The sequence below is a fragment of the Petaurus breviceps genome, unplaced genomic scaffold (assembly GCF_028583685.1).
Source record: "Petaurus breviceps papuanus isolate PSGF00001 unplaced genomic scaffold, PetGlider_PUasm1.0 90734, whole genome shotgun sequence".
NCBI classification, from domain to species: domain Eukaryota; kingdom Metazoa; phylum Chordata; class Mammalia; order Diprotodontia; family Petauridae; genus Petaurus; species Petaurus breviceps.
Genome location: NW_027187327.1, coordinates 5,349,970 through 5,494,148, shown reverse-complemented (window position 1 = coordinate 5,494,148; position 144,179 = coordinate 5,349,970). Strand labels below are relative to the sequence as shown.

General features: G+C 37.3%; 3 protein-coding genes and 1 pseudogene across 6 annotated transcripts in view; 2 read left to right on the top strand and 2 right to left on the bottom strand.

The window, feature by feature from the left end:
- Nucleotides 1–38,893: 38,893 nt before the first annotated feature.
- On the top strand, nt 38,894–74,323 carry IRAK1BP1 (interleukin 1 receptor associated kinase 1 binding protein 1). The gene is made up of 4 exons (XM_069066981.1): nt 38,894–39,561; nt 59,817–59,882; nt 73,481–73,611; nt 73,701–74,323. The coding sequence occupies exons 1-4, from the start codon at nt 39,043–39,045 to the stop codon at nt 73,963–73,965; spliced, it is 981 nt and encodes a 326-aa protein (XP_068923082.1). The 5' UTR covers nt 38,894–39,042; the 3' UTR covers nt 73,966–74,323.
- LOC138145355 (small ribosomal subunit protein uS8-like) lies at nt 51,205–51,675 on the top strand (annotated as a pseudogene).
- Nucleotides 74,324–81,438: 7,115 nt separating the features above from the next.
- Nucleotides 81,439–113,301, bottom strand: LOC138145354 (F-box only protein 21-like). 4 transcript variants are annotated; one of them, XM_069066984.1, is made up of 8 exons: nt 113,052–113,301; nt 111,356–111,500; nt 102,988–103,154; nt 98,226–98,315; nt 91,768–91,814; nt 85,492–85,655; nt 83,297–83,407; nt 81,439–82,597 (listed from the first exon to the last, which is right to left on the bottom strand). In XM_069066984.1, exons 3-8 carry the CDS (start codon nt 103,110–103,112, stop codon nt 82,502–82,504), a joined length of 633 nt encoding a protein of 210 aa, XP_068923085.1. In that variant the 5' UTR covers nt 103,113–103,154; nt 111,356–111,500; nt 113,052–113,301; the 3' UTR covers nt 81,439–82,501. The 4 variants fall into 4 exon arrangements, with proteins under 4 accessions (XP_068923085.1, XP_068923083.1, XP_068923084.1 ...); XM_069066982.1 differs by lacking the exon at nt 111,356–111,500; XM_069066983.1 differs by lacking the exons at nt 111,356–111,500; nt 113,052–113,301 and adding an exon at nt 112,528–112,794.
- A 29,353-nt stretch (nt 113,302–142,654) lies between these two features.
- PHIP (pleckstrin homology domain interacting protein) overlaps nt 142,655–144,179 on the bottom strand; it is a gene marked incomplete at its 5' end in the record, with an annotated part of 195,766 nt that continues 194,241 nt past the window's right edge. The window contains one exon of the mRNA XM_069067044.1: nt 142,655–144,179. This exon is cut by the window's right edge and continues 4,117 nt beyond it.

Here is a 144,179-nt window from a genome sequence, read left to right as displayed (position 1 = left end):
TTATATTCGTTTTATAGACATAGAAACTGAGATGGAGAAAAGTGACTTGCCCAAGGTCACATAGTAAATACCTGAGGCTGAATTTAAACTCAGGTCTTCCTGGCTCTAGGTCCAGCATTCTGTCCATAGCATTGGGAAATAGTTGGGCGAGTGTTCGAGGGGAAACAAATCTGAGGTTTGGGACTGCCTAAATACCAAGGACTAGGGAGGGGGCGGAAGGAAGGAGGACATAAAGTTTGAGAGGCACCTTGCCCATTCTGAGTACTTTGATGTATTTGATTCTATCCTTTTTTCTATTAATTTTCTTAAAAATTTCTATTTGCTGTTAATTTCCATAGTATCATCTAATTCTTTTCCATCATTATCACAAAGATGCATGTGTGTTCAATGTTAAACAAGAAATTTTATTAGATTTAGCAATAACATGGTGAAGATCAGTAAGTATTAGAAATATGTATCATATAGTACATTTCCAAGCACTAACCCTGAAAGCAAAAAAAAAAAAAAAAAGACTTTCAGGTTGGGATCCATGGCCTCCTTTAGTCTCCTACAGATGCAGGAGAACCGATCTAAAAGTCCATTTGCTTCCTCTAAACCTCTTATCTCCATATACCACAGAAGCAACAGATTGTAAATCACTCATAATAGAGGCTTTTAGCTTAAATTCTCCTTTTGCTCTTCCTGGCTAGGGCAGTATGTGCCAATCACCATGAGCCAAGGACCACAAGTTACTTTCTTCTCTGCCAGCCTGCACCTCCCATTTGAAATGTTTGATCCACTTGCCTCCATTATTTGACTCAGGTTGTAACTCTAATCTAAATGCCTTTTCAGACCGATGGAGTAAGAATTATCTGGCCCATTCCTGCAGACTTGGGAACAGTGAGCGTCTCTAAAGTTAGAACTGGAAGGTTCAATAATGCAGATGCTGAGGAGGATTAACACATTGGTATGAATGGGTTTCAATAAAGATGTGACTACAAATATCAGATTGTTCATCTCTTCCAGAACAAAGAGAAACTGTATACAAAGATGGAGTATATTCTTCAGCAATACTATTTTGCCTGCATCATTCAAAGCCCTTCAGTTTTAAACACCATCCATTTTTAGCTTTGTCAGAAATATGCATCCCTAGGTGCATCTTGAAAATACATGGGGAAAGAAGGCATTGAGAAGTAATAGCTTCTGTCCCTGAAATCTCTCATTGTAGAAAATGGAAGTTTAAATGTACAAAACTGACATTCTTAGGGGGAAAAACTGCTGATTTAACAACAAGGTCTATTCTATCTCCCTTCAAATATCCTTCTCAACTAAAACATAAAAAGTATAAAATTCATTGTAAATCAACATAATTGATGTACACCTTCACTGGCAGCAGTTTTAATTAGTAGCTACTAAGAAGTAGTTTTTAATACAGCTGTAATGCCAAGCAAAGGCAACTTTCAAGTTTGGAATACCAGCATAGTAACTCTCCATTTTATTCAGTGACAAATTATAGGCAAAACATTCACAGAAAAGAGAAAACCAAAATACAGCATTCACCAAGTGTAATTCAATAATTTCCAAATACTACTTTACCCCTGGGAAATACATTCATTTAGTCAATCACAAAGTCTCTCTTCTCAAATGGAGATTAGTTTCCAATCATAAACAAAGTCAGACACAGAGCACAAAAAAGTCAAAAGTTTCCCACCCGTGGATCACAACTGAATTACAATTATCATCAGTTAATGCCACCTGTATCAGCAATGCCATATTCACAATGCCTATGGAAATTACAGATATGCTGATATAATTATCCATCACAAAATACATCAGGCTTGCTATATGGGGGAATAAGCTAGAAAATTTATTAAAATACCAAAAGACTGAGTCCCAAAACCAGAAAGTGAAAGCCATCAGAGTAGTTATGAAATTGGCACAGGTAGATAAAGTAGAAAGCACCCACATTCTCAAGCCCTTAAAACAGAACAGGCTACCTCAGGCAAAGGTCCTCCTCTCCCCACTCACAGCAACCACCCAGCGTCCAGGAAGCGTGCTCCCAGCAGCTCCGGCCCCTGGCAGTCCTCAGCAGGAGTCCTTAGCAGAAATTCTGGCTGACTCAAAAAAGGCTTCATGATGCTGCTGCTGCTGCCTCTGCTGCTGCTGCTGCCTCTGCTGCTGCTGCTGCTGTTGCCCCCACTGCTAGCCACCGCAGGAACTCTAGTTTGGCTTCTGCTTCCTCTTGCTCTACCCCTTCCTGCTACATCAGCAAGTCCAATGGGGCATGGAAGATCTTTAAATCCCATAACCCTTACAGCACCTCCTCAAAAGGGGCAATGGAGAGCACAAAGGCCATCTACCCCTGAGCTACAACAAGGTTAAGATATCATCATAGCATTTAATACCCAAGGAGAAGTCTTTTCTTCATCTTGACCCAAGGCAAGTTCTCAGCAATCTCTGTTCCTGGGGAGACAAAGCTTAACAAGGCCACAAGATATATTGCCAGTGTCATCATCAATTCACTCTCTGTCTGCAGAACAGTCTTAGGACCCCTGAAAACATCAACAAGGCCCTCTTCCAGGATTTCTGTAAACATACAACAAGAAAATCCTTCTTCAAGGCTTCTGAACCAACAGCAAGGTTCCAGAACCTCTGCAACAACAGCACTGTCCTTTACCAGCAGACAAATCTGGCAAAACAACATCAAAACAGATAGACAAAATACCAGCATCACAGCCATGCCTCCTTGGCAGCTCTGGGTGGCAGCTCTCAAAAGTCCAGGGCAGTTCCAAATGGCCCTCAGCAACCCTCTCTCTCTCTCTGCCTCCATGAAGCTGCTCCCAAAAGTTCTTCTGGCCTCTCTCTGCTTGGGCTTCTATCTAAATCCATGGCACCAGCTCCTCCCAGTTCAGCCCTCTCTCTTCATGCAACAAGTCTGTCCCACAAGTGGGATTCACAAGCTCTGGGTTTCAACACTCAACCCAAAAACCAAGCCAATACAGGGGGATTTTTGAATTCCATTACTATTACAACAGCCAAACTGTGAGTAAAATATCCCATATAGAATTTAGTTATTTTTTTTAGAGTCCTGAATGACAGATTCTCTACATAAAAATTCTAGAATCTATAGATTTGAGATTCTTTTATTGGAAAAGCTGTGTCTTCTGCCCAATGATTATCATAACTGATTATTTTTTTATTATAATATCAATTATTATCCAGAGATTTCTAGTTGACACTTTTCAGATATGAATCTTTTGGGTTTTGAACTACTCCAACCATTCTGCAGAACAATTTGGAACTATGCCCAAAGTGCTATAAAACTGTTTTGACCCATTTGACCCAGCAATACCACTACTAGGTCCAATATCCCAAAGATATCAAAGAAATGAGAAAAGGACCCATATATACAAAATTGTGTAGCTCTTTTTGCGTTGAAAATGCAGCTCTTTTGTGGTAGGAAAGTACTGGAAATTGAAAGGATGTCCATCACTTGGGAAATTACTGATCAACTTGTGGTATATAATTGTGATAGACCACAATTGTGCTATAAGAAATTATAAACAAGATGGTTTCAGAAAAACCTGGGGAAACATAAATGAACTGATGCAAAGGGAAGTGACCAGAACCAGAACATTGTACACAGTAACAGCAATAGGCTAAGGATGATCAACTGTAAAAGGATTAGCTACTCTGATCAAGATCAGAGAAAATTCAGACACAAAATCCAAGACAATTCCAAAAGACCCTCGATGAAAAAATAATATCCACCTCCAAAGAGAGAACTAATGAATTCTCAATATAGATTGAAGCATACTTTTAAATATTTTCTTATCTTTTATTTTGTTTGTTTTCTTTTTGTAACATGACTAATGTGGCAATGCTTTGTATGACCTCACATTTAAAATCAAAATCAAATTGCTTGCCTTTTCAAGGAAGGTAGAGGAGTGAGAGGAAGGGAAAGAATTTGGAATTCAAATTTTTTAAATGATTGTTAAAATCTGTATGTATAATTGGGAAGTATTTAATAAAATAAATAAAAATAAAATTTTTTAAAAAGATGTGAATCTTTTTCCATCATTGGACCCATGAATTTATTGATGAAAGTAACTCCTTGTAAGAAAACTCCCTCTCTCGGTGAAGATCAATCGCTTCTTTGTAACTTGGCTGCGTAGGACAGTCTTGGTTGCCTAGAGCAGTGAGAAGTTGTGATGTACCATGAGGCTCAATGAGTGTGTTAGAAGCTAACCTGGGGGAGGGGCAGCTAGGTGGCACAGTGAATAGAGCACCAGCCCTGGAGTCAGGAGGACCTGAGTTCAAATCTGGCCTCAGACACAACACAAAAACTAGCCATGTGACCTTGGGCAAGTCACTTAACCCCAAATTGCCCTCCAAAAAGCAAAAACCTGGAACTTCTATAATCCAGACTTTCTCTAACCAACTATACCACAAAGCTGTTTACAAATGTGAATCTTAAAGAAATAGGTGAGACATGTAGAAATTACCTCAAAATGGGAATTTAGAGGTCTGGGTACTAATCCTGAGTGTAGCTAATTAGTTATGTGACTCCACTGGATTGGCCATTTCTCTGGACTTCAGTCTCCCCTCCAACAAGTTCTACAAATTTGTAGGTCTTCAAATAGTGACTTCTCTTATCAATAATGGGATTTTCCTTATTCTTTCTTCATTCATTCGTTCATCACTGAATCTATAATTTGTTGCAATATTTACATTCTAAAATTTAATGGTTATTCCTCTACCTCTATCCCTCAACTAAACAACTTTACTAGAGCTAGTTTGTAAAGACTACCTTTGCATAGATTGAAAACACATAGATGGGGCTTATTCTTAAAGATTTTTTAGTAATAACATCACAGTGTGATAAATCTGGAAACATCTGGATTTAGCTCACTTCTAGGGTTTCCATGTCATGGAACTGACATGCTAATCCACTAGCAACCAAGCTAGTGGTAGCAACCAAGCTAGCAACCAAAAAGCATTCAAACACAAATATTTATTACAAAATGGCTAGGACATAAATGCAATTGAAACTTGAGTCTAGAAGCAAGGAATACACTTACAACACTAATAGGCAAGTCCCCATGATGTGAGTGGAGCTTATAGTTGGCACTTCTTGAGGGAAGACCATATCTATTTCTCTTCATAGCCACAGACCTCCCTTCCTCTGGCTTCCCCTTGGAGTCTCTCTCCTACTTGCTCTGCTTGGTCAGGAATGCCCATACTTGGTCCAGGAATTATCATTTGATCCACTATGAAGAAAACTTCCTGCCAGTCTCAAATTCAAAGTCTCTACAATCTACCTAGAAATACCTATAGCATGCACTTCGTCTGTTGTAAATCTTGTCAAAATTGAGAAAGTCTCAGGCCCTGCCTCCAAGGGCTGACATTGCTGCTACTCCCTATGTCCTGAAAAACATAAACCAAAAACAGCTTCTCTTTACTGTCCTCAATCCTTAAGGACTCTTTTGTTCTCAGTCACCCCTGTTAGTGCTTTCTACAATGTACCTTTGGATCATATCATTCTGGGAAATGGAGTTTTTCTCACCATCATAAATAACTAAAAATAAACAAGAACTTCCCCCTGAAGTGGAAACTTATATTACTGAAAATATTCTCTAGGATGAACATATGGATCAGCATATTGAACATGCTGAAGCAATTAGCCCCAGAAATTCAGAATCCTGAAAACTCCCCTATGAGTAATAAAATTCCATGACTTACAAAGAATTAAAGTTGAAGGTCATACAAAGGACAAAAGGAGAGATGAATGGCAGACATGGATGCAATGCTAATGAAGAATTATGCTAGAGAAGCAGCATAAAGGACAGATATATGAGAGACATATGAGTAGGGAGGCATGGGAAAGATGGGTCAGTTGCAAAACAAGAGTTTTGAATGATTAATACTTACCATGCTCTGTTGCTATCCAGGTAATGTCAAGAGAAATAGAGGAAGGTCTCCACCACACTGGTGAACCACCTGTGGAGGATTTAAAGGAGAATATTGGTAAGAGGTTAGTGTACTAAGATAATTTTTCTGTATCGGCTTTATAACTGCCATTTCCTTAAGACAGCTAGTCACATCTATAGCTAGAGCTTTCATCTCAGATAATTAACTGATCAGTGACAGAAGAATTTCTGACTCTACTTTACTATCCCTATTTAATTAAGCTGAGACACCAACTATAGCCCTGTTGCTATCTTGTTAGTTCCTGCTCTGCCTGTCTGTAATTCCAGTTAAATCCCCTAGAATTTGTTAATCAGTTAATTATTCTACCTGATATAGATCTTCCCTCTCTCTGTTCTTTGATGTGTACACCTTTACCTTCCCTTTTTGCACTCTATAAAAATTCTAATTGTATCCATGCTGCCTTGCCTTATATAAGTTTTTGAAAATGCTACTCATGGCCCCTTGGTTTTTGTAGACCATGGGATTGTGCTCTGAACATATAACAAACCAGTTATTAAAATGTTTCTTCATGTTGATAAGTATGATTGACAGCAGTACATCTCAAGAAATCCCTAAATATTTTTATATGAATAGGCATCTAAGGAAGGGCTGCTAGCTTAGACTCAGTGCCATGGTCAAAGTTAATGTAATAGATATGCATGCACTCTCTCTGGCTCCCTAGGACTGCCTCTTTACATTCCTCCTTACACCTTCTAGCATGTAGCAAGGAGCAGGTGGCAAGATTTATCTCCCTCCCTCCATCTAGGAGCATTAATGGCAATTTTACAGCAGAAGCAAATGGCAGTGGTAGGCATATGCTTGTAACAAGACCTGAGAAGTATATGTTCCTGAATCCCAAGCTCTTGAGCAGCAGAGGGGGGATTTTTAATTCCCTAGGCATTATAATCCTGCAATTCAGTTTTCTAGTAAGAGAAGAGAGATTTCCTAAGTAGTACCAGCATTAAAGCTTATCTCATGGGTAAAACCAAATCCAAGAGTTCCTGAATTGTAGCCATAGGTTACCAGCTTTCTACAGGAAGATTTCCTCAATGTGGGAATTTTTCCTTCAAAGATTTCCTTCAAAGTGGGCTTCTCAAAGAAGGGGTAATGGAGAGTATGCTTGACCTAAAATAAGGAGAACATATATTCAGATTCTACTTCTGACGCTAGTTGTGTGATTCTGAGTTAGCCATTTTACCTCTTGGCCTCAGTTTCATTATCTATAAGATGAAGATGTTCTATGGTCTTTTCAATATCTAAATCTATGATCCTCTAACTTGGACTCAAGAATGCTTGGGTTCAAATCCTGTCTCTGACACTTAGAGAACTATATGTCTATGCACATGTTATCCGGTATCTATGGGCCTCAATTTCTTCATCTATAAAATGAGTTCGAAATAGACTCCCTCTGAAGTTTCTTTCATATCTAAATCATGATCCTATGATGACCTTGCTAATGAAAGACTGAAGCCAAATAATGGGAGGGGCAAGAATTGTGGGCCTTATGAACCCAGCTCTTCTTTTGTCATTGTTCAATCTTTGTCCCATTCTCTGTGATCCTATTTAAGGTTTTCTTCTCCAGTTCATTTTACAAATGAAGAACTGAGGCAAACAGAGTTAAGTAAAGTGCCCAGAGTCATAGTTCTGTCATGAGTTAATTCTTAGATAGCTGACAGAACCCCAAAGTGTCTTTGTCTTTCAGTGACAGTGTGCAAAAATAAAAATCATAGGATTACCAAGGAAACCAATTATATTAAATTATATTCGGTAGAATCTGAACTCATCTTCCTGATCTCGAGTCCTATTTACAACACCACCAAATCTCTTCTCCCCTAAAGTCTCTCCAAGGAGAATTAAAAAATTAACTAGGATAGTGAGAGAAAATTATGCCTCACAAAATAATAAAAAGTGGTTTGAGAGAAATGAAACTGCAGAAACCTTGGACTGAGATCTAACAAAGTCAGACCATCCTGGGGGAATTTATAGGTGAAACCAAGAGGAAATCAAACAGATGTGAAGAAAAACGCATATGCTGACATTTCTAGTGATTTCTTCTTGTCACTGACAATAGTTGAACCATTGCATTTGAACTAAACCACCTTGGGACACAGTGGACTACATATGAAAAAGGCAATGCCACTTAAAATGTATTTGAGAATTCTGTCTGGGCCAGACCAACTGTATGCATTAAAAAAAATATATGTTCTAGAGATACTTATTTCATTAAAAATCAATTCAATTCAATAAATATTTAAGTACCCATTATGCACCAGTCACCATGCTAAGTCCTAGGGATACAAATAAGAAAAAGATACAGTCTCCACCTTCAAGGAACCTACAACCTAATAAGGGAAGAAACCACACAAAAGGGAGCTGAAAAGTGAGAAAGAGGTAGGTACCTGAGGGTACCCAGTGTGATAATGTTCCATGAAATAGAAGCCAATCTGAGTTGTTGATGAAGAATGGAGCTACCAGAAAGGCTGTGAACCCTCTATAAAGAAAGGTTTGGGGAGAGGTTGAGTGTTCCACCCTCCAGCCCTACAATCAGAGGGAAGAGACAACTGAGTGTGAGTTAAAAAGGTGTAAAGTATCCAAACCTGAGTCACAGATTGTACTTTAAATTTAAAAAGCCTCAAAATCTCATAGCCATCCTTGATTCATTCCTCTCTTTCACCCAACACATCAGTCAGTGAGTCTTCATTACTAAGAATATATCACCTTAAGAAACAGGTACAATTCAGACTGTCAATTAGGTGGCACAGTGAATAGAGCTGTGGGCCTAGAGTCAGGAAGATTCATCTTCCTGAGTTCAAATCTAGCCTCAGACACTTACTAGCTACGTGACCCTGGGCAAGTCACTTAACCTGTTTGCTTTAATCCATTGGAGAAGGAAATGGCAAACCACTCCAGTATCTTTACCAAGAAAACCCAATGAACAATATGGTCTGTGGGGTTCACAAAGAGTCAGACAGAAATGAATGACTGAACAACGACAACAACAACAAATCACCATCAGACTGGTAATTGATGTAGATTCTGCAGCTGGCTCCTACACTAGTAGACTCTGATTGCCCTTGTGGACATTTCCATTTTTCAGATAGACTTTTTGCTTAAACTTTTCCAACTTCATCTATTTCTTCCCTAATGCATTTCACTTCAATAATTTTATTTTTATCACTGTTATTGAGTTTCATGTGTTTGATTTCTTAATATCAGAACTTTAATATTTTAATTGGCTAGGCAAAGCCTTTTATACATCATTTAATCATTGGAGAAAAGAATATTTCATACATGAAACTATTATTACTACAATAATACTGTAAAAATAATTACTTATACTAATTTATACAATGCATATTCAGTATAGGTGGAATGTGCCATAGCTTGTATGCAAATTAAAAGAGAAAACCATCAGTGAGGGAAAGTCTGTTTTTCTTTGCCTTTGACATTAAACTGAATTAATTTATTGAACCAAGAGCAACTTTTTTTCATTTGCTAACATCCAATTCAACATTTTTAAGGGTCTATTCTATGTTCTATGTGAAACAGAATTAAATGCATTATAAAAATTTGTATATGTTTGAGCAGGGAATTTTTAATTTAATGTCTTGGGCTTAAATTGAAAAATGTAAACAGAGAAAACATTAATGACAATATCAAATGAGATAACATGTAAATGGGTTTGCAAAACTTTAAAGAGCTATATAAATGCTAGTTAGTAGTAGTAGTAGTAGTAGTACAAGAAGAGTTCTATTTCATAAATTTTACCTATGATTTAATGTACTTTTACATCATTCCTCAGAACTATAGTATTTAATAGACTTTATATAAGTAGAGAGAAAATGATGTACTCTAAAATACCCTATGGGATCATAGCAAAGTTAATTGCTAGATCCAACAATAAAGGACCAAAAATATGGCATCCAAGCTCTCTGGTATTGACTTCGTACTTTGATACTCAAAGGGTAATAATCTATCCCAACACACAGTGCATGAGTCCCCATTTTCATTGACTTTCCTCTGACCAACCCAGGATAAAGTGAATAACATCATAATAAAGTTAAATTTTCAATTCAGCTCTGATCTTTTCATCAAGGATTCTTGAAAGTCCTCTATTTCATTGCATATCCATTTTTTACCCTGAAGGATTATTTACAGCTTTGCTGAATAGATGATTCTTGGTTATAATCTTAGCTTCTCTGCCCTGTGGAATATTATATTCCAAGCCCTCCAGTACTTTAATGTAGAAGCTGTGTTACCCTAACTGTGGCTCTAAAATACATGAATTATTTCTTTATGACTGCTTGCAATATTTTCTCCTTGACCTGAGAGCTCTGGGATTTGGCTGTAACATTCCTAGGAGTTTTAATTTTTGGGTCTCTTTCAGGAGGTAATTGGTAGATTCATTCAATTTTTATTCTACCCTTTGATTCTAGAATATCAGGGCAGTTTTCCTTGATAATTTCTTGAAAGGTGATGGTTAGGCTTTTTTTTTGGTCATGGTTTTCAGGTAGTCAAATAATTTTTAAAATTTAAAATTTTAAATTGCCTCTCCTGGATTTATTTTCAAGGTCAGTTGTTTTTCCAATGAGATATTTCACATCATCTTCTGTTTTTTCATTCTTTCAGGTTTGTGTTATTGTTTCTTGATTTATAAGAAAGTCATCAGCTTCCATTTGCTCAATTTTAGTTTTTAAGGAATTATTTTCTTCAGTAATGTTTTGTACCTCCTTTTCCATTTGACCAATTCTGCTTTTTAAGGACTTCTTTTTCTTTAGTCAATTTTTGTGCCTCTCTTTCCATTTCATCAATTTTGCTTTTTAAGGTATTCTTCTCCTCATTGATTTTTTGGAACTCTTTACCATTTGGCTTAGTCTGTTTACCTTAAAGTATTATTTTCTTCAGTATTTTTTGTGTCTCCTTTACCAAGCTGTTGGTTCATTTTTCATTATTTTCTTGCATCACTCTCATTTCTCTTCCCAATTTTTCTCTACCTTGCTTATTTTATTTTTAAAGTCCTTTTTGAGCTCTTCCATGGCCTGAGATCAATTCATATTTTTCCTGTTTTGATCTTTCTTGTCACCATAGTAACTTTCTATTCCCAGCCTATTTCTTGACTTTTAATTCTTTGTTAAAGTTAAATTCTTTGTTAAATTCTCTGATTCCAGGGTGGAGGGAGCACTGTCCCAAGATTCAGGGGGTTTATGCAGCTATTTTCAGAGATACTTCTAGGGTCCTGTAAGTTTTCAGTTCTTCCAAGGTGGAATGATCTAAGGAGAGGTGTGTTTACTATTCTCCTGGTCTGTGTGTGACCACAAGCACTCTTTTCTGCCCTGGAACTGTGAGAAAGGTCCCTGCTCCACTGCAGCCACAAGTTCTGATGTTCTAGTGCTCCTTCTTGCCCTGGGACTGCCAGCCAGGACTGCAACCTGGATCTGAGTATGGAGAAAACAATGGAGTCCTGTCTCGGTACTAGCAAAGAGACCCCAGTAATCTACTTCTGACCAGTGTTTCAAGCCCCTTATCTTCTGTGGGCTAAGAGCTCCATAACCATCTGCTACCTCTGCTGATTCAGTGACTCCCAAGGACTGCTACTGGTTTGCTAGGGCTAGGTCTGTGCTGACACAGTCTATACTATACTGTTCTATACTATATATACTATATATATTCACTCTCACCCAGGTGCAATAGATCTTTCCTGCTGACCTTCTAAGTTGTCTTTGGCTGGAAAATTATTTCATTCAGTCCTTTTGTGGGTTCTGCTGCTTCATGAATTGTTTTATGACATATATAGAGGTGCTCAGATGGGGTCTTGGGGAAAGCTCAGGAAAGTTGCTGTCTTTTCTCTGCCATCTTGGCTCCACCCCCTACTTTGAGTATTTTTAATCTATTAAGGTTCCCTATTCCTATAAAGGTTCCCTGTTTTTATCAGAGATGCTTACATAAGACAGATTTACATGATATTAAAGAAAACTCTTATATGCTGCCATGGGGGGGAGGGAAGAGAGGAAGAGGAACAAAATGTGAAACTCAAGGAATTGTGGAATCGAATCCTGTAAACTAAAAGGAAACAAATTAATTTTAAAAAAAGAAAACTCTTATAATCAAAAAGCATCAACATTCCTGTTAATATCATGTTCCTCAGTCTGTGCTCAATGTTCCCCACTTTTTACATTACTTTACATTACATTACATTTACATCCCCACAGTTTACATTACTCATTTTAATGTTAGTCATTTATGCCTATAAAGATATTCTGTAATCTCACAACAAGGTCCTTGTACTAACTGAGGTGGTTTTGGACCCATTTTATCAGCAAATGGCTAAACATTACTAATAAAGTGATCATGCCAGGAACTCTTTACCTCAATTTCTCTTATTCACAGATTTCAATCATGATTGTGTGTGTGTGTGTGTGTGTGTTTGTGTAATTGGTAGAAGTATAGAACTCCAGAGACAAGACATTATGGAAAGCAATGTATCAGTTAAAATTTTGTTATCTTTCCATAAAACTAGGGAATTTTATAGGGAGTACTGTTGCTTCCTTGTGTCAGTCAAGATTTCAAGGCCAGATCCCAGCTGTCATTTTGTCCCCATCTTTGTCTAGCTCACCTACCCTAAATAAATCTTGAGCCTCATTCCACAATGAGAGTTTTGTCCTCCTTTTGTGCTGGAAGTTGCTGATGTAGAGACAATTGGGTGGCACAGTAGACAGAATATCAGGACTGGAGTCAGGAAGTCAAGAAAACCTGAGTTCAAATTCTGCCTCAGATAGTTACTAGTTATATGAGCCTGGGCAAGTCACTTAATTTCTGTTTGCCTCAGGCTCCTCTCCCATAAAATGGGTGTAATAATAGTACCTATCTACCAGGGTTGTTGTGAGGATTAAATGAGATAATAATTGTAGAGCACTTAGCAAAGCGTTAAGCACACAGTAAGTGCTACATAAATATTAGCTATTATTTCTACACAAGCTTCTGAAAGATGTCATTCACAAAGAAAACATGGGATAAACATACATTCATTACATCAAAAAGTAGAAAATATACTTGAATCTGAAAGGGAAGAAGAGAAACTCTTCCAAGTATATCATTTAAGATTTAAAAGCCATAGAATTTTGTGGTAAGAAATATTAAAAATCATCTACTTTGATCCCCTCATTGTATAAATGAGGAAACTAAAAGTCCAGTGAGAGTGAATGACTTGTCCAAAGTTGTGCAGCTAGTTAGCAAAACACCTGGAACTAGAACCTAGATTTCCTGACTCTGGGTACAGTATTCTTCTCACTACACCACACTGTCTCTTATATAATTTCAGTGAGTATGACCACTAGGAGTCCCTGGCTCTAGAGCAAATATTAGCATGCGAACTATAATAATTTTCATGATTATTTGCATACAACCAGTAATGTGGTAGATGAGGCAAAAGAGAATGCACTTGAAGTATTCTCTGAGCTTTTCCCAGGGCATTCAGACTTCAGGGAACCCAAAAGAAGCATAAATTGGAAGGCAGTAGGTGAAGCCAATTTGTGTTTATTACAAGGAGGGGTTATTTAATTCTTTTTTTAATTTTATGTTTATTTTTAGTTTACAACATTCATTTCCACAAGATTTTGAGTTACAAATTTCCTCACCATCTTTCCCCTACCCAGCAACCCAGAACAGCAATGCCACTGAATACCCCCTCCTCCAATCTGCTCCCTCCTATATCTTCCCCCATTCCCTCTCCAACTTTCCAGTAGGGCAAGATGGATAAAAATTCTTTCCCTTCTCTCCACATTACCCACCCTTAATGGGAAGACAAGCAATTCAATATGGGTTGTACATGTATAGTTACACAAAACATTTACATAGTGGATATATTGTGAAAGACTGACTATATTTCCCTCCATCCTATCCCATGGCCCACTTATTCTATTTCCTACTTTGACCCTGTCCCTTTCAAAAGCATGTGCTTCTAACCACCCTCCCCCCGCATCTGCCCACCCTTCTATCATCCCCCCTCTTATCGCCTTCCTCCCTACTTTCCTATAAGGTAAGATATCCAGTTTAGTGTGTATGGTATTCCCTCCTTAAGCCAAATTCAAGGTGAGTAAGGTTGACCCATTCAGTTTCACCTTCCTGCTCTTCCCCTCTATTGTAGCAGTTTTCCCTTGCCTCTTTTATATGAGATAATTTATCCTATTCTATCTCTTCCTATCTCCTCTCATTATATTCTTCTCTCACCTCTTAATTTTATTTTTTAAATATCATCCCTTCTTATTCAATTGATCTTCTGCACTCTATGTATACCTATACACATATATACACACACTCACATATGTATTCATATGCACATATACCCTCCTATATAGATATATGTATGTATGTACATATATATATATATACATTTATATTCCCTTCAACTATCCTCATACTGAGAAAAGTTTCATAAGTTACAATTATCATTTTTACATGTAGGAATGTAAGTAGTTCAACTTTGATAAGTTCCTTATGATTTCTTTTCCCTGTTTACCTTCTCTTGCTTCTCTTGCTTCTTGTACCAGAATGTCAAATTTTCTATTCAACTCTAGTTTTTTCATCAAGAATGCTTGAAAGTCCTCTATTTCATTGAATTACCATATTTTCCCCTGGAATGTTATGCTTAGTTTTGCTGGGTAGGTGATTCTTGGTTTTAATCCCAGCTCCTTTGACTTCCAGAATATCATATTCCAAGCACTTTGATCCCTCTATGTAGAAGCTGCCAGATCTTGTGTTATCCTAATTGTGTTTCCTGAATGTGCTAGGTCTTCTATCCTGAATATGTTTCCACAATATTCAAATTGTTTCTTCCTGGCTGCTTGTAATATTTTCTTCTTGATCTGGGAACTTCAGAACGTGTCTATAATATTCATAGAAGCTTTCTTTTGGGGTTCTTTTTCAAGAGGTGATCAGTGAATTATTTCCATTTCTATTTTGCCCTCTGGTTCTAAAATATCAGGGCAATTCTCTTTGAAAATTTCTTCCCAGCTCCTTTGCCCTTGAGAATATCATATTCCAAGCCCTTCAATCCCTCAGTGTAGAAGCTGCCTGATCCTGAGTTATCCTGATTGTGTTTCCACAATATTCAAATTGTTCTTCCTGGCTGCTTGTAATATTCTCTCCTTGATCTGGGAATTTCAGAACCTGGCTATAATATTCCTAGGAGTTTTCTTTTGGGGATCTTTTTCAGGAGGTGATTGGTGGATTCTTTCAACCTCTATTTTGCCTTCTGGTTCTAAAACATCAGGGCAGTTTTCCTTGAGAATTTCTTGGAGGATGATTTCTAGGTTCTTTCTTTGATGATGGCTTTCAGGTAGTCCAATAATTTTTAAATTATATCTCCTAGATTTCTTTTCCAGGTCAGTGGTTTTTCCCATGAGATATTTCACATTGCCTTCTATTCTTTCATTTGTTTGGATCTGTTTAATAGTGTCTTGACTTCTCATAAATTCATTAGCTTCCATTTGCTCTAATCTAATTCTGAAGGAATTATTCTCTTCAGTGAGCTTTTGAGATTCTTTTTCCATCTGGAAAATTTGGCTTTTTAAGGCATTCTTCTCCTCATTGCCTTTTTGAGCCTTGTTTGCCATTTGACTTACTCTATTTTTTAAGGTGTTGTTTAGTCTATTTTTTAAGGTATTGTTTTCCTCAGTCAGGCTGTTGACTCTCATTTCATAATTTTCTTGCATCGTTCTCATTTCTCTTCCCAATTTTTCTTCCACTTCTCTTATCTACTTCTTAAGGTCCTCTATGGCCTGTAACCAGCTCGTATTTTTCTTGGAAGCTTTTGTTGCAGGAGTTCTGACTTCACTGTCTTCCTCCTGTTGCATGATTTAACCCTTTTTGTCCCCAAAATAGGAGTCTAATGTTGGATTGCTTCCTTTGCTGGTCATGTTGCCACTCAATTACTTGACTTTTGGGCTTTTTGCCACAGAAGGTCTCTGCCACCAGACAGGGGAGCTTTGTTCCAAACACTGGTGTTTTCTCAGCTGCCAGAGGTATTAGTTGGGTGCCCTCTCTGAAGCCTCCACATGCTCTGGAAAGCTGGTCACATACCCCAGGACCTCTACCCTAGACCACAATCCAGATCCAAGAAGGTTAAAGCAAGAGCGATTACCCCCCTCAGACTGGTCGCTTGGTCCCCCTACACTGCAGGTCAGGAGTTGAAGCTGCCAAGTGGCAGTGGCTGTGCCACAGCCCTCAGCAGCTTCTCACCTTGGGGGCAAAAGCCTATGCACTCCCAACTACTGGGTCCCAAAGTCCACACTATACTGACCTCTCACTTTGTCCTTAGCATCTATGTGTTGATAATTCTGGAAACATCCACAACTGCTGGTGATCTGGAATCCCTCCAGCTGGTGGTTGGTCAGGCCCGCCCTGGGGCTAAAACCTCTGGCGTGGGGCTGGGGTCAGCTCCCAGAGCACTGTGCTGGCCAATTCCTGCCGGCCTGCTGGGCTGTTCTCAGTGGAAGGTTAGCTTCTCTGTGTCATTTTGTGGGTTCTGTAGTCCCCTTTTACATCGATTGGAGGTGGTGGGAGCCAGAGCCATGTGGAGGTTCTGTTTCTACTCTGCCATCTTGACTCCTGAGAATTTCTTGAAGGATAATTTCTAGGTTCTTTTTTGATCATGGCTTTCAGGTAGTACAATAATTTTTAAATTATCTCTCCTGATATATTTCACATTGCCATCTATTTTTTCATTTGTTTAGATCTGTTTAATAGTGTCTTGATTTCTCATAAAGTCATTAGCTTCCATTTGCTCCAATCTAATTCTAAAGGAATTATTCTCTTCAATAAGCTTCTGAAATTATTTTTCCATCTGGCAAATTCAGATTTTTAAGGCATTCTTCTCCTCATTGCCTTTTTGAGACTCTTTTGCCTTTTGAGTTAGTCTATTTTTTTAAGGTGTTATTTTCTTCAGTCAGGTTGTTGACTCTCTTCTCATGATTTTCTCATGCCATTCTTATTTCTCTTACCAATTTTTCCTCCACATTTCTTACTTGGTTTTCAAAATCCTTCTTAAGCTCCTCTATAGCCTGTAACCAGCTCATATTTTTCTTGGAAGCTTTAGGTGCAGGAGTTCTGACTTTGTTGTCTTCCTCCCATTCCATGCTTTGGTCATTTTTGTTCCCAAACAAGGAATCTAAGGTTTGATTGCTGTGCTTGCTTTCCTTCCTTTGCTCGCTCATGTTGCCACTCAATTACTTGACTTTTGAGCTTTTTGCCCCAGTACAACTCTGCTTCCACAGAGGAGAGCTTTGTCCCAAATAGCTGGGGGTTTTGCAGCTGCCAGAGTTATTAGTTGGGTGCCCTCTCTAAAGCTTCCACTAGGTGTTTTCTAAAGCACGTAGTCACACATCCCAAGACCTCCACCCTAGACAGTGATCCAGATCCAAGCAGGTTAAAACAAGAACAATTACCCTCTGAATGGTAGATTGTTCCCACTACAATCTGCAGGCCAGGAGCTCTGAAGCAGCCACACCATGGCAGCTGCACAGCCAGAGCACCTCTGCCATTTCTTGCCTTCCCTCCCCGGGGGCAGAGGCTGGACCGCACTCTCAGTCCCCTTATTCCCAAAGTCCACACTGACATTTTACTTTGCCTTTGGCATTTATGGGTTGATAATTCTGTAAACCTCCACAGCTGCTGGTGATCCACTCTCCCGAAGTCCACTCTAGGCACTGCTGGTCAGAGCTGCTCTGAGGCTAAAACCTCAGGCTCATGTGTGGCTGGGCTTGGCTCCCAGTGTTCTACAATGGACCTTTCCTGACACCTACCAGACTGCCTTCAGCAGGAGATTTGTTTCTCTCTGTCACTTTGTGGGTTCAGTAGCTCTAAAGTTTGTTTAGAGTCATGTTTTATAGGTATTTGAAGTGGTTATAGGGGGAGCTCACAGAGTTTTCCTGCTTCTACTCTGCCATCTTGGCTCTGCCCCCTATTTCATTCTTTATAAAGGTACAGAGATAAGTATAGTAGAAAGAGCACTGAACTTAGAGTCAAGAGGGACCTAGTTCATATCCCACCCCTGACATGTAATGAATGTGTAACCATGGACAGGTAACAACCTCTATGAGCATCCATTTTCTAATCTATAAAGTGAGGACAATGATACCATTAGCACCAACCTCCCACAGTTGTTTAGAGGACTAAATTAGATATATAAAATGTGTTTCAAACCTTAAAGCATTATGTATAGATACCAGACATTGTTATTATTGTTACTATGGTAAGAATAATTATTATAGAACAAAGAACAGTGGCTTGGCAGGGCATGCAAACACATCACCTCTACTCATCTAACAAGGAACACTCTGAATAGTCATTTTCAACTGGGTTATAAGGGCTGAAAATCCTAAATTCTTTCCTTTGAGAAAATTCTAATAAAGAATGAGGGGGAAGAGAGGAAGAAAGGGAGATACTAGAGGGATAAGAGAACAGGGAAAGGCTGCTCATGTAATATTACAACCATGTATTCAGTTTGCTGAGAGAGGGAGTAGTTTGTCACCCAGAGAGTCCAACCCATATCACTGAAGCTTGGCAGAGGAGCAAGAGGTCCTTGGATAGTATCCTGGGAATGACAGTTTGGGGCATTAATATGGTTCATCAGAGGGAAAGGATAAGGATGTCATTCTGGGAAGAGCTCCCTTGAGATTTTTCCCATGGCATTGGAGCTTCTGGGAACCCCAAAGAATCAACAAATGGAAATAAAACAGGTGACGCTGATTTATTTCTTTGGAATAGGGATTGTTTCGTTGTTTGTAAAGGCACAGAAATGGGCATAGTAGGAAGAGCTTGAATTTAGCGTTAGGAGAAACCTGTGTTCATATCCCATCTCTGACATGTAATGAATGTGTAACCATGGGTATAAGTCGCTTCACATCTATGAGCATCAATTTTTTAATCTTCAAAATGGAGTCATGAGTTACAGCATAGGGACAGCATTTGCCACAAAAAGGGAACCCCAATTGCCTGCACAAGTTGTAGCTTTGTGGTCTGCCAGAGTTATGAAATGAAAAAAACTGAGAAACCAAAATTTTAACTGCAAAACATAGAGGCAATATAGTATACCATAGTGAACATGAAGTGAAAAAGAAATAAGTTCCAATTCCAACTTTTTTAGTGTTACAAAGAGGAGGTATGGTCTTAGCTTGAGTATCTCCTAACTGCTTGAATAGCCTGAACACAAGCCAGAGTTCATAGCCTTTGGCTGAGCTGATTGAGAGAGCCATGCACTCTACACTGCAAGAGCAAGAGAGAGGCTTACTAGAACAAATGACACTCCACACACATACACACACACACACACACATACACACACACAGAGTGGATTATGGATAAAATACTAAGGAGCCCTAAAGATGCCTCTTCACCTGCCCATCAGTTGAGGAATTGACAAACTATGGTATATAAATGGAGTGAAAGAAATTATAAAAGATTGCTTCAGAGAAACCAATGAAGACTTGTATGAACTTATACACAATGAAGTAAGCAGAACTGGTAGAATAATTTATACCATAAGAACAATATGATAAAACCAAACAGTTTTGAAAGACTTAGGAATTCTGATCAACACAATGATCAAGTATAATTCCAGACAACAGATAATAAAGAATGCTATCAACCTACTAATAGAGGAGTGATAGACTAAATATATGTAGAAACAAACTGGCCAATATAAGAATTTGTTTTGCTTAACTATATATATTTGATACAAAGGCTTTTTTCTTCTTTGGGGATTTTGGGGGGGGCAAGAGGGAAAAACAATAAAAATGCCTAATCATTTTTAAAAGTTTAATTTTTTAAAAAGATGGCACCTTACCAGAAAATGAGAGCTGAGGCCCAGTGGGAGGTTAAAAGAGCTATAGTCCTCTCCTTCAAAGAAAACCCTAATTCTCTCCAGTGGACAGTGGAGCTGACAAAGCTGGAACCCTTTTCTTTGGGGAATATATAGTCAGAAGTTTTGCTAATAATAGCATTTAATTTGAACATGTTCAGCTCACTATGGTAATACTCTCTAAAATCAGTACCTGTTAAGAGTTCATATTTTGTGTAATTATGTTGATCTGATTTTTGGAGGGTACAGAGCACACCTGAGGTACTTATAAATTCCAACCAAGATTTCTTAAAAGGCTCATATTGATTTGAAGAATATGAAGAGTACTTCAATTTATAAATTTTGATAAAAATAAATGAGCTTGTTATAAACTCATTATACTTCTTTTTGCTGATGACTTACTTTATGCTATCTTTTCAAATCCTAGATAAGAAGCAAGTGCACAATGTTTTATAAGGAGAATTTTATCTGAAATTGCTGCATCATTTCTAAAGAATTGATAAAATACTACAGAGTGACATAACAATCATCGGAATGAATTGCTACTATAGTAAAATCCCACTTGAATGTATAAAGAATTCAAAGAATTATATAAGAAAAAGACATTCCCCAGGGATTCTTCAAGATGTGAATAGGTAGTTCTAAATTAAGAAATGCTATAAAAATAAAAAAAAGAGAAACACCCATTAAAAGAACTTTAATTTTCTACTTTACACTTGTGAGATTAGGAAAAGATGAAACAAGTGTAAAATAGTCATTGTGGAAGGACATACACACTAATGCATGATTGGTGGACCTGTTAATTAGGTTAAACCATCCAAAAAAATTTGGAACTGTTCTCAAGAAATCTTCACACACACACACCCTTTCACCTTTCAATTCTACTATTAATGATTGTAATGGTAATAGAAATTTGAAGATCTTCCCTGACCTTTAATAAGCCTAAGTTGAACTTGAGGACCTTTCCTGATTTGAAAATATAATCGGGGGGGCTGAGCCAAGATGGCGCAGTAAAAGAAGGAACTTGGCTGAGCTCCTGCTACAACCACCTCCAATACCTATAAAATATGACTCTAAACAAATTTTAGAGCTACAGAACTCACAGTGACAGAGAGAAATAAATCTCTCACTAAAGGCAGCCTGGAAGGCCACCAGCTATCTATCATACCAAGCTGGAAGCTGAGCACAGTCCTGTGTGAGCTGCACAGTCCCAGACCCAGGGGAGCCCTGACCACTGACAAAGACTGACCAGAGCAGACTTCAGGAGAGTGAATCACCAGCAGCTGTGGTGGTTTCCAGACTTCTTAATCCATAAATGCCAAAGAGAAAGTAAAAGGTAAGTAGGGAACTCTGTTGGAACAGGGAGACAGAAGAGTACAGTCCAGCCCCTGCCCCTGGGGTGAGAAGTGGCGTAGGTGCAGTGGCTGCAACTGCTGCCATGTGGCTATCTCTAGAGCACCTAGCCTGCAGATTGTAGGGGGACCAAGTGACCATTCAGAGGGTAATCACTCTTGCCTTGACCTGCTTGGATCTGGATTGCAGTCTTGGGTGGTGGTCCTAGGTTGTGTGGCCAGAGTGCCAGAACTTATGGTGGCTATAGAGAGGGTGCCCTGCTCATCACTCTAACAACATTTGTGAAAAGCCCAGCTATTTGAGACACAGCTCTCTCTACTTTGGAAACAGAGTTATACTGCAGCAAAGAGCTCAAAAGTCAAGTAATTGGCTGGCAAAATGAGCAAGCAGAAGAAGCACAATCAGACAAAAGAACCCTTTTTTGGGGACAAAAAGGATCAAAGCATGGAATGAGAAGAAGTCAATGAAGTCAAAACTCCTGCATCAAAAGCTTCCAAGAAAGACATGAACTGCTTACAGGCCATAGAGGAGCTCAAGAAGGATTTTGAAAATCAAGTGAGAGAAAATTGGGAAGAGAAATAAGAATGATGCAAGAAAATCATGAAAAGCAAGTCAAAAGCCTGCTAAAGGAGAGCCAAAAAATACTGAAGAAAATAACACCTTAAAAATAGACTAAGGGGATGAGAGGGTGGATGATGGAAGGGTGGGCACGCTGGGGGGGGGGAATTTGGAAGCACCCACTTTTGAAAAGAGACAGGATCAAGTAGAGAATAGAACAAGTGGGAGGTAGGATAGGAGGAAAGGAAATATAGTCAGTCTTTTACAATATATCCACTATGGAAATGTTTTGCATAGCTACACATGTACAACCTATACTGAATTGCTTATCTTCCAGTAAGGGAGGGTGACAAGGGAGGAAGGGAATGAATCTGGAATTCAAAGTTTTAAAATCAAATGTATATATATATATACATATATATATATATATACTATTATTAATACTATTTTACATGTAACAGGGAAATAAGAAATACAGGCACTGGGGCATAGAGATCCACCATGCCCTACTGGAAAGTTAAAGGGGGTATGGGAGAAGATATGGGAGAGACCTGATTGGAGGAGGGGATATCCAGTGAGATTGCTATTTTGGGGCAGTGGTAAGGGGAAAAAGGGGGAGAAAATTTGTAACTCAAAATCTGGTGGAAATGATGTAAACCAGAAGTTAATAAAGCATTTGATTTGAAAAAAAAATTTGAATAGGCTAACTCAAATGGAAAAAGAGGTCCAAAAAGCCAATGAGGAGAATAATGCCTTAAAAAGCTTAATTGCCCAGATGGAAAAGGAATTCCAAAAATTCACTGAAGAGAATCATTCCTTCAAAATTAGATTAGAGCAAATGGAGGCTAAAGGCTTTATGAGAAATGAAGATATTATAAAATAGATCCAAACAAATGAAAAAAATAGAAGGCAATGTGAAATAACTCATTAGAAAAACCATTGGAAAATAAATTCAGGAGAGATCATTTTAAAATTATTGGACTACCTGAAATCCATGATCAAAAAAAAGAGCCTAGAAATCATTCTTCAAGAAATTCTCAAGGAAAATGGCCCTGATATTGTAGAACCAGAGGGAAAAACAGAAATTGAAAGAATTTATTAATTGCCTCTTGAAAAAGATCCCAAAAAGAAAACTCCTAGGAATATTATAGACAAATCCCAGAGTTCCCAGACCAAGGAGAAAATACTGCAAGCAGTCAGGAATAAACAATTAGAGTATTATGAAAACACAATCAGGATAACAAAAGACCTAGCAGCTTCTATATTAAGGGATCAAATTGCTTGGAATATGATATTCCTGAGGTCAAAGTAGCTGGGATTAAAACCAAGAATCATCTACCCAGCAAAACTGAGTATAATGCTTCAGGGGAAAATATGGTTATTCAGTGAAATAGAGGACTTTCAGGTATTCTTGATGAAAAAAACAGAGCTGAACAGAAAATTTGACTTTCAAATACAAGAAGCAAGAGAAACATGAGAAGGTAAACAGGAGAAAGAAATCATAAGAAACTTATTAAAGTTGAACTATTTACATTCCTATGTGGAAAAATGATAATCGCTACTCATGAGACTTTTCTCAGTAGGATAGTTTGAAGAGAATATATATGTGTATACATATATATATATACATACATATGTATGTATAGAAAGGTGTATGTGTATATAAATACATATGTGAGTGTATGTATATGTGTGTACATGTATACATAGACAGAGGGCACAGGATCAGTTGAATAGGAAGGGATGATATCTAAAAAATAAAATTAAGAGGTGAAATGGGATTATATTGGGAGGAGAAAAGGAGAGATAGAATAGGGTTAATTATCTCATATAAAAGAGGCAAGGGAAAACTGTTACAATGGAGGGGAAGAACAAGAAGGCAAAAGGGAATGGGTCAACCTTACTCTCATTGAATTTGGCTTAAGGAGGGAATAAAATACACACTAAACTGGGTATCTTACCCTACAGGAAAGTAAGGGGAAGGGGATAAGAGGGGGGATGATAGAAGGGAGGGCAGATTGGGGGATAGGGTAGTTAGAAGCACACACTTTTGAAAAGGGATACAGTCAAAGTAGAAAATAGAATACATGGGGGTGGGATAGGATGGGGGAAAATATAATTAGTCTTTAACAATATAAAAATTATGGAAATGATTTGGGTAACTACACATGTACAACCTATATTGAATTGCTTATCTTCCCAGTGGGGGTGAGTGAGGAGGGAATAAGGGAAAGAATCTTTCTTTTAATTAACTTTTATGTTTATTTTTAGTTTACATCATTCATCCACAAGAATGTGTTACAAATTTTCACCCCGTCTTTCCCCAACCCACCATCCCAAGACAGCAATCCCACTGTATAGCCCCTCCCCCAATCTGCTCTCTCCTATATTCTCCCCCATTCCCCCTCTGACTTTCTGGTAGTGCAAGACAGATCTCCATATCCCAGTTACTGTATATCTTATTTCCCAGTGACATGTAAAAAAAATAACAATAATATATATTTTTAAACATTTGATTTTAAAACTTTGAATTCCAGATTCTTTCCCTTCCTTCCTCATCACCTACCCTTACTGGGAAGATAAGCAATTCAATATAAGTTGTACATGTGTAGCTATGCAAAACATTTCCATAGTGGATATATTTTGAAAAATTAACTATATGTCCCTCCATTCTATCCCACGCCCCACATATTCTATTCTCTACTTTGACCCTGTCCCTTTTCAAAAGTGTATGCTTCTAACTACCCTCATCCAACCTGCCTGCCTCTCCATCATCACCCCCCTCTCATCCCCTTCCCCCATACTCTCCTGTAGGGCAAGATACCCTGTTTAGTGTGTATGTCATTCCCTCCCTAAGCCAAATTCAATGAGAGTAAGGTTGACCCATTCCCTTTTGCCTTCCTGTTCTTCCCCTCCATTGCAACAGTCTTTGCTTGCCTCTTTTATATGATATAATTTACCCCATTCTGTCTCTCCCCATCTCCTCTCATTATATTCCTCTCTCACCCATCAATTTCATGTTTTAAGTATCATCCATTCCTATTCAATTGATCCTGTGCCATCTGTCTATGTATAACTGTACACATATATACACATACTCACATATGTATTCATAGCCTATATACCCTCCTATACAGACATATATATGTATGTATACATATATATATATACACTTATATTTCCTTGAAGTATCCTCATACTGAGAAAAGTTTCATAAGTTACAATTATCGTTTTTCCATGTAGGAATGTAAATAGTTCAACTTTGATAAGTTCCTTATGATTTATTTTCCCTGTTTACCTTCTCATGCTTCTCTTGCTTCTTGTCAAATGTCAAATTTCCTATTCAACTCTGGTTTTTTCATCAAGAATGCTTGAAAGTCCTCTATTTCATTGAATGACCATATTTTCCCCTGAAACATGATACTCAGTTTTGCTGGGTAGATGATTCTTGGGTTTAATCCCAGCTCCTTTGACCTCTGGAATATCATATTCCAAGCACTTTGATCCCTCTATGTAGAAGCTGCCAGATCTTGTGTTATCCTGATTGTGTTTCAAATTGTTTCTTCTTGACTTCTTGTAATATTTTCTCCTTGATTTGGGAACTCCTGAACCTGGCTATAATATTCCTAGGAATTTTTGGGGGGGGGGATTATTTTCAAGAGGCAATTGGTAAATTCTTTCAGTTTCTGTTTTGCTCTCTGGTTCTACAATATCAGGGAAATTTTCCTTGAGAATTTCTTGAAGGATGATTTCTAGGTTCTTTTTTTGATCATGGATTTCAGGTAGTCCAGTAATTTTTAAATTATCTCTCCTGGATCTATTTTCCAGGTCAGTGGTTTTTCCAATGAGATATTTCACATTGCCTTCTATTTTTTTCATTTGTTTGGAGATGTTTAATAGTGTCTTGATTTCTCATAAAGTAATTAGCTTCCATTTCCTCCAATCTAAGTCTGAAGGAATGATTCTCTTCAGTGAGCTTTTGGAATTCCTTTTCCATCTGGCAAATTCGACTTTTTAAGTCATTCTTCTCTTCATTGGCTTTTTGAGCTTCTTTTGCCATTTGAATTAGTCTATTTTTTTAGATATTATTTTCCTCAGTCAGGTTGTTGACTTTCTTTTCATGATTTTCTTGCATCATTCTCATTTCTCTTCCCAATTTTTCCTTCACTTCTCTCCTTTGGTTTTCAAAATTCTTCTTAAGCTCCTCTATGACCTGTAACCAATTCATATTTTTCTTGGAAGCTTTTGTTGCAGGAGTTCTGACTTCATTGTCTTCCTCCTGTTCCATGCATTGATCTTTTTTGTCCCCTAAAAAGGAATCTAAGGTTTGATTGCTGTGCTTGCTTTTCTTCCTTTGCTTGTTCATGTTGCCACCCAATTGCTTGATTTTTGAGCTTGTTGCCACAGTAGAACTCTGCTTCCAGAGAAGAGAGTTCTGTCCCAAATCACTGGGGTTTTCACAGCTTCTGGAGCTATTAGTTGGCTGCCCTCTCTGAAGCCTCCACAAGCTCTAGCACCTGGTCACACACCCCAGGACCTACACCCAAGACATAAATCCAGATCCAAGCAGGTTAAAGAAAGGGTGATTACCCCTATGAATGTTTTCTTGATCCCCCTACAATCTGCAGGCTAGGAGCTCTGAAGCACTCATGCAACGGTGCCATGCCCCAGCCATTTCTCCCCTTGGGGGCAGAGGCCAGACCTCACTCTCAAACCCCTATTCCCAAAGTCCATATTGACCTTTTACTTTGCCTTTGGAATTTATGGGTTGATAATTCTGGAAACCACCACAGATGCTGGTGATCCACTCTCCCAAAGTCCCTCCAGCTGGGGCTGGTTGGGGCTGCCCTGAGGCTAAAACCTCAGGCTCATGCAGGTCTGGGCTGGGCTCCCAGCAAGTTGTGATGAAGCCTTCCTGTATGCCTGCCAGGCTACCTTTAGCAGGTATAAAGCCATGCATGAGCAGCTTTCCAGAGGACTGTTGCTGTGAACAGCTTTCAATGTTCTGATTACATAGGATAGTGAACACTCTATTCAATAACAAATCAGAGCAAAAGATTCACAGAGAATCAAGGTACAGAATTCATAATGTTACAACTTATCACAGAAAATCAAAATACATCATTCACAATGACTTCACTAAAATGGCCACGTAGTTTTCACCAAAGTGGTCACAATAGTTTTAAACAAAGTATAATCATTTAGTAACTCAATCATTCAATCATCCTTAAGGAGGCTTGCCTCCTTAAGGGTCACAAAATACAATAGTCAAAGTTCTCCACTCATGGGGCATACTAAGTTACAAATCAGTCACTATTCAATCATCAGTCACTATCCAATCATCAGTCACTACTTAGTCATTAGTCACTACTCAATACCCTCTTAAGGGGTAGTGGAAAATACACAGGCCATCCATCCCTTGGTCACAAGTAAATCACAATCTTCTCAGTCAGTACACAATATCCAAGTAAAGTCTTCTTTCAGCTTGACTCAAGGTTGGCTCTCAGTTTCCATGATTCCTCTTCCATGGTCCCAGCTCCAACTGTCACCTGGGTTCAAAGGCAGGCAGCTCCCAGTTCCTTGTCCAGTTTTTTGTCCAATTCCCATTCCATATTGAAGTTCACAGTGTCCAGTCAACCTCAAGTCCTTCACAGTTCCTGTTTCTGGGAAGACAAAGCTTAACAGAGCCACAATAATATTCATCCTCATTGACAGCACTATCATCAATTCACTATCTGCCTGTGAAATCAACTCAGACCCACCAACAAGGTCTGAGAACTCAACACAAATCATAAATAAAAAAATCAACACTGACCCACAAACAAGGTCCAAGAGGTCAACAAAAATCATCAGTAAAGTCCTAGGACCTCCAAAACCCTCCTCCAGGACTTCTGTAAACATACAACCAGAAAATCCTCTTTCAGGGCTTCCAGTGAGGTCCCAGAGCTTCTGTACAAACTGTCACAAACAAACATCAACACAGACAGAGCTGTGTGGGGTACAGAGACCCTAACCCAAATTGACTACTCGGAGACCTCTCAAAGTGAAGATAGAAAGATTTATTAGAATCTCGCAAGAAGCAGGCGGTCCAGTCTCCAGGACAGCACCAAGAGAGAGGAGGCCTCTGTACAGAAGCTAAAGCTGGGTTAAATAAGCAAGGGTTATGAATACTAACATAATTATTACTAATGAGACTCTAATCTTGTTACATAATACATTAGGTCCATTACATCAGTATATTACAGCCTCAGAATACTGGACCCCTCCTTTCAGTCTACCCTTGATACATTCTTATCTAGACTTGAGGGTCCCAAGGCTACTACTGTCTGTCCCTTGACTGGTCAAATCCACCTGCTGCTGCCAGTCCTTCCATTCTTCATTATTTTTAGTTTTATCTAGGAGTTTTTCTGAGAACCAGGGACTGAGCTTCTTTTCCAAGGTTACTGCCTATTCTCCCTTATCAGTAGTATTGTTCAGAAATTCTTGCAGTTCTATAGAAATTTAACTCTTTCATGGTAAGTTGGGTGAGAAGGACTGACTAGAATAGAGCAACTATACAGAAAGATTTCTAAAGTTTCAAAGTCACATAATTTCTAATAAAAAAAATGAAAACTTAGGCCTAAGGCCTAAGGACTTACTTTAGCAGACAGTCTCTGAGAAACCACACTTTTACCTTTCCCATACAGAGCAGACAAACAGAGTGCCAGGATACCACATGTATTCTGCTTGACTCTGCCACCACAAGAGTCCTCTTTCCAGTTCCTGCTGTCTCTAGCCCTGGGGCTCTCCTTATATAGTCATTAGCTCATCCCCAAGAGTTCACAAGTTGTGAAGTTCACATGTTCTGTTTCTTAACAGACCAAAACAAGGTATTAATTCAATAGCTCAAACAAGGTGTGAACCACTTCTGTGCTTGCCATTACAAGGGGAGGTTTGTTTCTTTCTTTCACTTTATGGATTCTGTAGCTCTAAAGTTTGTTTAGAGTCATATTTTATAGGTATTTGAGATGATTATAGGGGGAGCACATGGAGTTTTCTTGCTTCTACACCCCATCCTGGCTCTGCCCCCCAGAAAGAATCTTTAAATCAAAGTTTTAAAAACAAATGTTGAAAAATTGTTTTTTACATGCAACTGGGAAATAAGATATACAGGCAATGGGGTATAGAAATTCATCTTACCCTACTAGAAAGTTTGATGGGGTATGGGGGAAGATATAAGAGAGAGCATATTGGGGGAAGGGGTATTCAGTAGACTCGCTATCTTGGGGTGGGGTAGGGGAAAGATGGGGAGAAAATTTGTAACTCAAAATCTTGTGGAAATGAATACTGAAAACTAAAAATAAATTAAAAGAAAATATACTATTCCCCCTAATAGGCTGCTTGTGCTCACCTGGAGCCTGTGGTGGGAGGCTTGTTTTTCAGGAAGGCACCACTTTTGTTACTTTGTAGTCAAGTGAGTCATGAGGGTTGTGATGTTCTCTGATTCTGGAAAAGGTTATATATACCTCTGAGGCAAGGTTTTGCTTTGGGGCTCACTTTGGGAAGAGTTGTGTGATTTGGCCAGATGAGACTCTGGGCACTCGTTGAGCCCCTGGCTTTGAAAACCCAGATGTTGGTGCTTCTTTCTCTGGTGACTAACTAGGTATGTATGTAATGGTCAGACAGCTAGAAGCCCTGTCTGCTTAATTGTGTTATTTTCTCTGTCTGTATTTTTGTCTGCTTGTAACTTCTGTTTGTATTCTCCAAAGTTCAGGGTGCTGACTTTTTCCCCTGAACTAGGTAAATGATATATGTTTGTTTGATTAAAGTAATATTGTTAACCCTTTTGAGTTGCTTTTCTAAAGAAAAGCAGATCAAAGAATTTGTGCTTAGCAGCCATCCTGAGTATGCTAGTATGCTTCCTGCTACAATCATATAACCCAAGAAGGTCAAGGATAGGAGTAATGGAACCATATTTATAGCACTATTTTATTATAGCATAGAACTGGAAACAAAATAGGTATAGTTCAAGAAGGAAGGAAGGAGGGAATGAAGGAAAAAAGGAGAGGGGAGGGGAAGGAAAAGGGAAGGAGAAAAGAGATAGCAGATGGAAAAGGATAGGACAGGAGAAGAGAGAAGCATTTATTGAGTGGCTGCTATGTGCCAGGCACTTCAATTTACAAGCTAAGTTCTTTAAAAATATAATTTTGTTTGATCCTGGGGAAATAAATACTATCATTATTCCCATTCTATAATTGAGGAAACTGAAGCAAACAGAGGTTAAGTGACTTGTCCTGGGTCACATAACTAATAAGTATTCAGGACCAGAGTTGAACTCAGGTCTTCCTGACTCCAGGCCCAACTGAACCACCTGGAATATTAATGTGCCATAAGAAATAATAAATATGATGGATTCAGAGAAACTTAGGAAGATTTGTATGAACTGATGCCAAGAAATTAGAACCAATAGTACAATTTATACAATGTACATAATAATAATGTGAAAGAAAACATCTTTGAAAGACTTTAAAACTCTGATCAAAGCAATCAACCGATGATAGATTAAATATACTAAATAAATGACCTCAAGAATTGATACTTTCCATCATTTTGGCAGAGGGGGATTGGACTAGGAATGCAGAATGAAACATGCATTCTCAACATAATCCATGTGTTGATTTGTTTCATTTATGAAGCCTCTCTTTGTGCGATCGGTGAGGGAGTTTAATATAGGCTAGAAGTTAAGTGTAAAGCAATCAACCTCAGGTTCCCTTTTGTTGCTCTATCCCTTGGGTGGTCCATTTTTTTAAGAAATATTCATTCAGAATGCAACAAAAATCAGTTTATCTGAAAGTGAAAGGAATTCTGAAGGAGTGACAGGAAGCAACATATGCCAAGAGAGTAAAACCACTGCCACTAACTCAGTCACCACTTTCTGTCAGACACCAATATTGTCAACCTCAGACCCTGAATTCAAGAGCCCTGAGAGGAGCAGTGACTTTAAGAATACCAAACTTGTGTACCCAAATTGAGCTATCATTGAGAGAAGCAAGTACTTTAGAGAAATAATCCACTTTCCTTACCAACACTGCTGACCACTGGCCAACTGCTATTATTAAGTAAGTAAACCCAAGAGCGCTAAGAATAACAGTAAGCCAATGGTCCCCCTTCCAGTCTAGTCCCCACAGCCATAATCTCTGGAAGCAGCTTCCAGGGAGATCCATATCTAGCAGATGCAATATGGCAATTGCTTCTGTAGGTGCTAAAGCTCCTGCTTCCTCAGCAACTACAGTTCCTTAGAGACCCAGAAAAGAAAATTCTTTCCATCAATGTCTTTTGAAGTATTAAATGGTTCAGAATCAGAAACATATATGATTTATCAGTGAAAATAACATTAAATGAGATGCATTGCAAACTGTTTTGCCACTATATCCTAAGGACCATGGACAGGGCCTTTCCTTCTGACCTGAGACTGAAACCTCCTATATCTATCCAATTGGGTATCTACCCAATCAGAACTGAGCTCCTCAAGAGTACAGACTATCTTTCATTTCTATTGGTATCTATATTACAGCAAACTATAATTAGGTATTATAGGAAATACTCCATAATTTTAGAATTGGATTAGATATATCTAATATCTTCTCCCTGTATTTCACTACTATCGAGGATAATTTGGTCAGGTCCAAAATCTGTCAAAGAATTCCAAGTTTCTCCTGAGTAAACTCCAAACCAAGTATGACTGGATCTTTTAGCTTCTAGTTGTTTCCTGCTTCTGAATTTTTAATTTTGAGATTGATACTTTCTTTTTTTTTTCTTTTTGGAGGGGGGAAAGTAGGACAATCAGGGTTAAATGACTTGCCCAAGATCACATAGCTAGTTTTTGTGTTAAGTGTCTGAGACCAGATTTGAACTCAGGTCCTTCTGACTCCAGAGCTGGTACTCTATTCACTGTGCCCCTAGCCGCCTTGAGGTTGATACTTTCTAAGTAGTATCTTAATTCAAAGGAAAATTCCAAGATAAGCTTAAAAGATGATCTTTTACATGTTTTTAAATTGTAAGAAGACACAAAATGCATTTCTAGCATTTTTAAAATAAACTACTTTTAAAATTATTAAAATAACAGCATTTAATTTGCCACTAGCATTTAATTTGTTCCACCCTCTGCCTCTAATCCAATCCTCTAGATCCTACCTTGGAAGGTGACCTTCTGATCGGTAAGAGTTCACCATACCTAGTTTGCTCTAGAACCAACCATGCAATCCCTTTAACCCTTCCCATTTCCTGCTTTGGGAACAGTGAGCATAGCAACTCTACCATTCCAGAGAATGACATATCAATCAATTGCTGTTTGCTTTCATTCACCATCTCTGTGATTTCCCAAAACAAAATACTCCTCCCAGACCAAACATTCCCCTATATGTGTTAACTTCTCCTAATCATAAGATACTAAAGGGCAGGGACTGTCTTTTTGCATTTGTATACTCAAAAATTAGCACAGTGACTTACAGATAATAACAGCTTAATAAATGTTTTTTTTATTCACATATGTGTATGTATATACACATATATTTGTGTGTGAGTTTATTTCTGATACCTCATCATAGAATGGATGTCATCTTAAGGTCTTGAAGGTTATGCCAGCAGATCCAAAACTCTAGGAGATGCTACTATGGAAGAGGGTAATAGAACAGCTCAGAAAGATGTTTAATAGTTGATAGCAGGAATTTAGGAAACCACAATATTCAAATATTTAAACAGTGGAAGGGTTGTAATCTGCTTCAGGGAATGGATTTTTCAAGCAGTGACTTACAAAATAATTTTAAGAGTTCTTAAATTTCCATCTGATCCAATGCTGAGGAAGATTGGTTATTGAGAGTCTTTATGATTTAAATGTCCACTTCAATAAGGGACATTTTTTTTTCCTTTTGGAGGGCAATTGGGGTTAAGTAACTTGCCCAAGGTTACACGGCTAGTTTTTTTTGTGTTAAGTGTCCGAGGCCGGAACCAGACTTAGGTCCTCCTGACTCCAGGGCCAGTGCTTTACTCACTGTGCTACCTAGACGCCCTAATCAGGGACATTTTTATGATGCACAGAGAAGTAGGATGGAAACATGAAAAGAAAATGTGGCCATGATGGACTCACAGTGGAGAAAGGGGAGAATTCCCTTAGGTTTGTGAGTGTACATGTTCAAGGTTAAAATAATCCCTGATATCAAATGAGTTGCCAATATTTTGACCACTGACACGAAGTTACAACTATAACCTGAGGCAGGATAGAGAACATACTGTTTGAGAATAATTCCTTCTCTTTTCTGACTTTTCTCAAATAAAGAAATCTTCCTGTTTTGTTTAAACCTTCTTTCGAACTTCTCAGTTATCTTCAATATCTTTTTTGAGACTTTTAAAATCAAACTACATTTTAGGGAGTAAGAATATATAATCTTGCACTCTTTCCCACTACTCCATTTTGCCCCCATTCACTTTTCAATGCAAAATGATCTTTTAGAAAAAGTCTGTTCTCTTAAAGAATGGCAATGAAAATAATAAGTAAATGAAATATAAGGATATTAAAGACCTGAAGGAACTGCTAACTCTAAGAGTATAGAAATAAGTACTTTTTCATGAAAAGGGATTTTTTTATATTTTTATCAATTACAAGTAAAAACTTTTAACATTCATTATTTTAAATTATGAGCTCAAATTTTCTCCCATCTTTCCTGCCCTCCCCCCTCATTGAGAAGGTACATATTTTGAAGACGTGCTCAGTCATGCAAAACATATTTCCATGTTAGCCTTATTGCAAAAGAAAACACAAACCAAAAAGAAAAATCAAGTCTTTAAAAGTATCCTTTGATTTGCATTCAGACTTCATCATTTCTCTGGAAGTGTATAGCATTTTTCATCATAAGTCCTTAGCAATTGTCTTGGTTCACTGAATTGCTAAAATGGTTGTCATTCACAACTGATCATCATATAATATTGCTGTTACTAAGGTATAATGTTCTCCTTGTTCTGCTCATTTCACTTTGCATGAATTTATATGTCTTCCCAGGTTTTTCTGAAACCATCCTGTACATAATTTCTTATAGCTCAATAGTGTTCCATCCCAATCATATACCACAACTTATTCGGTCATTTCCAATTGATGGGCATTTCTTCAATTTCCAATTCTTTGCCACCAAAAAAAGAGCTGCTATGTTTTTGTATTTTGTAAGATTACTTTCTTTTTTTAAAATTCTCTTTAGGATATAGACCTAATAGTGGGATTTCTGAGTCAAAGGGTACTTATATATATTGGGCATAGTTATATATTGGGCATAGTTCCAAATTGCTACCCAGTATAGTTAGATCAATTCACAACTCCATCAATGGTGCATTAGTATTCCTTCCACATCCCCTCTAACATTTATCATTTTCCTTTTTTATCATATTAGCCAATCTGATAGGTATGAGATAGTACCTCAAGTAAATTTTAATTTACATTTTTTCTAATCAATAGTGATTTGGAGCATTTTTATATAACTATAGATAGTTTTGGGGTTTGGGGGGGGGTTTTGGGGTTTTTTTAAGAAAACTGCCCGTTCATATCTTTTAACCATTTATCAACTGGGGGATGGCTTGTATTCTTATGAATTTGAGTCAGTATTCTATACATTTGAGAAATGAGGCCTTTTTCAAAGAAATGTGCTATAAAAAAAAATTCCCAGTTTCCTACTTTCCTTCTAATCTTGGGTTACATTGGTTTTCCTAGAGCAAAACCCTTTAAATGTAGTCAAAATTATCAATTTTACATCCTATAATGCTCTATATCTATTGTTTGATGATAAATTCTTCCTTTATCCATAGACCTGACAGGTAAAATATTCCATGCTCCTCTAATTTGCTTATGATAAAGGGTAACCTTTATTCTAAATCATGTACCCATTTTGACCTTAGTATACAGTGTGAGATGTTGGTTTATACCTAGTTTCTTCCAAACTTCTTTCCAGTTTTCCCAGAAATTTTTGCCTAATTTCAAGTTCTTGTCTCAAAAGTTGGCATCTCTGCATTTATCAAATACTTAACAGGTTACTATGGTCATTCACTAATGTATATTTATACCTAATCTGTTCCACTAATCCACCACTCTTATTTCTTAGCCAGTACCAGATTGTTTTGGTGATTACCATTGTGTAATACAGTTAAAAATCTAGTACTGCTAGGTCAACTTCCTTCACTTTTTTTTATTGATTCCCTTGATATCCTTGACTTTTTGTTCTTCCAAACAAATTTCATTATTTTTTTCAAGCTCTATAAAATAATTTCTGACAGTTTGGTATGGTACCAGATAATAAAATTAATTTGGGCAGAATTCTCATTTTAATTTTATTATCTTGGACTACCCATGAGCAATTAATATTTCTCCAATTGTTTAGATATGACTTGATTTGTGTGAAGTATTTTGTAATTGTGTTCACATAGTTCCTGTGTTTATCTTGACAGATAGATGCCCAAGTATTTTATGTTGTCTACAGTTATTTTAAGTGGAATTTCTCTTTCTATTTCTTGTTGTTGAGCTTTGTTGGTAGTATATAGAAATGCTGATGTCATATGTGGCTTTATTTTCTATCTTACAACTTTGCTGAAGTTGCTTATTATGTTAATTATTTTAGTTGATACTCTAATTTTCTAAGTATACTGTCATATCATCTGCAAAGTGAGAGTTTTATTTCCTCAGTCTATTCTAAATCCTTTGATTCTTTTATTATTGCTATAGCTAGCATTTCTAGTATAATATTGAATAATAGAGGTTACAACTGACATCCTTGCTTACCCTTGAACTTACTGGGAAGACTAGAAGCTAGAAGTCTATCCCCATTACAGATAATGCTTGCTAATGGTTTTACTACATTTTAAGGAATGTTCCAATGATTCCTATTCTTTCTAGTGTTCTTAATAGGAATGAGTATTGCATTTTGTCAGAAGCTTTTTCTTTATCTTTTGAGATAATTGTATGGTTTTTGTTGGTTGTTGTTATTGATATGGTCAATTGCATTGATGTTTTTCCTAATACTGAACCAGCCCTGCATTCATGGTATAAAGCCCACCTGATCATAATGTATATAATCTTTGTGACATATTGCTGTAATTTCCTTGCTAGTACTTTAAAATTTTTTGCATCAATATTCCTCAGGGAAAATGTTCTATAGTTTTCTTTCTCTGTTTTTGCTTGTCCTGGCTTACACATCAGCACCACATTTGTGTCATAAAAGGAACTGGTAGATCCCTTCTTTGCCTATTTCTCCAAAATGAAAAAAAAAAAAAGATTTAAGAGATTTAGGGAAATATGAAGTGATCACCTACAATTACAATAAAAGACCACAATCTAAGATGCCAGAAATAGTTGATCACTCAAAAATTCCTAACATAATAGCTAGGGACAGTATAAGAAATTGATCACAAACACTCCCTAAATAGGAGGATTTATTAAGTCAATTTGAACCAATAAGAAGCAGAGAGAGTTTGCCAGTGAATGAAATAAAATGCTTAAGTTTGAAAAACATACTACATGATCTGGTATGGTGACGATCTCTTGAAATGAAGAGAAATTACAGACCTAAGCTAGCAATCTTAACAGAAAAAGACCCATTCCCCCTATGGAAGATTCACTAGAAACTTGGATCTGTCATTTAACTGAGTTACTATAGCACTAGCAAGCATCTGAGAAACTTTTTTAAAAGAGTAACCTGCTAGACAGCATTAAAGCAACAAATGCTGCATTTATAAGGAATCTAAAGATTGCAAATCCTGAAGAAAAAAAACAGCAGGGGTGCTTACAAAAATGAGACAGTAAATTTTTTAATGACTAAGATGCAAAGCAAGTATAATAAGTCTATTTTTCAGTCCCAAAAGGAAAAGCCTTGATTTTGTCATATGTGTGGACAGTTTCCTACAGAGTGAAATCAACACCAAAAGAACCCAATTTTTTTTTTTTTTTGCTTTTTTGGAGGAAGGCAAGGCAATTGGGGTTAAGTGACTTGCCCAAGGTCACTCAGATAGTAAGTGTTGATTGAGTGTCTGACTCTTGATTTGAACTCAGGTCCTCCTAATGCCAGAGCCAGTGTTCTATTCACTGTGCTACCTAGCCGCCCCAAAAACCCAAATTTTAAATGCATTGAAAAACCAAGCAAATTTTGGCATCAATTGACAGACCTGGTCCTTAAAAAAAGGGTTCTTTTGAAATTTGATTACACCAATGTCAAGATCCCCATGCCAAGACCACCCCTCTCTTTTTTAACTATTAAGAGACACCCTGTTTTCCATAGCTAAGACCCAGCAAGCAAGCTGTGCCCTAAGGTTGGAGTAACAACAATCCATTGTGCTCTCACCCTTTGGATGAACTCAGCCACAGCAAAATCCCAGAATTCTTTCACATCAGAACCAGGTGTTCCTGACCTCAGACAAGCATCTGCAGTACCCATGCTCTGGTTATGAAGCCCTACTATGAATCAAACCTGTCTCATTGTTTCTGTTACACCTTATTGTCAGGGCTACAGTTCACTGTGTACCACTAGTATATGTATTGAGATTTGCCCACACTAAAGTGGGTTCCCTACAAGAGAGGACCCGATTATATGTATTTAGTCTCCTTCCTCCAGTGGAATAAAGAAAGTTTTTTGCTTATGACCACTATTAGCTCTTTGGTTTTATTTTGTTATTTCAGAGTTCCTTGTAGTTGTGATAACCAGCAATTTGGTACTTTTAGAGTTAACAGTGGTTGCATAAACTCTGTGGCCATTTGGTCATTTATGATCAGGATTGACCCTTATTTAAAACTATGAATTTATAACACATTAAAAGTCTGAATCTATGAATTGATTAGATACTGATCAGAGAGAATGAAAGATTCCTTATTATTTTCTTTGTATAACCATTATCTAGTTCTATAGGTGTTATTTACTAAATGCTTTTTAGTTAACATGTATACATGTCAGAGGGAGTAATATGGGACTTTTAGTAATTATTTAAGCTCTTTAAGTGTGTTCTAAGAAACATAAATATTACTGAACTACCAACCCCTAATTTGGCTTCCAAGCTCCACCACCAACTCAATACAATTTAAGGCATCAAACATGCATGAAGTACCTCCTATGTGTCAGGCACTATAGTAGGCCCCAGGTAGTACAGAGATATAACATCCCTGCCTTCAAAGAGGTTATATAACATGGATCAGCCTAATATAGTAAATCACATACCAGACTTGGCCACAGGAAAATCTTTTTCAAATCCTACCTCAGTAACTAGCTATATTACCATGCATACGTCACTTAATTTCTCAAAGCCTAGGTTCCCTCATCTGTAAAATGGAAATTCCTACAGTATCTACCTTGAAAAGGTTGTTATAAGGTTTAAATGAAAGAATGTTGTGCATTTTAAATGAGATAATGTATATAAAGCTTTTGTAGCAACTTTTTAGGAGGAGGAAATAAGGACAAAATAAATAGGTAGTGCATTTGGGGAGTGGAACACTAACAAGAATAAGGAAAAGGCCTCTTGTAAGAGCTAGCACTTGAGCTAACCCTTGAGGTGAAGTATGGATGCCAAAAGTCAGAAGAGAGAAAACCTTACTGGCTAAGGGATAAGTGAGCCAGAGATAGAATATATGTAAGAGGCAGCAGCAAGTAGCCTAGTTTGGTTGGAATAAATATGGAAAAGATGTAAAAATCAGTCTGGAGAAATAGATTAGAACCAGCCTGTGAAGGGCTTTATATATCAAAGGTTTTTTTTGTATTTTATCCTAGAGGTACTAGGCAGTCACTGGAGCTGCCTGAGTAAGGGAGACTCATTGGGCCCAGTCCCTTTATGATTTCACAAGTCTATGGAGGATGGATTGGAGAAGAGATTGGATAGGGAGAGAACAGTAAGGTTGTTGCAATAGTTCAAGCAAGGGAGTTCAGAGAATCGCAGGTTGAGAGCTGGGAAGCAGGGGTGTGCAGGAACCAGGTTCTCGAGGTCCACCCTTGACCTATAAATTTTAAAATGTGTGTCCCGAACACTGACCATTTACTAACATACTCCTGCTGGAAGGGACCTCACAGGTCATCTAATCCAACCCACTTTCTAAGATGTCACTAAGGAAGAAAGGGCCCAGGGAGGGGTAAGATTGTAAAATAGCCCGGGTCCTCCAAACTCCGCCCTACCCATTGTATTACAAGACAAGGGCCCAGAGCCATCACAAAGTGATGTACGCCTGCACGTAACAGAAGGGAGGCCCACTAGGGTCGATGGATATAAGATGACAGGAATCGTGTCAGAAGGGTTCTTTCTCCCTCAGTCCCCTTTACGCTCTTTCCCAGCGGCCCGAGATGCAGCGAAAGCGCCGCGGGAAGCGCTCGCCCGCGCTGGCTCCGAAGAAGAGAGAAAGGTCTTCCCGTCATTCCCTGCGCTATAGCGAAGGCTCCCGGGACACGCGCCGGCAGTCGAACGCGTCGCCGTTTTCCTCCCAGGACACCCTAGGCCGCGGTTGCCATGGGGACCTAAGGTTGACTCCCATGCCTTGGCCACCGGCTACCCTGTCCCGGGTGTTCGCCGAGCTGGCGCCGCTAACTGAGAGGGGCCGGGATGGCTTCTCGGGCACCGCTGGGGAGACGCTGCCCAACTTCAGCAGCCACTTGCCCCTATGCGTGTCCTCGGCACCGGCATCGGCCCAGAATCCGGCCCGCGAGGTGCACGTGAGCGGCTCGGCGGAGATGTCCTGCGGCCCCGACCGGGCGCTGGTTACCATGAAGGTCAGCAGCACCAAAAACTCGGCAGCTGAGGCCAAGAACAGTGTGGGCCGCCGCCTGGACTACATCATGCAGAACCTGCAGAAACCGGGCATCCAGGTGAGAGGAGCTGTTCAGATGGTCCGAGGGCCGCGCCGCCAGCCCCCACTTCCCAGGCCTGGGCGGCCGCGGGCGGAGGGGATGGCGGGAGGGGGCAGGCGATGGGGGCGGAGGAGGGAGCGGAGAAAGTCCCCGCAAACACCCAAGGGCACTTGGGGGAAGGCTCTTAACCCTGGGCCAGTCTGGTGACGCCTTTAAGTCCCCCTCTACGAATCACATCGTTAGAAGTGCATAAAATAAAATCCATAGGATTGCAAAGGAAACCAGTTACAACGAAAAAGTTATCCTCCCCCAAAATTGGTTTGTTTAAGAGTTCACTCACCCCAGGTTAAAAACCCCTGCTCTAAAGGTGAATGCAAGGGGTGGGGTCTCTGATTTATTTTAAAATTTTGGTTTGTGCTTTTAAATTTTAAACGCACATACCCAGTGAAGCCAAGGAAGGTGACACGGTGAGCATTTAAATTTCAAAAAGTTGCAAGCTGATGCGAAAACTCTTTTGGCCTTTTCATTCAGCCCCTGTCTGCATCGGTAGAGGGAGCTGCCATAAAGGAGTTCCCCACGGGACTGAAATCATGGGTCTCGACACTTACCGGCCTTCCTTCAGAAATAAATAATAAAAATAATACACTTTGGTAGTGGGAACCAAGGATTACCCTTGACCACATTTGTATTCCGTTTTCAGTTTTCCCTTGGGTATTCCCGATGTCCCCCCAAAAGAATCTAGTCTAGTCAGAATTTGTTTGTATGTTGTTTTTAAAACAAACCCTGCCTTACTATCCATATACTCCACCACTTCTCCCCTCTCCCCCCCCAGTACTAAGCCAGTAATTAACTTTTAGCCACAGTCGTTTAAAGAAGGCAAACCAAGCAATGCAGTACATTGGAAAGAGCAGTGGGCCTTGGTTCAAATCACTTGGATAAATCACTTAACCTTCACTGGGCCTCCCTTTCCTCTTCTGTAGTAAAAGGAGATTAATTAGATGACTCAAGATGGGGTCCTTCCCATTCCAGATCTGTGGTCCTGTATAGCAGGGGTTCTTAACCTGGGGTCTAGGAACTTGATAAATAGACAGATTTCTATATTTATTTTATTAATTTAAGATTTTTCTGAGATGTACTTATAGGCTTCACCAGACTATCAGAGAGGTCCATCACACAAAAAATAGTTAAGAATTTATGGTCAGTAGATAGATTTCTAGTTCATAACTGCTTTCTGCCATCAATACTTATTCACATTTCCTATTGAACACTGGATATTTTCCAGAACTTTAGAAAACTCTATCTGATGAACAAAGACTTGAATTTTGAAGTCCATTACATTTGTACTTTAGTCATTTGACATTTGCACAAAAGATAACTGTAGAAAGTAAGAAAGATAACTGTAGAAAGAAAAATTTTAAATAATTTTAAAAGGTTTCACAATGTTATGTATGTATTAAGTACCCATTAAGTCCAAATATTCAAGAAAATTACTTCTCAGAAAAAAAAGTTGACAGCTCTAAGCTCTGTTACAATCTGGTTCAAATGTTAAAAAGCCACTGTATATACAGTGTTTGCATAAATATATATATTCAGATCATGAGGAGTTATCATCTAGGATATAAAAGAAGTCACTTGGTTCTGCTGTAATTGTACTGAAATTCAGTATTCAGGACAAGTAAAACGAAATAGTAATCTCCCAATTATCTGTGCTAATGAAGGAAAGCAGTCATGTGGATAATTCAAAGCAGTAGAATCCAAAAAGTCATTTAAATTGTATTTTGGAATGGGATCATACAAGGTTTTCAAAGTCATGGGGCTCTTTTAAACTTTAATCATTTAGATTGTGACTATTTTTGCAAATGACATTTTAAAACAAATATGCCAAAAGAATAGGGCAGATACATTGCAAAAGCAGTTATATACAATATATTCTCATTTCCCATTCTGTGCCAGAAAAATGTTACAGTATGTTTAACAGAACTGAAGTCCTTATAATTTGGGGGGAGGGGAAAATTCCGTTGACCTTTATATATGCCCTTTTCAAGATTGTTTATGATACTTACTATAACTCTGCCTTAAGGGTTTAAAAAAAAAAAGATTCTTTAGCTGAGGACCCTCGCCTATTCCAGCTATCATGACATGACATTCAGGAGGAAATGTAAGAGAGTAGTCCCAAAATATTATTATTACAGTTGATATAAGTCCAAAACAGATTGGTACTTGGTATATTTGGTATATGTTTTCTCCCCTCCCCCTAGTTCTAAATAAATAGTACCTGGCTGCTGGGGCATCATCTTGTTGGATACCAAGTATAAGCTATATTTAAATAAAACAACTCCAGGGTCTTTGGTTCAGAATAATAATGTATTTTTGCATAAATCTGCACATTTGGTAGAAAAGCCTGTAAGAATAAATATGTAAAAGTGTGACTTAATTGCAATTGTATTTGAGTTCATCATTCAGGACACAGATCTAACAGATTTTTAAACCACATTATAGAATTTAGAACTGACCAGGACATGAGACCATTTAGTCTAACCCTATCATATTGCCAGATGAATGTCAGTAAAAGTTGCTCAGGTCTAAAACTAGTAACTCGGTCTCCTGATTCCCATTTTAGGGCTTTTTCTACTAAACAATTTAATTACCTCCTAACTTTTAGTGTATCTGACTATGACAATTCAGACCAAGAGGAGCTCAGGATGCTCTAGCACAGGTCAGGCACAAATAGTCTGTGTGAACATTTGAGGTGGATACTCTACATTTGTGCATCCTGCGTTTCCTTTGAGTTGTTTCAATTCTACTTTACTTATAGAGCACAGCACCTTCTCTGATGTGGGCACTCCATGCTGAGTAGTCATTTGTCAGTGTCTCCATGACACACAATCAATTCCAAAGTTCTAAAAAGAGACCTTGAGAGTGTCCTTGTATTGCTTCTACTGACGACCATGTGAATGCTCGCCCTATAAAAATATAAAAATAAAATAGACTTTTTGGCAAGCATACATTTTGCATTCGAACAACGTGGCCAGCCCGTCAGAGTTACACTCTCTGACACCAAGTATGAAGGCTTGGCAGTTTAGTATGACTAAGAACTTCAATGTCTGGTACCTTTTCCTGCCAGGTGATCTTCAGAATCTTCCTAAGACAATTCAAATGGAAGCCATTCAGTTTTCCTGGCATGGCATTGGTATACCGTCCAGGTTTCACAGGCATACAATGAGATCACAGCGTCTATGTAGACCTTCAATTTGGTAGTCAATCTAATACCTCTTTTCTCCTATACTTTCCTTTGAATCTTCCTAAACACTGACCTGGCTCTGGCAATGCATGTGTCAACCTCATTATCAACGTGTACATCCCTGGAAAGTACACTGCCTCCTAACGTAGGAATGTAAAGGCTTGTGTGTTAAAGAAGACCACAGCCAGGGGCAGCCCGGTGGCACAGTGAATAGAACACCAGCCTTGGAGTCAGTAGGACCTGAGTTCATATCCAGCCTCAGACACTTGACACACTTACTAGCTGTGTGACCTTGGGCAAATCACTTAACCCCAATGCCTTGCCTCACCCCCTCCAAAGAAGATCATAGCCCATGGGACAACTAGCGACTAACAACTTGGAGCTAAGACCCACAGCTTCTTGATAGTGGACATGAGAGTTTTAAACTAAACTAGAATCATAGTTTTAAAAGCTGGAAAGGATCATAAAAGGTATCAGGTCCAAGCTCTTCATTTTTTTAAATTAAGAATGGAGATCCAGAAAGGTTCACAAAGAAATCGAGAGCTGGAAGGGGCTCCAGAGGCCCTCTAGCCCAACCATTCATTCTGTAAGTAAGGAGCTAAGGCCCAGAGAGATTGAGTTAACTTACCCTTCTTTCAAGTTTACATAAGTATCAGAACTGGGATTTGACCACAGACTGTACTGTGCTATCTTACTAATCAAGGCTCTCACATTCTTTTGCTTACTCACAAATGGAGGACTTCTGTACTCTTCTATGATAGTTGGCTGAGCAAGGTTCTTAGATTGTTCACAGTCTAACTGAGCCTTCCAACAATGGTAATGTCCCTCATTGTACCTTCCCCTTTTGTGTATTATCTGTATTGTTTATCCCTGCTAAGTAGACTGTAAACTCCTTGACAGTGGGGACTCTGTCATTTTATTTCTATTTCCTCAAAACTGCTAGCTTGGTGAGTTGAACATAGTAAGAGTTCAATACAGTCATTCTTTCTACAACCATGTATTCTGTGCCTGCTTTATGCAAGGTGTTGTGGGAACCTCAGCTGTTATAAAAAGAAAGAACCCTTATGGAAGAATTCAAAAAGGGGTTTAAAATCATTTAAGAGAGGTAGAAGAAAAATTGGGAAAAGAATAAAAACAATGCAAGAGAATTATAAAAAAGAGTAAACAGCTTGAAAAAAGAAAACAACTGCTTAAAAAGTAGAATTGGCCATATGGGAAAGGAGATTAAAAAATCCACTTAAGAAGAAAACTCCTTAGGAAGTACAATTGGTCAAATGGAAAAGGAAGTACAAAAGCTAACTGAGAAAAACATCTCCTTAAAAGTTAGAACTGGGCAAGTGGGAGCTCATGACTCAATGAGACATCAAGAATCAGTCAAATTCAAAAGAATGGAAAAAATAGAAGAAAACGTAAAATATCTCATTGGAAAAATAACTGACCTAGAAAATAGAACCAGGAGAGACAATGTCAAAATCATTGTGAAGAAATCCTAATAAAGCTATCCCCAGTCCCAATATTCTAATTCCAATATGGACCCTACTGAACAGCAGCCATGCCCTGATTTGACCACACAATCTGGCTTTAACCACATCACAGGCTACCAGACTCAATGTAGCGTCTGCCTCTAGCTAGCCAGTGTTCCCAAATCCAATTCACATGTTTGAACAGGTGTGTTCTTGTACTCAACCACAATCATATCATCCATTTAGCCCAGGATAGGACCACAGTGCCTAACTATCTGTCTTGACTAGATAGGACCACAATAGCAAGCCAATCAGAAAGCAACCTGGATGTTTGACTGTTTGACCACTGAATTATAGAAGGAACTTCTCCCCATTACCTAATTGCTTAACAAATCCCTCCTGCCTTTGTAATATTCATAATTTATGTTATGTAATCAACATCAATACACTATAAATTTGCCTTTATTGTCCTAGTAAGTCTCTTGGAACCTTTCAAAGCCCATTTCTGAGGGGTGTCAATCCTCAATAAATGCCTGTACTTGGACTAGAGGTGGTCTGACTCTGAATTCTTTGAGATGGCCACCACACCACACGATGAAACTGCAGCAATTGGACTACCTGAAAATTATAATCAAAAGGAAGACTTAGTGTGTTTCAAGAAATTATCAGGGAAAACTACCCTGATATCCTGGAAACAGAGGGCAAAATAGGTATTGAAAGAATCCACTGATCACCTTAGGAAAGAGATCCCAAAATAAAAAGTCCAAAGAACAATTTAACCAAATTACAGAATTATTAGGTCAAGGAAAAAATATACAAGTGACCAGAAAAAAACAATTCAAGATTATACAGGATTAAGCAACTGCAACATTAAAGGCTCAGAGGTCATGGAACATGATATTCCAGAGGACAAAGGAGCTAGTATTATACCCAAGAATCACCTGCCTGGCAAAATTAAGAATAATACTTCAAGGGGAAAAAATATGGTCATTCAATGAAATAGGAGGATTTCAAGTTTTCATAAGGAGAACAGAATTGAACAAAAAAAATTATCTCCAATATCAAGACCCAAGAGAAACCTAAAAAGGGAAAAGAGGTAAAGAAAATATGAGGGATTCCATGGAAGTAAACTGTTTACATTCCCTACATGAGAATATGATACTTGTGATTCTTAAAAATTTTACCAGTAATAGTACAGCTAAAAGGAATAGAGAGAATAAGGTGAATTTGAGAGAATGACATAAAAAAATAAGGCATGAGAAAGAGGAGTACACTGGGTGCAGAAGGAAGGGAGAGGTAGAGTGGGGTAAATTATTTCACATGAAGAGGTGAGAAAAACCTATTACATGGGAGAGAAAGGTAGGAGGGTGGGTGATGGGCATCACTTCAACCTTAGTCTCATCAATATTGAGTCAAAGAGTGAATGCTATACACAAGCAGTTGAATACAGAAATCTATCTTACTGGACAGGAAAGTAGGAGGGGAGGAGATTAAGTAAAGGTTGGAGGGGAGGGGACTGATGGAAGAGAGAATAAACTTGGGGAGGCTGTAGACAGAAGCAAAACACTGTCAAGAAGGGAAAGAGTGAAAGAGAGGACAAACAGGAAGAAAAATAGAATGGATGGTAAAGCACAGTAATCATAACTGTGAATGTGAATGAGATGAACTCTCCCATAAAATGGAAGCAGGTAGCAGAGTGTATCAAAAACCAGTCCTACAAAATGTTGTTTATAAGAAACACACTTAAAGCAGAAAGAAACACACAGAGTAAAGGTAAGAGGCTGGAGCAGAATCCATTATGCTTCTACTGAAATAAAGAAGAAAAAAAAAAGCAGGGGTGGCAATCCTGATCTCAGACAAAGCAAAAGAGATAAAGAAAGAAACTACATCTTGCTAAAAGGTATGATAGACAATGAAGTAATATCAATACTAAACATATATGCATCAAGTGGAATAGCATCCAAATTCTTAAAGTAGAACTTAAATGAGTTACAGATTCATGACCAAATGAGATAAAGAGCATTACAAAATGCAAAACAGATCATTTTGATTATATTAAATTAAAAAACTTTTGCACAAACAAAACCAATGCAACCAAGATTAGAAGGAAAGCAAAAAGCTGAGAAACAGTTTTTACAGCAGGTACTCTGATAGAGACCTCATTTCTCAAATATATAGAGAACTAAGTCAAATTTGTAAGAATACAGCCATTCCCCAATTGATAAATGGTAAAAGGATATGAACAGGCGGTTTTCAGATGAAGAAATCAAAGCTATCTATAAGCATATGAAGAAGTGCTCTAAATAACTTTTTTAAAATAAAGACCCATCTTTTTATTTTTTTTTTGAGGGGGGAAGGCAAGGCAATTGGGGTTGTGACTTGCTTAAGTCACACAGCTAGTTAAGTATCAAGTATCTGAGGTCAGATTTGAACTAAGGTTCTCCTGACTCCAGAACCAGTGCTCTCTTTTCATTGCACCACCTAGCTGCCCCTCTAAATCACTTTTGATTCAAGAAATACAAATTAAAACAACTCTGAAGTGCCACCTCACACCTATCAGATTGACTAATATGACAAGAAAAGAAAATGATAAGTATTGGAGAGGGCTGTGGGAAAATTGTGATACTAATACACTGTTGGAGGAGTTGTGAATTGATCTAACCATTGTGGAGAGCAATTTGGAATTATGTCCAAAGGGCAACCAAACTGAGCATACCCTTTGATCCAGCAATACCACTACTAGGTCTGTACCCCAAAGAGATCATGAAAAAGGGAAAAGGATCCACATGTACAAAAATATTTATAGTAGCTCTTTTCATAGTGAAAAAATATTAGAAATTGAGGGGTGCCCATCATTTTGGGAATGACTGAACAAGCTGTGGTATTTTGATGTAATGAAATACTATTGTGCAATAAGAAGTGATGAACAGGTAGATTTCAGAAAAACCTGGAAAGATTTGTACAAAACAAAACAAAGGGAAATGAGCAGAACCAAGAAAACAGTGTACACAGTATCAACAACATTGGGTGATGACCAACTATGAATGCCTCAGCTCTTCTCAGCAATACAATGATCTAAGACAAGTACAAAGGGCTAAGGGAAGTAAATGCTGTCCACATCCAGATAAAGAGCTGATGGACTCTTATTTAAGATCAAAGTATACTCTTTTTCATATACTTTATTCTTTTTCATGGTTTTTTTTACCCTTGTAATGTTTCTTTCACAACTGTGACTAATATGGAAATATGTTTTACATGATATCAAATTTCTTACCATTTTAGGAAGAGGGGAGGGGCAGGAAGGAGAAAGAAAAATTTAGAACTCAAAATCTATAAAAATGAATGCTAAAAATTATCTTGAAATGTAATTGGAAAAAAAATGCTATTTAAGTAGAAAAAGTTAGTGAAGCGGATACTTTCAGAAAAACCTGGTAAGACTTATATGAATTGATGCAAAGTGAAATGAGCAGAACCTAGAGAATATTGTACATAGTGTTAGCAATATTGTATAATGATCAACTGTAAATGACTTAGCTATTCTGAGAAATACAGTGATCCAAGACAATTCCAAAGGACTTGTGATGAAAAATCTATCCATCTCGAGAGAAAGAACTGATGGAATCTGAATACAGATGAAAGCATACTTTTTCATTATTTTTTGGTCTGTGTTTTCTTTTACATGACTAAACCAGAAATATGTTTTGCATGACTGCATATGTATAACCTATATCCAATTGCTTGCCTTCTCAATGAGAGGGGGGGCAAGGGAGGGAGAGAATTGGAAATTTTATAAAACAAATGTAAAAAAAATGTTTTTACATTTATTTGGGGAAGGGGGTGTTAAATAAAAAAGAAAATCCCAAATGGGGTCATGAAGAGTTGGACACAACTGAACAACAACATACTTATGTACATACATATATGTGTGTGTATACACATATATAACACCCCTAGGAGCTTTTCATTCTCCTGAGTGATATAACCTGAAAAGAGACAAGTAAATAAAGAATAAGTAGAGAGTGAACACTAACAACTAAGGAGAAAAAAGCTAGGGAGCCTGAGAGGTGGATGTAAAGAAGGAATGAGTTTCAGGGATGCCTGTGCAAAAGCATGAAATTAGAGGAAGGTGTGAAGTTTGGGGAAAGGCTAGTAGGACAGTGTGGCTGGGATCTGAGAGTGTATAAGGAAAGTAATGTGAGATAAGTCTGGAAAAGTAAGAAGAAGCATATCATGAAGGGCTTTAAATGATGATTTATGAATTTGTATTTTATCCTAAAGGGAATAGGATAAAACCATTGAAGATTCTTAGGGTAGTGACATGATCAGCCTGGTGCTTTAGAAAGATAAATTTGGCAGCTGTGTGAAGTATGCATTATAAAAGGAAGAGACTAGAAGTTGGGAAACAGGTCAAATTAAATGTGTATTTTATTTAACTGAATCAAACACATTTCCTTCAGTATTTGGAGATGGAATTGTATTATTAGCATCCAAAATAATGATTCTTGGGGGGCAAAGATTTCCATCAGCAGAAATGACAGTTACAAATTTGCTTTTATTTATTTGGGAATGGGAAAATTACTTTTATTTAGTAAGTAGTGGGACTTAAGTGGTAGTGACAGCATGGAAGAGGTGGGGAAGAGGACTCTAATGATCTTAGTTTTCTGTGGCATTAATGGCAGGGCCTCAAAGAGTAACATCAGTTCTCATAGCAGTAGAAGGGCATAAATGGTCATTCTTACTTAAGGAACTTGTTAATCAGGAATTGCTTTCAGTAATAGTCATTGATTTATTTTTCAAATAATTTTTTATTGAAATTTATTGTTTTTATGTCATCTGTGTTTCCCAAAGCAGGTATCCCTCCCTGTTCCCTGTCCAGGAGTCATCCCTTTTAACAAAGAATGAAAAAAAGAAGGGGAAAAAACAGTTCAACCAATCCAAGCAACATATGGAAAAAGTGTGACTTTTATTCAATACATATGGAAAAAGTCTGATTGTATGCAATATCCCAAATTTATAGTATGTCAGCTCTTCAAAAAATCAGAGAGATTTCTTTTCATATTTCTTATTTGGGGCCAAACTCCTAATTTCACAGCATTTAGCTTTACACTTTTGGTTGTGGTTCTTTGTATTTACAGTGTTGTTGTCATTAGATATAGTGTTTAGAATACTAGCTCCTTCAGGGCAGGAATCAAATTTTTGCCTTACTTTGTATCCTCATCATTTAACATAGTAGCTGGCACATTTTTGTTGTTTAGTCATTTTTCTGTCGAGTCCAACTTTTCATGACCCCATTTGGCGTTTTCTTGGCAAAGATACTGGAGTACTTTGCCATTTCCTTCTCCAACTTATTTTGCAGTTGAGAAAACTGGGGCAAACAAGGTTAAATGGCTTGATCAGTGTCACACAGCTAGTATCTGAAGCCAGATTTGAGCTAAGGAAGATGAGTATCTCTGACTCAAAGCTTGGCACGTATCCTCTGTGTGACCTTGCTGCGCAGCTGGCACATAATGATGACTTAATAAATGCTTGTTTATTGACTTGATTGACATGTTCTGTTTACTTCACTTTACATCAGTTCATATAAGCCTTCCCAAACTTCTCTGTATTCATCCTACTATTTCTTATACCATGGTACTATTCCATTGCATTCATGTACTACAACCTGTTTAGCCATTGCCATCTGATGGGCATCTACTTTGTGACCAGTTCTTTGCTATATTGCGTTTTGTTGCTTCAGAATTATATACTTCTAGTAATTGTTACTATAAATATTTTGGTGTAGGGAAAGCCTTTCTTTTTAATGTTGACCTCCTTTGGGGTAGAGGAAGAAAGGGCAAGGCAAGTATATGCCAACAGTGGGATCTCTAGTTTAAAGGTATGAATATTTTAGTCACTTTCTTCAAATAGTTCCAAATTGCTTTCCATAATGGTTGAATCAATTCACAGCTCCACCAATAGTATATTAGTATACCTGTCTCTTTATAACCCTTTCAATATTAGGGGTAAATAGGTGGCATCATGGATAGTATTGGGCCTGGGATTAGGAAGACATGAGTTCAAACCTGACCATGGACACTTACTAACTTTGTAACCATGGGCAAGTCACTTATCCTCTGTTTGCCTCAGTTTCCTCAAATGTAAAATGAGGATAATAATAGCACCTACTTCTCAGGATTGTTGTGACAATCAAATAAGAGTAATATCAATAAAGCACGTTATACAGTGACTGGTATATAGTAGTAGGTGTCATATAAATACTTGTTTCCTTTTACCCTCTCCCTCACCAGTATTAATCATTTCCATTTTTTGACCTCTTTTCTGATTTGCTGGGTATCAGGTAAAAGCTCAGAGCTGTTTTGATTTGCACTTCTCATTACTAATAATATGGAACATTCTTCCATATGGTTGTTAAAAGTTTTCAGTTCTTCTGATAACATTTGTTCACATCCTTTGACCACTTACCTATTAGGGAATGGGTAATAGTCTTAGGTAGTCTCATATATTTCTGTTACCTCTGTTTCCATTATCAGGTCCTTAGCAAAGGCTGCCTTAGCAGCATTAATTTGGTTCCTGCAGTATCTATTCAATTTAACATAATCAAAATTATCAGTTTTCTTTTTTGTCATTACCTCTGTTGCTTGTTTGGTTAAGAATTTACCCCCATCCATAACTGCAAAAATTACATGATCTGATTGTCTTCTAATTGTTTAATGGTATGATGTTTAATATTCATGTTATATATACATTTTAATTTATTGTCTATGATGAAAAATGTTGGATTATCCATTAAAAATAATTTGTTTAAGTAGTGCTTTATGGTTACAAAATACTTTGTATATATTAATTTATTTGATCACTTTCATGGTACTAATAGTAATACTACTAAAGTAAGTCTGTAAGGAAATAGTCAAAATATTATCTTCAGATATCTCTCCGCGCTCACCCATCCCGTCCTCTTTCCGCCATCTTGCAGCGCTGCCACCATGGTGCGCATGAATGTCCTGGCAGATGCTCTCAAAAGCATCAACAATGCAGAAAAGTGAGGAAAACGCCAGGTTCTCATTAGGCCGTGCTCTAAAGTAATTGTCCGGTTCTTAACTGTGATAATGAAGCATGGTTACATTGGCGAATTTGAGATCATTGATGATCACAGAGCAGGAAAAATTGTTGTGAATCTCACCGGCCGATTAAACAAGTGTGGTGTAATCAGCCCCAGATTTGATGTTCAATTGAAAGATCTGGAAAAATGGCAGAATAATCTGCTACCATCCCGTCAGTTTGGGTTTATTGTGCTTACAACCTCAGCTGACATCATGGACCATGAGGAAGCAAGACGAAAACACACAAGAGGAAAAATCCTGGGATTCTTTTTCTAAGGATGTAAAACATACATACAAATAAAATGCTCCAATGGACAAAAAAAAAAAATATTATCTTCATATTACAGATAAGGAAGGGGGCTCAAGGAAATGAAATGACTTCCAGTCCCTAGTGAGGACATTAATTAGATGGCTCCAGAAGGATCTTCCTGCTCCAGATCTGTGATCCTATATAATAGAGACTTTTTTTTCCTTTTGGAGGGCAATTGGGGTTAAGTAACTTGCCCAAGGTTACACAGCTAGTTGTGTGTGTGTGTGTGTGTGTGTGTGTGTGTGTGTGTGTAAGTGTGTGTGTAATAGAGATTCTTAACCTGAGGTTTAGGAACAAGATAGTTAGATAGATGGAGAGAAAAGGGAACCCAGGTCTTCTGAAACTAGTCTACTACCCTTTTCATAGACCAGCTTCAGAATGTATTTTTATTTATTTATCCATTTGTTTATTAGCAGTGGTTCTGTAATTTTAATACAGTATATAATGTATACTACCAATGAACTCCTGGAACACTTATTGTCTATGCCACAATTTGACATTTAGAAAATGGTACCTTGAAGTTTTATCTATCTTTTTATGTATGTATTTTGTCTATACCTCTAGAAGATAAGTCCTTGTAAATCAAAGACCTAAAGTTATATGTTTTTATATTCCCTGTTGTCCTTCAGAGAGCCTGTGCATAGTAGGACCTCAGTGGTTATTTGTTGTTGATATAGCTATTCGGTCTTAATGTGGAATTACAGTTCCAGATTATTTACCATTATTATTATATTGTGTAGTCCCCATTGTCTACCTAAAAAACTAGAAGGCATATTAAGGGGGGGAAATGGTTTAAATACGCCATGAGGGTAAACATCAAAAGTAAAGCATACCTTAAGGTGCTACCAAAAAAAAAAAATTTTCCTGGGGCTCTCATGATTAAAATGATAGCTTTTCTAGGAGAAAATTATGTGAACAGCAGGCTCAAGAACTAAAGTAAAAAACTCGGCTTTGATCTTCTTAAAGCTTATTCTGATTAAAAATTAAATGGATAACTCCTCTTGAAAACTTGCAGTCATAAAAAAGAGGAAAAAATTGCTTTTAAGTAGGACAGATGAGCCAAAGCACTTAGTAAATGGGTCATGGATATTAAAATCATTTCCAGTAGGCTTCCTATGAAATTTTTTTTTAAATGCTAGATTTCCAACCTATCATATATTGGAAGCAAACAATTTAATCAAATAGAAGAAAATCTGATGTTATTTTCTTGAACAATTTTGCAATAGGCCCCAAAGCCACAAGATGGCAGTGTTCTTAAACATATAAAGCCGTTAAAAATTTGGAGTTTTTCAAATAAGATTGATTTTTATACACTATTTCAGTTAATATACTACAAATATATTATTGCTAAAGGTTTTATTCATTCAATAAAAATTATTTAAGATGTAAATGATTTTCAGGGTCTGTTAAAGATAGAGAAAAGAAACCTCATATCACTTCTCCATAGCTATGTTGCCCCAAAACCATTTTTAAACAATTTAAGGAAACTGAAAGTTTCCTTAATAGTTAATTTTAAACAATTATATGAAAAATAATTTTCACAACAGTCAAGTAACCTTCAAAAGTAAGTGACAGAGGCACAGTGGTTGCTATGGTAGCAAAAGTAAGTTTATCTTATGTAGCCCTATGCTTTTTACTTTCTAAAGAAAAATGTGCCTGTGGGTTTGTTTTTGTTTTTTTAATGTCTAATAGGTGCTAAAGAAGGAGGGTATTTGAAAGTGAGAAGGAACAACCTGAAACTACAGAATTCTGTAAACAGCTACATTTCAATATAGTATTAAAATATTGTAAAAACAAAATCTAGTACTGTACTAAATGTAAAAAAAAAACAAGATTGCTTTGTGGCATGTACAGTGAAAAAATGTAAAACATTATATTTCAAATCTGCTATTTCAAAGGATTTCCTTTATCAATTAAACTTTTGATCCTTAAAACCTTTGATATAGCTATTTGCTATATCTGGCTTCCAAAGAGATTATATCCAAAAATTAGATGGTAGACCCTTGTCATATTTTTTTTATTTTTGTTTTATGTAATTTTTGATCTCTCATTTACAACTTTTCCACCAAGGTACAGTAAATATTTTTCTATCAAGGATGTTAATGTGAAAAAAAACTTGAAATATCACAAGTACTTCTTACAACTATAAAGAACAACAAAGTGTTATCCTTTTGTAGACATTGTTTACTTGGTATGAAAGTAAAATATAACAAAGATCCTTTAACTAGGTGCATTTAGTTGGCTGTATACCTGTTATTTCATATTTACATATATGAATTATAGTAAACATGTGGGTAGCCTTCAGGTCTGGGTCAAAGCATAGGGAAAGCCATCTCAATGGCAGTTCTCAACTCTCAGGCACTACCGTCTGACCTGGTCTTCCTATTTGCTCAGCAACTAAAATGTCTTTAATATGAAATCCTCTTAAGTTAAAATGTGAGCTCCTTGAGAGCAAAGACTGCCTCAGTTTTTCTGTTTGTATCATTGGCACTTTGCATAGTGTTTTGCCATAGTGTTTATTCAATGGCCTTTTCATTCATTCATAAATATAAGAGACGTAGGTAATTCCACGAGACAGTTGCTACCTAGACTGATAAGCAATTTAGTCTCAGGTAAAAAGTTGAAGTGACCTAATTTGTGCTTTTAATTTTAGTTATTCAATTCAGTTCAACAGTTTCTTAATTATAGCTGGTAGTGCCTAAAGAACTATGTTGGCTTCTTTTAAGACCAAGAAGAAAAAATTGATTGCCTCAGCCACTGTTATTTCAAAACAATATAGTCAATGCAGTAATTCTGCTACCATGTTGTAACTAAACCCCAATATAATCTGGAGGCAGACTCTCACTAGTGCCTGTTCCCATGGAGCCTCCCAGCCTTGTAAATGGCTGACCTTGCCATTTTTCAGAAAAATGATTATTTGGCAGACCATGTGAAGGTTCCACCCTTGTCATAAGAAGAGCTCTTTCATTCCAGTAGACTCTCTGCTTTAATATCTTCCTATGTTAAGCTTTTAGAATTCAGAATTTGGTTTAGCACTACTTTTGTCCTATTTAATAATATGATCTCATTTACATAGTGCTTAAAAGTTCACAAAATGCTTACCTCACAACAAACCTGTAAGATAAGTAATAATAACTTCTTACATTTATATAATGCTTTCTACGTTATAAAGTATCTTTCATTCTTAACAACAGCTCTGGGAGTTGGGGTTAATTTTGTCTTCATTTTACAGATGAGGAAACAGACCAGGTAAATTGACTTGGCTAAAATCATATAGCTAGTAAGTGGGATCAGAATCTTAGAACTAGAGGGGACCATAGATGACATTTAGCCAAGACTCTCATTTTATAGATGAGGAAATAGATACAAAGAAGTTAAGTGCCCAGAGTCATATTGTAAGATGCAGAAGAGAGCTAAAATTCAAGCCCAAGGGCTTTGGTTCTAAATCTTGTGCTTTATACTATACTGCCACATATTGTTTATTGTAATACATTGATTACTGTACTTGAAGTCGAGTGTCAATAAACACTTATTGAGAGCCTATTATGTGCCAAAAACTGTGCTAAGCTCTGAAAATTTTGTTGTTCAGTCATGTCTGGCTCTTTGTGACCCCAATTGGGGTTTTCTTGGCAAAGGTACTAGAGTAGTTTACCATTTCCTTCTTGAGCTCATTTTACAGATGAATAAACTGAGGCAAATAGGGTTAAGTGACTTGACCAGGGCAGCATTTTATCTATGCTGCCACCTAGCTACCACATAAGAGCACTGAGGATAGAAAGATGCAAATGACAGTTTCTGCCCTCAAGGAGTTCACAGTCTAATTGGGGAGACTACAAGCAAATAAATATGTACCAACAAGCTATGTACATAATAAGTAGGAAGTAATTAAAAGAGGGAATCACTAAGGGGTTGGGAAAGGCTTCCTGCAGAAGGTGGGCTGAGTCCAGATCTAGCTTCAGGCACTTATTAGCCACCAGATCCTGCATAAAGCATTTAACTGGGCTCAGCCTGTTTCCTCCTCTGTAAAATGGAAAGAATCTACCACCTATTCTAATGGATTGCTGTAAGAATTAAATGAGATAATAAATGCAAAGGACTTTGCAAATCTTAAAGATTATATAAATGTTAGCTATTATAATTATTTATTATTGTTGTTGTTACCAAACCCTACTTAAGTATAGTATAACCCAGAACGTTAATAGTCAGGATGTCCCTAAAGATAGTCTTCTTGATTTTGAATACCTAATTCCCTCTTGTCTGAGAACATTTTTCCCTACATCCAGAGCAAGAGAGGAATGCTCCCAGACCATTGATAACTAACTTGTAGTTTTCATATAGTCTCACTTCACTAACAGCAAGTCAGTCGTGGAAAACACTGATTAAGAATTTCACTAATTAAGAACTTCAACTTTTTTCAAAACAGTTTGCAGGTATAATTCAATGAATCTATTCAACAATTTCATTGTTATGTGTGTTCCCTCTTAACAGTGTTGATCACAACCCATTCAGACCTTCCTGTCTTGTATCATTTTTTACTCTATCTTCATACAGATTCCCTACAGGTCCACCTAACTTACAGTGGGTTTTCCTCTCATTTTCCTGACATCAAGTAGCCATCAGTTTTCCCTCTCCACATGGCTAGTCCATAGCTTTTTTTTCCTATTCAAACCTTTTTCTTATATCTTTTACACTATTTCTTTTACATACTTGTTTGTAATTTGTTGCTGCTTTCTCACATCTACCAAGCATATCTCCATAATCTTAACTTAGTTATTTAGAGACTATTTTATTCTTCAGATTTTAATGACTTGTAGTCATATTGTTGAGCATGACCCCATTCTCCCCTGTGCCCTGCCACTGGATATTCCCCATTCTTCCCCAGATCTTCCCCCATTCTAGGTTCTCTGCCCCTCAGCCTAGGGTAAACTTTGCTCAGGTGGGAAAATTCAAATATATACTGTCAAATCACTGATTGTAGTCTCAGCTTACGTAACCTCACTGTTGACTTCATGGTGTCACTTTAAAAACCGGCATATTGTCCATGCAGACTCACTGTCTGATTTGGGCCTGACCCCAGCAGTCCCACAGAAAATAAAATCCACTTCCAAATTTTACTCTCCAGGATCTCTTGTCTCACTCCTTTTTTTGGCACAACATTATATTGCCACTGAAAGAGCATTGGTATTTAGGCCTTTGTTTCAGAGATAAACTTGGGGACATTAAAAAAATTTTACATTTTCCCCAGAGGCAACCCAGCCCATATTCCTCATACTGTTGATTCTGGCTCCAGTTTACTGAATGTTTGTAGTGTCTGTCCAAGGTAAATGTACTTTTGCACAAGCTCTATGGGTTCTCCATCCCTTTATACCATAGCCTGGACAAGAAGCATTCTTCATTGACTTATTTTTTTTCTAGTGTTAGGCCAAACTGTCTTGAGAAATTATGGAGGCTTTGCATTTAGGAATCTCTGCAGTGTTCCAGAACTTAATGCAATCAGCACAGTGTAATTCATATCATACAGATCACATTGTTCAGAAGGAATACTTCAGTTTGTACTTGGTACTAGATCTCGTCTGTAACAGTGACAACATCTTTGGCAAGTATATATCTCTATGTATTATTCCTCATTTGATATGAATTGTTGATGTAAATAATCAGAGGTTTATTAAGCAAGTTCTGTTGCATCTTTCCAGATGCATATTGTATAATTTTAACATTTGTATTGGAGACATCTTGTTGGAGGTGAGCCTTTGAGGCATAGTTTTCTTTCATTTTGCTTTTTTTTCCACTCTTTCTTGCTGTTCCATAAAATGATATTGCTCATGATCTTCCACTATCCTTCTTAATAAGATTTTACAGATGAGTTTGTGTTTAAACCAGTGTTGCCCTTGGCTGCCGTATTTCTATACTTGGCAAATCAGTCAAGTATTTGATGACTGAGATGGTTTGTTAGGTGTTTTTGGTCTCCTTATTATGGCAATTAATTACCTCACACTTCTTTAGGAAATGGTTATGATAGGTGCTGAAGTCTGTTTCTTCATCCATTTCGTAATTTTTGGCCTCAATAATGGTTTAAATGGGTCATATTGGAGTTAATTGCCCACCACATCTTTCACTCATTTTTGTTCTATGTATTTATTTTAATCTTTGTTCTGACTTTATCAGCAATGTGACTATATCCTGCTGTTTCCCATATCAGTAATGAGTCATTGATTATATCTTAACAGTTTTATTTTTTTATAATGTTATTGGGTACTTGCTATCTAGTGATCTATAAGTATAACTATTGAATCACTAGATAAGTTATGTCTATTATAGCTATCTATAGCTGTATCTAGTGACATAATATTCTTTTCTCAAAGAAAATATTATTCATGGCATATAGGTACAAGACTTCTACATAGTCTATAAATCTTCAGTCTCTCATTTCTTGTTCCTAAATCATATTTTCAAATGTAGGTGGGGGTGGTTGTTTTTTATACTCCCGTATGTTTTCCTTTGCATTAAAGGTACTATATATATTTGTTGATTTCATTTGGAGGGTCTCACAAAGAACGGTAGTAAATATTATTGTCAGAAGTGTAATTATAGCACAGGGATTCACATTCCCAGGCAAATTTTCTTCTAGGGGTATTTCTGAGAACAGGATAGAAACCAGTTGAAGGTCTGCTTATTGGTCTGACATCTAATTAAACACTGTGCTATATGATATGAGGGATACCAAAATAGTCATTTTCCTTAAGAAACTTAAGAATATATTTGGAGAGAGAAGACTCTAGTTAGAGAATAATAGAAAAGAGTACAAAATTAAATATCAAAGTGTGTGGTACAGAATATAATTATTAAAGAGTTTGCAAAGAAGGAAAAAATAAATGATCAGTAAGAGAACAAAGCCTTATGGGTAAGACTTGAGTAGACACTGAAAGTTAATAAGATTTGGATGGGAGTACATTGGGCATAGGAGGAAAATACATTGAGGAACTTAATAGCATGAACAAAAGGATAGAACTTGTATATATAGAACAATTAAATAAAAACAACCCACATCCTGCCGTGAACATAAGATGTGTGTTAAATAGTAGGAATCAAAGTAGATATTTTTGGTCCTGGTCTCAGACAGTACAGTTGGTCGGACAGGTTGAAGAAGAGTGGAGATGGCTATATCTCAGGTACTTTAAGAAATTTTAAGTATGATAATAGCTACTGTTTTGTCAGGGACTGTGAGTACCATTTAAAAAGGTAAAGATAAAAAAATTTAATTGCAGGTAAGGTCTCTTCTTTAAAGAGGGTTCACGTATCTTGGGCAGATTACAGTGTGCAGTTTCTTTCCCTCTACTTAACATTTTTATATAAATGAAATCTGGTTAGAATGAATATTAGAGGCAACTTTGATGAATAAGGAGTTAGAATTAGAGGCCTTTCCAACTTAAGAACTATATAAACCAAACTAAGTGCAAACATAAGAAACAGTAGTCCTCATTTAGTAGAAGTATTGTAGAGCAGTGTCAAAAAAAAGGGCAGCAAACACCCTTAGGGAGGTGCAAAGAGGAAGAGAAGATACAGGCTAATAATTGCATATTAGCTGCTTGTTCTCTCTCCTCTCAGCTGTACAGTTTCCCAAAGAACAGGGATCAGAATATTTTTAGAAGATTATCACTAAACTGTACCATCTACTATGCCATATAGTCTTATAATATATGAAAAATTAAGGTATGCAAACAAGAAAGTAAGGGTGATTTTTTTTGTTCTATAAAAAGGTTTACCATAGGTTTACTTTCTTAAAAAACTAGATATCAGTGCATTTAAATATTTTTTTACTGTATAAAACTCCTTAGGTGTACACTATATCACTTTTAATTTTGTAAATGTTTCTAGGTAGCATGAAACTCTTAAGTCAAAGTGGCATTTATTAAGAAATACTTTTCCAGTACATTTTTAAAAGAATGATTGTATTTGACTTCTGCTCTTAGGTATTTTTTTTTAAACTAAGTGGAATATCTTCCTTACCTTAGGCCTTTGATATTCTATATTCCTGCTTTTTAAATAAGTTATCCAAAGTTCAGGTTTCTATTTTGTTTCAGAGGAATAGCATATAATAGCTAAACTTTTAGTTTGTTTTATTGGCTTTAAAAATTATACTGTTCTACTTTCTGTTTCAGGCAGAAAATATAACTGTGACAAAGGATTTTAGTAGAACAGAAAATGCTTATCACATGGAAGCAGAGGTATGTATTTATCACATCAAATAATTGAAAACAGCATGACTTTGTGGGGGCAATTTTGTCATTTTTATCCTCAAACCTAATTTATACAGGAGAAAAGTTATGCATGATGTTGAGAAAAGATCGTTTTTCTCTAAATCATTTATGATTTGGTATACTTAAGAATTTAAAGGAAATTTAATGAGATTTATTGGAGGGAAAAGTTTTTTGAAGTGAAATCAAAAAGGTTGAACGGGGTTGGAGAAAAGCAGTTGATTGGCATCTGATGACTTATGTAGCAGTATTTTCTCCAAAGGAGCTGAAAACACCACAAAAGAAATTTATTTCATCCAAATAAATGGTAGCACTAATGTTGTGTATGAAAGATTGGAGCACTCTTCAATATTCTTTTATTTCACAGTGTAATTTCATTGTCCCATGGTAAGTTAGGAATCCCTTAAGAGAAATAACCTTAGTAAAAAAAAGCAGAATAGAATGAAAACCTCAGCACTTTCAATTAATGTTAGCCTTTAGTTCCCAGAACTTCTTCCATTATATGTCCAAGACCTTACAAACAAAAACCATTTTCTTATCATTGTTAAAACACAATACTAGCGACAGTTTCTAATTCTGTAAGAAAATATTAACCTAATATGCAAACTGGCATATTGTCTGTGTTTCCCATTTGGTCACAGGAAACATGCTACCCTGTCTCTACAGGCTAGAAATCAAAGATTTTAGAGCTATATCTCAAGAAATGATGTGCTTCTCCTACAGGCACATAAGGTGCAGGTATTCCCATTTTACATAGGGAGTTATTGAACCCTAGAAGGGTCAAGTGACTTTAAGTCCAAGGTTAGACAATAAATAAATGATGGAAAGGAAACAAAGCTTTCAGAACACAAATGTATTGTTTAAAAGTTGTAAGACATGATACTAATATGAATCATTGAGGGCTAATAAGATGATTCTCATGTGAGAACTATTTCCCAGCACTGAAATATTCTTTGCTTATCAGTGCACATTCTAAGACAGTTATTTAAAATATTGTGTTGTTCCTACACTTAATATTTTTTTAAACCACAAAGATTTTACATGGTACTCATGAATATGAATGATCTCTTAGCACTCTTATGAGTGCTTTGAAGAAGCAAGGTCACAAGATCATAGACTTAAAACTGGAAGAGACCTCAGAAACATCAAATCCTGTCCTTTCATTTTTCGAAGAAGGAAACTGAAGCCTAGGGAGGTTTAGGGACAGTAAGCTTTAGAGGCAGGATTTGAACTCAGGTCCTCTGACTGCAAGACAAGAACCAGTGATATTTCCAATATGCCAAAAGAGTATTGTATTTTAGAATCTAAAGATCTAGATTTCCTAATATCTGTGTGACATTCAGCAAGTTGCATAACTCCTCTGGCCCTCCATCTCCTCATTTGCAAAATTAGGAAGTTATACTAGATAACATCCAAAAAGACTTTTCCAATTCTAGATCCATGATCCTTTCTTTCTGTTCCCCCTTTATGCCATTAAAATCAACAGTGGTCTCCTAACCAGTTTTCCTGCCTAGTCTTTCTCTCTCCAGTCCATTCTTCACATGGTACCTTATCTGTCTTCCCCAAACTTTACTTCATTATGTCACTAGGCAGTGAAGAATCATTTGATCATTTTTCAGTATGCAGTTTAAACTCTTTAGCCTGTTATTCAGGACCCTTCATATGTAGCTAAAACCTACCTTTCCAGTTTTTCTTAGTGTTTGCCTACATAAATACTCTGATCCAACTAGGCCAGTCTCTTCAGTATCCGTCAGGCTTTTTCTGCCCTTCAAGATTTCTTTCATGTCATTCTTTTATTCATTCCCTACTCAAAGCATTAATTCTCTCTACAGATTCCCAAAACCTTCTCCCTGCTCTCCCCAGTTAAGTCTTAAGCCATCCTTCAAGACTTCTTGCAAGTGATCAGTATTCTGCCTTAGTATCACATTTCCCTAAGTTTAAGAAGGATGAAAGACCTTAAAAAAGGTCATTAGAGGATAATTATGAAATTTTTACTTAGAGGTTTAGCAAAGAATGGGGGACAAAGTATAAGAGAGTAGCTTGAGAGAGTAACAGTTCAAAGGGAAATTTGTTTTGTTTTAAAACTAGGAGAGGTCTGAAAATATTTATAGGAAACAGGAAATAGGGAAAGAGTATCAATAGGAGCAAGAGACAATAAATGATTGGGCAAGCTTTCAAAAGACATTGGAAGGGAGGGGAAGAAATCAAAAGCACAAGTGGAAGAGATAGCCTTGGAAAGGAGATGGACTATGTTATTCTCTGCTACTTAAGCAGAAGACTTAAACAAAAGAGAAGAAAATGAATGAAGATGTGGATATTTTTTGAGGTGTGGTTAAGGGGAAATGAAGAAGCTTATATTGGCCTGTATACCTATCTTTAAAAACTTATTTTTTTTCCCCATCTGTTCATGATTAAATTACTCTCTGCCTTGTAAAGTTTTAAACTTCTAGGTCCTCTAAACTTGGAGAAAAGCAGTAGTTATAAGAACAAGGGTTTTCAACCTGGGGTCTGTGAATTTGGTTTTGTTGGAGTTTGGGGTTTTTTTTTATATTTTAGTAGATGGTTCAATGTTATTGCTATTCCTTATAAACCTATGTATTTTATTTTATGCATTTCACAACATTATTCTGAAAAGGTCCATAGGTTTCACCAAACTGCTAAAGGGGTCCATAACGCACAAAAAAGGAGCATAGAAAGTTTGGAAAGGATGCCTTTGATCTTTTTGAAATATAAATGTTTGTTTTGTTTGTAGATACAATACATAGATAACTAAACTACATACTCCCTTTAGGTTTAGAAGGGTACCTGAGTTTGAAGAAAAACAGCAACACCCCTGCCTAACTATATTGGTAGCCCTGCTGCCAGCACCACTTTGTATTTCCAAAAATAACCACTTCTACTGCCTTTAAATAATACTGATAAAGGGAATGTAAAAAGCAAGAAACCCTACCCACGAGCTTTTCTTGCTCTTACAATATGTGGCATCTTTGACCACAGTGATACTTAGTGGAGGAAAAAAATATAGTGAATTAAAAAAAAAAAACTTGACAGTTTTTTAAGATTGATTAGGACTTTGGTAGTCATAGTTGTCAAATTCAAATCATGTGGGGTATCTCTAAAAAGATCAAGATTTGAATTTCTGAGTGATTTTTTTCTTCAGGCTTTTTAGTTTCTTCTTAATCACCAACTTCATTAAGGCAGATCACTTTAAATTTTTAGGCAAAATCAGTAATGAACAAGCTTCATATTTTGTACAAAGACAAAGCAGTTTCTCATATTGGGTCTGATCTTACTAGTTTTAAGGGAATGAACTATCTTTTAGTAAGATTCTGATTTTGGGCGGCTCCTGATGAATTTAAAGAGAAAAAACTATTCTCTTTGTTGCAAACTGCCTTGGGGATTTTACATGCCTCTACCTTTCTACATAGTAACCAAAAACATCATGAATGTTTAAAGCAATTTCAGTGAATTTGGAAAAAGTAAGCGGTGTAGGTGTGATTTTGTTTTTGACTCTTAATGGGAATATATCTTGGAATCATTATTTTGAAACCTTTTATCCTTGCCACCTAGGTCAGCCTCCTTCATTTATTAAGATTATATTTAAAAAATAATGATTCCATACACATCCTACTGATATCTGTATAACTAGTGAGCCTTGAAAATAGGATAGACTCTTAAATGAATGGACTTAGATAGTTGAGGCATTCATCTACCTAGTCTCAAGAGAACTAGATGACCTCTTTAAATCTGTTCCCGCTATGTGACATTGTTAAAGTTTTTAAAAAGCAATTTAGAGTTGTATGGTATATATATGCCTTTTCATTTTCTTAGCTGACAATAGCTGATTCACCATTGGTACAGAATGTTTTTTGAGGTATTTTGCTGTGAACGATGAGTAGCACACATTTGCAAGACAGCTGACCCAGGTCTAGGATGTAGTTGATGACCAAAGAATAGACCAAAAGACTACAAGAATAATAGCATACAAATTGACAATTTAGGATTTTTAAATGACTCCCAAGTTAAATTCAATTTATATGCCATGTGTGCAACCCCAGGGCCCCTTAAAGCAAAAGCTCCCGGCAGGGTTGAGGGAGATTGCCCCCTGATTACTGGCTGCCACTACAGAAAGGAGCAAAGTTGGAAAGGAATCTTCCTGTATAGGACAGACATTGGAAATATTTTTTAAGTTATTTTTAATGAAACCAGTTAAGTTTGCATTCATAACTGTTTAGACATACAGATTTCTTAACAGCTTAGATGCTATTCTCTCTAAATACTTCAATTTATTTGCAGAAGAATTTAATTTGATCTTATGTTTTATGCCAACTTGTCCTTTGCATTATGTGATAACTTAATCATTCAAAATTAAACTTGAGATTCTGACTTCTATTGGCACCATGAAACCCTAACCAAATGAGATAACTAGCCACAAGTATAATTATCATAAATATTTTAAATAACATTTTAACTATACATTGTTCTTATAATACTGCCTATTATAATGGCATTATAATCTAAGACCTACTCCTAATTAGAAGCCTTACAGGTGTATTTTTGGGATCAGGGGTAGTGTTATGAGAAAAAATATTTCCTTTTTTTAAGGTAAGTATAACTGCTTATAGAAGTTGTAGAGGTAAAACCCTAGGTTTTATTATGCTGAAGCACAGGTTCAGAGGAGTAAAAAAAAATAACCTAGAACAATGATTAGGGTTCTAGTAAGGTTTCTTAAGGACAAAATTATATCAGTGACAGAGAAATTCTTTTATATTTTGCAATCTCATACATTCTTTTAGGCTATTCAAAAAAGAGATTCATAATCCCATGCTTCTTTCAGTGTCAGAAAATTTGAACAATTTAGTTAAGCAAAGTCATAATCACATACGACCCCTAAGAAAACAAACCTAGTTAAACAGACTATAGGTAAACTAAGGTTACAGATTTAACATTTAGTTTGCAAAATCCTATTTACAAAACTACAAAGCAGCGTTTTAAAGAAGTCATAATGGGATAATTGAGAGGAAGGGATCTACATGTCTAGAAGACTTGACATCAGGGAAATTCTTCTACAAATAAAATATTTTAGGGAGGAGGTCTTAAAGATGCTATGTTCCATTCTTCCTCTCATTTGTGTCTTAGGAGGGCCAAAAGTCTCCCCTTAACACTGTCATTCCATGAGTCAGATTTTGGTCAGGTGAGGTTAATACTGACAGGAACAGGCTTTTAGTTAACCAAATATTGCAGGAGGAATGGCCCTGAGCCCTAAATAATAAAAATTAATAAAAGGAAATTTTAAAATTTCCATAAAATAAAATAGGAGATAATAGCATCAGAGTTTAAGATTCCTTAAAGTTGGGACTGTGGCATTTTTTTAATTGTATATAATTGTTAGAAGTGTTATTTTTAAGAAATGCCCAATATCTAATCCTATGTTAACCTTTTTCCAGTATGTTATTCTCTGTTGGGGGAAAAAAGCAAAAATTTTATTTAAGAATTTTTATTAGTGGTAACAATTGCATTTTTCCCCACATAAGACATTTCCTAGAGTTAACTCATGATTCTTATTGCAACAGATAAAATTCCTTTCAGCTATATTAGTAATTAGTGTATATTCCCTTAACTTGTTTTATTTTCCTTTCTTAACCTATTCTACTTTGTAAGCAAAGAAGTCCTTTAAAATCCAAAACACCATCACCTTCCTGGCTCTAGGGGAGGTTTCGTAAGAAGTTTAACTTTATACAAACCTGAAATCAGTATATTCCCAAAATGAAGTAGTAGTGTAGGAGTGCCCGGCTAATCTTTGTGGTAACAAAATTATGAGGTTTTTTCCATATAACCATACTTAGTAACTTGATTTAAAGGCATTCAGTTTTTGTGCCCAGCTCTGTTACTGGTTTCATAAAATAAATACATGCAAAATGTTTCAAAGCAGCAAAGTCAAGTGGAAGTCAAATTCTATGCATGTTTTAGGAGTAGAATTAGAGAAATTGAGGAAGGAGTAAGTCAAGAAGTACTTCTTAGAGAAGGTAAGTTAAACTAAATATCCAAGCAAGTAATAGGCATAGATTGACAGGTTCAAACAGGGTTAAAAGTCTAAAAATACATGTTTAATATGTGTTTAAGAATTATATGTTCAACATCTAGTCACTAAAGCCATTAAAGGTAAGCATACTCCATGGAAATTAATATAGAGCTCCAAGTATTGGAGCTTAGAGTATATCTGTAGATTAAGGGGAAAATAGACTGGTTGAATAGTAGGAAAACCATGAATGCAGTTCCACAGAATTCAGCTTAATGCAACAAATATTTATTAAATGTCTACTAATGTGCCAGATACTGCACTAGGCAATGGGCTAATTCCTGCACTCAGGGAGTTTAAATCCTACTAAAGGGAAAACATTTTGAAGAAAAGTCAGTCTTGCCAATGTCAGATAATTCTGGGAGGGTGAGAAATATAATCACTGGGAAAATTCCATTGGATTTCAGCAGATTGCTGGCGGTCAGAGGTGGTGGTGGTTGTGTTTGTCCTTCGTTCTTGAAGCAGGACCGTGACATCAAGGAATGATGACATGACTTGCAGTGGACTTGGATTTGAATGAGGGAGGGCTGTACAAGGTCACCACTCTTACTTTCTCCTCCACAGCCATCTGGGTCCAGTGGCTTGATATTCATCAGGACAACTAGAGATGGCCCATAATGCTATGGGAGATCCTGACCCTTTTAGGCTAAGGTCTTTTCACGTGGTCAAAGAAAGTTTCAGTAAAAAGGTAAAGATAAAAGCCAAATTTTAGATTAAAAAGAGGTGCATGGGGGGGGGGGTGGCTAGGTGGCACAGTGAATAGAACACCAGCCCTGGAGTCAGAAGGACCTGGGTTCGGATGCAGCCTCAGACACTTAACACAAAAACTAGCCATGTGACCTTGGGCAAGTCACTTAACCCAATTGCCCTCCAAAAAAAATAAAAATATAAAAAAAGGTTCAGGGTGGGGGGTGGTCATGAAGAAATGGAGGCAGCCAAAGTAAGTCACATTTTTGAAAGTTAGCCAGAAAAATAAAGAGCACGGTATTTAGATGGTTTGATTGGTCTAATAAGGAGGAAGGGATTAAATTTGAGGATTCATCCTCACCTTGGGGTTTTAAGAGGTGCATGGAGAATTTTGTGCCCTGAAGAAGGTACACAATGTTTGTGGGACATTTTCCAATTAATAGCTGTGGTACACAAAGTACAAGTTGGTTTCTATACTAAGAGAAGAGGTAAAAGGACTACATCAGATTGTCAGGGAAAATTAAGTGTTTCTTGAAAGAATAGAAAAAAGTCCTCTTTCTGTGTACCCCATGTATTCTCTTATTCCTTATAATTCCACAAAATCATGAAAATCAAGGGATTAAAATTTCAAAGTTCACTTCAGGAATACCCTTTGAAACTGTCCAAACTATCAAGGGTATGCATATCCAAAAGGAAACCAAGTACATGAAAGAGGTCACATAAAAGAACAGCATGTTCTTTTCTATAAATAAAGTAATAGATTTGTCAGGTATGCCCAGGTTAAACAGTGAGACTAGACACAGAGCCATTAGCCCGGCAAAAAAAAAAACTGCTTCGTTTTTGCTGTACAGGCTCAAAACTTTGTTGAATAAATCCCAAAGTTGCAGTGTAGATTTTCTTGTCATTGAGCATATTCAGATCAACAGGTCTGCATAAGCATACTTACAGAGCCTATGATTGAATCAGCCCATCCCCAAGTTTCCTTGTCATATCGAGATGTTTCTTACTGGGATGGTTTTTACCAGAAGAGATTGCTAAAAAGAAAAAGATATCCCAAAAGCAACTGAAGAAGAAAAAACTTACTGTATACAAATAAACATGACATTAACATGCAAATAAAAGGAAATTAGGACTAAAAAGGAAAAAAAGAATTGAAGAGGTATTTAAAAAAAGAAGAAAGAGAAGCATCTGATGAGGCATAGGAGAATTCTAATTTATGTCAGACAATGTCTAAGAGTAGATGATTATTACAGTCAGAAGAAAGAAAAGGACTCCAGAACATTTGGAGATAATAGATGAGAGTCTTCTCCGAGAAGAGGGAACTGGACTATCTAAAGAGGAAGCTGTTTCTTGTGCTCTAAGAGAAATGATTAAATAATCAATGATTTTGGGAGATCCAGAGTTCCCTTTTTTCTAAAGTCCTCATTTTGGGGCGGCTAGGTGGCGCACTGGCCCTGGAGTCAGGAGGATCTGAGTTCAAATCCGGCCTCAGACACTTAACATTTAACTAGCTGTGTGAACTTAGGCAAATCACTTAATCCCAATTGCCCTGCTTTCCCCCCTCCAAAAAGGAAAAGATAATATTTTTAAATAAAGTCCTCATTGCAAAGTTCAGTCTCTGAAGGACATTACTAATAATGACATTGAATTAATTCTCTCCTCAGGTTTGGTCAGACCCCACCCAACCTTACAAGGAATTTAGTCTATGGAGAAGCCCCCTTATATTCCACACAGGTTTAGGTGGGGAAAAATTGTTTGATTAGATTGCCCAAGGCTGGGCAATTTAGACATGACATAAAGTTACATTCCCCCAACCCTTCATTAGGGATAGATCCACCTCTCATTGTAACATTCATTCTCTCTCATTGTTAACCAGTCAGAGTTGAATGCCATCCACAGGACTATGAGCCTACTGCCATTAATGAATGGTCTTTGGTACTTGAGTGTCACTGACTATTTCTTTTATTAAGAGTGCTAGTATTATTAATAAAATGATTAATTACCCAGAAATCGTATCTCTCAAACTTTTTAAATGTCACATCTCCAAGGAACCATCATATGGATCTATAAGTACTGTAAGGAAAGAAGTCATCTAGGCTCACGAAGAAGAGACAAATAATAGTAATTGGTGAATCCCCACTAATTGATACTAAGGTAGTTCTTTGTTACCTAACATAGTGATAGAGAGGTCTCTTGCCTTCTTAGGGCATGCATCTGACATTACTTCCCAGGACTTGTGATTGTTACGGGGATAAATGATAGCACCAGAAGAAACCTAGAAAACGTTGTAAAGGATATGGACATTTTGAGGGGGAAAAAAACTTTTTGGGACATAGGGTTTTCATCATTGCTGCTGATTAAAGGTAGGGGATTCAGAAAAGAAATACAAATTTCAGGAGTAAATGACTGGCTAAGAAGGTTTTCAAGAATGAGATTTAGATTTCAGGACTATAGCTTAAAATACAGGAACGATGATATATTTTCCTAGAGTCTTGTGAATATGATTGAGAGGGAAACTGAAAATGGGGAAGAGGGGGATAAAAATGGTCCACATTTATTTACCAAGCCATCTACCACTGAGAGTAACAAGTATCACATAAGCATAATGGGAGGGAGATGGCTAGGTGGCACAGTGAATAGAGCAGAGTTATATGGCCTCAGACACTTAACACAAAACTAGCCATGTGACTTAGGGCAATTCACTTAACCCCAACTGCCCTACCTTCCCTCCAAAAAGCAAAAAAAAAAAAAAGAAAAAATATCCAAGAAGAAATGCAGCAGTAAAATTCATAGCTTCATAAGTCTATATGCAAATGCATAAAGCAGAGGTAACAGATAACTAGAGATCAAAATGCAAGGGGTCATTTTTTCCTAAGTAAATTCCCAGTTTGGGGAATGGAACTTATGAGTGGAATGTGGCTTTTGAAGATTATGACTTACTCAAAAGTAGTATACTAAAGGAAGCAGTGGAATAACCTAGAGTATAAGAAGGTAAGAAAATCCAGGAATCTATATATGTCAAAGAACAAGAAACAATGGAAGTCATATGTAATCTCAGGAAAATAGCAGACCCCTTATACAGGAGGAGGAAATAGATCACAAGCTTGGCATAAAGATATGATATTGTAGTTATGGGGGGACTTCAGTTTTCTGGATATCTGTTAGAGATCTCTCTATCAAAAGCAGAGTTGTTGATAACATTTTTAATATGGCTTAATTAGGGTTAATATCTTCATAAGAAGGAGAAAGCAATACAAAATTCTAGACCTGATTCAATTAAATAAGTATTTTAACTGCCTACTGTCTGCCAGGCAAATGTGCTAGGTTATGAGAGTACAATGACAAAAATTGAATAGTCCCCTATATAGTAAAGAGAAATAACATATACTCAAATAAGTAAATACAAAACATAGGCAAAATCCAAAATAATGAAAAGGAAACTTACCATCTTACCATAGTCTGATCTGCACCCAAGATTTCAAATAGTGTAGAAAAAATATACAGGTAGGTAGCGGCAAGCACCCCAAGCGTCCTCAGGGTTTGCTGCCAACACTGGTTCTTGGATCTGCTTTGATAAAGGAAAGCAACTCAAAATGGGTTAACAAGCTTACTTTAATCAGTCAGACATGTATCGTTTACCTTGTTCAGGGGAAAAAGGTCAGCACCCCGAACTTCAAAGTATACAGGCAGAATTATCAAGACAGAAACAGATCAAATAGACAGCTTTCCAAACTGTCCAACCATTACATCCATACCAAATCAACATTTGGGTTTTTCAAAGCTGGGGGGCTCTGGACGACGGCTTCCCAGAATCCACATCAAATCACGGAACACTTCTCAAAGTGAGCCCCAAAACAAAGCCTCAAATCAGGGTTTATATACCCTTCTCCTGGCTCAGAGAACATAACAACCTTATTGACCCACTAGCCAATCAAGAAGTATCTACCGAAAAACAAGCCTCCCACCCCAGGCTCCAGGTGCACTTTAGCCTAGGGGCAGGGAAGATCTTAAAAATTTACATTCCCATTACAAAGTAATATCACATAGAACGAAATTTTACAGGGGAAATCAGCCCAGAAGGTATGGGAAGCTCTCAAAAAAAAAAATTCTAAAGACAAGAAAAACCTCAGTCCTAATGAAAAAAAAGGTGAAACTATGGCTACATCAGGAATTCATCAATCAGCTCAAACTTGAAGCAAGGGTAAATACAAAAACAGTGACATGGTCCTTTAAAAAGTATCAGGTGTTAAAACTAATAATAATTTGAGACTAGTAATGAGTGATATAGGGCTTTTTTTTTCTTAGCTATATTGAGAAAGGAGAAAAATCAAGAACTGGATAGGACCACTGTTCATTGTGGCTGTGGCTGCGACAGTAACAAAATATGGCAATGAGAAGGCAAGACTTAAATTTTTGCTTCTGTTTTCTCTTTCAAAGACAATGACCTCTAGTCTGGGAGAGACTAGGACAAAATAGGTAATAAAAAGTTGAAATCCCTGATAGGTGAAACATTCATTGAGCATCTAGCTTTTGTCAGTGATTTCAAATCAAAAGGCTTGAACAAACTATCCAGGGTATTGGAATTGGTATGATGTGATTACTGAGGTGCTATTATGGATCAGGAAAGATTGTGGAAAACTGGGAACGTACCTCTGGACTAAAGGACAAATGTACTGATTTTTTAAAGGGTGAGGGGAGTAGTGGATGCTAAATTAAACTGTTGGCATCAATTCCTGGCAAAATTTTTAAACAGTGTAACAGGCAAATTGGAATGGGAAAAGACAAGACAGAAAGTCTGGGTAGAAGGTTCCTTACAGTAGTCCACATTTGAGGTAATGGAGGTCTGACCTAGGGTGGTGAAAGTAAAAAGGAAGGGAAATATAGGAAAGATTTCAGAAGTAAAATCAACAGGACACAGCAACTGATTAACTCTAAAGGGTGAAAGAGGGGAAATATTGAAAGATCACTCCAAGGTGATGAACCTGAGGGAAGGAGAAGATAGTGGTGCTATCCACAGATATAGAGATGTTAAGGGAAGGGAAAATTTTTGAGGGCAATGGGATTAATCCAGTTTTGTATCTGCTGAGTTTTAGGTGCTGATATGACATCCAAAGGGGATAAGCAGTTAGAAATATGAGATACATGAATATAAAACACATGCAGAAATTTGCAGTAAGTTGGAAATATGGAACCTAACACTCTGAAGAGAGGTAGTGATATAAATTTAAGAAATATATGCCTTGGGGCAGCTAGGTAGCACAGTGAATAGAGCACTGGCCCTGGAGTCAGGAGGACCTGAGTTCAAATCCGGCCTCAGACACTTAACACTTACTAGCCATGTGACCTTGGGCAAGTTACTTAACCCCAATTGCCCTGCCCTTCCCTCTCCAAAAAGAAAAAAAGAAACATATGCCTAGAAGTGATCATTTAAGATTTGAATGGCATTATCAAAAGAGACAATATAGAGATAGAAATGAATCCATGTGGGTATCCCCCATGGCTTTTTCCTGGACCCCATTCTCTTTTACCTCTTTATCATTTCACTTAGTAATTTCATCAGCTCACATGGTTTCAGTTATCATGTTATGCAGATCACTCTTAGATGTTCTTTTCCTGCCCTAACCTTTTTCTCTCATTCTCCAGTCTCACATCTCCAAATGCCTATTAGAAATTCCAAACTGGATGACCTATAAACAACTTAAACACCCACCAATTCCAAAATTTAACTCATCATTCCCCCAAAAACCTTCCCTGCCTTCCATACTTCCCTACTATTGTCTTGTGTACCGCTATTCTCCCAGTCATCTAGACATACAACAAGGTGCCATCCTCTATTCTTTTTGTTTACTCCCCACCCCATGCCCATCCAATTATTTATCAAATCATGTCATTTCTACCTTCATAATGTTGTGTGTGTGTGTCCAGTATGGTCTTCTTTTCTCTGACACTGTCAACACCTTTGTGCAAGCCCTCATCAACTCATGCCAAACTATGGGAAGCGCCTGATGGGTGGTCTGCCTGCCACAAGTCACTCCCAACTCCAATCCCTCCTCCACTCAGCTTTCAATGGGATCTTCATAATGTTCAGTTCTAACCATGTCACTCACACACACATACACACACATGCACGCACGCATGCACACACACATCCCTTCCAGGGGCTTATGTGTCACCTTCAGGATCAAATATAAAATCTTCTATTTGGTGTTCAAAGCCCTTCATAACCTGCCTCCTATTACTTTTCTAGTCTTTCTATACCTTGACCTTTTTCTGCCATTCTGTGATACTGGCCTTCTTCCTATTTCTAAAATAAGGTGCTCCTTCTCCTGACTTTGTGTTTTCACTGGCTTATACCTATACCTGGAATGTTTTCCCTCCTAGTATCCACCTCCTAGCTTCCCTGAGTTTCTTCAAATCACACCTGCCATGAGCCTTTTCCAGTTCATATTAAAAGAATAATAGACAGTAGTGCTTGGTGTCTTCCCATTGAGACTGCACTCAATTTATCCTGTATATATCTCTTTTGTACATAGTTGGTTTGAATGTTATCTCCCTAATTAGACTGAGCTCACTAAGATCAAGGGCTGATTTTTGCCTTTCTTTGTATTGCTAGCACTTAGCATAATGTCTGTCATATAGATGCTTAAAAAGTACAAGTTACCTCCTATATTATAATTTGTCTTTTGTACTATCTGCTACTCCAAACTGATGTCTTAATGTTGTACTTTTCCTCTATACACTGAGAGAAATCTGAAACAGTGCAGTTCAGAAAAAGATAATTTTAATTCATTTTCATTTACAGGTCTGCATTACATTCACTGATTTTGGAAAAATGCAGGATGTTTGTAACCTTCTTGTTGAAAAGCTAGATAGTTCTGTTATCATCAGTCCTCCTCAGTTTCACCATACACCAGGAGCTATTGAGAATCTTAAGTAAGTTAAATTGTAACAATAATAATAATAATTTCTATTATATGGCTTGTTAATTGTCATTAATATTATTGTGGTTTTTTGTTCCCAAGACGTCAAGTTTGTCTCTGTGCTGTTGGGAATGCGTGGCGAAAAGCTCAAGAAGTGTGTCAGCTTGTTGGTCAGTCACTTGGAAGACCTCTATTAATCAAAGAAGAGGAAACGAAAGAATGGGAAGGTCAAATAGACAATCAGCATTTATCTGACCTAGCAGGTCCACTAAGTATACAACAGAAAATTCAAAGTGCAACTATATATGCTTCTTCCAGGGTATTTTTAAACTTTGAGGTTAAGAAAAAGGAAAAGAAAAAGAAATGATTTAAAATTCTTTATAACCAAGCATTTTTTGTTTTTGTATCTTTGTATCCAATTGCCCAAAACCATGATTAAATTTGTATAATTTTTATAAAGTTTTTCTTTATACTAATATTAATATTTTATATAGAGTGCCAAATTTTATGTCAGCTAAAAAAATGGACCCCACAGCATACTTAAACTCTTTGTGTTCCTCATTTTCAGTTTTTGCTTTCAATTCCCATTTTCCCCACATTCTTCTTTCATTGTAATGTCATTCTTTTTACTTTTTCTATTTTGTGACCATGAGAACAGAATTTGCGTTATTAGTTATCTTTTCTCTTTACCTGAATAAAAAAAATTTTTTAGACTTTGATTTTCATGGATATGTTCATAGAGTGCTTTCTATTAATTTTTACTAGTTTTATTTAGTCTTACATCATGTTCCGTGGATGCATTAAACATTAATTTTGAGTACAGTATTACCATAAATTAATCTGCCTCGCTTTATCACATGAGTGTAGTTTACATTTAAATGTGGTTTCATCTTCTGCATTATAATCCAAAACTGCCAAAACTACTTTATGAAATATTAAATGAACTTAAAAATAACTGGATATCAGTTAAAAACTAAGTAACTGCATTTTTAAAAAATAATTTATTGATGAAATTTTGTAAAACTGGAAATGTGGAACACCAGTATGCACTATTGGGTATAAGTTTCATGTTAAAGGGATACACAGTACTGCCTCAGGAAGCTTATAATTTTTTTGTAAATGTCAAGCAAAGGTAAGCTAATACAGCAACTACAAAAGTGAGTAGAAGGTAAGGTTGGAGTCAAGCTTAAAGAATAGAATAAGTCAGCATTTAGCTGAAAGAGGTACAACTTTAGCTTCAGTTATAGGAAGAGAATGATGCAGTATGGGAAGCAAATGATCATTACAAAAATAGAACTTTTTAAGTTTTTTCAGCTTTTGGGGGCTGATACTACATTTGAGAAACCTTAAAACAATCTTGACCAGACTGAAGGATGAGCTGGGATGGAATAAGAGAAGAGAACAAAAAACAAAATGAGACCATTTGAAGTTTGTATTTTATATAAATGACTGATAAGTAGTGATTTTAGCAATAAAATGCAGTAAATATATGTGAAGGAGAAAAGAAAAAAGTTTACTGTAAGTTCTTTTAGAGTAAAGATGATGCCTTATTCTGCCTCAGTACTTTATAGAGTGTTTTGCAGAATCATAACTAGTAGTAGGATTTTGGCCTGTCATGGCACTGACAGCTATGGGTCCAGACTCCACAAAGGATACAATACATCCTTTTCCTGGGATCTAAGAAAGTTATAAATAAAGATCTCTTCTGGCCACTTTGGTTTTAACACTCTCGGCACTTCGCTTTCATGCCAAAGTTACAGATGTGAGCTATATGTCCACACACAGGGAAGGCTGTGGAGGACTGGAAAATTGTATGCCTGTCTCACTCCTTGTCCAACTGGCTTAAGTAGACTATAAATCTGCCTACTCAGCAGTTCTTTTCTGTGGGTGTATCAATATTTTTCTTGTTTAAAAATGCACTAAGCTCTCATGAACCATAACAATCCAGTTAAATCATTTTAATATTTAAAGTTTAAAAATACATAATATCTAGAATAAAAAGAATATAAAACAAAACTCCCATTCCAAAATCTGTAGTTGAAGAAAGCATTCTGTCAGCAATTCAAGCTCCAAGAAAGATTTCTTGAACCTTATTCCCACCAAACCATAAGGCCTGCAAAGCACCAGGTAAAGGTAAACCAAGGCATATGACTATGCTGTATGGCTACACCAGTGACAGCCCCAGAAGCCATCCCAAACTCCCACTAAATCCCCTCTGCCACAGTGACAAGGTTCCAATAATTTTCTGGGGGACCTTTAAACACGATTAAAATAATCTCATAGCAACTCTAAAAACTAGAGGCAAAGCTTAAATTTTTTAAAATGCCTAAAACAATATAAACAATCTTTCTTAAAACAGGAAGATAAAGTCTTCCAGGACAAAATAATCATAATGGTCAGGAACAGCACCAAGAACGAGGTCCACTGAATAGGTGATGTGTCCAACATTGTTACTGGTCCCCATCACAGGTGGTCCACCTGAGTTAAGATAGCTAAAATATTACAGATCTTTTACATGTAGCCTTTGCTAGCCTGAATGATGTCTACGATAACTTAGGTGTCTAAGTTAATGTTGGGACTCACCCCTAACTACAGTGTTCCCAGGCTCACCACCTAAAAACTACCTCTCTCTAGCAGCACCAAATTTTGACCCCTTTAAAAACATCTCCTAATACCATCTTCCTTCATTTACATTGGATGAAGACTTCCCTTCAGTTTCATCCAAGGTCTTGAAATAACAATGAAATAAGCCAAAGGATCTCTTTTTATCCAAGTTAATTACAAGTTATCATGGTCATAAAAATAATAACAACAACAACAAATTTACCTTTCATAGAGCAAAGCCTATCCCAGTAACTAAACCTTTTCTGAGGAACTGATCAAACCATCCAGGGAAAGGAAACTTGCCAGTTATAGGGAATCCACACCATTTTCCCAAGTTTCAACAGCCCTGCAGGAGCAAAAAACTTGAGACCTGGGTGACCACGAACAGATGATGGAATGAGAGGTGGAGATTGTCAGCTGGAACTATATCCAAGATTAGCCCGTTCTAATCAGTCAAGTCTTCTTGAAGGGTAGGTTCAAGAAACTTCTGGAGTAAAGAGTGCTTCTCCCTTATTGGACTTACACTGATTTGTCCAAGACAAAAGGATTGACACCCAACCCTAATAATCAGAGGTATGATGAAAAGTTGTTACTTTTAAGAGAGAACATTCCACCACTCCGTGATCATCTGCCTAGGGATGGTATAGAAAAATGGAAAACCCAGCAATTATGACAAGACTCAATCCTAAATCTTCTTTGTCAGGTAAAGTGGGTACCCTGGTAAGAAGCAATAGGCACACTCATAGATATAAGCCAGGCCACTTGGGCATGTATCAGCTCTACCTGCTAGTGGCTAAGTCCCTGTTTACCGCCTTCTCCCTCTTCTGAAGAATCCAAGTCCTGCATTAGCCCTTGCCTGGGGCTGAGCCTCACCCCTCATCAGCATGGAAAAATGGGTACTAAAGGCCCACCTGTGTGCTAAGAATGGTGGTGGTGTGGTGACGGTGATAGAGGGGAAAGGCAAGTTCTCTTTCTTTTTTATTTTTGGAGGGGGGAAGGCAAGGCAGTTAGGGTTAAGTGACTTGCCCAAGTTTACACAGCTAGTAAGTTTGTCAAGTGTCTGAGGCCAGATTTGAATTCAGGTCCTCCTGACTCCAAGGTCAGTGCTCTATTCACTGCATCACCTAGCTGCCCCTTTTCTTTTCTTTTTTTCTGGAGGGGGAAGGGACTTCTCAAACACACACCTGCCATCACAGATGGGTTTTGTATGACCCTAAATAGCACCTACTTAGCAAATACAGTGTGCTGTCTCCTATATCTGTCCTATATCACACACCTAACATAAGCCTTCCATACCCTGAATCTAGCTTAAGATCTCACTGATGACTAAAACTCTTAAAGTTTTTTAGGATCTCTTGCTAAATCCAAAAGCACTTTCTCAGGTTTTATTCTTAAACCCTGCAGTTTTTGATACTACTGACCATGTCCTGGGTTTTCTTTCCTCCCTTGGTTTCTTTTAAGTCTCATACGTACTACATTCTTTGGGAAGTTTTTGCTATTTCCCCTTATCTTTCCCTCAGGTTATCAGAAGTATTATTAACATACTTATCTCTTTACATGTTTTATTTTCTTTCCCCTCCTAACAGTGTACACACTTTGAGATTAGGGTATGTTTTTTGTTCTGTCTTTGTATAGCTAGTTTAGTGCCTTGAAGTTATAGTTGTAACTAAATAAATGCTTGTTGAAATGGAAACTACCAGATGAGCTACAGGTGTGAGTTCTTCCCAAACTTCCTCCCACCAGTGTTTTAGTGTTTCTGTCTCTCCCTCTCTACTTATTGTTCCAAACTGAGAACATATTTTCTTCCTTTTGCCCTAGCTGCAAAAATATCTAGTTATGATGCTTTGCACATAGTAAATGCTTAATAAGCATGCATATTTCATCGTTTTCCTTTCTTCTTTGGAAAACATAGAATTTAGAGCTAGAAAGGAATGTAGAGATCAGAAGTTTGAGAGTTGGAAGCCGAGGTGTGCTCATGCCCTTGGAGTCAGCTACAAACTGGCTCATGAAGGCCAATTGTGAAATTTTCAGTGAGTTTTTACACCTTGGAAATCAGCAAATGCTACAAGTCAGGGCTTGTTTTATTTATTGTTTAGGCTCAAGGAAGTAATGGAGAAAATGTTAATAATGCATATTAAACTTAAAAGTGTGTCATAATACTTTTTTTCATATAGCCAGTTGTTAAACATTGAATGGAAGGCCTCTTTAGTCCAATTTATACCCCAAAAGAATGACAAGACTGACAAGCAGTCCTTCAGCCACTACTTGAAGACTTCCAGAAAGGGATAAGCTAACTAACACCTTTTGAAGTAGTCTGTTCCCCCTTTTGCACGGCTGTCATTTTTAGGAATTTTTTCCTAACATCAAATCTAAATTTGTCACTGTGCAAATTCTATCCATTTCTCCTAGATTTACTCTCTGGAGACAAAAAACCCAAATCTAATCTTCACATGACAGCCCTTCAAATACTATCAAGCCCCAGCACCATGTCTTTTTCTCTCAATAAAGAGTCCCATTTCTTTCCAATGATTCTCATATGACATGTGCTCAAGGCCTTTCAGCATCCTAAATGTCATCCTCAAATGCCATTCCCCATCCTTATCTCACCACTTCTTTATGCCTATCCATCTCAACCCCAGTCCCCACCCCACCAAATTCCCACTCCAAGTCTACCAGTCCCTTCCACTGTGCCCTCTGAAATACCTTCCCCATAATTAAAACATTGCTGTTCATCTTAAACCTTCCTTCCTCATTCTTCTATCTTCCCTTCCTCAAAGAGACATTACTCCTTCCCAACAATACTGCTTCCTTTGATACCCAGGACTGGTTACACTTTGTCTAATCTACATTAACTTGTTCTTTTGGGGGAGTCCAGATACTTTTTGCTTCCCATTGCCACTTCAGATCCACTTCATTTCCCTCCTCTAAGGTTCACACTATCCAAATTTGTCACCCAACTCAGATTCCTAATGGCTTTCATCCTATAGACCACCAAGACCTTCTTTCTTTCTCAATTAATTTAGTGCCTAGCTCACAATCTTTCTTTCCAACTCAACTCCTGCCCTTACATTAGAAAATTTCATTATACATATTAAGACTCCTTCAAATGCCCAGACTTCCTACCTTAATCTACTTAATTGCCAAGATATCCTTCCATTCTACCTCAAGAACATGCAGAAATGGCCATACTCTTGAGGTTACTATCACCCACAAGGATGTCATGTACTGGTTTATAAATTCTAATATTATTTTTTCTGATAAGTGATCTGAATTTTATCCCATCTTTCACTGGCTATCCCCTATTCATTGAATGTTCTGCCTCTCTCTCACCTCAGCCTCTTAGTTTCTGTGTCTTCAAGATTTATCCTAAGCCCTACCTCCTTCAGGAGGCCTTTCCTGGTGTCTTTCGTTCTTAATTCCTTCCACTTTCAAATTAGTTATGTCAGGTCTGTATATATTTTATATGTAATGTTCCTTACATATTATCTGACCCATTCACATGTATGGTCCTTAACATTAAGGCCAATTTTTTGCCTGCTCTTGTATCCCCAGATAGCACAATGTCTGGCATATAGTAAGCATTTACATTTCCTGACTGACTCTCCAGCTTATTGCTGTTCTTAACAGTGGTACAGAAGGACTGTCACCTTATTCTCGGAAATTGCATCTCTCTCTTAATGCAGCCAGAGACTGAATTAGCATTTTAACTGCTTCATCACATTGCTGACTCATGTTAAGCTTGCAGTCCATTTACTAGCCCCAGACCTTTATCAGACCAGTTGTTGAATCATGCTATCCCTGTCTTCTTCTTATGAATTCAATTTTTGAAACCAAATGCAACTTTTTATATTTATCTCTTATTTATCTTATTAGATTCAAACCAGTACTCCAGACTGACAAGATCTTTTGGGATTTTGAGTTCAGAATCTAATATCTCTCCTGGCTTCATGTCATCTGCAAATTTGATGATTATATTAAGCAGGATAGGTCCAAGCAAAGATCCTTCAGGTATTCCACTGAAGACTTCCTGCCAGACATTAAACTCTTTGACTTTGGTCATCCAACCAGTTCCAAATTCATCTAGTGATACTATTGTCTACTCTACATCTTGCCATCTTCTCAAAAATTGTATAAGATACTAAAAGTTTTGCTTAGACCTAGGTACATGGTATCTACAGCATTCTCTGACTTGTTTTTGATGTTTAACCATTTCTTTAATAAAATGTTTTAGGCTTTTTTTTTTAGGAATTTAAGTCTGGAGAAGGAAATGGCAAACCACTCCATCATCTTTGCCAAGAAGATCCCAAATGACATCACAAAAAGTCAGATATGACTAAAGTGACAACAAAAAGGAATTTAAGTCAAGTTTACTAACCTATGGTTTCCAGAAATTGTTGTCTCTGTTTTAAAAATTAGGACAACATTGGCCTTTCTCCCATTTTGTGGTACTTCTTTTCTTCATAGGAGACCATCTAGGCTAACTCTGTCACTTTCTTTTTGAGGAAATTAAGACCCCAAAAGACTGTTATTTGCCTGAGCCTCCAGAGTCCAGATTAGAAGGCAGGTACCCTAATTCTTATTCCAGTGCTTTTTTTTTTTTTTTTTTGCCTTTTGGAGGGCAATTGGGGTTAAGTAACTTGCCCAAGGCTACACGGTCCAGTGCTCTTTTTATAACACCATGGATATATGTTGAATGAAGAAAGCTATTATCCCAAGAAATAAATATGTATGTGATTAGAGATTTGGTCACCAGAATAAAGATGCAAATGGATGCATTTTGTAACTAGCTAAAAGACAAAAAGTTAGGGAAGCCTGGAGGCAGAATAGTAAAACTCTCTGTAAGAATAAGGGAGTTTGATTGCTGGAAGCTTGAAGAGGAAGGAAGAATATGGATCAGAGAGCTTTCAGATCATTTTCCCCACTCAGTTGCCATAACACACACATAAAAGTTCCCCCAGGGAATTAATGTAATTGATGGTAATGCTGCCTTAGAAGAGTTGGTAGTGAAGGATGCCAGGAAACACATAATGTAACTTTTGCCAGAAATAAAAACATGGGTACTATAAACACGAATACCATTAGATATGAAAGTATCCTAAGCAGGATACTTTGAAAATAACTATTCTGAGAGCCATTTATTTTGGTTACCCTATCATTTTGATCCATTACTTCAGGAAAACTTCATCCATTCTTTGCTTTATGCTCTTGTCCTTAGATCATTTTGGCAGTCTCACTAGTAGTAGCCTTTCTCCCGCATATAAATGCATACATGTGTATATGAGAAATTACAAAATGACAATGATAAAAAAAAAGACTTAAGCAAAGGATGAATAGAGATATTTCTCCACCTCTCCCACTTGTGGAACTGTAACTCAATCAGTTCTGCCCCTGTTCTTGCAAGTGGCATGTTTCTTCTACACCTTTGAGAAGTTGCTTCATTTCACTAGCCTTAACATTCTGCACTGTGTCCCTCCCTAACCACAAGTCCCTTCTGTGTATTCCCTCCTCCACCACATTTAAAGGTTAATTCCTTGAGGTCAGGGACTATCTTGATTTAGGTACAGTACATGGCAATACTGTAAGTACTTAAAAAGTAAATCTTTTTTCAGATTCATCCATGAGCTTGTTTTGGATAAAAGTGCATAGTGTCCTTTCCACTTCATTATTGATTATCTGAAGATATGAAGAGGGGCATATTTGCCTGCCTACTTTTTTTTTAAATCATTCCTTGCTACTCAGGTATGTCCTGATATCCTCTGCTAGAATACCTCATGGTCCAGTGCTACTACCATCCACCCTTCCTTGGCATCGAAACAGCTTTAGCTAGGGGCAGCTATGTAATATAGTAGATAGGATACTAGATTTGAGAATCATGAAGACTGGAATTCAAATCCTGCTTCACACTCACTGGCTTTGTGGCCCCAAGCAAGTCACTAACTTCTTTCAGCTTCCAAGTTCCTCAACAGTGAAATGGAAATAATAATAGTACCTACCTCACAGGGTTTGTTATGAGGATCAATAGATTATACAGGTAAAGTGCTTTGCAAACCTTAAAACACTATACAAATGTTAACTCTACCCTTATCTCAAGGCTAGGGAAAAGAGTTATGTTTAATTTTCAAGAAACTGGTTTGCTTCATTAACATGAATAAGAATTGACCAATTTAAAAAGAGAACACTTGGGATGTCATGTTAAAAAGTATTTATTTATTTCAGGAAAATAAGAAGTATCAGTTGTGCCTTGGTTTCCATTTAGATGTGGGACTGTACAACAAATACAGTTATTGATTAAAATAGATTTAATCATGAGGATAGATTTGTTTTAGCCATGGCTGCATAATGTATTTGGTTCCATCATACTTGCTGAAGTAGGCTTTCAAGTCAGGATGGAATACCTAAAAATCATTTTCCATGTTAGTTCATAAGCATAATTTTAGAGAACATTTTTTTTCCAAACTTTTTTTTCACAAAATATAGAGAAGATGGCTAAAGGAAGAAATTAATTAAAGAAGAACAAAAATAGAACATTCCATGTCATTCTCATTTAAGGATTCATGTGTGAACAAAAATATAACATTCCATGTCATTCTCATTTAAGGATTCAGGTGTGATATAATAACTGTGAATACATGATCTATGCCATTGATGGAGCCTCATTAGAGAGGGGTACTAACAGATTGCACGGCCACTAAGAAGAGTAATAGCTGAACCAGCCAGATTGTGTTGCCAAGTGAGCCTTAATCTCTGTAGTTTCTCAAAATGGATGAAGCTCTGGAGGCATGAACCTTCTAGAATTTTGTTGAAAAAATCAGAAACAGCATACCATTGTCATTCCTCTTTTCAGAAAAGTTCTGAAAGTGAGAGATTGAATACAGACCTAGAATATAGCATGAAGCCATGGCATTGTAGCATGCCCCATAAGGTTGTAGTTTATTATTGTTGGAACTTAATGCTATGTGCTGAAATTTGTACTAGTTATATACAGTTTGGTTTTTTATATATATATGTATTTATTTAATAGATCAATACTTATTTTAACTTTATGATAAATAAACCCTGGAGAAAGAAATAGCTTGTAATTTAAGATATTTTACCTCATATCCCGTAATAACTTTTAGGTTCTCCTCAGGAACATAGGCTGTAGATATTCCAATTCTGTTGGACTTGTTGACTAGAATTCGATAATGAGGAGACTTTCTTAAATACTATGAAGAGAGAAATAGAAAAACAAGTAATAAGGATATGTATGAAAATTAATATGTTAATTTTCAAAAAGTAATGTCTAAGCTAAAATGATTTTTAAAATTAAAATAACATACTATAACATTGCTACTATAAAATAATTGCAAATACTAAATAAACTATAAATACTACAAGAAAAACTAAAAATACTACAAATAACATTGCTAATATAAAAAGTATATAAGTTTGCTGTACCAGGTTACTTCTGATTTAGTAAGGCCTAGTTTGTATTGTCAAAATGTCAGATACACCCCTATAGCAAAACTAAATGACTTTAAGATTTCAAAGATATAGTGTGTAACAAAAGTTTATATTTCTTAATCTCAGCCAGTTTCACTCAGGTAGAGGTGCTAAAAGTGAGACCATGGTGAAGCACTGAGGAGTAAAAGCTGCAATTGTGCTCTGAATAATTTAGGGCCTAATTATCAAGACTAATTATTTATCATGGGGCAATTAAATGGTGCAGTGGATAAGAGTGCTGGGCTTGGAGTCAGGAAGACTCACCTTCCTGAGTTCAAATCTAGCCTCAGACACTTACTGTTTGCCTCAGTTTCCTCATCTATAAAATGAGCTGAAGGGGCGGCCAGGTAGCACAGCGAGTAAGAGCACCGGCTCCAGTATCAGGATGACCTGGGGATCAAATCCAGGCTCAGACACTTAGCACCCACCCAGAAACACCAGGCCATGTAACCTTGAGCAAGTTACTTAACCCCAATTGCTTAGGGGTGGCCAGGTGGCTCAGCGAGTAAGAGCACCAACCCCAGTGTCAGGATGACCTGGGGATCAAATCCAGGCTCAGATACTTAGCACCACACCCAGAAATAACTGGCCGTGTAACCTTGAGCAAGTTATTTAACCCTGATTGCTTTAAAAAAAAAAATGAGCTGAAGAAGGAAATGGCAAACCACTCCAGTACTTTTGCCAAGAATACCTCAAATGGGGTCACAAAGAGTTGGGCACAGCTGAAACAATTGAACAATAACAATTATTTATCATAATTCATAGTCTAAAGGGTACACCACAAAAAAACTACAAAAACTATTTATTCAAGTTTAATTCTTTGAATAGTTTCTCTAAGATATAAAAGTAATAAAAGCAATTACCCAGTTTCTGCATGTCCTAAAAAGTATGTCACCCATCATTGCTTTATACCCATTCATTGGCAAGAAAAACAATGTGGGGGGGGGTGGCTAGGTGGCGCAGTGAATAGAGCACCAACCCTGGAGTCAGGAGGACCTAAGTTCAAATCTGGCCTCAGACACTTAACACAAAAACTAACCATGTGACCTTGGCAAGTCACTTAACCCCAATTGCCCTACCTTCCCCCTCCAAAAAGCAAAAAAAAAGAAAAAAAGAAAAACAATGTTAATCTGTGGCTCACCAGGATTTAGAAGTAACTTGTTTCAATTGGTACTAAGGCAAATTTGTGTTTGGTGGTGGTGTTTACAACATACTACATAGCCTCTCTGCTATGTATTTTCATGAATAATTTTAACTAAAAAAAATTGCAAATAATATTAATTGAATTGTAGTGGAAAGATCATGAACTTGGAGTCAAAAAACTTGAATTCAAGGCCCAGATCTTCCAATTCACTTATTAACCTCCTCTTGGCCTTTATCTTCTCTGTAAAATGTAGAGGTTAGACAAAATTATTTTTAAAAGTCTATTCTAGCTCTAATAATTCATGAGTCTCTAGTAAGATATTCTTTTGTTTGTTTTTGTCTTTTGTTTTGCTTTCTTTTGGAAGCGGGAAGGCAGGGCAATTGGGGTTAAGTGACTTGACCAAGGTCACACAGCTAGTAAGCATTAAGTGACTAAGACCAGAATTGAACTCAAGTCTTCCTGACTCCAGGGCTGGTGCTGTATTCATTGTGCCACCTAACCCCCCCCCCAGTAAGATATTCTTCCTAATACACATATTTAGATCTTCTTTAAAGCTGAACTCAGTTATGACTAATTTCTACACACCTGGATAAATTAAAATGCCTCTGCATCCAAGTGAATTATCTGTACTAATCTTGTTTTAAAAATTAAATGTTTTCTAACCTGTTTCTCAGGAGGATATTTCTGTTTTAGCCACTCTTCTGGAGCTCTGGCTTCTACATCCCAACCAATAATTACTCCTGAAAAGCCAAGTTGCTTGTGCATTATCACCATTCCCACTTTAAACTGAATAGATTCTGGCCTTGGACTTCGAATTTGAGTTGGTTCTATTATAGCAATGATAAAAATGTTAAGCACAGAAAATATTTTGAGTATATCAGTTTCTAGATTTATCTATGTATCAAGTATTTATCATCACCAAAAAACAGTCTAACTAATGGGCTCCAAACTAAAAAGGACAATTTAGCTACCCATGCTAAAAGAGAAAAGTAAAGCTTCAGCGACCTACACCCCTAAGCTTTTATAAGGTTAATATTTGGCTCATTTGAAATGTCTTTAATATCTCTCTCCAGTGGTATTAATATGTAGAAGAGTCTTGATAACAGGAGGTGCTAGTCCAAGCAACCAACAAACAATAATTAATCCCCGATTTAAAAAAAAATATGAAGGGATGAATAACAATAGCATAAGAAATTCACATATGAAGTAAATGCCCCAAAAATATATGGACTACATGGCAAGTCACTTAAACTAGTCTGCCTCACTTCTTCACCTGTAAAATGAGATGGAGAAAGAAATGGCAAACCGCTCCATTATCTTTACCAAGAAAACCTCAAAGTGGGGTCATGAAGAGTTGGACACAACTGAAATGACACCGCAACAAAGAATAAGAAAACTACTTCCAGATATAGCTTACTATGTTCCTCACTAGATCTCCCTATTACTTTTTTTTAATTTTTAGAAAATATATCTAATATTTTATTTTGTCCCCAATTACATAACAATTTTTAACATTCGTTTGGAAAGACTTTTGAGTTCAAAATTCCCTCCTTCCCTTTCTTACCCTTTCCCCCTCATTGAGAAGGCAATATAGGTTATGCATGTGCAGTCCTGCTAAACATTTGCATATTAGTCATGTGTAATAGTAATGTAATTTAAAGATTCCCCTGTATTGGCTTGGTTTTTTGTTTGATTGTGTTAAAACCCAGAACTTGTTAATCCCACTTGTGGGGTGGACTTGTTGACGTGAAAAGAGAGGGCTGAACTGGGAGGAGCTGGTGATGTAAATTTGGAGAGACACAAGAGAGAGGCAGAAGAACTTTTTTGGAAGCAGCACCTTTGGAGGCAGAGAGAGACTGAGAGGATTGCTGAGGGCCACTTCGAATTGCCCAGGACTTTTGAGACCTGCCACCCAGAGCTGCCAAGGACTGAGGAGACATGGCTGTTATGCTGGTACTTTGTCTGTCTGTTTTGATGTTGTTTTGCCAGATTTGTCCACTGGTGAAAGACAGTGCTGTTGTTGCAGAGGTCTGGGAAACTTGCTATTGGTTCAGAAGCCCTGAAGAAGGATTTTCTTGTTGTATGTTTACAGAAATCCTGGAAGAGGGTTTTGCTGATATTTTCAGGGGTCCTAGGACTGTTCAGCAGACAGAGAATGAATTAATGACACTTGACAATGTATCTTGTGGCCTTGCTAAGCTTTGTCTCCCTAGGAACAAAGATTGCTGAGAACTTGCCTCTTGTCAAGATGAAGAAAAGACCTCCATTTGGGTATTAAGTGCTGTGCTTAAGTTTGTTGTAGATTCAATTGTGATCCAAGGGTGGGGAACTTTTGACCTTTTTGTGCTCTGTGATTGAACAAATGAATGTACTTTACTTATGATTGGAAACTAATCTCCATTTGAGAAGAGGGGCTTTGTGATGGACTAAATGAATGTACAGCCTAGGGGTGGAGTAGTATTTAGAAGAGGGACTTTGTGATTGATTAAATGAATGTAATGTCCAGGGGTGGAGTAGTACTTGATTAAATCACACTTGGGGGTAGTACTTGGAGATTATTGAATCACACTTAGTAAATGCTGTATTTTGAATGATGTTAAATTTTGATTCCCTCTGTTCTTAATTTGTCACTGAATAAAATGGAGAGCACCTATGCTGGTATTTTGAACCTTGGGAAGTTGCCTTTGCTTGGCATTACATTACATCATGTTGTGAAAAAAAAACAGACCAAAATAAAACTAAGAAAAATAAAATACGTTTCAATCTGCATTCAGACTCTATCAGTCCTTTTTCTGGATGGCTAGCATTTTTCATCAGAAGTTCTTTGACATTGTCTTAGATCACTGAATTGCTGAGAATAGCTAAGTCATTCACAGTTGATCATTGTACAATATTGCTATTACTGTGTACAGTGTTCCCCTGGTTCTGCTCATTTCACTTTGCATCAATTCATGTAAATCCAGGTTTTTCTGAGAGCATCCTGCTCATCATTTCTTACAGCACAATAGTATTCCATCACAATCATATACAATTTGTTCAGTCATTCCCCAACTGATGGACATCCCCTCCATTTCCAATTCTTTGCCACCATTTAAGGAGCTGCTATAAATATTTTTGTACATATGATTTCTTTTCCATTTTGTTTTGTTTTGTTATCTCTTATGGATACAGACATAGTAGTGGTAATCCTTAGTCAAATGGTTTTCTAACCTTTTGGGCATAGTTCCAAATTGCCCTACAGAATGGTTGAATCAGTATATAACTTCACCAACAGTGCACTAGTGTCTCAATTTTCCCACATCTACTCCAACATTAGTTATTTTCCTTTTCTGTCATATTAGCCAATTTGATACTGTGGGGTGGTAGCTAAGAGTTGTTTTAATTTGTATCTATTTAATCAATAGTGATTTAGAGCATTTTTTCATATAATTATAGATAGCTTTGATTACTTTGTACAAAAATTGCTGGTTCATATCCCTTGATTATTTGTCACTTGAGGAATGGCCTTTATTTTTATAAATTTGACTCAGTTCTCTGTATGGTTGAGAAATGAAGTCTTTATCAGAGAAACTTACTTTAAAATTTTTTTTAGTTATTATTACTGTGTATTTCCCTCCATATTTCACCCTCCTTCCTATTTATTCTCCTCTCCCCTTTTACCCCATCCATTCTCAAAAGTGTTTTGCCTTCTGCCTTTTATCTACCCAACCCACCCTCCTACCGTGTTTCCCCGATAATAAGACACTGTCTTATTATATTTTTTGGAAAGAAAAACACCAGAGGGCTTATTTTCAGGGAGGGCTTATGTTGTCCTGCCTCAGCTCTCCTCCACGGCACTGCTCTCAATGGCGCCAGCAAGCAAATCACTGGGGAAGAACAGGATGACGCGCTCACTGCTGCAGCTCTGATTGGATGCAGCTCGGAGCACGGCATGCGTTTCACCCGGGGGGGGGGGGGAACGGTGCATACAGAGGGTACCGTAATGTAGCGTGTAGCGCAGGGGATCACCTTCACTACAGTAGCAATCTCAATAGGGCTTATTTTCGGGGGAGGGCTTATTTTAGAGGAATCTTACACAGTAAGGGGAGGGCTTATTTTCGGGATAGGTCTTATTATCGGGGAAACATGGTATCTATTATCCTCCTTCTTCTCTTATTTCCTTCCCCTCCTATTTTCCTGCAGGGTAAGATAGATGTCTATATCCAACTGAGTGTGTATGTTACTCCCTCTTTGAGCCAAAGAATCTGGAAAGTAAGATTCACCCACTCCCACACACTTCCTTCTATTTTTTCATTTTTAAATTTTGTTTTATTCTTTCTAGATGTCTGGTTATCTTCCACTTGCCCAATTCTAATTTTTTAGTTCTTTAGTGAATTTTTACCTCTTTTTCCATTTGGCCAGTTCAGCTTTTTTTAAGGCATTCTCCTCATTGGATTTTTGTGCCTCTTTTACCATTTGGCCAGTTTTTTAAGGTGTTATTTTCTTCTGTATTTTTTGTGCCTCCTTTACCAAGCCATTTACTCTTTTTTCATGACTTTCTTGCATCACTCTCATTTCTCTTCCCAATTTTTCTTCTACATTGCTTCCTTGATTTTTACAATCCTTTTTGAGCTCTTCTACAACCTGAGACCAGTTCATAGTTTTATTTCTTTGGATGCAGCAATTTTGACTGTTGGTTTCTTCTGGGTGTGCGTTTTCAATCTTCCTTGTCACTATAGTCTCTATGCAGTTATCCTTTCCACATCACTACTTTCCCCATTGTAGTTTCAATATATCATAAGTTACCATAAGAAATTAAATAGAATTTTGAGGATGTTTTGCAAAAGCCACAGATGACACATGAAAGCCAGCAGACAGTACAGAGCCTATGACCAAATGCTTAACCCAAATTTTACAGTAAGATACTATAAATACCCCATAAAAGAAAAAAAATCATACTTATCTGCTATGAAGGGAGGGCAAAAAAAATTTTTTTACACAGATTTTCCAGATCATGAGGGTGTAATCCCTGGGATATGGAAGGGATATCTGTAGTTAAGATTTTTTTTTCTGTTTGCTCATTTTTCCCAGTCTATTTCTTGACTTTTAACTCTATGCTAAAGTGGGACTAAGCTTCCAGGATGGAGGGCATACTTTCACAAGCTTCAGGGTTTTATGTAGCAATTTTCAGAGCTAGTTCTGAGGGTCTGTAAGTTTCAGTTCTTCCAAAGTGGTGTGGTTCAAGAGAGGTATGTTTACTACTCTGCTGGCCTGTGCTCTGGTCTATGAGTGACCACAATTACACCTTTCTGCCCTGGAAATATGACCACGGCCCCCATTCTCCTGCAGCCACAAGTTCTGGTGTGCTAGTGTCCCTCCTCACCCCTGGGACTGCCACCCAGGATTGCAACCAGGGTTCAAGTATGGGTAATGCAAGAAAGTCATGCCCCCCCAGTGCTAGCAGATGGACCTTTTCTAGTCTTCTGACCAGTTGTCCAACCCCCCTACCATCTGTGGGCTGAGAGCTCTAGAAGCAGCTGCTGCAGCTACTGATTCAGTTGCTCCCAAGGCCTCCTCCAGGTTTGCTGGGGCCTGATCTGTGCTGGCGCATCCTGCCCCAAACTCTGTTCTACTCTCAGCTAGGTACAAAAGACCTTTCCTACCAACCTTCCAAATTGTCTTGGGCTGGAAAATTGTTTCACTCTGTCCTTTCATGGGTTCTGCTAGAATTTGCCAGAATTTGTTTAGAGGTATTTGAAGGGAAATTAGAAAGAGCTTGGGACTTTCTCTGCTATCTTGGCGTCACCCCCTTTGTCCCTATTCCTAAAAAAATCCTTAATCCCCCTCTCATAGGCATCCCATCCCAGGTCATTTCCTTTCTGGTAAAAGTTTTGTTTGCCATTGTTACTGTTTTTTAAAGATCAGTATCAAAAAAAACAAGTCTCATCTTTAAATTTTGTTATTATCCTCACCATCTTCTCTCCCTCCCTTACAGCTTTTTGAGTTAGAAGAGAAGCAAGAAGTGTTGTTAATGATGATAGAAAGAGGTGAAGTTTTCAAAGGTGGGCTTTATTTACTATTAGAGGTCTGGTCTTATTTATCCAAGAAGGCAGGAGTAGAATTTGTGACCCTAGAATGAGGTCATTTGCAGAGTTCAGAGGGACTTGTGGACCACAGAGGAAAAACTGTTCTCACAGTACACTGAAACATCATGTTTATAAAGCCATAACTTCAAGAGATAGATTGTAAGCTTTGCTATGTCCCAGCTAAAGTGTCTCAAATTAAGGATAGTATCAGTAAGGAACAATGTAAAGTAATTCATTAAGTAACTCACTCAAATGTTTTTAGTCGATAAAGTCATTACTAGGCTTTTACAACTTTAAATTATTATTTAAATGTGAAATATTTCTAAAGATCTATATACATTATCCTTCATATGTTCTATGTCACTATTGTTGTTAATTATTCTCTGTTCCACAGATTCCTGACCACAAACCATTCTATACTTTACATTCAAAGACCATTCGTTAGGATTATTGTGGTCATTATATGCATTTGTACCCTGATAAATTCAACAACTTACTAGGCTGCTATTTAAAAATTAGTGTTTTCATTACAATGTATTCCTTTTTCAAAACCTGCTTTTATAATGTGCACAGTAATGAGTTTTAGAGTTTTGAAAAGATGGCTTTTAGATAGTTTTCGCTTTGATGATAAATCATATCTATTATAATCCCAATGAGAAAAATTGAGGCAACAATCCAAAATAAATAACCCCAGCCCAAGTAAATACAGTGTGATCAAGTGAAAAAAAATGTTTTAGTTCATGCTCAATTTAGCACCAACTGTTCAAAACATTTTGTACTACAGTAAGGATTGAAATATATTTAATTTACTGTTGATCATGAAAAGAGGAAATATGGAAATTTTTTTAATGCCCATTTCTTACTGGCCCAATACCTGCAAAGTAAGCATGGATATATTCTTCACCTTCATTGTACCAGTTCCTAGAATAAAAAAGATGCAAACTCATTTACTATAAGGACAAAAACAAACCAATATGAATATGCAATTGATTTAAAAGTTAGTTTATTTAAGATACCATGAAAAGCAACATAAAATGCATTATGGATATTCAATGACTTATACTATTACCACTGTAGAGTTTATCATTCCCAGCCCTAACTATTCTCAAGCTTCAAGATTAAGTTCATATATTCAATTGCTGAATGTAGAATTTTAGGATGAAATTATTTAAGAAAAATAGTGGAATTAGATCATCTCCATGGTCATTCTAATTAAAAAAAAGTTTGCTTGGAGATCTTATGTCTATAAAAGATAAAGATACTTCATGAACCATTTTTTTTTTCTTTTTGGAGGGCAATTGGGGTTAAGTGACTTGCTGTAATGTAATGCCAAAAGAAGGCAACTTCCCAGGTTCAAAATACCAGCATAGGTGCTCTCTATTTTATTTAGTGACAAACCAAGAACAGAGAAGATCAAAACATGACATCATTCAAAGTACAGCATTTACTAAGCGTGATTAAATAATCTCCAAGTACTACCCCACCCCAGGACCTTCCAATCATTCAATCAATTACAAAGTCTCTGTTCTAAATACTTCTCCACCCCTAGGCTATACCTTAATTAAGTCCACCACAAAGCCCCTCTTCTCAAATGGAGATTAGTTTCCAAACATAAGGTCAAAAGTTCCCCACCCCTAGGATCACAATTGAATCTACCCCAGAGTTACATCAAGTTTAAACACAGCACTTAATACCCAAATGGAGGTCTTTTCTTCATCTTGACACGAGGCAAGTTCTCAGCAATCTTAGTTCCTGGGGAGACAAGGCTTAGCAAGGCCATAAGATACATTGCCAGTCCCTTCATGAATTTATCCTCTGTCTGTAGAACAGTCCTAGAACCCCTGAACACATTATCAAAGCCCTCTCCCAGGATTTCTGTAAACATACAACAAGAAAATCCTTCTTCAGGGCTTCTGAACCAACAGAAAGGCTCCCAGACCCCTGCAACAACAGCACTGTCCTTCACCAGTGGACAGTATTCATTCTGTCTGCAGGACAGTCTCCAGACCCCTGCAACAACAGTACTGTCCCTCACCAGTGGACAGTATTCACTCTCTGTCTGCAGGACAGTCTCAGGCCTTCTTAACCAAATGCCAGGTTCCAGGACTTCTTCAACAGGACAGTCTTTCACCAGTGGACAAATCTGGCAAAATAACATCAAAACAGACAGACAAAGTACCAGCAAAACAGCCATGTCTCCCCAGTCCTTGGCAGCTCAGGGGGCAGGTCTCAAAAGTCCAGGGCAATTCAAAGCGGCCACCAGCAATCCTCTTAGTCTCTCTCTCTCTCTCCACGAGGTGCTGCTTCCAAAAAAGATCTTCCGCCTCTCTTGACTCTCCAAATCTACATCACCAGCTCCTCCCACTTCAGGACTTTCTTTTCACTTCAACAAGCCCATCCCACAGGTGGGATTAACAAACTCTGGGTTTTAATACAATCAATTTGAAAACCAAGCCAATACAGGGGAATCTTTAATTGCCATTACTATCACACTTGCCCAAAGTCACACAGCTAGTTTTTGTGTTAAGTGTCTGAGGAGGGATCCAAACCCAGGTCCTCCTGACTTCAGGACTCTACTCACTGCACCACCTAGCCGCCCCTCATGAACCATTTTTTGAAGGTGATTCACATTATTCAGTTTCTGAATTAAACCCCCAAAATTTCAGTAACCCTGCAAGCATACCATTGATGAGGTATGATGAATGACACAGGCTTACAGACTTAAAGAACTTCCTGTAACTCTACTGGCAGAGAAAGTGGAAACACAGTAATAGCCACACACACAGAGACGGGCAGAGCTGCAGTGCAGTTATAGTAGTGATTGAAGATGGTATGTGGGCAACAGGGTGCTTCCTCTTGGAGGGCAGAACTGTGGCATCCAGGGGGTGTGCATGGAATCAGCAACCTTGACCCCATTCATAAAACCCAGTCTCCACTGGAGAAAATGCCAGAGTATATATACTGTAGGCGTCCTGTGTCAATTGTACTATTTCTTTAGAAACCCCACTTAATAAGTGAAAGTCATGTGAACATAAGGGCAGCTAGGTGGTACAGTAGATAGAGTGCCAGTCTTGAAGTCAGGAAGATTCACCTTCCTGAGTTCAAATGTGGCCTCAAACACTTACCAGCTTGTGTGACTCTGGGCAAGTCACTTAACCATTTGCTTCAGTTTCTTCATCCATAAAATGAGCTAGAGAAGGAGATGGCAAACCACTCCAGTATCTTTGCCAAGAAAACTCTACAAGGAGTCATCAACAATTGGACGTGAGTGAAACAACTGAACAACACGAACATAGGAGGAAGCTTTCAAGATTATAGAGATCAAGAATCTCTTAAAATTATAATTTTAATTGATACTGTCACAGCTAGAATACCAACGTCACAACATTTTTAACCAGTGGAAAAATACTGTTAACTAAGAGATACCTAAGGGAAGGTAGAAACAAATTCTCATTTTTTGCTTGAGCTACATGTATTTAGAAAACATTCCCTTTACTTTACCCTGCACTTTGACACACAAACCATGAGCAGCTGCTATTTCTGACTGTTTTATAGAAATTAAATGCTACTCTCTGGAAAATGGTATTGAGTAAGTCAATATCTACACAAATTCTGATTAGTTAAAATGGAACTTTTAATACTAAAAATGAACTAACACCTGAAAAAGAGCTCACCACTAAAAGCACTATATGTGCCCCACAAATGAGGATTGCCCTGAACAAATTGTGATACGTTAATATAATAGAATATTATTACTCCATAAGAAGCAATAAATATGAAGATTTCAAAGGTATAAAAAGACTTAAATGAGTGGTGTATAGTGAAGAACGTAAGCCAAAAGTACAGTGTCAACATTGACTAAACAATGAAGTGAATGAAGAGGACAAGAAAAGACAAGAAAACTCCAGTCAAACAGAATGGATAATGACAGTATGAAATTGTTTTTAAAAAAAATACATATCCTTCCTTTTAACACACTAAACTACAAAAGAAGAAAGTGGTTGCAATTAAGTAATTTTGTTTAGTTATTTTGGGGAAAATGTGTTTTTCCAGGAAGGAGATGTTTAGATGTTTGTTGGGATGTGTCTGTATATGCACATGTAGTATACACACATACATGTATATATACAGACACACATTGTGTTTTGACAAAACCAGGAAGAGATATGTTTGTGTATACATATACATATATATGTGTGTATACAGATGTATTTTGTTTTGACACAGCACACATATCTCCAGTTTTGTCAAAACAATGGGTATACATGTGTATATGAATATATACACATGTATGTGTGTATAGACAGACACGTTTTGTTTTGACACAGCCACAGACATATCCAAACAAATATGTAAACACCTCCTTCATAAGAAAGAAGACATAAAGATAGATATAATATATACATTTTGTTTTTATACAGCATGTATACATGTACATATGTGCGTATAATTTTAAGCCACTACTACTCTGATACAATATGTTCAAGGCATGGAGGTGCTAACCCAGTGTTCTCAAAGGCTGTGTAATTGAGCTCAAATTCTGTTTGGTCTTGTGACACTAACAAGATTTCAAATACAAACCAGGAAATGAAAAAGCCTATTGTTTGAACACCCAGAGTAGCTAAATTCTTAGAGGTACACTGCCAAATGGAGACAGAGTGAGGAGTTTTTCAACCCCAGCAATAATCAAAGACCATCAACTGCTAAGTTATGTAAAAGTTGTTATCTGTGTGGGTGAAAAGACAACCCATGTCAATGAAACTGAAGTATCAAAATATTCAAGTTAATAAAGTATAAATTATATGAATATAAACCAAAATCTGGCTTATATAATATCTGAATGTAGCCTACAATTACTTATATTATTTTAATGATGGTAGGGAAATAGCATACCATAGGACTTGGGAATGGAGAGGGAAAACTGAAACCAAAATAATGAAGTTTAAAGAGCCAGTGAAATTATTTTTTAATTGACTTGAAATCGTTAACTTAGGTAGTAATTTTCACGGAACTATTTTGTATAATCGTCTTTTAGTGTTATCCATATTTTTCCTTTTAACAATGGTTGTGCATCCTCTAACATTTGGGAACAACCTCTATTCAGAATACAAAATACAACACAGTGAACTGTTAGTCATGGTGGTGGACCTCGAGATGTCCACTTATATTGTTATCCTATTGACACTTCATTCTCTTCTTTTTTTGCTTTTCATGGCCCCAGAGCGCAGAATGAGTATTACTGAAAATTGCCAGAAGCAGATGTTAGCTTCCTAACCACCAGAAGGATTTCATTACCATTAGAGCTCTTCAAAAGTAGAGCGGACTAATTGAAGAGGCAATAGGTTCCCACTCACTGGAGGACTTCTACTAGGTGCTTTGCAAAGAGAATGTAGAAAGAATTCCTTTTGAGGTAGAGGTTGTACTATATGAACTTCACGGTTCCCTTCCATCTCTGAAATTCTTTGATTTTCTTTGGCTCCTTTTTATATTCCTCGCTCCAGATAAGCCTCCTACTAGGTTTCAGAATAGCTGATGAGAAACGAAGTTTCAGAATCACTGATGAAAAAAAGGGCATTTAAGGCTCTAAATGGTTACTTGTTGAACTGCCTGATTCAACTGATTTATTGGTTGACAAACCAATGTAAATCTATTTAAATTAATGCTAGCAAATATGTCCTACAGATTTGGGGAAAAGTCAAATGCCTGTTATTTCCAAAATTTTCATTTTTCTTTTCTAGGTATTCAATTTAACAAATATTTGTTGAATACCTATTCTTGTTGTTTGTGCAAGGCTAGACACTGGACATGCAAAGATGCCAAATGATAGTATCTACCCTCAAGAAACTTACAATCTACATGAAAAACACAGTGTACACACACATAAACCACAGATTCACCAAATCTCAGAATTGGAAGGAACTTCAAAGACCTGAACTTGGACTAGATTATTACTAACTTTTTTGGTTTTAAATCCTATGACAGTGTCATGGAGCAAAAAAAAGCTCTAGATCCAGGGGTGGGGATATTTCATATTTGGATTCAGTCAAAGGGCAAAACTTGAGGACCTATAGGGCCAAATATGGCCTCAAGGCCGCAGGTTCTCCACCCTTCCTTCTAGGAGAAGCTGAGGGATAAAAGGAAGAGATAAGAGAAGGCCTTCAAGGAAGAAATGGCACATGAACTGAGGTTTAAAGGAAAAGGATTCATTCAGACTTAGAACCCAGCTCTTCTCTTTTCTCTTTTTGTCAATTGGTAAACTCCTCTTTGCTCTCAACTATCAAATAGGACAAGATCTACTTTCATGGGCGATACTTGTAACTATTGAGTGAAGATTTCAAATTTAGGCTTTCAGATTTCAAATTAGTTGAATAGACTGACTTCTTTGTCCTTACTTATACAAAACAATGTCTAGGATCAGGCATAATGTGTATTCAACTGATAAAATTTGTGCTGTTACTTTCCTCAGAGGTCTTGATTCTATTCTACTATATTAATTCAAGACCTATGGTATCAGGGTGGAGGTATGAGGGGTCCTGTACAATGAATTCTGCTTTATCCCAGTTGTGAAAAGAGAATTTTACTATTTTTGCCATGCCTTTTATCACTACCACTGACATAGCTGTCCCTTAAACTAAATGGTGAGAATTCATTTTTTTTAAGCATTTGAGAATTTTCTTTGTTTAAAAGCACTGTGCTGGCAGAGCTAGGGTATGAACAAAGATGGATAACAGACTTGTATCTTTCAATTCCTTCCTATGTGAACTTACAGCCTAGGAGTAATCACTATGATATAAAGTAGAATGTGAAAATGCATTAACAGTTACAAAATGCTATGAAAATGGATCTTATTTACTATCTTAGTCAAGAATAAGTACCTCTTAGGGCAGCTAGGTGGTGCAGTGAATAGAACACCAGCCCTGGAGTCAGGAGGACCTGAGTTCAAATACAACCTCAGACACTTAACACATAAAAAAACTAGCCATGTGACCTTGGGCAAGTCACTTAACCCCAACTGCCCTATATTACCCCCTCAAAAAACAAAGTAAAAAAAAAAAATTATAAGTACCTCTATTTTTAATATGCTGCATTATTTACTTTAGTCTACATTAAGCCTATATGACATAGTTGGATGTTCAAAGAAAAGAAACAAGAAAAGAATTTTCCCAACATTTTCATTTTTATACTACCTCTCTTAGTCAAAATAATTGTCTTTTGATTATAAGGTTCAAGAATGTATATGTTTGAGAAAGACAGTCATCAGATTGAAATAGTAGTCTGTAATTATTTTCATTTTTATCTCAGAATAAACTTATTAGCATAATTAAGCCCTACCTCATCTTTTCTATCTGGTGCTTTAAATATGTGGTCCATGCATTCTGACCCAGGTATGACCATCTAAAATTGTTCCAATAGTCAATTAACCTGAAATGAAAATATTGTTTTAAGTTAGCATATAGTTGTCAAAGTAGGCATAGTAAAAAAAAAAAAAAAACCTTTTTGCAGGTTTTATGGAGTTAATGATTTCTTGGGTTAATGAAGTTAAACATAGGCTGGGGGGGAGGGGGCAGTCTATGAGTTGGAATAAAACTATTTTGTCTCAAAAATTTCTCTTACCTATTGAACAGAGGGAAGAAATTATTCAGGACAAGTATCATCCATAAGGACAGGGACAACCTTAACTAAACTTTCTATCCTTCCTACACACAGTAATTTTCTTCCTAAATGTTTAAATATATAAATTTTTTTCAATCTATAAAAATATATAGCCAACATGAGGAGAAAATTCAATAAAATGATATATTTGTTTAAAAGGGGGTTTTCCCAGAGATCAAATCCTAACATTCAAAATCTATGAGGAATTGGTGTTCATTTATAAGAGAAACATCCTGTCTACAATGGACATGAACAGTTTATGGAAGAGGGGATGTAAGTTGTAAATAACAACACAACAATATTCAGTTACACAAATAGGAAAATGTAAATTAAAACAACTTGGCAATATCACTTCCTAGCCATTATATTAGCAAAAGTAATTAAAAGTTCACAAAACAATCCTAGAGGGACAAAGGGAAACATACATTCATACTGCCATGAGAATTGAAAATTGGTATCGTATTTTTGGATAGCAAATTGACAGTACAGAATGAGAATTACTATATAAAACTGACCAGACCTTTTGACCTAGTTGTCTATAACTAGGAAATGTACTCTAGTTTTAATTACCTATACAAAGCATTTTCAACCATGTTATTATCTGTGTAGAAAACTGGAAGCATATGTTCAACAGCTGAGGAATGGCTGAATAAATTTATGTAACAGAAAAATATGTTATTGAAATGAGAAATAAGGAAAGACAAAATTTAGAGAAAGACAAAATTTAGGTAAGATATATCTGGTAGCATCATAGGACAAAAACACAAAGAAAAACTGAGAAGCTTTTCAAATTACTTGTGAGTTAAAGCATGTTTTTACTATAATTTTGAACACACTCATAATGAGGTTTTGCTATGTTAATAATAAAATTAGTTTTCTTACAACTTAAGAAGAGGGGCAGCTAGGTGGCACAGTGAATAGAGCACCAGCCCTGGAGTCAGGAGGACCTGAGTTCAAATACGGCCTCAGACACCTAATGCTTACTAGCCCTGTGACCTTGGGCAAGTCACTTAACCCCAATTGCCCCTCCAAAAAAAAAAAACTTAAGCAGAGCTAAAACACAGGGAAGTATACCAACATATGCAGGTATATGTAAAATCTGTGCAGGTAGATACCTGCAAGGAACAGCCACACAAATAGGAAAATGTAAATTAAAACAATTTGGTAATATCAATTCCTAGCTATTATATTGGCAAAAGTAATTAAAAGTGACAAAACAATGCTAGAGGGACAAAGGAACACTGTGAAGCTGATACTTTCAGACAAACTATTAAATTGAAACCTATTGCTACAATAATCGGAAAAGGTATGGTGGACTATAGGTTTCTTGGAAATAAGTTAAACAAGACAAGCTATATTTGCAAATTTTTTTAAATAACATACAGAAATGATTCATGCACAATAGGATTTAGTCAGAACAACAGCCGTGGTATCTGAAAAGTTAAATACTGCTGCATAATTTTGCCATAAATTTAAATGCATTATTAGGTTCTCTTAATAAATAAAAGATGACATTTAGGGGGGAAAATCTAAGTTATATGCATATAACTTTCATCTCCAAAGAGAAAAGACAGGGGTCATTTGAACAATCTGAATTATGGCGTAATTCCAACGTGTTCAAATGTATGAGGGAATACAGCTTATGCAGACTATTCATTCTACCCACCAAACTGTGTCCTGTCCTACCAAGTAAGGTCTTAGGTACTTATGGATATTTGTTTCATCAGAAAATTAAAATGTTTGTCCTTTTTAAAAGATTTTCTGCATTCCTCTGAGTTATTTCTTTTTTTTTTTGGAGGGGGGAGTGCAGGGCACTTGGGGTTAAGTGACTTGCCCAAGGTCACATGGGTAGTGAGTATTAAGTATCTGAGGAAGGATTTGAACTCAGGTCCTCCTGACTCCAGGGCTGGTGCTATATTCACTGTGCCACCTAGCTGCCCCTCTGAGTTATTTCTTGGAGACAACTTTTTTTCTATAAAGGAACCTATATCTAACTTTATTATTACACTACTAGGAAAAGAGGACCCATTATAAAAGAATTAAAACTTAAAAGATGACTTTTCTGAATGATTTTCCAAATCATTTCTTAAGTAAAACACCTATCTACTGGGCCAATAATGCACCCCTGAAATTCAGTGTTTGCTGCTTTTCTCCTTTCTGTGTGGATCAAAACAATGACATAATTCCATCTGTACCATTCCTGTCTTCCAACAGTCAGAAGAATTTAAAAGTCTTGTGTATCTGTATTTGACTTTGAAATGTGTTTTTATAGTTAGATTGCAACACAATTATATGAAGTTCTGGAATATGGCCATGATGTTTCAAAAAAAAAATGAATTCATACTTTGAAGATCAAGCTCAAGACTGCCTAGAAAATAGCAAGGTTTCCTTTATCCTCCCTCCCTGCCCAACTGTACTCAGTTCATAATTCCATGATGAGTATTTCTGTTGTTTCTTAAATTGATAATTAAGCATTGGCGACTTTTATGAAAAGAGATAGTAATGTCCAACAAGGAGGAGTAGTCTTCATAAGTCCTCTGGAATCATGGTTGACCATTGTGTTCCTTAGATTTCTTAAGTCTTTCAAAATTGTTTGTTTTTGCAAAGATGATGTTATATTGGAAATTGTTTTCCTGATTCTGCTCACTTCACTCTGAATCAGTTCATATGTCTTCCCAATTTTTCTCCGAAATAATTTTACAAAAATCCTATTACATTCATATTTCATAATTTAGTTTAGTATGACCTATGAAAAGTCCAAGAAAATGATTTCTGGATAATTAAAGACCATTTTTATTAATTATGGATAGCAAATAATTAATAAATTGTAGTCAGCAGCATTTTCAGAAACCAAAGACAAATCATGGGGGCCCTACTCAATGCTTATATACCTTTGGAGGGTGGCTGTTTCTGACAGAAATCAACTCTGGTTAACAATTAATGAGAAAATGAATATTATAATGAGAGGTATATTCTAATTAGGGGCTAGGGCACATGACTCTGATCCTGTCACTCTTGGACAAATAAATTATCTCTACACCCAGACTGCCTGACTACAGCACTCTAGACAAAATCTACCTAGTCTTTCCAGAGTAGAATACAAGGGGCCAGAATTCACCTAGATTAGATTCTCTTTGTAAGGGTTTCTAGTTGGGTGGGGCAAGAAGCAAGTACCCAGAGGCTTTGGGCAATCTCATCTATCAGTAACGCCCTTTCTAAGGACTGAGCTTTGAATGAGGAAATAGAAAGGAAAAAAACCCTGGATCTACCCAATGTTAATTTGTTATTAATATAAGAGAACAATAATCATTTCTCTCATCATTGATAACCTAATTAATCACTACCCCCTTAGTTTTCTAGGTTTTTGCTACTTCATAAAGGCCTGCTATAATAATTTTGTACATGTAGGAGGTTGTCTTTCTTTGATTTCTTTAGGGTATAGGCCTAGCAATAGTATCTCTCGGTCAAAGGACAATATCCTAAACTCTCCCCAATGGTACTCTGGTTTTTCTTAAAAGATATTAAGATTTTCTTCAAAATTTGGTTAGCTCAGAACACTAAAGGTTCAAACTGTTGGTATCACTTCCTCATCACCTGAGTATAAAGTAATCATCAAAAACTTCAGGGACACTCCAAAGTTTTACAGGTGGATCACAATGGGTAATTTAGAGGCAAGAGAGCTTTGCTAAGCTGAATGAACTTGATATGAATGAATGAACCTCAGTTCCTATCCTTATCAAGTATCCTTCTATGGCTAAATAAATCTCTTTTAATTAACTGTTTAATGATATATGAATGTTTCATTTTGTTTCAATATTGAACCTAAAGTACCCTCAGTCCATCCACGCTTAGAACAGGTAGGCACAATAAAACTATTACACTATGCTTTGTTGAGGGCTGTTTCTGGATGATTCAAAAGGCAGACTATATAGAATTTGTATTTTTTAATTACAAAATGGTTTTGTGACCATCTGAATACCATTTTAGGTCTATGTTAAATATAGTATGAAACTCCAAAGTAAATATAATACCAAAAGTTAATTACTTTCCTGGAACATACAAACTGTGTCTTACTTTCCCTTTCAGAAAGATATAGTTCTCCTTTGGTAAGATAAAGTTAAGTTTTCTTTTGGGATATCTTTTGGTATATCTTGGGATACCTTTGTACTATATTGTGGGCTACACTGTGCGGCATACATTGTAAGGTATACACATTCATTTTCAAAGTTAATATTTTACTGGGGAAATAAATGCAAGTTTGCTATTAAGAAGGAATAATGGCAGCCTGTAAGTATTTCTTGTCAAGTAAATTGCAAGACAACCTTTTTTAAAGCTGATTTGAGAGTTGGTTACAAATAACATGTACAGAAAACTGGTGGGTATTTTTCTAATATTAAAGAAAAAGAAAGCCTAATGACAAAAAGAGAATAAAGAATGTCACCTTTCTGTTACTTGAAGGCTTTGAGTAGAATCAGCTCTATACCACTGAGAAAGTAAATATTGAGCTGGAAATGCAGCTACAAGAACACAGAGTTGTATAATCATAATGGCATTGATGGTGGGCATCTCCACAGTGACACTTCCTCCAAGTTGCTCTTCTTAGCCAGCCTGACAAAGAAAAAGATGAAAAATTGTTTACCAGTCTGTATGGGACAGGTAAAAGTGTGGTTTCTCAGAGACTGTTTGTTATAGTAAGTAGGTCCTTAGGCCTTAGGCCTAAGTTTCCATTTTTCTAGAAATTATGTGATTTTGAAACTTTAAAAATCTTTCTATATAGTTGCCCTATTCTAGTCAGCCACACCCCCCTTCACCTAGCTTGCCATAAAAGAGTTAAGTTTCTACAGACCTGCAAGAATTGCTGAACAAGACTACTGATGAGAGGGAGACAGGCAGTAAACTTGGGAAGAAGCTCAGACCCTGGTTCTCAGACTAAAACTCCTAGATAATACTAAAAATAATGAAGAATGGAAAGGAGCTGTCAGCAGCAGGTGGATTTGACCAATCAAGGAACAGACAGTAGCCTTGGGGCACTCAAGTCCCGATAAGAATGTGTCTAGGGTAAGACTGAAGGGGGTTCAGTATTCTAAGATTGTTACTGTGCCTGCATAACTTCACATATTATGTATATTATCCAACAAGATTAGAGCCTCATTAGTAATAATTATGTTAATATTTGTAACCTTTTTCTTATTTAACCCAGCTTTAGCTTCTGTACAGCAGTCTCCTCTCCTGGGCATTGTTCCAGTGACTGGACCACCCACTTCTCATGAGATTCTAATAAAACTTCCTTTCTTCACTTTGAGGTCTCCAAGTAGTCAGTTTGGGATAGGGTCTTTGTGCCCCACACAGTTGGGGGCTCGTCCAGGATCATGTAACTCGGTGGGAAACGACCACCACCCCTATTTGGAGGAAGGCGCCCATGGGACATTTTGTTCCTGTGATCTCCAAAGCAGGGTGGTCTTTCTCCTCTCTGCCGAGCAAAGTGCCCAAAGCAGAGAACCTCAGTGAAAGGGAAGATGGGGAAAGTGTAAGTGATGGATCCAAAGCTCCATGAATGGTGAGTTGATGAGCTCAGCAGTTGGAGAACTATGCTAGCATAGCCTGCAGGTAAGAGAGTACCAAGTCAACCTCAAGAGTCTGGGAGCCCATTGGCTGGGTCGAGGGAGACCCGAGAGGAAGAGCCTCTCAAATTTGTGTAGAGAGAAAGACTTCAGGCTCCAAGGGAAGGACTCATTGAGAGTGCTGTTGGGTGACTGCAGGCAGGCAGGTGACCTCCTGCTGGAGGGAGAGAGGACAGTAAGTGCCTCTCCCATGAGAATGGGAAAAACGCAGTCCAAACCCCAAGGAAATTTGGAGAGATATCAGGAAGTGCCGGCTAATAGTTTAGATTACAAAATTGGAATGAATTGCCAAAATATAAAGGGAAGGAAAAAAAAAATGAATGATCAAGTGAAACTGGCTTGTATATTTGTTCTTTGTGTTTCTGTGTAAAATGTCTGTCTGTGTAATTAACAGCCTCTTTGTGTTCAAGGGCAGGAAGAAAGGATGGGCCACTTTCCCCCTACACCTGGGGATCTGCGCCTAGGTTATCTTAAAGCAAGTCTTACCTGGCCTCCATTAGATCTGGAGGCTAAGTGAATATGTGATTTGTGCCTAGGATTTCTGACAGTCCTCTGTGAGTTTTTGGAACTTCCCTGTCAGTTTCTCTATCTGTTCTGTTTTTGTGTTGCTGCAGCTGGACTGCTGGACATTTCTTTGGAATGCTATTATCTCTTTCCCTCCTCCTCCCTTCCCCCGCAGCTGAATGCAGGCTGGAGAGAGAGAGAAAGAGAGGCAAATATTGTCTTGTTTAGGTTATATGATGGTAAACGCAAGTCAAAGAATGTAGGAGAAGTGTCACGTCGAAATTAGGAAGAAATAAGGTATGTGTGGTTTTAAAGGGGCTTTAATCAAAGTCCAACAGAATGATGAGTAGAAAAGAAAGTTTAAGCACGTAGCACAGGAAGGAGCATGGGTAGGAAGTTAAGATAGGCATAAGTTATTTGGTATTGGAAAGTGTGAACAGAAGTTTTAAGATTTTTTTTAAAAGTTTGAAAATCTCCTTCTCTTCATTCCACTCTGGCCAAGTGGAGAGAGGAGAGGGCGATAAGAAAGGGAGGGAATCTTTTCCACTCAGATCAAAGAGGCAGGCAGATGATCATTTAACTATTTCCTGCCTCATCCAAAAGAGGAAAGTTTTGTGTATCAGAATGCAACTGAAAGGCAACTGAATGCATTCTGGTCATTTTTGAAGAGTGTCACTCCTGATTCAATGCTAAAGATAAATAGTATTTGGCACTAAGGGCAAATTAGGAAAATACATAGATCTGTAAAAGAGACACCTCAGGGGTGAAGCTTTGAGCTTTCCACTACAGCAGGGGACGCCAGGGTCCCACTCACTTGACTGGCAGATTCAAAGCTCTCACTTTCAAAGAAGTTTCTAAGGAGTGAACACATAAATGAAATTTATGGGAGTGAAAGTTAGAACAGCCAAAAACATTTGAGCAGATTTTGTTAAAGCCTCTCCCACCAGATCAGATTAAGGAGAGAGAGTGCTGAAGAATAGTAGAGAATTTGAGTTACCCTCCCCCACTTGAAAGCTATATCGAGGGGCCCTACTGGCAACAGCCCTGGGGCCCTGGGTATCCTAAAAAGCCCCCACCTCTAGGCATGCAGATGACCCCCTCCCTCCTTTCAAACCCCTGGATTCCCAACCAGATTCTGCAACTGTGGGGAGAGGAGAAAAGCCTCTGCCCTTGGTAAGGCTAATTTCCTATCAATTTTTGTATGTGATGATTTGGAAATGCAATTAATGTCAATGTGTTGTTATGGTGTCTCTAGATTGTAAAATCCTCTTGTACTATAAAAATTGAGTGACCACTGTGAGCCAGAAATGGTGTTAGATAAAGCAGTTTTCAATCTGAATTTTGTTGAAACTAAAAGATGGGGAAAAAGTTGTGTAAAACCAGCTATGTTACTTTATCAATTCTGTTAACCCTATTTTATAATGTTTATTTCATTTGAATTGGATTTTTATGTTATAAAATCTGATAATTTAAAACTGTTAAATTTGGGATAAAAACAGGTAATAGTAGTAATAATAAACTTTTTGGAAGATATGAATGTGAATGGGTAATTGGAATAGAACGAAAAGAAATAAATTTGTGGATATATATATATATATATATATATATATATATTTCCTTTCTGAGGACCAAGTGTATTAGAACTTTGAAATATATGGTTACATGATCAAAAGGTACATATTATTATTTGGCATTAAGAAAGTGATTCACTGTATGTCCCCCTTCCCCCCCCCGAAAGTTTTATTTACCTTAGTTTACTGTTCAGTAAGGGGATGGTGGTGGAATCCACGTCCTAGGGATTTTTATGGGACTGATATAATTGTAAAGGTGCTTGGTACAATGCCTGGTACAAAACAACAGTGTTATTTGAATGTAAACTGTGTAAGCTAAAAATTAATTGTTTCATGTTTGTTAATCTTATGTGGAATTTTCTTTAAGTGTGAATTTTATGCCAATGGTAATGGGATGAATGATTTTCTGTGCAAAGCAATTTGGAAATGACTAAATTAAGATCACCAGATTGGTAATTACTTGATTTTGGTTTCAAAGTCTAAATTTAGGTACATGATACTTATTTATGATATTGTTACAGGTTAACAGTTGTATTAAAAGAAAGTTTCAGTTAAGATTGTTTAAATTTGTAAGATTGTTAACCGAGCTATTTGGAGTTATTGCATAAATCAAGTATTTACAAAAGTATGCTCGTGAAAGGTAATTATGTGAAGAAAAGACCTGTTAAACCTCCCTGTATAAATTTTGTTAATTATTTGGGAAAGATTTTATGACCAGAAAATTTTGGAATTGTATAGTAGTTAATGATATCAGGATAAACTATTTTTGAAAAAGGGAAATATCCTTGTGAAGAAATGTTTTATAAGATCTTTGGCATGAGATGATGGGGAACAGATTAGCAGACAAGAAAGTTAAGGAGGCTGCCCTGTCCATAGAATCTACGAAGAGGGATGTGTTGAATCCCCAAGTCCCTAAGACAAAGGCAATACTTGTGTTCATAGAAGCTGAAAGGGAAAATTTAATTAAGTTTGGGAAGACTGAAATTGAGCAAGGCTATTGGTTGTTGCTTGATGGGAGAGAAATGGTCAATCAACAAATCTGTGAAGTGTCTTATATGCAAGGAAGTAAACAAAAGGGTATTAATAAAGCGGTGTGAGTCTCCTGGCAGAAAAGTTAGGAAAGACAGACCCCGAGATTTGGAGAGTGGTGTTTATGGGTTCCAGAATAGTGAAGTAGTTTCAGAAGTTTTATGGGAAAGACTGACAACAAGATGAGAGACAAGGAAAATTTTATAATCCAGGATGGGGAAGCAATCTTATTAGTCCTGGGAAAGGAAGCAGGGAGAGAGGGACAGCAGGTAGAGAAGTCTGCCCATTAGTGTATTGAATCATTATCCCATGGACTGAGATTGGGATTATAAAGTTACTGTAGAAAAGTTATATCTGTGTATGTGTAATGGGGTCCCAGTGTATTTCAAAGTATAATTGGGTATTAATGCAATTGACTGAAATAATTGCTGGGATTAAATCAGAGACATTTTTTTAGTTGAAAGAAAAGAAATTTTAGTGTGGGGTGAAACTAAGCATAGTTATAAGAAGATAGGGAAGCTTGGGAAGTAGATGCAAATCAGTTAGAGCAATAATTTATAATCCTGATGAAAAATTTGATTTTTATGAACACGAATAAATATAGAAATGAATACAGGTTATTTGAGGCTCACTTTAGAGATGTTCCTTAACTAATGTGAGATTATAATCATATCTTAAACGGAATGTTGGAACTTGTTATTTGATGGGACTGTTAATTGACTATTCCTCTGAGTCTTATGGATATTGAGAAAGGCTATCCAAGCTATCTGAGTCACCGATCCATGATGCCAGATGAGGTACAGATATGGAAGGCCTGTGAAGTATGGGCATGGAAGGTTGGGAGAACGACTGTTCCACATGAGCTGCGGTAGGATTCTCCTGACTCGACCCTCCCAGTGACACCTGGCAGACTCTGAGCTTCGCTCAATGCAGATTGCAGCTTGGTATACATTTTGCCTGGAATTGACATTCTGAAGTTGGGAAAACATGGCCCCCTCATTACAGTTTTGTCCTTATTCTTGGTGGCAAGTTTCAATAATCAAAAGTTTTGAAAACAACACAAATCTATTAAATACTTGATTCTGGAACATCTTAAGTTACTATAAGATAAAGCTATTAGGCTTAGGATTTAACATAGGTATTCCTATATAAGTCAGGGTCCTTTAGTTCTTTGTAATGATGTGAGGACAAGAAGGTCAAGGGTTTGTGGGAATATTATTCTGTTAGTTAGTATCACACTTGTCTCACCTTTCTCATAATTAGTTAATATTAAAAGGAGGATAGTTTTTGTACTTGGTAAATATTTTAATTGTTAGTATAATGTGAATCCCTTAGTGAAATCTCATCTTCCTGGGGGAGGAATTGATAATGGATTAATGCAAAAATATAGGAAACTAGTTTTAATGTGTGATCATGACAATGGACCAAGACTCCAATTTTAATTTTGTAAGAATGATAAGGATTCAGGACGGGTAATTTAAATTGGTTCTAAGGTTCCTTTTGTAGGAAAGTGAATGAAAGAAAGCAGAAGAAAAGAACCTGGAATGCGATGCTGAGGACGGATGGATGGAAAACAACCAGAGGACTCCCATGAGATGGTGTAACCCCCGCCAGACAACAGTGTGAAAAGAGACTTTTGGACTTTGAAAGGGACAATTATTTGTTAGTTACATTTATTCCTGTATGTATTCCATGCATGATCATACTAGTCTAAAACATTGTTCAAGATGTTATTACTAAAATGATAAGATTTGACACAAAACCTCTGGAAGAGATCAGGTTGATGGTGTTATGGAATAAAGGATGGGTACCTATACCCACAATTACTCAAGATAAAGTGGGACCAACCAGAGACTTAGAAAGCCAATGTGAGGCCATGCTCAAGATGTTTGAAGAAAAAGAGTGTGAAAGAATGTTAAATTGTTTTAGTGAGAAACCACAGTAGGCTAAAAGAGAGGAGGGACTGTATGGGACAGGTAAAAGTGTGGTTTCTCAGAGACTGTTTGTTATAGTAAGTAGGTCCTTAGGCCTTAGGCCTAAGTTTCCATTTTTCTAGAAATTATGTGATTTTGAAACTTTAAAAATCTTTCTATATAGTTGCCCTATTCTAGTCACCCCGCCCCCCCCCTTCACCTAGCTTGCCATAAAAGAGTTAAGTTTCTATAGAACTGCAAGAATTGCTGAACAAGACTACTGATGAGAGGGAGACAGGCAGTAAACTTGAGAAGAAGCTCAGACCCTGGTTCTCAGACTAAAACTCCTAGATAATACTAAAAATAAAGAAGAATGGAAAGGAACTGTCAGCAGCAGGTGGATTTGACCAATCAAGGAACAGACAGTAGCCTTGGGGCACTCAAGTCCAGATAAGAATGTGTCTAGGGTAAGAATGAAGGGGGTTCAGTATTCTAAGATTGTTAATGCGCCTGCGTAATGAACTTCATGTATTATGTATATTATCCAACAAGATTAGAGCCTCATTAGTAATAATTATGTTAATGTTTGTAACCCTTTTCTTATTTAACCCAGCTTTAGCTTCTGTACAGCAGTCTCCTCTCCTGGGCATTGTTCCAGTGACTAGACCACCCGCTTCTCATGAGATTCTAATAAAACTTCCTATCTTCACTTTGAGGTCTCCAAGTAGTCAGTTTGGGTTAGGGTCTTTGTACCCCACACAAGTCCATACTGTCCAACTCCCAACGCATTAGTATTCATAACTAATATATTCAACATTTTCCCAGTCACTAGCTATACCTAAACACTCATATTCCCTTAATCAAAACGAAATTCAAGGCATATAATGGTTTTCTCTATGTTAGCATCTGAAAAATGTCTAATTAGAAAAGGGTAGCCCTCCCCAGACCATTAGTGAGACTGAGGGAGTCTTACCCTTCACCCACCCCATCCACAGCTCCTTTTTAAAACTTTCATATGGTTTATGGCTGTGAACACCTACCTTGGCTCAAACGAAATCATATACCTCGGATTTATACATATGGTATATGAGTTATATGCCTACACCCTGAAATATTCATGATGGCTGGTATAGGTTATACTGGAGAGAGCTCTGGAATTATGGTCAAAAGACCAGGACTGAAATTCAGGCTCTGTGATTTACTTTCTATTTGACCTGGGGACAAGACAAGACTTCTCTGGGTCTAAGGATAGATGATTTCTTAAGATCCCATTCAATTCTAATTTCTATGATCCTATTAATAAAAAGTTAGTTATACTTTAAGAAAAGATGTTTTAGTAGCAAAAGTGTAAGTCCCTTTTACAGAGAAGAGGTACAGAGTGCAACCGAAACCACCACAAGACGAGAAAGGTGACTTCTTAAAGTTCTTAGTCTTTTCCACTCTATGTAATCCCGTAAGTCTATGAATGATGTTGAATATTACGTTAAATATATAATGGAATCCTAGAATTTCAGAACTGAAAAAGAACTCTAGTCCAGTTACACCTGAACAAGAAATTCCTCTACAGCACCGTCAACAGGTCATCAGCTAGCATCTATTCAGAGAACCCTAGCAAAGAAAAACCCATTACCTCCTAAGGTGGTCAGTTTGGGATAGCTCCAATTATTGGAAAAAAATTTTTTCCTTACACCAAATTCTGCAACTTTGACCCATTTCACTCTCAAAAAAGGCACTGGGAAAAAAGCCTACTGGGGAAGATAGGACTTGAGCTTAAAGGAAACCAGTAAATAAACAGTGCAAATGAGGAAGAAGAACATTCAGTCATAGGGGACTTCACACACGCACATAGTAAAGATTAAAAAATGCTGTTCACTGACTGGCCAATGAGATCAGCGGTTCAGCCTTGTGTGTGTCTGTCTCCCTGTGTGTGTCCCTCCCTACCTCCGTGAATAATTTACTTAGCTCAAAGGATTGAGCATTGGTTTTATCTCTACAACTATACTTCCAGTAGAAAGTTACAGCTAAGTACAAAGTACAACTTTGAACTGCGTTGAAGACCTGGATGGGTTCAGCTAGAGTCATTCACCAGATACATGAGCCTATTCAAGTCCTAACGTCTGAGTGAGCCTCAGTGTCCCCATCTGTAAAATCAGAATTTTAATACTCATTACTTATCTCAGTTGTTGTGAGGAAGTGCCTTTGTAAACCTTAAGCTGCTCTGTAAGATCTTTGAAAGCAGGAGCTGGTTGTTCGTTTTGGGTTTTTTTGTTTTTGTCATTAAATCCCGATGACCTTGTCTTCTAGACTAGGGTCTTCCTTTTAAAAGAATTAGAAATGTAAATTATTATTACAGGCATATCACCTGCAAATAAGTTCAAATGACTCTTCCTTCTAACAAGGAACTACTTTTGCTTCTGCTCTCTGCCCTACTTCTACTTATCATCTAGTCTAGTTATCTCAATATGAAAGAAATCCTAATTTTTAGAAAAATATTTTCATCTTATTTTACCCATAAATTAATATATGATAATCCATCTAGATGCTGGGAAAGTACCAACAGCTCAGGAAATCTAACCACCCCTAATTAGTCACAACGGGGGACAATTGCTTGGGGGAATGGAAAAATACCCAGCTGTAGCTGCTTCGTAGTCTTCCACTGCCCATTATGAATTCCAAACAGCTCTTCCAGGCACATAGACTGTGTAAGGTAAGCACGGGTTTTTCTTGTCTTTTTTAAATTATATTGATCCTCCAAGTGCGTTTGGAAGCTGCAGTAGAAACCACCTGAAGGGCTGGGAGGAAATCGGGTGGGACCAGCAATCCAAAGAAATCCCTGAGGGCACTGCTTGGGCCCAGAGAGCTCAGTGGAACAGATGGAACTCAAGATTTTGAGTCAGTGGTTCAAAGGTTCCTCGGTTCAAAACTGGCCTCCGATGTTACTGAAGTGACGTTAGGCAAATTGCTTCCCTTCCCTAGGCCTCAGTTTCTATCCGTAAAACTTTTCAGGGTTGAACTAGATGGTTTGATTTTTTTTCCAGTCCTACATCTTTTCGCTTATGATTCACGCCATTTCTCTTCTCCCTGAATTTACTGACAGCCTTATTTCCATCTCCCTTCCCCATTTCCCCCCCACCCCACCCCGCTTTATCCTTATCTTTCCTGACAGTAGGTGCCCTTTGCAGAGCCCATTCGGAAGAAGCCCTGGTCTCCCAGAGCAGGTAGGAAGAGAGGAGCCAACGGTAGAGACTGCCTGCCTGCTCCTAGACCCCCCAGTCACCTCCCTCCTGGCGTCTGGCACCTAGGAAGATCTCCCAAGCTGCTGCTCTCTTTCAGCCCCACATACGTGCCAATCTCCCCTCGGGAAGAGAAGAGGGGCGAGCTGACTCCAGCCTAGGGGTTGACCTGGAGGTGCCACGTACGCCTCTGTTCCTGGCAATCTGATTCGACAGCTTCAGACTGAGGTGGGGGGTGGTGGGGATGATAGTTGTATGGGCTTGGCTGCCCTCCCTCTCCATCTCCCCTTCTACCCCTCCCGACTTCTTTCTGCCCAGAAGCAGAGGAGAAAGTGTGGCCCCAGAGCAGAAGTCAAAACTCGAGTTCCCAAAATTTAGGGCAACGGAGTTCCCTATGTTACAAATAAAGCTAACAAGTACAGCGCTTTGGAAAACTTAAAGCACTATATAGATGCTAGCTGTAATTATTTTTACTGCTAATTAGAAAATCAGAAAAATTGAAGCGGAAAGGGAACTTATAGAACACACACACACACACACACACACTCCTCATTTCGTCGATGAGGAAACATTCCTAGGGAAGATATTTGCCCCGGATCGCACGACTACTCAAGTGACAAAAGTTCAGACTTACGTCTTTTGGGCCCCAATCCCTCACTCTTTTCTTAGGACCTCGGGCGCTTCCACTTAAGACTGCTTCTTTCCTCCTGGGGCTCTGAGATTAGGGCCCTGAAACACCTCAGCCTGGTGTTGCTCTTCTAGAAAATCCGGGTGAAGTTCCCTGGGAGTTCCCGGGGCTGGATTTGCAAATGAAAAAGCCCCGCAGTTTACTTCAGCGCTCTAAAATCGAAAAGCAAATCTGTCTATAGGGTAAATAAGCGGGGGTGGGGGCTGAGGGATGCTGTAATTAGAACCTTTAGAGTCTCGTCTTGGTAACAGTTCCTGCAAACAGCGAGGATCCAGCTGCACCTGTAGTCTCATAGAAAAGTGGAAGGGTTAGGTTGTGTGTTTTCAGTTGCAGAGTTGTGGTAGAAATATACAAATCATACCGACTTATTTCTTCATTTTCTGCAGCTGGCATTTAAAACCCTGCTGTTTGAAAGACAAGAACTACTTCATTCTTCTCACTGAACTTGAAAATTGGACCCAAGGAAGCCTTCCGTTAAGCCTCGGGTTCAAGTGCTGCTTCTGACATACACTGGCCTCTTGACCCTGTTCAATAACTTCGAAGGGTCCCAGGCCACTGTATTAACACGATAACTGGATGGATGTCCCACACCAGGAGTTCCCTACCCAACCGAAATCAAAGGTCAAGGTTCTCTCCATCCCAGCCCCTCCCAAGAAGGTATTGCCTGGTATTCTATAGAGCAGCTTCCCTCATGCTACCAATTGTGGAGTTATCTAGGAAGAAGACATGTATGTCTCCTTCCCCTCCCATAAGAGCAATGTACCAAAATGTTTAAGAGCATATATTTAGAGTTCAAAGGGGCCTTAGAGGTTAAGTGCCAGTTTTTAGCCTCTGATAAGGAGATGAATTCCTAAATACATAGTTTCCTTTGCTACAGAGTCCCCAAAACCAGGAATAAGGAAGAGTGGTCCAAAAATTGTTTCTCAGTCCCTTCAAGTAGCATTCTTATGTGTCAATTCCTCAGGACCAAGAGAGATTTTCTGGATAATCCAGTTCATTCATAGCAATAGACACTAAAAACTTTCCATTACAATTCATTCTGTAACTGAACTGGACTACTCTTTTCTGAGGAAATTCATTTACTTTGACTACTCTTTATCCCTGTATTTTAACAATAGCCTTTCTTCCAGTAGGTTACTTGTCACAGGGCATTGGCCTATCCTGACCCCTTAATAGGCCTGCCTCCTAGATCACCTTCCTCCAACTCAGTATTCCAAACAAACATCTTTCTAGAACTGAATCTCTACCTGGAAGATTCATTCCATCAGCACTGGACTTTCATACTTCTAAGTTAACATGCATTTATTTAGTATAGTAGTACTTACCATATGCCCTGCACTAGGTAGAGTGTTGTAAAGGTAGAAATGAAAAAAATTTGGCAACAGATTGGATATGTGGGGTGAGTGGGAATGAGGAGTCAAGAATGACACCAAGTTTTCTGGCCTGTGTGACTGGTAGCATAATGGTGCCCCTAAGTGTAATAATGAAGTTTGGAAGAGAGGAAGATTGGGGAGGGAGAGGAGTGAGAGGGATGATGAGTTCTGTTTTGAACATCATTATTCTCATTAGACCATTTCTCTTAGGTATTTGTATATGCAATGCCTGATATATAGTAAGTATTTAATAAATTATTATTGATTGATTATAGGCTAAATCACAGAAGTTCTAATTAAACTTTGACCTACTTCCTACCCCTACTGCTATAACTAGCAAATTCTTGTCTCCTATTTCCCTGATCCCCAGGATTTAGATTCAATGCCTGCCTTAGCAAAACCCCTTTTCCTTGCTACTTCTTGAATTTTCAGCCTTTTCTTCACTCATCCTTTCCAAGTTCCTATCTTCCTCTGCCCACCCTTGCTATATTACCTTATCCCTTCATCCTAGATCTTTCTGTCACAGTACTTTGATATTCTGATTCTCCCTGATATCTAACTTTCTCCTGAAAATACCAACATCACTTGCTATCATCTAGAATGCAGGGTGCTCCTACTCTCTGCTTCCCTTCCCCCTTTAAATGCCCCAACCTCCAAGGTCAACCAACTCAGTTCCTATGACCTACATCTTCATTCTACCTCTTCCAACCCACAGGAGTAGTCTTTGGATCTCATCACCATTTAATCAGTTCAACCTGTCACTCAGAGCTCAGGGGACCCTTTCCCACAAAAGCTTTGATTTTACAGTGACTGGGTTGAATCCCAAGAGAGCCTGATCTCTAAAGAGAGAAGACCAAACTTTGTATTCTATGGCTCATTAAACACCACCCCAGAGTAGAACTCAAGGGAAAATCTCTGAGACAGAATTTAGGTTTGGCTCTTGTCAATGGTCTCTCCAAAAGGAAACATTAGAATATCTTACAGAAAAGTTAACCAATATACAGGAGCAAATTTCAGGTAAAAGACAACTATTTATCGTTTTGGGGGAGGGGCCACTGGGGTTTAGGTGATTTGCCCAGGGTCACACAGTTAGTAGGTGTCTGAGGACAGATTTGAACTCCGATTCTCTCCACTCCAGGGCCAATGCTCTATTCAGATGCTCTATCAATTGCACCACCTCGCTGCCCCTAGACAACTTTATATTGTTTAAGAAATGCTTAAAATACCAAAGATTCATGTGTGCATTGATAAATATTGAGGTGTTTGACCTCAAATCCATGTTTTTCCATCAGTTTTCAAAGTAATCTTTCACAACCACAGATCTAACCATGTCTCTCTCTCTCTCTCTCTCTCTCTCTCTCTCTCTCTCTCTCTCTCACACACACACACACACACACACACACACACACACACACAGACACACAGACACACACACCCACCTCTCTCTCTCCCTGATTCAGGATATATTGTTTTTGGATTTTAGAGTTCTTCATAAACTGGTCCCTTCCTACCTTTCCAGTCTTTTTAGATCCTTATTTGCCTCCTCCTTTGATACAGTGACACTGGCCTCTTTGTTGTTCATTCCCATATTGCACTATATCTCCTAACGTCATGCATTCACAATGGGTGTCCCATTATACCCAGAATGTTCTTCTTTCTTGTCTCAACCTCTAGGCTTCCATCAAGTCTCAGTTAAAATCCTGCCTTCTGCAAGTTTTTCCTGATCCCCACTTAGTGCCAGAGCCTTCCCTCCAAGTTTTCATTTCTTTGCACATATTTACCCATCGTCTCCCTCTTACCTTGTGAATTCCTTGAGGGCAGGGATTAATTTTGCCTTCCTTTACATCCCCAGTGCTTATCACAGTGGCTGGCACCTAGTAGGTGCTTAATATGTGGTTATTATGTTTAACAAAGGTTGCCTTGACTTGTTCCCCTTTTAGATTTGGGCATTTTTGCTGATTGAAAGGGGCAAAGGTCCTTTATGCAAATTGTGTCTTATATAGGAAAAAATACCAAAAAAAGGAGTCTGCAGAAACACATTTATTCAGGGCAACAAGTGGCCAAGTTCCATGTTTTCCAACTGTTTGTTTGAATATTATTAACAAGAAAACTTTAGAATTAATGACAGGGAAAACATAAACCCCCCAAACTGTTTTGTGATTGATAGACAAACATACATTGCCTGGGTACTGCTTAGTCAGTAAAAACAAAGATTTGGCAAGTTATTGGTTGTTATAAGTCAGAGTGAGTTCTCTAAGAGATCACATCCCTGAACCAGGAAGTTTGGTTTAGGAAGGATCACAGAATCTAGTGAAAGAAAGAGTCTACTTTTTTTTTTAAGCAATTGTGGTTAAGTAACTTGCTTAAGGTTACATGGCCAGGTGTTTCTGGGTGGGTGCTAAGTGTCTGAGCCCGGATTCGATCCCCAGGTCATCCCAACACTGGAGTAGATGCTCTTACTTGCTGTGCCACCCTGAGAGTCTACTTTTTTGGACTGCTTACTAGAAGAATGAGTTGTTGGAACCTCTCTTCCTTGCTATTTGTTGCCTGGGATGTGAAAACCTCTAAGAGTACAGCCAAGTTCTGCAAATTCTAGGCCAAGGGCATCTTGCCCTTTCTGAAAGAGCACAGCACTACCCTACGAGGGAAGATGTTTATACCACCAGTTCAGAAGCAGAGGAGCAGCCCAGCCCACATTAGCACTAAGGCAAGTAGTTTCAAAGTTGTGGATTACCTTGGCTGCTTGTGTTCCCTCACTATCTTGGTACCCTCAGTTTGAGCCCTCTTGACCCCATGGATACTGGCTACATTAGTGGGAGAATGTACCCTAGGTTTATGGGGAAATGTTATGTAATATAATTACTGTTCCTACTTTGCCTTTTGAGTAAATTACTTTGTTAAGAGTTAATTGAATCAGCTGGTTGATTTGTTAGTGAGATATACTGGTGGAAGGTCAAGAGCTATGGCATTAAGAAATATCCACTCATACTGTTCGAATCTTAAGAGTAGTTGGAGCAGCTGCCCCTCAGAGGATCCAACTTCCTAGCATAAGTGCATGGTTTGGAGGTACAATCCACAAGAGAGAGAGAAGAAAAAGAGGAATAAGGTACCACCCACTACACTTAAAATGTGAAACAATATTTCTTTACTTGAATTATATTCTCCTACGAGATAAAGGCTACCAAGGGACTTTGTGGGAACTTCTCAATGGGCATTTTACTTCCACCTCAGATGTGTACCCATGATCCATATCTTCTGACCAGACAGAAATGCACAAATCAAATTCCTCTTATGGTCATTGGTTGTATTTTGCTCTGAGAAAGTACACAGTTGCAGGAAGCACCCCTTGCAGTGAGATGAAAAGGTGAGTTTCTACTTATTGGAGAATGCTCCAGAAAATGAATAACTCTAGTAATCTTGCTTCTGGATGGAGGCAGTATTCCCAAGACAGTCCAAAGTTTCAGTATTTGTGTAAATATTGAATGAATGGGGGGAAAAACCATTAAGTGCTTAGAATGTGCCTAGCATTGTAGATACAAAGACCCTCAATGAAATTTATCATAAACAAAGAGAGAAAATATTTAACTGTAGACCTTGAATTGGAAAGGGGACAAAGGTACATCCTTATTGGCATGGTTTAGAAATGGCCATAAAGTGGTATAGAAGCCTGCTTCTGAGCAAAATCAGGTGAAGTAAGTGCCCAGGATTCCAGCGGTGGGAGTCCAAGTTCCAATAGTGGAAGGAGGGAGAGGCCAGAGTGCAGCAGCATGGTTTAGAAATGGCATGATGGCTCGGTTTTAAACAAGATAAGATGAAAACTCACTTATCATAGCCCAGGGTCCCATGTATTATATGTAACAAGAATCCAATATCCCACTGCTACTGCAAGATGGAAAGGGAACTAATTCATTAGCATTTAATATATGTGTACTCATCCCTATTCCCTTTCCATGAGTGAAATGATATATCTCTCTCCCATTGTGTTAAAGAGACAAGAGGGTTGTTGTCAGTCTCTGCCCCAAGTGACTTGTTGGGCAGAATCCCACAGACCAGTGTACCTCCTTCCCCCACACACACATGCTGGTAACCTGCCCCTGTTCCCTCTGTTCTTTAGTTCTCTAGCTGAGTGATACTGTCAGCATACTGCCATCCCCAGCAGAGCATACCTCTACTTTCCTGTACCTATACCTTCTTTGCAAAAGGGGCAGGGGGAGGAATAGTTTGAGGTCTGTTGCTTGTGGCCACACATTGGTGAGGGTAGGGGAGGGCAGGGTCAGAGAGTTCTGGAAGAGACTGCCAGAGCAGCAAAGAAATTGCCTAGTAGTCATTTCACCATTCTGCCAGAGCATGGAGACTGCTGGAGGAGGGAGTACTGAGTAAGCTCCTTAGGAATTAGACCTCTTTGTTATTAATTCATCAGGTTATTATCTCATTAGATTTCTTGGTATTTTGGCCTGTGGAGAAAGTCACAAGTCCTTTATCTCTTGTACATAATTATTATACTGAAAATTTTTGAAAGTTTGTGAGAATTGGAGAAAATGTCTAATCCTCCATTTTGCTACATTATCCTTATCAATAAGGCCCTTACATTCTCAGTATATTTTTAATTCACACAAGGCTCTCCTTCCAAGGAACTCATAATTCATGTACTTCTTATTTCATTTCTCAAAATTCTTATCAAGGAAGGGAGTAGGAGGCTAAAACAGATAGTTCCTGGTTCTGTTTGACAGTGTCCACCATCACTAGGTGAGATTCTATAAGTTTAGGTTCTGTACAGTAGAGCAGGATCATCTTCTTACTCAAAAGCTTGTCCAAGATGCTGATTTCAATATCTTGCTTCATAGTATTCTCATTAGGAGTCCAAGATAAGTCATGTGTGCAGTTTGAAGGCATCAGGGAAATGATGTAGACAATTTAGCCCAATCCCTCCATTCCTTTGCTAAAATGATGGAACCTACTTCTGATCATTCATCTCTTTACAGAGGTAGTCAATACTCCCAAGGTTTTTTTTTTTCACCATATTATAAGTTGCTTGATGCAGTTCAGTTTCTTGGTGAGCCTTCTCCATCACCTTTCTAACTTGTGTTCACAAATGCCAAGTTTGTTCAGCTGTAACCATCAGTTTATGGGTAGCATTTACTCTGACGAGTCCATAAGACTCCTGCACCTGTTGTGCAAATACCATTAGGTTGCTGGGATTGCATGTAATAGATGTGATAGGGGCTCAACAAGATCAAGCTGAAAGAACTTGGACCCCTCTACATGGGTGAAGGCGGGGCTGGCCTTTTTTTCCTGCTGTTTCCAAACTCTCCCTATGTTCTGTTCCACAATCAGCACCTCAGCTGCCATGACCCAGACAAGCCCTAAACCTTTGCTCTAACAGTCTCTTTCATATAGTTATAAATAGTTTCAATTCTTTTTTAGAGAACTGTTTGTTCATATTCTTTGACCACTTGTCTACTGGAGAGTGACTTTTGGTCGTATGTATTTCTATTGGTTGTTTATATATCTTGGATATCAAACCCTTATCAGAAATATTTAAAACAAAGGTTTTTCCCACCTGAAACCACAGCGTCTCTTCTTATCCTAGATTCATTCATTTTGTTTGTGTAAAACTTTCATTTAATCAAAATTGTCAACTAATCTTTTATAATTGCTCTATCCTTTATTTGGTGAAGATGTCATCTGCCACTCATAGCTGTGAAAGGTCTATAATCTGCTTCTCTTCGATTTTTATAGAATGATTTTTAATATTTAGGTTGCATATATCTATTTTTAATTTATTATGGAATATGATATAAAATATTGGTCTGTCTAATTTCTGTAAGAATGTTTCCCAGTTTTCTCCGTTCTTTTTCTTTATTAGTTTTTGTTGAAAGCTTCTGTTTCGCACATCATCATAGTTATCCCAAATATCCTTCCCCCAACTCCCCCCAAAGAACCATCTTGTATAACAAATAGTATTTTTAGAAAGGAAAAAAAGTCAACACAACTAATCAATACATTGAAAAAGATAATATGTGAAATATGTAACCCTTGTGAACTTCTCACTTTCATGAAGGTATGGCTTGGGAATATCCTCTCTTGTCTCTTCATTTGAGCCTTACCGGGTTCTTTTAACTTGGTTACATTTACTTTTTTTTTTCCTTAAAGCAATTGGGGTTAAGTAACTTGCCCAAGGTTACATGGTCAGTTTTTTTGTGTGGGTGTTAAGTATCTGAGGCCAGAACTGATCCCGGGTCCTCCCGACTCTGGGGCCAGCGCTCTTACTCTCTGCACCACCTAGCCACCCCGGTTACACTTACTTTTAACTCTGATGTTGTAGTTTTTTCCACTTATACTGTTGTGGTTATTGAGTACATTATTTTCTTGGTTCTGCTTACTTCACTTGGTATCAGATCGTCTCGATCTTTCCATTCTCCTCTGTAATCATCACACACATCACTTCTTGTAGCACAGTAAAATCACAGTTTGGCCAATTGATGGGCAACTACTTTGTGTCCAATTCTGGAAATATTACACAAAGTTCTTCTATAAATATTTTAGAATATATGGGGACTTTCTTCTTATCAATGACTTTCTTGGGATAATGAGCCCAGTAAGGGAGTCTCTGGTTCAAAGGGTATGAATATTTTAGTCATTTTATTTGCATAGTTCCAAATTGCTTTCCAAAATGGTTATACCACCAACAATGTATTAGTGTGCCTCTTATTCCACAATCTCTCCAATATTAACTTTTGCCATTTTTGTCAGGTTTGACAATTTGCAGAGTAGAAGGTGAAACCTGAGGGTTGTTTTGATTTGCATTTCTCTTATAGTGTTTTAGAGCATTCTTTTATGGGTTTGTGAAAACAATTCTTCTTTTTGAGAATTGTTTATTGATATCCTTTGACCACTTATCTATTGGCAAATGGAAATTGGCTTTAGATTGATGTACAGACAACCATATGTATATGTGTATGTATACATATATACGTATGTGTGTGTGTGTGTTTGTGTGTGTGTATTCTCCTGTGAAGCGATCAGGACTGGGAGGTTTTTTCTTTAGTAGTTCTTTAATGCTTAGATCTGAGATTGGATTATTTAAGATTATTTAAGCTGTCTATCTGGTCTTCTGATGGTTTGGGTATTTTATATTTTTAAAGATTAAAGTATTACTTTTGTGCTCTCAGTTTTGATAGCATATAAATGTACACATTGTTCTGATTATTCTTTTTATTTCATCTGATTTTGTTGTAATTTCACCCTGTCATTTGCTGCTCCATTTTATTGATTTACTTTTCTGCTTTCTTATCTTAAATTGATTTAGCTAAGGATTTATCAATTTTGTTAGTCTTTTTTTTTCCAGGATCATTTTGTTGTATTTAGAAAGGAATAGCAAGTTGGACTATTTGCAGGTATTTGCAGAAGATTTGTAGCATTGCATACAATCATCTTCCTTATTATACTGTTATGGAAATGCTTGTTTTGCTCCATAAATTAAAATTAAATTATTTTAAAATAATAAAATTAATAACAACACCAACATACCCAAGGAATGTTCAAAAGACCTTATAAATTCTCCTTATTCTTTTTTTGACTGTAATATAAATTTTACTCCTAAATTATTAAAAAAAACATTCATTCCTATCCTCCATGATATTTATAACCAGAGAAATACTTAGCTTCAACACTATAGCTGTTCTGTTTGTTTGGACTTTCTATTCTTATATTACTTTTTTTCTTTCCATTTAAAAAAAAGTCTCAAAATCATCCTTCCTTTCTTCCTTCTTTCCTTCCTTCTTTTCTTTCTTCTTTCCCTTTCTTTTTTTTAATCAAATGCTTTATTAACTGCTAGTTTACATCATTCATTTCTGCCAGATTTTGAGTTACACATTTTCTCCCCATTTTTCCCCTACCCACCACAACAAAATATCCCTTTCTCCAATCTGCTCTCTCCCATATCTTCTCCCATACCCCCTCCGACTTTCCAGTAGGGCATCGTGGATCTCTATGCCCCAGTGCCTGTATTATATTAATAATAGTGTATATATATATATATAAAACATTTGATTTTAAAACTTTGAATTCCAGATTCATTCCCTTCATCCCTTCTCACCCACTCTTACTGGTAAGATAAGCAATTCAGTATAGGTTGTACATGTGTAGCTATGCAAAACATTTCCATAATGGATATATTGCAAAAAAACTGACTATATTTCCCTCCCTCCTATCCCACCTCCCACTTGTTCTATTCTCTACTTTGATCCTCTCCCTTTTCACAAGTGGGTGCTTCCAACTTCCCCCCCCCCAGCCTTCCCTCCCTTTCATCATCCCCCGTCTCATCCCCTTCCCCCCTACTCTCCTGTAGGGTGAGATACCCTATTTAGTGTGTATGTCATTCCCTCCCTAAGCCAAATTCAATGAGAATAAGGTTGACCCATTCCCCTTTGCCTTCTTATTCTTCCCCTCCATTGTAACCATTTTCCCTTGCCTCTTCCATATGAGCTAGTTTACCCCATTCTGTCTCTCACTATCTCCTCTCATATCTCTTAATTTCCCCTTTTCAGTATCATCCCTTCCTATTAAAATGGTCCTGGGTCCTCTGTCTATGTATACCTGTACATATATATACACATATTCACATATGTATTCATACACCCATATACCCTCCTATATAGACATATATATGTGTATAAAAATATATACATTTCTATTCCCTTCAACTATTCTCATACTGAGAAAAGTTTCATAAGTTACAAATATCATTTTTCCATGTAGGAATGTAAATAGTTCAACTTTTATAAGTTCCTTATGATTTCTTTTCCCTATTTACCTTCTCATGCTTCTCTTGCTTCTTGTACCTGAATGTCGAATTTTCTATTCAACTCTGGTTTTTTTCAGCAAGAGTGCTTGAAAGTCCTCTATTCCACTGAATGACTATATTTTCCCCTGAAACATGATACTCAATTTAGGTGATTCTTGGTTTTAATCCTAGCTCCTTTGCCCTCTGGAATATCATATTCCAAGACCCTCGATCCCTCAGTGTAGAAGCTGCCAGATCCTGTGTTATCCTGATTGTGTTTCCACAATATTCAAACTGTTTCTTCCTGGATGCTTGTAATATTTTCTCCTTGATCTGGGAATTTCAAAACCTGGTTATAATATTCCTAGGAGTTTTCTTTTTGGGATCTTTTTCAGAAGGTGATATATCGGTGAATTCTTTTAACCTCTATTTTGCCCTCTGCTTCTAAAACATCAGGGCAGTTTTCCTTGAGAATTTCTTGAAGGATGATTTCTAGGTTCTTTTTTTTGACAATGACTTTCAGGTAGTCCAATAATTTTTAAATTATCTCTCTTGGATCTATTTTCCAGGTCAGTGATTTTCCCAATGAGATATTTCACATTGCCTTCTATTCTTTCATTTGTTTGGATGTATTTAATAGTATCTTGATTTCTCATAGTCACTAGCTTCCATTTGCTCCAGTCTAATTCTAAAGGAATGATTCTCTTGAGCTTTTGAGATTCTTTTTCCATATGGCAAATTTGGCTTTTTAAGGCATTCTTCTTCTCATTGCCTTTTTGAGCCTCTTTTGCCATTTGAGTTAGTTTGTTTTTTAAGGTGTTATTTTCTTCAGTCAAGTTGTTGACTTTCTTTTCATGATTTTCTTGCATCATTCTCATTTCTCTTCCCAATTTTTTCTCTACTTCTCTCATTTGATTTTCAAAATCCTTCTTAAGGTCCTCTATGGCCTGTAACCAGCTCATATTTTTCTTGTAGCTTTTGGTGCAGGAGTTCTAACTTCACTGTCTTCCTCCTGTTCCATGCTTTGATCCTTTTTGTCCCCACAATAGGAGTATAAAGTTGTGTTGCTCTGTTTACTTTTTTTTACCTCGTTTTACTTTTTTACCTCGTTTGCTCATGTTGCCCCTCAGTTACTTAACTTTTGGGCTTTTTGCCAGAGTAGGACTCTGCTACCAGACAGGGGAGCTTCATACGCTGGGGTTTTCTCAGCTTGTCGATGGTATTAGTTGGGTGCCCTCTCTGAAGCCCCACACCCTCTGGCAAGCTGGTCACACACCCCAGGACCTCCACCCTAGACTGCAATCCAGATCCAAGCAGTTTAAAGCAAGAGCGATTACCCCTCACACTAGTTGCTTGGTCCCCCTACAATCTGCAGGCCAGGAGCTGAAGCTGCCATGTGGTGGAGGCTGCACAGCTGCAGTGCCTCAGTGGCTTCTCCCCCCAGGGGGAGAGGCCCACCGCATTCCCAACTACTGGATCCCAAAGTCCACACTGCACCGATCTCTCACTGTGTTCTTAGCATCTATGTGTTGACAATTCTGGAAACTGCCACAGCTGCTGGTGATCTGAGGTCCCTCCAGCCAGTGGCTAGTCAGGCCTGCTCTGGGGCTAAAACCTTGGACTGGTGAGGGGCTGTGGTTGGCTCCCAGAGGGCTGCACTGGCCTCTTGCTGCTGGCCTTCCAGGCTGTCCCCAGTGGGAGATTAGCTTCTCTGTGTCATTTTGTGGGTTCTGTAGCTCCAAAGTTTCTTTAGAGTCATCTTTTACATGAATTGGAGAAGGTGAGAGCTGGAGCCCAGTGGAAGTCTTGTTTCTACTCCCAGTTCTCCTTATTCTTAAAAGGACAATCTTTATTAGTCTTTAAAAAAAAAATCCAACAGCTTTTAGGGGTGGCTAGGTAGTGCAGTGAATAGAGCACTGGCCCTGGAGTCAGGAGGACCTGAGCTGAAATCTGGCCTCGGACACTTAACAATTACTAGCCCTATGACCTTGGGCAAGTCACTTAACTCCAATTGCCCTGCCTTCTCCCTGCAAAAAACAAAAACAAACAAAAAAAAAAACCCCAGCTTTTAGTTTTACTTATCATTTCTGTGGAGTTTTTTTCTAGCTTTTCTATTTCTTCTTTAATATTTCTATGCTAATTTTAGGCATGCTTATTTGTTGGCTTTCTAATTTTTTATGTATGTTTAGTTCATTACTCCTTTTTTTTTCTAGTTTGCAAATATGTTTGTCGCAATATTATTTTTCCATAAGGATTCCTTTAGCTATGTCCCAGAAATTTTGATAAATTGTTTCATCATTATGATTTCCATTTACATAGTTATTAATTCTTTCTATAATTTGTTCTTTTATCCACTCATTAGTTAAGATTTCATTGTTAAGTCTCCATTTGGATCTGTATTTTTTGTTTGTAGTCCTTGAACTAATTTCTGTGTTAATTGTTTTGTGGTCTGTAAAGTATGTATTAACTACTTGTGCTGTTTTACATTTATCTGCAATATCTCTGTGCCCTAGTACATGGTCAATTTTTGTAAAAATTCCATGTGATAAGGAGAAGTGTGTATGCTGTCTTGCTGTGCCATTTAGAAGATGCTTTAAGTCTTTTAGCTCTCATTTCTTCAGCAATTTGTTCCACTTTTTTCCTTTTGTTTATCTTTCTGCTAGACTTATCCAAAACTGAGAGATGGACATTGAAGTTTCCTGTCATTGTTATGTTACTGTCTATATCTTCTTGTAGCTCACATGTTTGCTTTGTGAAATTGAATTAAAACCTTCGGAGCACATAAGTTTATTACTGATATTGGTTTGTTGTCTATGGTTTCTTTCAACCTCATGTTTTTTTAGTTCATCATTCTTTTTAATTTTTTAAGTGTTTGTTTTTTCTTTGTCAGATAGCATGACTGCAACCTTTGTTTTTTTGGATTCAGTTGAAGAATAGTGAATTTTTTTCCATCCCCTAGTTTTACTTTATGTATAGCTTTCATTTTTTAAACTTGTTTCTGGTAAGCAACAGATTGTAGGGTTGTGTTTCCAATCTGTCCTTCACTTTTATTTTAGTGGATCATTTAATCCATTCATATTTAAAGTTATGAAAGTTAAGTTTATATTTTCTTCCATCTGTATCTAATATTATATTTTTAAAGTTATGATAATTTTTCTCCTCTGCTATAAACACAGTACTATGTTCCTTCAGTTGTTTTATCTTAATTGCTCTTAAAATAGCCTTATTCCCACTGGATTGTCCTCTCACTACAAATATACTCCTTTCCTTTGTTACCCCTTTCCCTTTGAGGTTTCACTATTAGTACCTTTTTCTTTTCTGCTTTAATTTGATTATATAATTCTACATGTGCACACACACACACATTTTTATCATTCACCTCTCAGTCCAGTAGATAACCTCTTCCTCTCCTCTTTTTCAGCTGGTCCTATTCATTAGTTTTTGAACTTTCATTTTTTTCCACCTCTTTCCAAAAAAATTTTTTCTTACTCTCTTCACCATCTATCCCGTTTCTGTCTACTCTAGACCCTCATTCTTTGATTCATGATCTCTAAAATTACCTGGACTCTATCTTTTCTCTATATTCTTCATGCAAACAAAGATTTCCAAGGTATCCGTCACACACTTTTCCCATAGGTGTTTTCTACTACTGCCTTGCAGACCTTGCTCCATGGATTACTCTTTTTCATTGTACCTCAATCCTAGAACAGCATCAATTACTGCGGTTGTCAGAGAAAACACTGCTACATTATAGGACCCCATCCTACATCCACCCACATCCCTGATTATATACCCCACCACTGATCTATGATCTTACCTGGTTACCTTTCTATCCAATTTGCCTCAAAAATTCCCACTATTTCCATCCCCCAGGTAGCATGAGTAGACTTTCAAAACACCAAATCCCTCACATCACAGCCAGAACAAGATTCCTATCTCTCTTCACAGACTCTCACATTACTCATAGGAGCACTCAACAGTGGAACCTCCTCCCACCACAGAAATAAGAGCTCTTTTTCCCCCCTCCCCTTTTTAATCCTTTCCCTGTCCTCACCCAATATCCCATAGACTCTTCTCTTTCTCAGACCCCAGGAGTCACTTCCCCTCATTGCTAGACCTTGGCACATCAAACTTTCCTTTCTTTTCCCCTACACCCCTTCCAACTTTCATGTATCTTCCCATGTTGAAATATAGTCTCACCAAAACAAAGGCAAAAAGTGCACTGATTTTTCTGTAGGAAGAATGTCACCAGGTCCTGTCCATAATCCTATCCTGCCTCTTCACTGTTGCCTCTAACAGATTTCACCTTTCACCCCTGTCTTCTTGTGTACATTTATAAAGAAGTTCCTTTCTGGTCTCTCTGCTATCACCCTGCTGTTGTTGCTGTCTGTGGCTGCTGAATGTATTCCTTCCTCTAACGTTTCTGTTGTTTGGGGTGTTTGAGAAGCAAATAGTCCCTTCAGTTCTGGTTTTCTTTTTAAAAATGTTTCAAACATCTCTTTATTATTGAAAGTCCATATATATATACATATGAGGTATGTCATCCTGGGCTACATCCTGAGCTCTATCGCTCTTCAGAATATATTATTCCATTTCCTCATATATTTTCTTGTGGGTACTAAATAGTCTTGTGTTCTTTGAATTTCTCTTCCTTCATATTTGAAGGTCTTTCTCTTGCTTGTAGAACTTGTTTCTAAAAAAAAAACTTGTTTCTCAATTGAATTGTTAAATTTAACTAGTATGTTTCTTGGAGTTTGCAGTGTTGGGTTTTTTCTGGAGGTGAGCTGTGGATACTTTCAATTGGCATTTCATTTTCTATGTTTAGAAGATCTAGGCAGTTCTCTTTTATTTTTTGGTCTGTCATGTTGTTTTCAGAGATCTTTGATCCTTAGATGTTCTCTATATATCCTATTTTAGAGATCATTGTGTTTTATCTGCATAGGGAGCATAGTTTCTTTTAACATTATTGTTTTTTGCTTCTCTTCTTCTAGATTGCCTTTTACCTCTGTATATTTGCATTTTTAATTCATAATTCTCTCTTTTATTTCTTAGGTGAGACGTCATTGCAGATTCCAGTTTTTCTAATTCTGCCCATTATTTTTGCTAAACAGACTATTAATTCTTCTCTCATAGATCTCATTTCTCTTTTGAACTGCTCAGGAATATGTTGTGGTTCCATGTTCTTCTTATATTCCACAGGATCCCCTGTCTCATTAAGTGTTATATGTTTTTCCTTTATTTTGCAGTATCTATTAATAGATGCCTGAACTCGTTTACTAGATCAGAAGGTCATATTTCCTTCTGTTGTTAATGTTTCCCCTGTTGATTTATCTGCTTCTGTTCAATGTATTTGAGTTTTCTTTTCCCTAAAATCTTTTGTAATTTCAGTTATAAGGAAGAATGGTAATCGAGAGGAGTGGGCCCCACTTGTGACAAAGTGTGTCATTGTGTGTCTAGAAGGGAGGCAGAATAGACACTCTAAACTCTTCTCTCCACTCCCTTCTCCAAGACAGACTTTAATTTCTGCCAGGAGGGAAGCCAGAAGGTTGGGGTCAGAGAGAGGCTACTGGTCTAGTTGTATATCTATCTGCTCTCTTAAATATTATTTATCTAGGAGATATAATCGTTTATCACTTTGTCATTTTGGAGAGAAAGGGGAACCTCAAGCTCTCTATGCAAGGTTTGACCCCTTTCCCACTTAATATCAAGTCCACAATGAACACACATACAAAATAGTAAAGAAACCCATTTATCTAAATCATAGTAAAGCAGAAATCAGAGAAGGTATAGATAGAAGAATGTATACCAGACAATACAGTCTCCCATTCAAAGAAAGGTAACTCAATTTGACCAAAAAGTCCTGGATTTTACTGAAGGGGAAAGTCCCTGAAGTCTCTAGACAGGTATAGGAACATCATGGCTGTCCTGAAAGTATTATGTCCTGAAAGTCTGACAGTTCATCAAATATCATTTTTTTTCATTAAGGATTATGTTTACCTTTATTTGGTATGATATTTTTGGCTAGAACCCTAGCTCTTTGGCCCTTTGATAGATAGTGTTCCAAGAACTGTGGTCTTTTAGTGTTGCCACTGATAGGTCTTGTGTAATTCTAATTGTGGCACCACCATATTTATTTTTTTTTCTTGTTGCTCATATTTTTTATCCTTGAGCTGGGGTTTTTGGAATTTGACCATAATATTCCTGCGGGTTTTCCTCATAGGATTTCTTTCAGGTGGTGATCAGTGGATTTTTTTTTATTTCTACTTTCCTCTCATTCTGATGTTTCAGGTTAGTTTTCTTTAACAATTTCTTGTATTATTTATATCAAGATTAATTTTTTTGATCAAAGCTTTCAGGTAGTTTGATTATCCTTATGTTTTCTCTTCTTGATCTTTTCTCTAGATAAGTTGTTTTTATTATCAGATGTTTCAAATTTTTTCCTATTTTTCATTCTTTATATTTTATTTTATTATTTTTTTGATCTCTTATTACTTTGCTGGCTTCACCTTTCCCAATTCTAATTTTCATTGGTTCATAGATTCATTTTCTTCCATAAGATTCTGGATTTCCTTTTCTAATTGGTTGACTTTCTTTTCATAATCATGTTTTTCTTTGATTGTCCTTTTTTTTTTTTTAAAGTTTTTCCTCAATCTCTCTCATTTGATTTTTAAAGTCTTTTAAAAGTCATATGAATTCTTTTGGAGGAGGTGATCATTTGAAATTATTCTTTGGGGGTAAAAGAGGGTTTCTTTGCTTCAGGATCCTCCTCTAAAGATGAACACTGGTCTTTTCTATTCCCATAGTAACTCCCTATGGTTGGATTCTTTTTTTTTTTATTTTAAAACTTTCAATTCCAGATTCATTCCCTTCCTTCATTGTCACCCACCCTTACTGGGAAGATAAGTAGTTCAGTATAGGTTATACATGTGTGGCTAATGCAAAACAATAACATAGTAGATATATTGTAAAAGACTGACTATATTTCCCTCCCTCCTATCCCACCTCCCACTTGTTCTATTCTCTACTTTGATCCCGTCCCTTTTCAAAAGTGGGTGCTTCCAACTTCCCTCCCCCCCAGCCTTCCCTCCCTTCCATCATGCTCCCTCTCCTCCCCTTCCCCCTCTACTCTTCTGGAGGGTGAGATACCCTATTTAGTGTGTATTTCACTCCCTCCTCAAGCCAGATTCAATGGGAATAAGGTTGACCCATTCCCCTTTGCCTTCTTATTCTTCCCCTCCATTGTAACCATTTTCCCTTGCCTCTTCTGTATGAGATAGTTTACTCCAATCTGTCTCTCCCCATCTCCTCTTATTATATTCCTCTCACCTCTTAATTTCACCTTTTAAGTATCATCCCTTCCTGTTAAATTGGTCCTGTGCCCTCTATCTATGTATACCTGTAAACATATATACAAACATTCACATATGTATTCATATGCCCATATACCCTCATATATAGACATATGTATACATTTCTAATCCCTTCAGCTACTGAGAAAAGTTTCATAAGTTACAATTATTGTTTTTCCATGTAGGAATGTTAATAGTTCAACTTTGATAAGTTCCTTATGATTTCTTTTCCCTGTTTACCTTCTCATGCTTCTCTTGCTTCTTGTATCTGAATGTCTACTTTTCTATTCAACTCTGGTTTTTTCAGCAAGAATGCTTGAAAGTCTTCTATTCCACTGAATGACCATATTTTCCCCTGAAACATGATACTCAGTTTTGCTGGGTAGGTGACTCTTGGTTTTAATCCCAGCTCCTCTGGCCTCGGGAATATCATATTCCAAGCCCTTCGATCCCTCAGTGTAGAAGCTGCCAGATCCTGGGTTATCCTGATTGTGTTTCCACAATATTCAAATTGTTTCTTCCTGGATGCTTGTAATATTCTCTCCTTGATCTGGGAATTCCGGAACCTGGCTATAATATTCCTAGGAGTTTTCTTTTTGGGATCTTTTTCAGGAGGTGATTGATGGATTCTTTCAACCTCTATTTTGCCCTCTGGTCCTAAAACATCAGGGCAGTTTTCTTTGAGAACTTCCTGGAGGATGATTTCTAGGTTCTTACTTTGGTCATGGCTTTTAGGTAGTCCAATAATTTTTAAATTATCTTTCCTGGATCTATTTTCCAGATCAGTGGTTTTTCCCATGAGATATTTCACATTGCCTTCTATTCTTTCATTTGTTTGGATCTGTTTAACAGCATCTTGATTTCTCATAAGGTCATTAGCTTCCATTTGCTCCAATCTAATTCTGAAGCAATGATTCTCCTCATTGAGCTTTTGAGATTCTTTTTCCATCTGGCAAATTCAGCTTTGTAAGGCATTCTTCTCCTCATTGCCTTTTTGAGCCTCCTTTGCCATTTGAGTTAGTCTGTTTTTTTAAGGTATTATTTTCCTCAGTCAGGTTGTTGACTCTCATTTCATAATTTTCTTGCATTGTTCTCATTTCTCTTCCCAATTTTTCCTCCACTTCTCTTATCTGCTTCTTAAGGTCCTCTATGGCCTGTAACCAGCTCGTATTTTCTTTTGAAGCTTTTGGTGCAGGAGTTCTGACTTCACTGTTTTCCTCCTGTTCCATGCTTTCCTCCTTTTTGTCCCCAAAATAGGAGTGTAATGTTGGAATCTTCTGTCTGCTTTATTTGCTTTGCCTGCTCATTTTGCCACTCAATTACTTGACTTTTGAGCTTTTTGCCACAGTAGGACTCTGCCACCAGACAGGGGAGCTTTCATCCCAAATGCTGGGGTTTTCTCAGCTGCCAGAGGTGTTAGATGGGTGCCCTCTCTGAGGTCTCCACACGCTCTGACAAGCTGGATGCACACCCCAGGACCTCCACCCTAGACTGCAATCCAGATCCAAGCAGGTTAAAGCAAGAGTGATTACCCCTCAGACTGGTGCTTGGTCCCCCTACAATCTGCAGGCCAGGAGCTGAATCTGCCAAGTGGCACTGGTTGGCTGTGCTGGCTGTCTCAGCAGCTTCTCGCCCCTTCAGTAAAAGCCACGCACTCCCACTTACTGGTCCCAAAGTCCAGACTGCACTGACCTCTCACTTTGTCCTTTGCATCTATGTGTTGATAAATCTGGAAACGGCCACAGCTGCTGCTGATCTGGAGTCCCTCTGGCCAGCAGCTGGTCAGGTCCACCCTGGGCTGGATTCCTGCCAGGCTGTCCTCAGCGGGAGGTTAGCTTCTCTGTGTCATTTTGTGGGTTCTGCAGCTCCAAAGTTTGTTTAGAGTCCCCTTTTTACAAGGATTGGGGAAGGTGGAAGCCGGAGCCTTGGGAAGGTCGTGCTTCTACTCAGCTATCTTGGCTCCACCCTGTATTTATCTCTATGGTTGGATTCTTTCTCCTTTGTCTGTGCATTTCTTTTTATTTGTAGTGGTTTAATTTTTATAATCATCTTTAGTCCTAGGATATTGGGGAGGGGTGCCTCTGTCCTCAGATCCTCCTTCAGTTCTCCCCTTTAGCCTAGAAGTGGAACCAACACCTCCGGCCTCCTGTACGTGCCCACAGCCAGTAGTGTCCCTGCCCCACTGCTTCTGCACTCACCAGGCATGTTCTGGTTCTCTCTCACCCCCATTGCATCATCTCCGCAGAACAGCTGAGTCTGGCATTCCTTATTAGCAGAGGTTCTCTCAGTCTCCCTGCTTCAAATACCTAACACCTCTCACTGTCTTGGGTAAAAGTTCCTGTGGCTGGGGCTGAGACAACTTCCCAATCCAGTCAATCCTAGGGTTTGCTGCTTGTTGTTTAAATGGACCCAGCCTGAAGTTGTCTACTTTTCACAGGGACCAAACCTCGTCTGGGACTTTTCTTCAGATCTTCTCCAATTGTCCCAGGAGGACCCCTGTTCTGCCCCTACTCTTATTAATTTTTACTTCTCTATGTTCACTATGAGGTACTATTTCATCTCTTTTTGTAGGAGAAAATCTTCAGAGCTTGGGATTTGCTGAACTACTACTCTATCTTCCCCAAATCCTCTCCTTCACCATACTTCTTAATGTTGTTTGTTTTTTCTTTTGTTTTTGTAAAGATTTTTTTTAATTCTGAAAATAACAAATACCAGACAACTTGGGCATTTCTGTAGAAATAGTAGGACAAAAAGGACCATTCATGAACCTGCATGGCTTGCTTTTCTTTTAAGTATATACTAAGTTTAATTAGTAGCTTATAAAGCTGTATCATTCATTCTTTCTGGTCTTCTGTCATCATCATCATTGTCTTTGTCTTCTCTCTGCCTCAATGGCTATCTTAGCTTTCTTTTGGGGGGGGGGGGCTACTTTATTCCTTTCTCCCTTTTTTCTTTCACCTCATCTATTGTGGGGGGGGAGGGAGGGGAAGGAAAATAAAGTCCTTATAATAAATCTCAGAGTCAATTTACATTGGCCATTTTCATAAATGTGTGTTATTTTGCTTCTTGAAATCATATCACCTCTATCAAGTGGTGAAGCAAGGTTGAAGCAGCCTTCCACATCAGTTCTCTAGAATCATAGTTGGTCATCACTTTGATCAGAAGTTTTAAGGTTGTTTTTCTTTATAATGTTATTATACACAGTCTTGTTCTAGTTCTGTTCACTTAAAACTATATTGGTTCATAGAGGTTTTTCCAGCTTTTTTTTGAAACTGTCCATTTTGTCATTTCTTATGGTCCAATAATACTTCATTACATTCAGATACCTCAATTTGTTTGTCTTCACTAGATAGACATCCTCTCCCCTTGCCTTCTAATTAGCCTCCACAAAAAGAGCTGCTATGTATATATTTTTTTCTTTTGCTTTTTGGAGGGCAATAGGGGAAGTGACTTACCCAAAGTCACACAGCTAGTGTGTCAAGTGTCTGAGGTTGGATTTGAACTCAGGTACTCCTGACTCTAGGGCCAGTGCTCTATTCACTGCACCACCTAGCTGCCCTTACTCTGTATATTTTTATACATTTAGGGAAAATCCTCAAGCATAGAGAGGTCCAAGTATAGGGAAAAGGCTGTCTTATGGCTCAAAGGGAGGCAGAATAAGACATATCTAGCTTCTTCTCCAGCCATCCTTTTCCAAGTTAAATATTCATTACTTCCAGGAGAGGAAGTATGAAGTTAGGGCCAGAGGCTACTCTGCTTTCCTCAGACAACAGAGATACCAGACTAGGATTATATCTGTCTGCTCCCTTAAATATTTATAACCTAGGGAATGTGATCTAGGGGTTCAATCTTTTATTTTATTTTTTTGCCTTTTGGAGGGCAATTGGGGTTAAGTAACTTGCCCAAGGTTACACGGCTAGTTTTTTTGTGTGGGTGTTAAGTGTCTGAGCCAGGAACCGAACCCAGGTCTTCCTGACTCTGGGGCCAGCGCTTTACTCACTGCACCACCTAGCCGCCCCTCAATCTAACTTTTAATCACTTTGTTTTATTATTATTGGGGGAAAGGGGAACCCTAAGCTTTATATCCAAGGCTTGACCCTTTTTCTACCTAATACCAATTCCATAATGAACACAATATTTAGCAAAGAAACCCATTTATCCCAATTATAGCAAATAAATAAATAAATCAGAGAAGTTATACATAGGAGATTATATACTGCATAATACAAAGTAAAGGAGCTCTCCCATCATGAGTGAGATAACTCAGCCAAGACAGGGTGTCCTGAATCTCACCTAAGAGTAAAGCTCCTTAAAGTCTCTACCATAGCAAGCTGGGGACAGGGACAGACATGCTAGGGACTGCCTGCTTCCCAGAGTCTTTTCCATTATTAGTCTGAAGTGGGTTTGACCTCCTCCAAACCTCTCTCTAGAAGCTAGAAGTACCTGAAATTAACTTTATGCTTAAAGATAACCTGAAGCTTGAGGAGTCCTGAAAAGGATTAAAAGCTTGAAGAGTCTGGAAGAGGATTGGTGAGGGATGGAGCTCCCTTATCTCTCACCAGCTCTGCCCTGCCCCTCATGCAAGGCAGGGTCTTCATCTCTATCAATAAGGAGAAAGTCCCAAACCAATAAACTTTGGGACTGGGAAAACATACATATAGTCCTTTTCCTTTTTTTTTTTTTTTTTAAGGTATCAGCCTATTAAAAGTAATAACAAGTTCAAATGGTACACACATTTTAATGACTTTGGGGGCATACTTCTACACTGCTTCCCAAAATGGCTAAACTAATTCACAACTTCACCCAAAATGAATGAATGTGCTTGTTTTCTCATACCTCCTGAGGCAGATAGATGGAACAATGGATAGAGTGCTGGGCCTAGAGTCAGGAAAATGGGTTCAAATCCAGCTTTAGACACTTACTAGCTGTGTGACTGAGCAAGTCTCTTAAATTAATTTGCTTCAATTTTCTCAGCTATAAGATGGGATAATAACAAGTACCTATCTCTCAGGGTGGTTGTGAGGATCGAATGAGATAAAATTTATAAAGTACTTAGCATAGTACTTAGCACACTAGGTTCTATATAAATGATTTCCCCATCCTGTTCCTTCCCCTCCAAAAATTGTCATTTTCCTTTTTTGGTCATTTTTGTTAATCTGATGGCTGGGACTCAGAGTTGCTTTTATATCACTTTCTCTAATAAATAGTGACTTAGAACATGTCTATTGATATTTTAGATTTCTTTCTTTGAAATCTGCCTGTTCAAATCCTTTGATCATTTATCCAGTGGGACATGAATTCTTATTAATTTGAATCCATTTTCTATATATCTTGGAAATTAGATTTTATCAGAAAAAAACTTACTATTAAAGTTTTATTTCCCTAATTACCTTTGTTTGTCTTTGAGTTGTGATTGCATCGATTTTGTACAAAAGCTTTCAAGTTTTATATAATTAAAATTGTCCATTTTATCTCCATTAGCTTCTGTTTCATTTAAGATGTAAACCCCTAAGTCAGTGTGATTTCTAGTTCTCCCCCAAAGTTTTTGTTGAATCTTTACTGCATTAACTGGGGTCTTTGGGTTTGCTAAACACAACTCTACTATGTCTGTCTGCTTCTATTTGCTGTGTACCTAAACTATTCTACCGATTGGCCTCTCTACTTTATAACCAGGACCAAATAATTTTGATAATTACTGCTTTGCTATACAGTTTGAGCTCTGATACTGTTAGCCCCCCCCCCCCCCCCCCCCCCCCCCCCTCCCCCCCTTTTTTAAATATTTTTTTTTTTGTTTTTTTTCCCTTTTTTTTTTCAAATAAGTATTTTTTTTTTTTATTTTTTTTTTTTTTTTTTTTTTTGTCGCTTTTTCTTCTTCCCCCCGCCCCCCCCCCATGCTCTCACCCTCTTCAACCTTTTTAAAAATTATTTCTTTGGAGATGCTTGACCAGTTGTTTTACCAGATGAGTTTGTTATATATATATATATAGTTCTATCTTTTGGTAGTTTTGATATGACACTGAATAAAAAAAATCCAGGCAGTACTTCATTATGTTGGCATTGCCTACCCATGAATATTTAATGTTTTCCAGTTGTTTAGTCCCATCTTTATTTCTGTAAAGAATATTTTGTAGTTGTATTTAAATATTTCCCTTATATGTCTTGGTAGATAAGACTCCCAAATCTTTTATATGGATTGTTTATTTTGAATAGAAATTCTCTTTCATTTTCTGCTTGATATTGCTTATAATATGAAGAAATGCTGATGATTTGTGTGGATTTATTTAATATTGTGCAAGGTTACTGAAGTTTCTGTTTCATTTAAATTTTTAGCTTAATCTTTAGAGATCTCTAAATAGATCATCATATCTGGAAAACATGATAGTTTTGTTTTCTCTTTTCCTATATTCTCAATTTGTCTTTCCTGTTACATTGCTAGCAGTTCTAGTGTTATGTTAAATAGTAGTGGTGATATCCTTGGTTTATCCCTGTTCTTCTTAGGAAAATATTTAAATTTTCTCCATAATATGAAATATTTGCTCTGGGTTTAAGGTAGACGCTATTTACCATTTTAAAGAAAAGTCATTTATTCCTATGTTCTCTAAAGTTTTTAATAGTAACACATTTTGGATTTTGTCAAAAGCCTTTTCAACATATAATGATGATATAATCATGTACTTTTTATTATTTTTGTTAGCAAGGTAGACTATTTTTATATTTTTCTTTATATTGAACCAACGCCTACATCCCCAGTATACATCCAACCTGGTTTTCAGTGTATTATCTTTTTTTTTATGTCGCTATTTTTTTGTGGTCTTAAAAGAGTGAAATGGGGTTAGACTGAGGAGATAAAGAAGAGGAGGGGGGAGAACATTGTTTCACATAAGGAGGAGAATGCATGAGTTAAAGAATATACAAAAAAGGAAGAGCTGGGCAGATGTAGCTTTCCATGAACTTTACTTTCATCTAAACTGGACAAAAGAAGGCTGAACACATTTTCTTTGTGCCTCTGACTCTCTCACATTCAAACAGTGTAGTGTAGAACTACATTTAGCACAAGAGGGAAATAGTTGGAGACAAAGAGAAGAAAAAAAGAGGGGGCATTGATATAAAAAGTAAACCCCAAGATTAGGGGGGAGTAAGAGGGGGATGAATTAAAAGAAAGTAAAAATCTGTGATTGGGGATGAGACAAGAGGAAGAGAATAATGCAATATCATTTGTGGAATGTGTTAGGCAAACTTATTTCATCATCTTTTTTGCAAAGAGGGTGGGACAAAAAGAGGAAAAAGTAAGAGGTCAGGATGGAGGTAAATACAGTTAAAAATCATAACTGTGAATAGAACTCAACCATAACACAGAAAAGGATAGTAGATGGATTAGAAAGCAGAATGAAACAATAAGCTGACTGCAGGAAATACACTTGAAACATGAAGACATAGAATTAAAATGAGGAGCTGAACTATAACCTATTATGGTTTTTTTTTTTTTTTTTTTTTTTTTTTTTGCGTTTTGGAGGCCAATTGGGGTTGTGACTTGCCCAAGGTTACACGGCTATTTTTTGTGTTAAGTGTCTGAGGCTGGATCCGAACCCAGGTCCTCCTGACTCCAGCCACCTAGCCACCCCTCTATTATGCTTAAATTTAACTAAAAAAGTTTTTTGTTGACTCTAGGGTTAAGCACACCATCATATGATCTGAAAAAATAATTTTGCCTTTACCTCTGATTCCCTTGCTTTACTTTTCTTGTTCAACTAATTTGAATAGTATTACTAGTAAATAGTAGTATGTCAAACCCAAGTGTGACAATGGACATCCTTGTTTCACCCAAAATTTTATTGGAAAGCGTTCTGGTTTTCATTACATATAATGGCAACTGAGGATTTAGATATTTGCTATTAATCATTTTAAGGAAAGGACCATTACTCATTATCTAGGTTTTCTTTTTTTTAAAGAGACATGTTGTTACAACAAATGTTGTGTCTTGTTAAGAAAAAACTTTCTACATCTATTGGAAAACTCATGATTTTAAAAATTAATATGGTTGTTTAGTTTTCCCAATATTAAAGTAGCCCTGCATAACTAGTACAAATCTAACCTGGACATAGTATATAGTTTTCAGTGTTATTTTACCTTTTACTAATATTGCATCAATGTTCATTAGTCTTATTTCCTTTTTCTGTCCTTTCTCTCCCTGGTTTATGTAACAAGATCATATCTGTGTCATAGGATGAATTTGGTAGGATCCTTTCTCTCATTATTTTTGTAGTTTATATAATATTGGAATTAGCAATATGAACATGAATCTATCTGGTCCTGGAGTTTCCTTTGCAAGTTCATTTATGGTTCATTTAATTTTTTCCTCTGAAATTAGGTTGTTTAAATTCAGTATCTTTCTGTTGATGTATATCTTTGTAAATTTTCATTTATTTAAGTTGCTGGTTTTATTGGCACATAGTGGAGCAAAACTGTTCTAATAATATTCTTTATTTCTTCTTCATGTGTTGTGAATTTAAAAATTTTTTTTAATACTGATAATTAGGCAACAGCAAAAGATGCAGCTTAATAGAGTTAGAAGGAAATTATATTTTTCTTAAAGATAAAAATGAACTGATTTCAATACTTAACATATATGCATTGGATAGTATAACATATATGCATTGAAAAGAAAAGCTAAATTAACTGCTAAGAGATAAAACTAATAATATAGATCCCCACTACACCCCTATCAGCTTTAGATAAATCTAACCAAAAAAAAAGGATCTAAATAAAATGTTAGAAAAATTAAATATGCGGGGTGGCTAGGTGGCACAGTGGGTAGAGTGCCAGCCCTGGCGTCAGGAGCACCTGAGTTCAGATCCAGCTCAGACACTTAACACACACACAAAACTAGCCATGTGACCTTGGGCAAGTCACTTAATGCCATTTGCCCTACCTTCCCCCCTCCAAAAAAAAGAAAAAAAGAAAAATTAAATATGCGAAACCTCTGCTAGTTACAAAGTGGAAATATAAAGGAGTATACATATTTCTCTACTATGCTACTACTATTCTCTTCCCATTCACTACTATAAAAATTGATCATGTTTTGGGGACATAAAAACCTAACAAATGTGGAAAAGCAGAAATATTAGGCACATCCTTTACTGACCACAATGCAACAAAATTATATTACCCTAAAGGGCCAGTGAAAACCAAATAAATGGAGACTAAATAAATATTTAAAGAACTAATGGGTCAAAGAATAAATTAAAAAAGTGATAATTTCATTAAAGACAATGACAACAATGAAACAGCATACATACAAAGCAGTCCATAGGAAAATTTTTCTCTTCAAACTTTTTTTTTTAACAAAAGGGGGAAAGAATAGATCAATGAATTGAGAATGCAAACAAAATACTAAGACCTGATTAAACATTAACCTAGAAATCCTGAAAATAAAGATTTGCAAAATTATAAATAAAACAAAAACATTGAATTAATAAATAAGACTAGGAGTTCTTAAAAAAAAAATAGGAAAACCTGATTTGATTATGCTGTAAGTTCATGTACTTATATGAGTTAAATGATTTAAAAAAACAGTAAATTCCAGGAATAAACAACACAGTCTATACACATCAAAACACTTAATTTAGAACTGACCACATTCTAGGATGTGCAACTATAGAGAAAAGATAAACAAAAAAGCCATTAATGGGGGGAGGGGGGGAAGTGTTGTATATTAAGAGTGCTGACCTTGTAGTCAGAAGAGTTATCTCCTTTAGGCACTTACTAGCTACAGAATGGGCAATTCCCTTTTACCTCTCTGGGTCCTTATTGTAAAACAAGGGGATTCGACTCTATGGCTTCAAAGATGTGTTCTGGTTCTAAATCTCTGATCCTATCATCTCCTAACAACCAGTTATACAACAATACAATAGTGCCTTTTCTGTTTTAAGGATTATGTAATCTTGTGATCTCTCCAGTCTCTTTGCTACATATAAAAGACTAAGGAGTACCCAGTTTAGGATGATCCATCTCTACTTGCTGTAAGTGAAATTTACTTAAGTCATCTATATTACATTAGTCAAATGGTCAAATAAAGTCAAATAAAGAGTAGTCTACACTGCCCAACTCACTATCAACCTTGATATTTTGTGGGCTTGAAAACTGTTAATTAGTAAGCTGAAGAACTAAAATATGTCAAATAACAAATATATAAAACAGTATATTATAGTAAAAATGTAGAACAAAAAGACTTAAGAAACTTAGTTGTGGCGATGGAATTGATGTTATTAAGCTTGTTGTCAAGCCCTAGGGGTACAAGGAAAGGCAAGATAGTTCCTGTTCTCAAGGAGCTCACTCAGAGTCAAAGATACACATGATCTTACCTGATCGTTACAACTCTGTGACAGAGGCAGCCTATAGCAAAGGGCCATGTAACCCTGCACATATCATTCAACCTGTCAGTGCCCTGAGAGGCTCTCTAAGATTATATATTGGCAATCTGCATTGTCCAGAATTCCTCACAACGATGAAATCAAAGATTCATACCCAAATCCTGTGTAGTATTAATGGCAAAACACAAAAACACAATTAAAAACCTACGCTTTGATCTCAAATGATCATTATTTCTTTAATAGCTTGTTTTACATATGTAATTTTCTTTAAAATAGAAATGTGGATAATTTATCAAGGCTTTAACCACTTGACAAAATGAACCTTTTTTAGGAAAACAGCAACAAAAACATCTTTGCGGTTTTGTTATTTATATATAAATTTTACAATATATTGTATTTTCCTTTCTATAACTTTAAGGTTCATAAAGTACTTTGTTATTGTACTTAAAGTAGGCAATATTTTTCCATTTTACAAATGAGGAAACCAAGGCCCACAAAGGCATTACTACTCCAGGGACACATAGTTCATAAGTATGAGGTGGGATTCAAATCCAATTATCCTGAATTTAAGTTATACAAATCCTACACAAACAAAAACCTTGCCCCCACTCCCCCTGCCATATTCTGTTCTTTATGCTTTTTTCCAAAATGATCTTCCTAATGGATAGCTTTGACCATGTCAAAAAACTTTTAGGGACTATTGCCCACAGGCTAAAATACAAACTCCAGTGTGCAATAATCTTTTCAGCCTTATTTCACATAACACGCGTTGCATTCTAGTTTCAGCCAAATCAAATTATGAGCTACAACCTAATTTTGTTCCATAACCTCCATGCATTTGCACAGCCTGCTCCTATTTACAGAACTTGGGCAATCAACATTTCACCCTATTGCAATCTTTAAAAAAATACAACCCAGTCATACCTATTGCCACCTCTGGATGCAGGTTTCACTATTTCTGCCAGCTGAAAAATTTCTTGTTTATACTTCCTTCCCCTTCCCCAAGTATTCCATTTATAACTAAGGAGAAGACAGCCATTTATATTGCAGAAGGACACTTTTTACTATAAGTTCCTTATACCAATGAAATCACAGTCTGGTTTGAAAATACATACGAAGAACAAAGCTTCCTGAAAGACAAATTCATCTTTCATCTTTGAATACCATTTGGCAGTGCTGTACATGGCAAGTTTAACAACACACACACACGAACATAAATGTTCTTGAAATTTGGATTCAGTCTAAGGGATACACTTGAGGACCTACAGGGCCCCATGTAGCCTTGAAGTCACAGGTTCCCCACCCCTAGTTTATAGGATTGTAATTTAGGTCTCACTAGACAATTTAATGTACACAGGAAATTCACTTTTTAGTAACTAGTAGCGCAGTGAATTGTGGACTTTAAATTCAGATTCACATAAAAAGCACGACAATTTGTGATCTAACTCTGACCACTAGGTAAATGTCAAATGAAACCTAATGAGGTTTCCCACATTCTTGGGAATTCTCACATTAAACAGAAATATTTACTTTAACCCTGAATGCAAAGGACTTCTCCCATAGAATTAAAATCAGCCTAAAATGAGCTTTTGTATTAAAACATTATGGTATATGGAAAGATTTATAATAACAGAAAGGCAGTTAAGTAGAAAGAAGAGGCACTACTAAATAGTTTAGAAAAACAAGTTTTCTATTTATTTAAAAATAGGTTTGTAGTTACTACATTGCAGTGACAGGAATTCTTACACATACATTCTAGTTTGTATAAAAGGATTCAAAGAATTATGCATCAAAACTAACATAGAAAGTGTCCACATAACAGTAAAGAAAGGTCCAATCAGTATGTACAAAAAGAAAGGGCACTGTTATCCTGTTGTGATACTGCAGGTTATAACAACATGATGTTCCAGGTTTCTGGAAGAAAAAAACTGGATAAAGCTAAAGAATTATCTTGTTTTGAAACTGTATGGTATTTATTACATACAACAGATTTAACATTGTATTCTGTACAAAATAAGTGTATTTTAAATCTGAAAATGTGTCAGTTTTCAAAATTAACCCTCTAGGTCACTTTCTTAAAATTGAGCTACATTCTACACATGTCTAAATATCTTAAGTGACAGGATTTATATTTTTCTAAAAGATCTTTAATAAGATCCCTGTCTTGGTTTGCAGTTTTAATATGGTCCAAAAATGTAACTTTTATTTGTCTCATACTCTACAGCATACCATACTGGTAAATCAACATGCACAACCTTACATAGAACATAGCATGTATGTGCACGTGCCTTATATGCATGTATACAAGGTGGACATTGATATACCATTCAAAACCTAACCTCTTAGTTCTTTAAATGTAGAAATTCATTGTACAATATCACCACCCACCATCATGTATTTGGTTTGTGCCACATAAGGTTAATTTCCTGATGTATTTATCTGCATCAAAAATAATTACAAAGTAGAGCTATCAGCTATCAAAACCAAACCCCAAAACTATATAGCTCAGACCATTTTTAACTCTTGTATTTTTATTGCAGTGTGTACAAGTTTATCTCTGGAGCTGCAAAACTGGTACTTGTAGCTTTCAGACATTATTTTACCTTTTTTTTATGATAATAGCCAAAATCAACTTTCTTCACTGGGAGCGCTTAAGAGTATCCAGTATAGTTAGTGATTAACAGTTCTCATAGCAAACGAAAAGATTGAATTTAAATGACCTGAAAATGAAACCAAAACAAAAACCCCCAAATTTTGAATATTTATTTAAAAAACTGTTTGTTCAGATAAGGAAATAAAAATGCTTATATGCAACCTTAGTAGAAATAATGTTCTTATTTGGGGCCATTCCTAGAGTGCAAAGTCCTTTCCTTGCTACAATGTGCATAAATGTTAGACTATGTAGAGAAACTAAGCAGAAAATGCATAGCCCTTTAATCAACTGAGTATCTCAGTCCCCCCCAACTAATTAAAAAAGAAATTGCAAGGTAACATGAAAAATATAAAATATAAATTAAAAATTACTTAAACATTAAATTTCAATAGGTAGTAAACAGAAAATAAGACTGTTTCCAGCTGAAGTTTGAGCGGGTATGAGCAAAGTATATTTTCATGGAATGTTTGTTAGAATTGAAGCAACTGCAAAGCTTAGATGTACTAATTTAGTCTATGTATGACAATCTTTAAAAAAACTGCTG

Bases quoted from the DNA above. Each gene is read 5' to 3' on its own strand.
- IRAK1BP1 (XM_069066981.1), top strand. From the start codon at position 39,043: ATGCAGCGAAAGCGCCGCGGGAAGCGCTCGCCCGCGCTGGCTCCGAAG. The intron at 39,562-59,816 runs GTGAGAGGAGCT...TTTCTGTTTCAG, and splicing joins TGCAGAAACCGGGCATCCAG to GCAGAAAATATAACTGTGAC. The intron at 59,883-73,480 runs GTATGTATTTAT...TTTCATTTACAG, and splicing joins CTTATCACATGGAAGCAGAG to GTCTGCATTACATTCACTGA.
- LOC138145354 (XM_069066984.1), bottom strand. From the start codon at position 103,112: ATGCCCACCATCAATGCCATTATGATTATACAACTCTGTGTTCTTGTA. The intron at 98,316-102,987 runs GTGACATTCTTT...TTTTCATTTCAG, and splicing joins AGCCTTCAAGTAACAGAAAG to GTTAATTGACTATTGGAACA. The intron at 91,815-98,225 runs GTAGGGCTTAAT...TTTTTATTCTAG, and splicing joins CACCAGATAGAAAAGATGAG to GAACTGGTACAATGAAGGTG.